The sequence below is a fragment of the Sceloporus occidentalis genome, unplaced genomic scaffold (assembly GCF_023333645.1).
Source record: "Sceloporus occidentalis isolate IW3139 unplaced genomic scaffold, rSceOcc1.0.p SCAF_1, whole genome shotgun sequence".
Taxonomy (NCBI): Eukaryota; Metazoa; Chordata; class Lepidosauria; order Squamata; family Phrynosomatidae; genus Sceloporus; species Sceloporus occidentalis.
The window spans coordinates 23,028,301-23,172,479 of record NW_028316981.1 but is presented as its reverse complement, the minus strand read 5'-3'; the positions used below and the strand labels follow the sequence as shown (position 1 = coordinate 23,172,479).

At 41.0% G+C, this 144,179-nt stretch overlaps 6 protein-coding genes across 13 annotated transcripts in view; 3 read left to right on the top strand and 3 right to left on the bottom strand.

Moving 5' to 3' along the window:
* Positions 1-12,919, top strand: part of LOC149321184 (uncharacterized) — a 23,898-nt gene extending 10,979 nt beyond the window's left edge. For 2 of the 4 annotated variants that reach the window (XM_089516942.1, XM_089516930.1), the window contains one exon: positions 11,755-12,919. In XM_089516942.1, the coding sequence (XP_089373068.1) occupies positions 11,755-11,772 (18 nt within the window). In that variant the 3' untranslated portion in view covers positions 11,773-12,919. The other 2 variants (XM_089516921.1, XM_089516934.1) reach the window with 2 other exon arrangements.
* A 2,492-nt stretch (positions 12,920-15,411) lies between these two features.
* LOC149321183 (uncharacterized) lies at positions 15,412-23,141 on the top strand. Its single transcript, XM_089517107.1, has 2 exons — positions 15,412-15,561; positions 20,466-23,141. The coding sequence occupies exons 1-2, from the start codon at positions 15,483-15,485 to the stop codon at positions 21,488-21,490; spliced, it is 1,104 nt and encodes a 367-aa protein (XP_089373233.1). The 5' UTR covers positions 15,412-15,482; the 3' UTR covers positions 21,491-23,141.
* Positions 23,142-39,646: 16,505 nt separating this feature from the next.
* Positions 39,647-47,548, bottom strand: LOC149321182 (uncharacterized). The gene is made up of 2 exons (XM_089517051.1): positions 46,770-47,548; positions 39,647-40,898 (listed from the first exon to the last, which is right to left on the bottom strand). The coding sequence occupies exons 1-2, from the start codon at positions 47,413-47,415 to the stop codon at positions 40,387-40,389; spliced, it is 1,158 nt and encodes a 385-aa protein (XP_089373177.1). The 5' UTR covers positions 47,416-47,548; the 3' UTR covers positions 39,647-40,386.
* Positions 47,549-50,772: 3,224 nt separating this feature from the next.
* On the top strand, positions 50,773-74,449 carry LOC149321181 (histone deacetylase 11-like). 4 transcript variants are annotated; one of them, XM_089517141.1, is made up of 10 exons: positions 50,773-50,861; positions 54,836-54,984; positions 57,091-57,191; positions 60,340-60,387; positions 62,773-62,815; positions 63,586-63,662; positions 65,650-65,712; positions 67,501-67,597; positions 68,595-68,773; positions 69,718-74,449. In XM_089517141.1, coding segments are annotated over exons 1-10 (969 nt in total). In that variant the 5' UTR covers positions 50,773-50,859; the 3' UTR covers positions 69,928-74,449. The 4 variants fall into 4 exon arrangements, with proteins under 4 accessions (XP_089373267.1, XP_089373258.1, XP_089373281.1 ...); XM_089517132.1 differs by having other exon boundaries at positions 60,271-60,387; XM_089517155.1 differs by lacking the exon at positions 50,773-50,861 and adding an exon at positions 52,818-52,868 and having other exon boundaries at positions 60,271-60,387.
* A 5,706-nt stretch (positions 74,450-80,155) lies between these two features.
* LOC149321180 (pantothenate kinase 3) lies at positions 80,156-104,134 on the bottom strand. 2 transcript variants are annotated; one of them, XM_089517081.1, is made up of 8 exons: positions 103,819-104,134; positions 103,042-103,127; positions 98,400-98,752; positions 95,993-96,246; positions 94,571-94,747; positions 92,409-92,532; positions 89,367-89,492; positions 80,156-87,417 (listed from the first exon to the last, which is right to left on the bottom strand). In XM_089517081.1, the coding sequence occupies exons 2-8, from the start codon at positions 103,067-103,069 to the stop codon at positions 87,367-87,369; spliced, it is 1,113 nt and encodes a 370-aa protein (XP_089373207.1). In that variant the 5' UTR covers positions 103,070-103,127; positions 103,819-104,134; the 3' UTR covers positions 80,156-87,366. The 2 variants fall into 2 exon arrangements, with proteins under 2 accessions (XP_089373207.1, XP_089373218.1); XM_089517092.1 differs by lacking the exon at positions 103,042-103,127 and having other exon boundaries at positions 103,819-104,133.
* A 12,335-nt stretch (positions 104,135-116,469) lies between these two features.
* Positions 116,470-141,909, bottom strand: LOC149321179 (uncharacterized). Its single transcript, XM_089517251.1, has 5 exons — positions 141,626-141,909; positions 139,593-140,398; positions 138,478-138,589; positions 132,147-133,121; positions 116,470-117,345 (listed from the first exon to the last, which is right to left on the bottom strand). The coding sequence occupies exons 2-5, from the start codon at positions 140,268-140,270 to the stop codon at positions 116,651-116,653; spliced, it is 2,460 nt and encodes an 819-aa protein (XP_089373377.1). The 5' UTR covers positions 140,271-140,398; positions 141,626-141,909; the 3' UTR covers positions 116,470-116,650.
* Between the last annotated feature and the right edge of the window lie 2,270 nt (positions 141,910-144,179).

Genomic DNA, 144,179 nt, shown 5'->3' with positions numbered 1-144,179 from the left:
TTATAAAGGAAATCTTATTCTTCATGTTGTCTGGCACCCCAATATTTCCCAGCTTAATATGAATATGTCTCAGCTTAGGTGTTCCTTCAACTCACATACCTTTTGCATGGTAAAGAAATCAGATGGATTTGTGTATCCATGGGGAAGAATCCATTTGCTCCTCACAAAATTACCAATGGAATGAAGGCAACTTGGCACAAAAATCAGATATTTGCAAGGCTTGGGATACCTTTTGGAAGAAAAAATTGACAAAAAATGACGTGGACATTTTTAAAAGGCGTACACCTCTTTCCCCCTTTCTGTGTTGTTGACGTTCCAACTTCATCATGGGAATCATTCCCCCAACTCCTTTGAGACCTCAGCTTTATTTCCAATCTCAGAGGGGGATTTCTGCTCCTTCCCCTGGCTGTTAGGATCTTGTCTCTAGATTCACAGAATTACTGTCAAAGGCAATCTATGCACAGCCAAAAATGCACGTAAACCCATTTGATTAATAGTGTAATCCTACACATGAGAAGTGATGGCCCTTCAGATATTATTGGTCTGAGTGCAGAAATAATGGGAGCTGGAGTCCAAAATCTTCTGCAGGGGCACAGATTATGTAATTGTCTTATATGTAACTACCCTATAGTCTGCTTGGACTTACTCGAGGTGAGTGTGTAGAGGATTGGAACTTTAGAGGATTAATGTTATTAAAGTGCATATATTTAATTTAGAAGAATTTTAATACTATTATAGTTGGAGAAAGAAGAGCAATAGACAGCGCACACTAAAAGATGAAGCACCTTTTTTACCATGTTCTGGAATAATGTTAAACCATAAAACTGATATACAAGGAAGACATCTTGTATTTTTAATTTGAACCTGAGTAGGGAAGTAAATTCTTTTAAATAAGATTTTTTTTGGCAACCATGTGTCTGTTTGTAGAATTTAGTGCTGATGCTTTGTCCTGTATTTTGCCGTCTCAGTCATTTGTAGGTGTTCTTGTGCTCCTACAGGTGACAAAGTTGTGTGGGTTTTGGAAGAAAAAAAGTTCAATGCTTTCAGAAAAAAAGGAGAAGAAGAAAAGTTCAGTGCTTTCAAGAAAAAAAAGAGTGCTATTGAAGAGATACCAAGAAATCATGTTCCAATATCTGCAACAGAAAAAAAAATGCAAGAGAGGCCTTACAGGCAATGGAGCTCTTCAAACTTCATATTGTTTTGCAGAAGGGAGTCTGTCTTCAGCACTTTCCAGAGATTTCTTTGATACTTGTGTCCTAGCTTAGAAACCATATGATCAAGAAAAAACACACTAGCTCCACATGGTTGAGAATGTTTCAAGCAATGTTCTCACTTCATCGCACATCACAGATTCCACATTCGTGAGAAGGAGCCAACAGATAATATGGACATCTTTATACCAAACAGAGGAATCCCTAGAAGGGCAGACCCAACCATTTCACCACCTCCCTCAGGATAAGCTGTGAAGGATCATCAGTTCTGATGAGATTCTCCAGGTTACTTTTACCATTGAGTTACTTTCTTCCAGTGTGCAAGCCCTAGCTTATATCAGAGAAGCCATGCTAGCGGGGGAATCTGGAGATAGGGAAAAAATGTGTTATTACTTTATATTGCTGAATCATGTATTAATTTTTTTGTAATCTGTCTTTAACCTCACATCATTGGACTGCACTACAAATGAGGACATCAAATTTTGTTTTAAAAATTAATAATATTTTCCCTCCCAAGAATTTTAAGTCAGTTTTCAAAAGTATCCAAAGTTTGGCATTTGTATGCCAAATTTGATTTTGAATATAGTCTTATTGCTGCTACATTTAGTTCTGATTTAGACCCCTCCCCAACTATTCTTATGGCAAAAAAAAATCTCCTAATAGGCTAGAGTAGAAATGATTAAAATATGTAGAGTACAACAAATGTGTTTAGGTACTGTTGTGCAAAAATAATTGAAATTGTCCATATAATTCTGTTACTCCTCCATTTGCAGCATTTACTCCAAAATATGTACCCCAAAGGCCATTTGTGATCCATGGACTCTCCAAAGCATTTTTAAAATTGAGAAAAATTAGATAGATAGATAGATAGATAGATAGATAGATAGATAGTCTCCCTGGTAGCTACCACAGGGTACTGCTCTCATAGAATCAGAGTAGGAAGAGACCACAGGGGCCATCCAGTCTAACCCCCTGCCATGCAGGAATAAACAGTACACAAGCTTTGAACTGAAACAAATCCCCAATGGCACATTGATTTACATGTGGCCTGCAAGACTCCTGTGAAAAGGAAGGGGCAGAAGTAGCTGTTAGACCCTCTGTGACTATCCCTCTCCTCTCATATACAGAAGGACTATAGTTTACTAGTAGAATCATAGAATCGTAGAGATGGAAGAAACCTCAAGGGCCATCTAGTCCAACCCCCTGCTGTGCAGGAAGACACAATCATAGTATGCCCCAACAGATGGCCATCCAGCCTCTGTTTAAAGACCTCCAAAGAAGGAGACTCCACCACACTCCAAGGGAGTGTGTTCCACTATCAAACAGCTTTTACTGTTAGGAAGTTCCTCCTAATGTTGAGCTGGAATCTCTTTTCCTGTAGCTTGCATCCATTGTTCCATGTCCTGTTCTCTGGAGCAGCAGAAAACAAGCTTGCTCCATCTTCGACATGACAACCCTTCGGATACTCGGGGGCTATCATATAATCTTTTAACCTTCTCTCCTCCAGGCTAAACATACCCAGTTCTCTAAGTCTCACTATGGTTTCCAGACCCTTCACCACTGTGGTCACCCTCCTTTGGACATGCTCCACCTTGTCAACATCCTTTTTGAATTTTGCCCAGTATTGGGCACAGTATTCCAGGTGAGGCCTGACCAAAGTCAGATAGAGTGGTACTAAACACACCTGCACAAGATCTCAGGTTCAGGGCTGGGAAAGACTCTGGAAAACTACTGTTGCAAGTCAGGCTAGGTGGAAGATTATAACAAGAGCCCTGCAGGTTCAGACCAAAGGCCTGTCTGGCCCTGCATTCTGTTCCTACCATCACCAATAGATGCCTTTGAGAAGCCAGCATAAGCAGGCCATGAGTATAGTAGACCTTAGCAATTGATTCTTAGAGGCATACTGTTTCTGATACCAGAAATAATACATAATCATTATGTCTAATAGCCATAGGAGTAGGATGAGTGCTGGCCTCATCCTTCATGAGCCATAGACAGAACTAGCTGGGCCAGTGCTTTGACTCAGTATAAAAACAGCTTCCTGCATTCAGAAGGAACAGAAGCCTTCATATACTCTCATCCAGTACTTGTTCTTGTCCTGGGCTATTGTACAAGACTACCCTGTACTCTGAGAGAATTAACCTATCTGGGAAGAAGTGACTGCTATTTGCATCTAGGAGAGCTTAGAAATGTACTATGTAAATTTCATTTGGCATACAATTACCATGTTTGGATTATGAAGAGGTCAGTTTATTCATATAGTGATGGCAAATCAAATTTGCTTTATTAAATTTTCTTTGTTTTGTTACAAATGGAGCCACAAAAGCTTGAACCTCTACGAACCTGTTTTCTTTTGCCAGTTTATTAAGAGCAAGCCAAATATAATAAAAACAATTACCATAGGTTTGGAAAACAGAGAGAATGATGTGCTCTCCTCTAGTGTTTTATAGTGTCAAGCAGACACAAAGCGCTCATTCTCATAAAAAGAACTGAGAGAAGGAAACCTAGACTATGAATTGCAGTTATCAGATTCTTTACATTCTCTTACATAAATGTCTACCAATTGCTTAGTTTTTATAAATAATTTTGGGGGAGTAAACATACGTTGTTGTTAACTGCCATCAAATTGACCTAGACTTACGGCAACCCTATGAATGAGAGACCTCATGCTGTCATCAACAGCTCTGCTCGGGTCTTGCAGATTTAGGGCTGTGGGTCCTTGATTTATTCTATCCATCTGGAATGTGGTCTTCCTCTTCTGCTGTTTTCTAACTTACCAAGCAAAACTGTCTTTTCTAGGGAATCATGTCTTCTCACGGTATAACAGTCTGTTTATTTGTTCTATATTTGTCTTTTTAACAGTCCACAGTATTCATACAACTCAGCCCAGAGTTCCTTTGGCTCCCAGTCAATTATCCTTATAATAGTGCAAATATATTTTTCATATTATCTTTAAATTTTATTAGTATGTTCTTCAGGTTGTATTTCTGTATGATGGTTGGTTTAGTGTTCTTTAGCTTTACTCTAATTTTTTGTGTTAGTAGTTCATGATCTGTGCCACAGTCTGCTTCTGGCCTTCTTTTTGCAGAGACAATGGAATTTCTCCATTTTCTGCTTCTAATTGCAGTGAGTCTGCCTACATCGGCAGGCTAGCAATCTGCACATTCGATTACCAGAGATCATCATGCCCCATATTCACTGGCTGTGTATGCCTGTGGAGGTGCAGATGCACGTGTGCCAACACCCGTTGTATAACATGCGACATGACCTGTCCACTTTTCCCCCACCCGCAGGGCCTCCAGAACCAAATCCCCGTAGATTGGAAGGGCCCATTGTACAGTATATGGGCCATCAGGTGATGTCCATGTGTACTGTTGCTTCATGGGTTGCCTGAAGAATGTGTTTGTGGTGAACATTCTGTTGGCCTTGCAGAATTCAATCTGTCATTCTCCTGCTTCATTTTTTGATCCTAGCTCAAATATTCCTACAATCTTTGATTCTGTTCTGTTTCCTATTTTGCATTCCAGTCACCAGTGAGTAACAAGAAGTTTTGTTTTAGTTTGTGATCAGTTTCTTCTTCTTCAGCCTCTGTAGTTGGAGCATAATCTTGAATTAAGGTTATTGATAGGTTTTCCCTGAAGTCTTATTGACATGATTCAGTCAATGAGATATATTTGCATTATATCTTTGACTGCTTTTGCTACACCTCCCCTCACTATTAACGCTACCCCATTTCTTTTTTATCTTAATTTCCTGAGCAAAACATTGCATAATTATGTGACTCAAAATGTCCCATTCCTATCCCTGTTGGCTCACTTACCCCAAGTACTGCAGTGTTTATACTTGCCATTTCTTTTTTTACTATGTCTAGCTTCCCCTGATTCATGCTTCTCACATTCCATCTTCCTGTTACTTATATATGTTACGCAGCTTCAGACTTACCTTTCACCTCAGACCATACTAGCAGTTAAACTTCTGTTTGATTTGAGTCCAGTTGCATCCTAGCCACAGTGCTACTCATATTTGTCCTTTGCTCTTCCTCAGTAATTCATTGACTGCATTCTGACCTGAAAGGCTCTGCCAGCTGCAATAGCTTCTTACTTCACAGGGACAAGCAGATCTCCTCTGAACAAATTTGGCTGAGAAAACACCATAGGAAAACCGTTCATGGTAACCATAAGCCAGGAATGATTTGAAAGCACACAATAATAAGAAAAATTAACATTTTTCTTAAACATTTTATTCATCATTCTAACAGAAATATTCTATGTTGTTGTTGTTAACCGTAGGCAGGTCAACTTCAACATTGGCGACCCTATGAATGTGAGATCTCCGAGTCACCCTGTCATCAACAGCCCTGCTCAGTTTTTAAATACACAGGACTGTGATTTGACTGACTGAATCTATCCACCTGTAGTGGGGTCATCACTTCCCATGATATGTCCAAAGTATGATAATCTTGGTTTAGTCATCCTGGCTTCTAAGGAGAGTTCAGGCTTTCTTTTAGGACCCATTTATTTGTCTTTTTGGTAGTGCAGGGTATGAGCAGAACTCTCCTCCAGCACCACATTTCAAATGAGTTGATTTTCTTCCTAGCATCTATCTTCACTGTCCAGTTTTCACAGCCATGGACAATCCTGGCTTTGTTATTCAATGATACAGTGCTTACGCTGAAAGCTGCATGATGAAAGAAACAATGGTGCACGCGCTGTCCCACGCGTCATGCACGAGCCCCATTATATTCAATGGGGCTTGAGCATACGTGCTATTTGCCTTATGTGGGGGGGAACCGGAACAGATCCCCTGTGTAAGGCAAGGGCGCACTGTATAACATTATGAAATCTATTCATTTTATTTTCAGTTCTCCTTCTAAAGCTGTGTTAAAAATGGGGGAAAGATACATTTTCCTGATTTCCTCTCTAGTTTTTTTCTGGGTCTTCACATCTCTCCAAGGGCTGCCTATTGGGTTAGAGCAGTGATAGCGAACCTTTTATGGACTAAAAGGCCTTCTAGCACAGGTGTTGCTGGGGGGGCGGGACATCTGATGGGGGCTTCTGGGACAGGATTCCCCCCCACCCCCCGTTGCCACCACAGGGTTAGACCAAGTACATTAATGCAGCAGCAGTACATTCAGAATAGGGGTGGACAACTGCAGAGAGTTCAGGGGTCACTTTTCTGCCACCTTCACAAAGATTGCCAGTAAAAAAAAGGGAACACCACAAGTTTTGGTTTAAATACTAAACAGCACAAGGGATCCTGCCATCTATTTAAAAAATGAATTGCCACTCCTGGAGGCTTCTAGGAGAGGCAATGCAATTCCATAAGTGTGCCCAATGGAGTGAAGGGATAGAGGATCACAAATGCAGACTGATGTTAGAGGGAATGGAGATTAAATGAAATGGGCAATGGTGCTGGTGGGGGGGGGGGGTGAACAACCCATGTGTGCAGAAACAAAAACTTGTTGACTGTTGAAAGATGTAAAGGAAAGATTCTTGTATTATATAGAAGTTGCTGGCTTTTGCAGTCATGTTTTGTTTCTGAAGGATAACCAGAGATAGTAAAGGCTCCTCCCTTTTCAATTTCATGCAAATCAATAAAAACAATGCTGAACTACTTAGTTTGGTTACATTTTACTTGCTTGGCTTGCTTTCTGAACCTAACGTGAACTATACAATTCTTAGGCAAGGAGAGACTTGTATGGCTAGATACTGTCCACCCTTTTGAAAAAGAAAGGAGACTGTTAACATTCTCCACCACCCCCCAAAAAAAAAAACCCTGAAAGAGCAACATACGTGAAAGATGGTAAATGTGGAAGGAAAAATAGTGACAAGAAAGGCAGGTGGCCTTAAGGCACATATTACTTGTTCTGTTAGTTATGTTCACATTGACTTCAACCCATGGTGATCTCATGAATGAGGGATCTCCAAGTTACACCATCCTGAGCGATCTTGATCAGATCTTACAGACTGTGTCTCCCTGGTTTCTAGGGAGAGTTCAGGCATGATTTGCTCTAGGACCCGTATATTTGTCTTTTTGGCAGTTCAAGGTATTATATTTATTATATTGTATTATATAACCTCTAGTACCACAGCTTAAATTAGGTGATTTCATAATAATAATAATAATAATAATAATAAATTTATTTGTATACTGCCCCTCTGAGAACAATCGGGGCAGCTAACAAAATTAAAAATACACAATATATAAAATCCCTGGTACCCTCCCCTCCTTAAAAAAGTATTAAATCCAATGCAATATTTAAAAAACAGGACAAAAACAACAACAACAACAAACAAACATACAAGTTAAAAACTGACCAGAAGGTCAACAACATCACACCAGCAAACAATCAGTGGGAGCAGCAGTATCTTTCCCAGACATTTTCTAAGGCTGGGTTCTCTATTCTGGGAAGGCCTGTCGGAAGAGATCCGTCTTAACAGCCTTTTTAAAGTTGTCTAAGGATGTAAGTAGACGGATCTCATCCGGCAGGCCGTTCCACAGTCTAGCTTTCTTCACACACAATTTAGATAACTTTATAGGAGATGATGAAGACTTTGAAATAGTTCAAGACTTGTCATGCCTTGGCTCAGTCATTAATCAGAATGGAGATGGTGCTCATGAAATCAGAAAACTTGGAAGGGCAGCTATGAAGAAACCGGATAAGATTCTGAAATGTATAGACAGTACGACACCTCTACTCAGGATTGATGTCACCTGTGTCGGGGCGGGGGGGCTCTATAAGCATCTGAGAGTTCTCCAGTGCAACTCTGTGGTTAACTTCCAGCAGAAATATAACGTCTACCATTATCCACCATTATGGTGTGTTTAGGGCAGTGGTTCCAAACCTGTGCTCCAAGGATGGGCTCTGCATGCACTTCTCAGGTGCTCTGCGGCCGCTCCATGAAAATGAAAGAAATAAAAATTGAATGAAATTAAAAAATAAGAATACAGTCATCCCTCTGTGCGCACTTTGAATCCGTGCCCCTCGCTTACTTGTGACGGGCAAACAGAGGGACTTAAAATGGGGGGCACGCCACCATTCAAGCCAGGAGGGCTTGAACACTGGCGGATTTCTGTTTTCACGGGTGGGTCCGGACGCATCCACCACAAAAACAGATGGGTGACTGTATATTCTTATATATATACCTAAACACTGTTAACTTTTAAGACATAGGGCAGGCCTTTTATGGGCTCTGCCATAGAAATAAGGGCTCCGTGAGTCAAAAAGGTTGGGAACTCTTGGTTTAGGGTATGTGTCTACTCAGTAGAGCTCACTCTCAAGTCAGTGCATACAGTAGAATTTATGAGTTACTCTGGACTACAATGCCCAGAATCCCCCAACCAGAAAGGATTCAGGACGTACCTTCAGCCTCAGTGGCCCTAGTTGCTGGAAGGGAAGATGGCGGGGGGAAAGAGAGAGGAGAGGGAACTATTTGCATGGAGATGTACTAAAAGAAATGACAGTACTTGCCCATAGGGAAACCATGCTTGCCCAGAGGAAACATAGGGGAATACTTGCCCATAGGGAATCATTGGGAAAAACTAGTCCACAGGGAAACATAGGAGTATACTTGCCATAGGGAAATATAGAGGAATACTTGCCCATAGGGAAACATAGGGGAATACTTGCTCATAGAAAAACATTGGGGAATACTTCCCATAGGGAAATATAGGAGAATACTTGCCTGTAGGGAAACAGGGAAATACTCTCCCATAGGGAAATATAGGAGAACACACTCTCAGCCGCAAGGGAAGGGAATGGCAAACCTCCTCTGAACAAATCTTGCCAAGTACCCCCCATGACAGGTTCACCTTAGGGTTGCCATAAGTCAGAAACAACTTGAAGGCACACACAGAAGTATGCATTTATATCAGTGTTTTTGCTTTTATTTTATAGTGCCCTACATTTTTCTTGAATGGCCTACATTTTCGAGCACAATACAAGGTGTTGGTTATTACCTATAAAGCCCTACATGGCTTGGGTCCGAGTTACTTGAGGGATCGCATATCCCCATATAATCCGCCCCGCACACTCAGAACAACCGGGAAGAACTTGCTAGAAATTCCATCATCTAAATATGCTACTACATCCCAGAGGGCCTTCTCAGTAGCGGCCCCAAAAATCTGGAACAGTCTTCCCGAGGAACTCCGCCTGATCATCCCCCTGGAAACATTCAAAAAGAGGCTAAAAACTTTCCTCTTCTGTCAAGCCTTCCCCTCTGGAAAATGAACTAATGTACTTTGATTCCATCAACTTTCTGCCTCACCCTTTCGAATGATTGTTTTAGATTTGTATATTGTATATTGTGTTATTTTATTATGTGTTTGTAACTGGTTTTAAATTTTGTGTACACTGCTTTGATCTTCTGGAAAAGCGGTATAAAAATAAATTATTATTATTATTATTATTATTATTATTATTATTATTATTATTACATTTGCATTGCCTTGTCCTCCTTTGAAGTTATAACACTGGTCACCCTGCCATAGAATAGCGTAAGTCCCACTTACCTGTTAAACTGGGTTTTGAACCGAATCTATGATTTGGTTCAGCCCTGAACATGGTTCCCACTATCTTTGCACCGGAACAAGACTAGTGCCAGAGAGGCCATGGGAAGGCCCAGGCAAAGAGGCCAGGCTGCATGGCAGAGAAGGCCAGGCTGTGCAGCAGAGAGGCCTGGGGGATGGAGGAGGCAGGCCGGGAAGAAGGCTGGCGATGGAGGGAGGCATGGCTGGGGTTTAGAGAACGGAGAAAAGTCACTACCAGTGGGAACCAAAGTGGATTCGAATCTGATTCAAATCCGCCTGGTTCCCACTTGGGCTGAATGGATTAATTTCTAAATAAATTGATTCAGCCCAAAAAAACCCCATTTTACCAGCATTTTTTAGATGTGGGTTAAATGGGTAAAAACTATGCCCCCCCCCCTTTCCAAATCACTTCAGTGATTCAAGTTAAGTGGGAACTATGGTGGTTTAAACCAAATCATTTGGAATCACAATCCGGCTTAAACCACAGTGGGAACAAGTTGCTAGTCCAATACTCAAACCACTGCACCATGAAGGCTCAGCATCTCACAAAATGACAGATCCCAGGTTTCTATAATATGGAGCCATGGCAGTTAAAGTGATGCCAAACTGCATTAATTCTGCAGTGCGGATGAAGCCTCTGTTAGGTGAAATAATGGGTTACCTAGTTAGGATGGAGATAATCCACCTGTATTACATTTTTTCCTTTGGCATACACTGTTAAATTGCCGATCTGGCACAGTCAGGAGGAACCTGCAGCCCTCCAAATATTGCTAGGCAACAGGTCCCATCATTCCACCAGTGCTACTTTGTCTGGGGTTTATGGGTGTTGTCCAGCAACACCGGGAGATCACTCACCTTCCCAGCCCTGGAATGGAGAAAGGAGATAGTGGTTATAATTCCACCACACTACAGAATTCATGCAATTTTACACCGCTTTAACTGTCACAACACCATCTTATGGAATCCTGGGATTGGGAGCTTGTTGTGGCACCAAAGCTTTCTGGCAAAGAAGGCTAATATGTAAAAGAAAGCTGGGAATGCCAGTTTTAAGACTGGAAGAAAACTTTTCATTTAAGCCTATTCATAGCAGAGATGGGGAAACTTACTATTTTAGACTTCAGTCACTGGCCATGCTAGTGTATTCTGAGCATAGTGGTTTAACAGTAACAGAAACTTTTCCCATCCCTAGGTCATACCTACAAGACTATGATCAGGTCACTGCCCTTTCAGCAGCAGTCCTTTTACTAGAGCCATTATGGTAAGGAATGCTGGGGTGTGTAGTCCAACAATACTTTGGGGTCTGCGTGATACCAGTCTCTAGTCTAGTGAATTGGCTAGTTCTGCCAAGAGTTAAATGACTAAATTATATGCAAGATGTTTTTTTATGTTTATTGAACCATAAATGTTATCACAGTAGTTCTTTGGGCTCACTCTTCCATTCCTATTTTTTCCATAGCATTTCCTTTGATACTGTTAATAAAGCGTAGAGGTCCCTAGATCAAAATTTCTCTAGGTTGTGAGTTGTATGACTGACCATCTTGGAAAATCACTATGTTTTAATCGCTGCATGTTTATCAGTAGTAGAGATGGGAAAGCGTAATAACACTGGCCTACTTTGCTAAGTTGTTGTTAAGCATTACTGAGATTGGGGCTGAAATTGGCTTTGCCTGAGTGTAAGCCCCAGTTATGTTAGTGCACCTGCTTTTCCTAAGGTGTGTAAGGAAGTATCCAGTGGCAACGCACAGGGTTTTGCTAGGCTGTAGTGTACAACTGCTGTCATATGGTTTTGGGCACAGCTCTGCATTCTTCTCCACCAAACAGCCACAAGGATGTCCTTGCACCATTGCCCAATTGGTTGCTTTCACCTTCTATCCCCCTTTTGCTGTTGCAGTCCTAGACCTCTCTATAAGTATGCTGAACAGTAGGAAAATGTGCTTATTATATGTTACTTAGCATTTCTTTCTTTCCCTGGCATATAATATGATCTCAGCCTAGATTCTGTCTTTCCTTTCAGCCACTGAAAAGAAAATGAAGGCAGCTCCTGAGAGGAAAACTGCTAAATTGCATAAGACAATGGCAAGAATATCCCAAAGGCCCTGTTTCCATTAGAAGGAGCACCTGGAAACCAACAAAGACCAGAAAGACAAAACAACAAATGCTCTGAATCCAAGAGACAGAAATCTACCTCTTCTCTAGGAGGCTCCAAGGAAACATCAAAGTGGCAAGTTTGACGAAAGAAGCAGATGTCAGAGAAGCAACATGCATGTCTTGAGTATGGGAAAGTGTTCAATAGAACTTCATCCTTCAATGCTCATCAGAAAATCTACACAGGTGAGAAACCCTACAAATGTTCAGAGTGTGGGAAAATTTTAGCAAGAGCTCACACCTAATTGCTCATCGAAGAATCCACACAGGTGAAAGATCCTACACCTGTTTGACTTGTGGGAAAACCTTCAAACCTCTTCACATATTATTACCCACCAGAGGACCCACACAAGTGCCTGGAGTGTGAGAAAAAATTCCACTATAGCTCCAATCTCATCCGCCACCAAATTGACCATGCAGGAGAAAAACCCTACCAATGCTCTGCCTGTGGAAAATGCTTCAATCGGAGTTCCAATCTCCTTATATGCCAGATACTACATATGTGAGAGACCCTATAAGTCTGTGGAATGTGGGAGAAGCTTCAGCTACAGCTCAGGCCTCATCAGGCACCAAAGAGTACACACATCTCAGAAACCTTATAAATGCCCTGACTGTAGGGAAGGTTTCCATGTGAACACAAGTTTCCTTACACACCAGAGAATACCCACAGGAGAGAAACACTATTAATGTTCAGTATGTGGGCAAAGGTTTAGATGGATTTCACATCTGAACAGACATCAGAAGATTCACACAACAGAGAAACCTGTGTAAGTGGTCTACGTCAGAGGTGAATCAAAGAATCATAGAGTTGGAAGAGACCATAAGGGCCATCCAATCCAACTCCCTGCCATGCAGGAAATCTCAATCAACGCATCCCCAACAGATGGCCATCCAGCCTCTGCTTAAAGACCTCTAAGAAAGGAGACTCCACCACTCTCCGAGGAAAGAGTGTGTTCCACTGTCGAACAGCCCTTACTGTCAGGAAGTTCCTCCTAATGTTGAGCTGGAATCTCTTTTCCTGGAGCTGGCATCCATTGCTCTGGGTCCTAGTCTCTGGAGCAGCAGAAAACAAGCTTGTTCCCTCCTCAATATGACATCCCTTCAAGTATTTAAACAGGGCTATCATATCACCTCTTAACCTTCTCTTCTCCAGGCTAAACATCCCCAGCTCGCAAAGTTGTTCCTCATAGGGCATGGTTTCCAGACCTTTCACCATTTTAGTCACCCTTCTTTGGACACACTCCAGTTTCTCAACATCCTTTTAAAATTGTGGTGTCCATGAAGACTATGTGGCCCTATACCACTCTAATGAGCCTTAACCGTTATAAACAATGCTTAGGGGTGATGAAAGTTGCAGTCCAGCAGTATCACATTCCTGCTCTAAATACTGGAAAAATATATTTTTGGTGTTCAGATTTTAAACTGGAACTTAATTTTATTGGTATAGTCTTGCACATTCTTCTCTATTACGCCTTCTTTTTATCTTTTACCTAATTTTAGATTGAAAGCAATTTTTCACTAAGGCTTGGTTCTTTTTGTTCTTTTGTCAAAAACAAAACCAACAAGACAACTGGCACTTGCTGCTAAACATATTTTTTTCAGAGCTTGGAAAATATATTTTTTATGGACCACGACTCCCAGACCTGATTCTGTGAGTTTTAATCAAAAAGTAATTTTCTTGAGCCTTGTTTTTTTTCTGGTGGTACAAGAAGCAAGCTCCATTCAGTTTTCCTAGCTCTGACCAATGGATGGGGCCAAGCTGGTCTCTCATCTTCCTATGATATTCAGCACAGTTGAGTCTCCCTTATCCAGAATTCCAAAATCCAAAATATTCCAAAATCTAAAATTGTCTACATGGGTGGCTGAGATAGTGACACCTTTGTTTTTAATGGTTCAGTGTATTCAAACTGTTTCATGCACAAAATTATTCAAAATATTGTGTATCAAATTACCTTTAGGTTATGTGTATAAGGTGTATACAAAACATAAATTAATTTCTTGTTTTGACTTGGGTCCCATCTCCAAGATATCTCATTATGTATATGCAAGCATTCCAAAATTCAAAAACTTCCAAGATCCAAAAAAACGTCAGGTCCCAAGCATTTTGGATAAGAGAGACTCAGTCTGTATTGGCAACTTCCACAATGGTAGTTTTGTTACTAATCTTGCTGCAAAAAAGTCAAGAGTGTTGTACCACCATAAAAACTAACAAAGGAATGTTATATAGCAATAGCAAGTACATTTTATACTGCTTATCAGTGCATTTAAGCACTCCCTTAGCAGTTTACAAAATGTAAGCCAATTGCCCCCAACAAGCTGGGTACTCATTTTAGCAACCTATGGAAGGATGCAAGGCTGAGTCAACCCTGGAGTCCTATCTGGGATCGAACTCACAACCTTGCGGTTTGTGAGTGAGTGGCTGCAGTACAGGCATTTAACATACAGTCCATTTGCTTCTCCACAAGAGCTCCTCTCTTGCAATCCAATCTGTCTCCCATCTAAATGCATCTGAGGAAGTAGACTGAAGTCTACGGAGTTTATCACACCGGGCCTGATTTCAACATTAGAGATTAAAGTGCATTTAAAGCGTCCCGCAGATGATGTGAAAGTGGCGAGTAATTTGCACAAATTATTGTCACACGCAATTGTGCAAATAAAGTGATATTGAAAATGCATTGTCGCTGAAATCTTGAAAGTAAAAAGATGTGCATTAATGCTTCTTTGTGACCTCTTTAATGGTGGGTTTTGTGCGATGTCGTGTGAAATCGTTACACATAATTACGCAATTTGTGCTCCAGTGTCTCTCTGTATACTGATTCTGCAGACTAAGACAACTATATCTTTTAATTCTACTGCAGTAGTGCATAATCTTTACTATATAGATAAAATATTTAATTTGTTTAATTATTTATTAATGGTTCTTTTAATAATTTATAATTTAATTGTAGTTTATTATTACTGATGGGTTAGGGAGGGGTAGGGTTATAATGTTATTCTATATGACATTGTATTGATATTGTATTTTATTGATTTATTTTAATGCAAGCTGCTTCAATCGTTCAGAGGGGCGGGATATAAATATTAATAATAATAATAATTAGATTACCACACTACTGTAGATTATGCACTGCTATAGTATATACTATATAATTATAATAATTATTATTATATAGTATATACTATAGCAGTGTGTAATCTATAGTAGTGTGGTAATCTATAACAGTGGCACCTAAACTGCGATTTTGTACTTCAGCTCCCAGAATCCCAGACTATTGGCCAACATGGCTGAGGCTTCTGGGAGCTGAAGTCCAAAAAACTCTTCAAGGGCACAGTTTGGGGACCACTATAATAACAAGGCCAACAAAATGGCGGCCCAAAGGGAGGCTTCTGCCGAGGAGAGGCTCCTCCCCTTTTCTCCTCCTCCTCCTCCCAGCTCCCTGCCAGCAGAGGGCGCTGTTGACTTCCTAGGCTAGAAACCTGGGCTCGTTCTCAGTCAGGGCTACAAAATGGCGGGGGAGGTGGGACTTCCGGTGGCGAAAGGGGCCTCTGAGCGAGGACCGACCAGAGAGAGAACTGCTGTCAGGTTTAGACCCTCAGATGGAGCGGAGACGTCGAGGAAGCGATAATGGAGGCGCTGCTGCTGCTGCTGCTGCTGCTGCTTCCGCCACTGCTGAAGGCAAGGAAGGCAAGGAAGGGGGTGGTTGGTTGTGGGGCGCTGGAGGATGGCTTATGGCTGGTGTTTGTTAGCCTGCCTGCCACGGCTGGGGCCTCTGCGTGTTAACATTAACATTTAGGTCACATCCACACTGGAGAGATAACCCGGTTTGGCACCGCTTTAAGTCTTTGTCTGGCTCAAGGCTATGGAATTCTGGGAGTTGGAGTTTGTTGTGGGGCCCAGCGCCGCTGGGTTGAGTCTAAAGAGCTTTATCTAGCCCCAGAGGCCTCTTGGCAGCACTGTCTCAGGGGCACAGCCCTGGCATTCTGGAATTGTTGGTGTTGGTTTACCATAAGGGAGAAATAACATGCACTGTGTGTGTGTGTGTATGATTCTAACCACATTACTGCACTATGCTATAGTTTGCCAAACTATACACACACACACACACACACACACACACACACACGTGTGTGTATAATATAGTTTGTTGTTGTGTGCCTTCAAGTCATTTCCATGTTTTCAAAACTGGTTTAAAGAACCCTGCTTGAAATTGTGGTTTTCAAAACAAAACAAAGAACTGTGTGGAGGAATGTGAGTTTTATGATAAGGTGCTGAAAGACTGGAATTTGCTGCTTAACATGACTTCACTGGAGGAATATGAATGGCTCTATTGTGATGGAATACAGTCTCTCTCTTCATGTGGCTGTGTGCCTTCAAGTCATTTCTGTATCATAGGGGTTTTCTTTGGCAAGATTTGTTCAGAGGGGGTTTGCCATTGCTGAGGATGAGAATCTGTGACTTGCCCAAGGTTACCCATTGAGTTTCATGGCTGAGCAGATCTTCAAACCTTGGTCTCCAGAGTTGTAATGCAATGGGATACCATACTGCTAAGAGATCTTATAGCACTTTTGAGACTGAGGGAGTGAAAGAAGTTGTAGCATAAGCTTTCATGGACTTGGTCTACTTCCTCATATGTAGCTTAGAAGCATAGAGTTGGAAGACACCTCAAGGGTCATCCAGTCTGACTCCATTCTGCCATGCAGAAAGACACAATAAAAGCACCTCCTGTGACAGATGGCCATCCAGCCTCTATTTAAAGACCTCAAAAGAAGGAGACCACCAATCTCCAAGGGAGCGTCTTCCACTGTCAAACAGCTCTTACTGTTAGGAAGTTCCTCCTAATGTTTAGGTAGAATCTCTTTTCCTGTAGTTTGAATCCATTACTCCATGTCCTATTCTCTGGAGCAGCAGAAAACAAGCTTGCTCCCTCCTCAATATGACACACCTTCAAATATTTAAGCAAGGCCATCATGTCATCCCTTAATCTTACACAGTTATAGGACTCAGAGACATAGCTGTTTTAGTCTGGAATATCTAAGTGTGAAAGTATCTTGTAGTACCTTTGAGGTTAACTGTACAAAAGAAGTTGTAGCATAAGCTTTCCTAGCCAGTTGTTCTACTTCCTCATACTACTCCATGCATCTAAGGAATTAGACCAACTCTAGGAAAGCTTATACTACACTTGCTTTTGTACAGTTACCCTCAAAGGTGCTGCAAGATCACTTGGAATTAATATATCACTGTGTTTCCACTTTTATTTATCTATTTATACCTCGCTCTTCAGCCAAAAGGCTATTCAGAGCGGCTTACAATTTGTTAATTACACATTTCCCTTTAGCTGCTGTGGCTTCCTCTTATGGCATCCTGGGAAGGGACGTAGCCAGGGGGGGATCTGTGAGGTTCGGACCCCCCCTTCCGTTAGATACAATGAATGGTGCACGCTGCCGCACACACCTTCATACCCAAGCCCCATTATAATGGTGGCACTTAGTCTGCACCACCACCACCCTTCCCAAAATCCTGGCTATGTGCCTGTCCTGGGGCTTGTTGTTTGGTGGCACCCTAAAGCTTTCTGGTGGTGAATTATAAACATCTCTCCCCAAATTACAAATCCTGGGATTCCATACATTATTTTCATGGCAGTTAAAGTGGAATCGCACTATACTTGTGCAGTGTGAACAAACCTCAGTATTCTATTTCTGCAGCAACTGACTAGGTGCCTATGGATAGATGATGCCCTGTAACTTGAGTGTAGTGTGACAGTTTTGTTCCTGAGGTGGAGCTGACTTTTAGGCACATAAGAACAAGAACAGAATCCTTAAATTATAGCCATTGCTTAAGAGTGGGCAAAGTGCAGCTGCCAAAGTGATGTTTTAATACAATTCCTTGCAGCCCTAGCCAGCATAGCTAATGCTGAGGGATGCAGGGAGTTGCAGTCCAACAACATGGAAAGCTATACTTTGCTCATTCATGGTGAAATGGCTGTGGTCTAAATACCTCACATTATGGTTTCAGTGTCTCATGTCATACACTATCTGTCTGTTGAGAATCATTTTACTTCATCAGATAATTCCTGGTTCTAATATTACACAGGAGGGAAAATTTTTGTCTTTATCTTCTTTTCTACACTGTGCATACCTGTATATACTTAAATCATTTTGAGCCGTGTCTGTCTTAGCATATTTGTAACTTCTCTCCTTTGAACATCATGTTGTATTTTTCTGCAACATTCCAGTTCTACAGTATACTTTGTCAAACATGTGGTCTTTTAAACCAATATTTTGCATCCTGCTTCAAAAGAGCTGGCAAATGTAATATTGGAACCATTGGCAATAATCTTTGAGAACAGGAGAAGTCGCAGCAGACTGGAGGAGGGCAAACATTGTCCCCATCTTCAAAAAGGGAGAAAAAGAGGATCCCAACAATTATTGTCCAGTTAGTCTGACATCAATACCAGAAAAGATTCTGGAGCAGATAATTAGATTGTCTGTCAACATCTAGAAAGCATGCCATAATCACAAAAAGGCAACATGGGTTTCAGAGAAACAAGTCATGCCAGACTAATCTGATCTCTTTTTCTTATAAAATTACCAGTTTGATAGATGAAGGTAATGCTGTAGATATAGTATATCTTGATTTCAGTAAGGCCTTTGACAAGGTTCCCCATGATATTCTTGCAAAGAGGCTTGTAAAATGTGGGCTAGACAAGGTAACAGTTACATGGATTTGTATTTGGTTGACTGGCAGAACCCAAAGGGTGCTCAACAATGGCTCCTCTTCATCCTGGAGAGATCTGTCCTGGGCCCAGTGCTATTCAATATATTTATTAATGACTTGGATGACAGAATTGGGGGCATACTTATCAAATTTACAGATGACACCAAATTAGGAGGAGTAGCTAATACCCCAGAGGACAGGATCAAATTTAAAAATGAGCTGAATTGACTAGAAAGCTGGGCCAAAGCTAACAAAATGAAATTCAATATGGAGAAATGTAAGGTACTGCATTTAGGGCGGAAAAATGAAATGCACAGATATAGGATGGGGAACGCGTGGCTGAACGAGACTACATGTGAAAGGGATCTGGGAGTTCAAGTAGACGACAAGATGAACATGAGTCAACAGTGCGATGCGGCAGCTAAAAAGGCCAATGCGATTTTAGGCTGCATCAATAAAAGTATAGTGTCTAGATCAAGAGAAGTAGTAGTGCCACTGTATTCTGCTCTGGTCAGGCCCACCTGGAATATTGTGTCCAGTTCTGGGCACCACAGTTCAAAAAGGACATTGAGAAACTGGAGCGTGTCCAAAGGAGGGCAACTAAAATGGTGAAGGATCTGGAAACCATGTCCTATGAGGAACACCTTAGTGAGCTGGGGATGTTAAGTCTGGAGAAGAGAAGGTTAAGAGGTGATATGAGAGCCCTGTTTAAATACTTGAAGGGATGTCATATTGAGGAGGGAACAAGCTTGTTTTCTGCTGCTCCAGAGAACAGGACACGGAACAATGGATGTAAACTGCAGGAAAAGAGATTCCAGCTCAACATTAGGAGGAACTTCCTGACAGTAAGGGCTGTTCGACAGTGGAACAAACTCCCTCGGAGTGTAGTGGAGTCTCCTTCCTTGAAGGTCTTTAAGCAGAGGCTAGATGGCCATCTGTCGGGGATGCTTTGCCTGAGAGTTCCTGCATGGCAGAATGGGGTTGGACTGGATGCCCCTTGCAGTCTCTTCCAACTCTATGATTCTATGATTGTAACTGGTTACATTTTGGTTACATTTCAGGCAGTGAGGGATAGGGCATATAATGAGTGGGTGCCATGCCTCTTAATTTTTATTATTTTTAATTGATGTGTTTCGTAAGTTGTTTGTGTTCAGTTGTATTTTTAATAGTTTTTAAAATCTGTTTTAATAAGATTTTAAGTTTTTAATTGTACTTGTTTTATTAAAACTCTTTGGCGCGTTACAGGCCGCCCCAAAGGGCGCATCTTTCCCCGCCGGATCGGGGCCTCAGCGGCCAGAGCAGCAGCCGCTGAAACCCCGATCCGCCGCTTTCCGGGCTGCGGGGAAGCGGCAAAAGGCCCCTTCCCCGCAGCCTGGAAAGGGGTGTCCTTGGGGCTTCAAGCCCCAAGGACACCCCGCGGCGGCAGGGAGAAGGAGAAAGGGGCCGTTTGGCCCCTTTCTCCTTTGGTCCACTGGGTGCAGCCGTCTAAAGGCTGCGCCCAGCGGACCAAACCAGGAAGGAGCTCCGAAATGGAGCTCCTTCCGGGGTCGCGGAAAGGGCACCCTAGGCGCCCTGCCGCGACCCCAATACGTCACAACCGCGCGCGCCTCGTTTGGAGGTGGCGCGGCCGTGATGTATCGATGACGGCGGCCGTGTGGACTGGCTGCTGCCATTTTGTGCGCGCACAGCGCGCACTAGGGTTCACACCGCCCCGCCTTAACCCTAGTACGCGCTCCGTGCGTACTTTTAAGCCCATGTGTAACGGGCCTATGATTCTGTGTTTCTATTCTATTCTAGTTCTTGCAAGGGGATGAGGATATGAATCAGACCAAATACTAATTCATTAATTCTGTTTGTCTTCACAGATGATGGGATGCCCACCAAGACTGGGGGTCTGATGTGTGTAAAAGAAGAGCCAGAGCATGTAGAAATGAATATGGTGTTAATAGGAGGATTGAAAGAGTCAGTTTCCCAAAGCCCCAAACAGAAAAGAGAGCGTGAGAATCAGGATTCACAGGAGATGCAAGACCAAACTGCTTCTGATGACATGCTAAGCAGAGCCACAGGATGCCAAGAGTCAGGTTTAAACAATGTTGACCAAATTGTTATCCAGCAGTTGATCCATATTGGAAAAAGTAAGATCTCATGTAGCAAGCAGGAGGACAGCTTCCGTCAGCGCACTGGCCTTAGTAAATCTCAGATTGTCCATTTTGGGGAGAAACCATACCTGTGTATCATCTGTGAGAAAACCTTCCGCAACCACTCAGGACTTATGGTACATCAAAGAATCCACACAGGAGAGAAGCCATATAAATGCCCTGATTGCGAGAAGAGCTTCAACCAGCGATCACACCTGACATCTCACCGTGGGACCCACACAGGAGAGAAACCCTTTAAGTGCTTTGACTGTGGGAAAAGTTTCAGTTACAACTCAGGGCTGATAATACATCAACGAATTCATACAGGTGAGAAACCATACAAATGCTGTGACTGTGAGAAAAGCTTCAGTCAGAAATCCCACCTGCTTTCTCATCAGAGGACCCACGTGGGAGAGAAATCCTTTAAATGCCTCGACTGTGGGAAAAGCTTCAGTTACAATTCTGGCCTTGTTATACATCAGCGAATTCACACAGGAGAGAAGCCCTATAAATGCTCTGATTGTGGGAAGAGCTTCAATCAGCGGTCACACCTTATTTCACACCAAGGTACTCACACAGGAAGGAAACCGTATATGTGTAAGGACTGCGGGAAGAGCTTTAGCTTTAACTCTGGTCTTGTGATCCACCAACGGCTTCATACAGGAGAGAAACCTTATAAATGTTCCAACTGTGGGAAAAGTTTCAGCCAGAAGTCACACCTCATTTCACACCAGAGAGTGCACAGTGGGTAACAATCCTGACTCATTGAGGGTAACTTTATATAGGAGACTAATTTCTGTTGACATAAGCAGAAGCCATGGATATATTGTTCTCTGGTTATTAACTTGTGGATAGCAGCACATCACCAATCTTTCCCAACCAGTGTTTATCAAGGCAGTGCACTTGTTTTAGAATTTTAAAAGCAAGCTTACATGTGTGTCTTTGACATTTGGTGAATTGTAACAAAGAGAATGGCTGTACATTCCAACCCCACCACGCCCAAAAGTAGATTCAGGCAAAAAGAGGGATGCTAAGCATATAGCATGTACAAACACTCATAATGCAAAAACACCAGCAGAGAAGTTTAGTAATTTTTATTTTTATGAGAGTGAAGAAACACTCTTGCACTTCAATGTATCTGTTTTTATTCATTTATCTTAATAAAGTTATTTACCACCTATTTAAAACAGCATCTCAAAGGGGTGCTCAATTTTTTAAAAAAAAACATTTAAAATATAACTAAAACAAACGTGAAATAAACATCTATTAAAATGTAAATAAACTTTAAAACTTCATGCTAATGAATGGACTGTAACTTCACTGGCAGTGCTGGCTAAGATGATTGGGAGTTGCAGTCCATTAACATAGAGAGGACTGTATGATTCCCACCCCAATCTAGAGCCTCCAGATTCGATTGCTGCAATATATTCTGTATGGGACTGCCCTTGAAGAGCATTCAGACATTTCAGCTGCTGAGGTTGTGTTTGGTACCACCTTTTAAAAATCTAGTTTTTTTTAAATTTGCCTTTGTTGCCAGTTTGCTTCTGAGCATTATTCAAAGTACTGGTTATTACCTAAATGCTTTCAGAATCATGGTACTTGAAATATTATTTGATCAGACCTGTCCTTTGCAATCATCTGGAGAGGCCCTGATTTATATCCTATTGCCATGACCCAGGACAGGGTCTTTTCATTTGTGGCACCCATGTTTTGACATTTACCCATTTCCTGGGGTAACCTCTTCTTTGCTGGGTGTTTTGACAATTTGTGTGAAGAAATTTGTATAAATAATATTAATAATAATTACCACCTCTTTGATTTGGTTTAGGCCTTCCCTCTACTCTACAACCCTCTCTCCTCATTTCTAATTTAGAAAAAACCCACCTGGTTTCTGTTTTTCAGTCCAAACTTTATTTGGTTTGATCTGGTTTTAGTCATGTTTAGAGTAAACTCACTGAAATTAGTGGGACATCAGTTGGTAGGTATGGTCTAACTGTGACCAAGCCTGGACCTAACTTGTCATTTTGTGGCTTGTATGTTGTGTTAACAGATGTAAACTGCTCCAACAGACCTATAAGGGGCTGGAAGGCAGGATATAAACATTTTAATTATTCAATTTGTGATTTCTTATTATTTTAAACTCGATCACACCTTCATTGAGAATAATGTAACTGAAAACAACACTCATATTCTGAATGTTGCTGTTTATGTTACTATATATTACAGTACCGTATTCCCTAAATTGGATTGTGATAATAATTATTAGTCTCATTGTATTTCTGTACTGTTATGTGTTGACAATTCTTGTAACAATAGACATGCCTGCTTGCAATAAATGGAGTGTGCAATGACCAGTGAGGATTTTGAAATGCTAATTCTGATACTTGTTGTAGGTAAAGTAAAGGTTTTCCCTTGACATGAATTTCTAGTTGTAACCAACTGTAGGGAGCAGTGCTCATCTCTGTTAACAAGCTGAGGGAGCCAGTGTCGGCCGAAGACTACCCCAGTGGTCAGGTGGCCATCATGACTGCACTAAACACTAGCGTTTTTACTCCCTCTACCACCACCTGGCAAATCTGCATGACTGTGAATGAACCTCCTCAAATCAAAAGGGCAGTCCCCTCATGGGTTCTATTAGTCTTTTCTGATAGAAACAGCTCACATACTCCAATGCGAGATAGCAGTACCAAATTGTTATGTGATGTCAGCTCTAAATCTGGAGTTCGTTTTGTGTAACTGATGGAACAAGGTTAGCTGTTAACCTGATCAATATTATTGCAGTGAGAGAGAGTGCCAGTTTACAGACAAATCCTAGGAATTGGAGGGGGGTTGCATTGAAGTGGTGTACCACCCACCCTTGATTTTTTTTCAATTTTCCATTTTGACTTTAAAACTCAAAATACTTTCCAAGCATTCAAGGGGATGTGAGGGAAAACCATGTTTTGCTTCATTCTAGGGACCTATGTAGCTATCCAAAGGTTGACTTACAACTCCCAGAATTCCTCACCATCAACAATGCTGACTGGAGCTGCTGAGTTTTGTAGTATTACAAAATACTTTGGGGGTCTGTATGATCCCCTCATCTGATGCAGGGTTGCCAGCTCTAAAGCTGTTTCTTTAAGGGCAATTTGAACAGTACTAGTATTACTTGGCAGGCTACTTTACAGGTTCCCCATGATGGTCTTGCAAATAAGCTAGTAAAATATGGCCTAGACCAGGGGTTGGCAACCTACGGCCCGCGGGCCGGATCCGGCCCCGCGAGGCCTTGGGACTGGCCCCAGCCCGGTCCTGCCGCCAATTGTTGCCCCTGGAAAAGAGCCTCCCCTCAGCGAGGGCCCGTTCCCCTGCCTGGTCACCTCCGCTGGCGACGGAGGCGGCCAGGCAGGGGAAAGAGCCTTTCCTTTTCTTTCTCCTCCTCCTCTTCTTCTGCCTCCTCTCCTCCTCCTCCCCTTCTTCTTCTTCATCTTCTTCCTCCTCTTCTTCTTCCTCCTCCTCCTCCTCTTCCTCCCCTTCTTCTTCATCTTCTTCCTCCTCCTCTTCTTATCCACCTCTTCTCCTCCTCCCTCTCCTCTTCTTCCCCTCTTCCTCCCCTTCTTCTTACTCTCTACTTCCTCTTCTTCCTCCTCCTCCTTTTCCCCTCTTCCTCCTCCTCTTTTTCCTCCTCTTCTTCTTCTCCTCTACCTCCTCCTCTGCTTCTTCCTCCTCTTCTTCTGGTGTTTGGTCAGAAAGGGAAGTACATTTCTGCCATCTGTCTAGGAATAATGCCAAATGTCCTCCATTTTGATCATGCCTAAGAAACATGCATTTATATTAACATTTTTTAAAAAATCATCAGTTTTTTTCGCATGTCCTCCATTTAAAAAATGTGTCCTACATTTGAAAATTTTGTTCAGCCCCCCAGTTGTCTGAGGGACAGCAACCTGGCCCCCGGCTCAAAAAGGTTGCCTACCCCGGGCCTAGACAGTGCTAATGTTAGTGGATTTGTAACTGGCTCACTGACTGAATCCAAAGGGTGATCAGCAATGGCTTCTCTTCAACCTGGAGAGAGGTGATTTGTGAAGTGCCATAGGGATTTGTACTGGACCCTGTGCTATTCATCATCTTTATCAGTTACTTGAAGGAAGGAATAGTGAGCGTGCTGATTAAATTTGAAGAGGATACCAAATTGGGAGGGGTTGTTAATTCCCCAAAGGGCATGAATAAAATTCAAAATGACTGTGACAGATCAGAGGGCTGGGTTAAAGCTAGCAAGATGAATTTCAACAAGGAGAAATGTAAGGTCCTACACCTAGGCAGAAAAAATGAAATGCACAGATACAGGATGGGGGACACCTGGCTAGACAACAGTTCATGTAAAAGTGATCTAGAAGTCATAGTAGACTACAAGCTGGACATGAGTCAAGAGTGTGATGCGGCAGCCAAGAAAGCCAACGCGATTCTTGGTTGCATCAACAGGAGTATAGTGTCTAAATCGAGGGAACTAATAGTACCACTGTATTCTGCCTTGATCAGGCCTCACCTGAAATACTGTGTCCATTTCTGGGCACCTCAGTTCAAGAAGGATGTGACCAAAATGATGAAAGTGCCCTTCTGATCCAGAGGATCAACACGACCATGAATAGCGATGGAAAAGAGGATCCTGAGACCACCCAGGTGCAGCCCAGCATTGTTGGTGTGGTGGCTGGCAACACAACTGGCCGGCAACACAACTGAAAAGCCAGGCCACAGTGATCTGAGTCACAGCACCAAAATGTGTCCAGAAACTCTCGGTTTTGTCCAACTAAGCTAAAAAGCAAAATGAGTTGGGTATCCGGAGTAAAAAAAAAAAGCAGCTTTATTCTACTGCACAGAGAAAAGGCTGCCAAGCACCACAGGATGCAAAAAGAAGTAGCACCAGATTCAGAGTGGTTACGTTTTACAGGTTTACTGCTAACACATTCATTAGCCACTTCCATATATGGTAGCACCACACTATACTGCAGGTCATTGTGGACATGATCTCCTCTTGCAGACCACTCATGTGGCCAATATACATTCCAAGCAAACTTTGGCCAAAGGTTAAATCAATAATGTATATGTGTCTGAAGACACACTGTGAAGCATAATGTGTGTGTGTGCGCTATCTTTTTAGAGCTGAATTTCTACTCATCAAAATCAATGGATTTAGGCTGGGCCAGTTCTAGACGTTATTCTGCCCAAGGGAGAGCAGCAAATGGCATTCATGCCCCATCCCTAAAATTAGGGGTGTAGCTATAGGAGGAATAAAATGAGGACACTCTCCATCCCATTAAATTTTTTTCCAGTCTACAAATTTCTAGATCAAGGAAAGTAATAGTGCCACTCTATTCTGCTTTGGTCAGACTTCACCTGGAATATTGTGTCCAGTTCTGGGCACCACAATTCAAAAAGGATGTGGAGAAACTGGAGCGTGTCCAAAGGAGGGCAACTAAGATGGTGAAGGGTCTGGAAATCATGTCCTATGAGGAACACCTTATGGAGCTGGGGATGTTTAGCCTGGAGAAGAGAAGGCTAAGAGGTGATATGATAGCCCTGTTTAAATATTTGAAGAGATGTCATATTGAGGAGGGAGCAAGCTTGTTTTCTGCTGCTCCAGAGACTAGAACCCGGAGCAATGGATGCAAGCTCCAGGAAAAGAGATTCCATCTCAACATTAGGAGGAACTTCCTGACAGTAAGGGCTGTTTGGCAGTGGAACACACTCCCTCAGAGTGTGGTGAAGTCGCCTTCTTTGGAGGTCTTTAAGCAGAGACTAGATGGCCATCTGTCGGGGATGCTTTGATTGAGAGTTCCTGCATGGCAGAATGGGGTTGGACTGGATGGCCCTTGTGGTCTCTTCCAACTCTATGATTCTAGCATTGAAGTAATTTAAAATTTTAGTTGCGCGTGTTGAAGTAGAGTTTAGGCATCCAAAGAGACAGGTAAAGCTATTGAGAGAATACAAACAGAACGGATATGTGTGATATGAACAATTTTCAATATCTCACTCTCTGTAATGCTAGAAATTTGGAAACTAAAGGAAAAATTCATGGAGTGTGGGCAGAATTCACATGGGGAGGCAGTGTCCTCATCTTCTCCCCCACATTCAGCTGGGGACTAACATGGCTTATTTATGCCTTTGAATTGTATCCCTACAATGTAGTTGTCTTTGTGCACGTTCCCACTATGATTTAAAGTGAATTGCTGATCAGGTTATATGACCATAATTCCCATTTGAAACCAGTTCCAATCCTACTTTGATTGATTTCTGTCACAATAAAGCAAGGCAAACCAAAAAACCCAGTTTTTCCAGACACTAGTTTCCTAGTGGTTCTTTTGAAAAGAATCGATTCCGAAGTGTGTTTAACAAGTGGGAACGGCGGATCTGAATCACATCATTCTGGAGGGGAGGGACTACTGGCAGAGGGGTGTTTACCATCCCTCCTCAGTTTCTGGTAGATTCACCATTCCCTCCTTCCCTCAGCACTGCCTTTGTGCTTGTGGTGTGATCTATGGGAGCATGATTTTTAAAAAATAAAATTGAAAGAAGATTCAATTAATTGATTTTGCAACGACTTACAATCAGTGAGGCAATGAATGAAAAATGAATATTTTTAAAAAATAGGAATGTAGTGTTGTTTTTAACGTCACTTGGCTTAAACTAATCAGCCCTGCCTTCAACTACTCAATGACAGGCAGACCTTCAACAGGTGAAGCTTCCAGCTCCCTCTGTCACTTGCTCCACTTCCATTCCACTTTAGGCATCATACTTGTTTAAACAGATGGTTTTACCACCTTTTTCTGACAGGACTCCCATAGCATTTCACACAGGAGAGGGCAATGCATGTCCTTCCAGCTAATGTTGGACTGCAACTCCCATAACCCTTTACAATTAGCTGAGCATGATGGGAGCTGCAGTTTGACAACAGGTAGAAGGCTAGAGGAGTGCATGGCTAGATTTTAGGAGCTGAAGTGGGTCTATTTTTATGCTGAGAAACAGATGCACCTGTTGAATGTCTGTCAAAGAAATGTTAGAAGTGTAGCTATATATGAATTAGGTCTAGAAAAAAAACCTTTGTACTAAATCCAGACTAAAGTTAAAGGCTGGGTCTGTTTTATTATTTAGTCTGCATTCCTGAAAGGGAAAATGTCTGTCTGTTAACAAAGATGTTATTCTAGAATTATCCACATAAGTTTTATTTTTTCAGAAGGGCAACCATGTTTATCTCTTGCAGGAAAAACTGTAGAGCTCTTTGGCATCATTAAAAATAAACAAACCTACATTTTATTATAGTGCAAAGTTTTATGTTACATGGAAGAGTATTGCAATAGGAATATGTTTAGTGAAATGATATGAAGATATGGAGAATTTGCTGGTCTGCTTTTCAAAAGGCTTCCCCCCCCCCCCCCCCCCCGCGTTGACTTCGGCACTCTGGAAGTTACAGAGCAAAGGTGGGAATTATGCACCTCCTTGCATGTTGTAAGATTGCAACATGCAAATCCCATCAGCAGTTAGTGGTGAGCAATGCTGAGAGCTACAATTGACCAGCCTAGAATTCCCATCCCAATATAGAGCAAAGCTGGTCCATAAGAACACAAGAGAGTCTTGGCTCTGTGTAGGCAAGGAAAGGACCTGGGTTCAAGCCCTAGCTTCTCTCAATGAGAATGAGATAGACCCTTGTCTGAATCTCTGAAGAGCTGCTGTCAGTCTGTGTAGGCCAGCAGTAGGGAACATATGAGGCTCCCATCCCGATCTTGCTGCTTACCACATATACTCTACTATAAGTTAACCTCATGTATAAGTTGAGGTCAGGTTTTGGGGCCAAAATTATGGATTTTGCCACGACCCGTGGATAGGTCAAGGATAAAACTTGGAGGCTCCTTCAGTGTGTGTATGTGTGCACATGGAAAGAGAGATTCTCATTGCAGCTTTTCTTCATTGTTTCAGCTTTCGTTTCAGCCAGATGCAACGGTGGAATTCACACCGCATGGGGAAATCTGAAAGAGCTGCTATCATGTTTCCATAGGTTGACCTGGGATTTTGGGGTCAATTTTTGGGCATAAATTTTTAGACTAATAGATGAGTATACAAGGTAGCTAATGTTGGGATGGAACCATCTAACAAATAGTGCATGAAAGAGGTAGAGAGTTCGAAGGTCTGAATAGGAGCAAAGAGATGTAATATATGCATGTGTGTGCATATGCACGTGAGAGAGAGAGCACCATCTTTTGTCAGCTCCTGCTGTCGACGTTTAAAGTCCTCCATGGACTGGCCCCTCCTTACTTATCAGACCTTCTTTCTCCTCACCTTCCCACTCGGGCCCTCCGTTCTGGTAGTCAAGGTCTGCTGTCCCAGCCCAGGATTTCCTCTGCCCTATCCTGGATTCGCCCCTTTTCACTTGCTGCCCCTCACTCCTGGAACCTTCTTCCCCCACAAGCAAGAGCCATCACTTCTTTAACCAGCTTCAAAACAGAGTTGAAAACCATCCTGTTCAGAGAAGCCTTCCCAGGCATTGCATAATTGTCGCTTGCTATTTGGTGTTCTTTTGTTGTCTGTTTATCAAACCATTTACTGTATTGCTATGTACTGTATATGCATTATCCTACTTGAGAGTATGTATTTTCCCTGGAAGAAGATTAACCATCTATTATGAAGCCAAGCCCTGCCTTGGTCCATCTGCCTTGGTCCATGCCTTGGAGGTAGAGAAGAACTGCTGGACCTCTTACCCTTCCCTCCTCCTTTTGTGTCATGTCTTTTTAGATTGTAAGCCCGAGGGCAGGGAACCGTCTAACTAAAAAGATTGTATGTGCAGCACTGTGTAAATTTACAGCGCTTCATAAATAAAGGTTAATAATAATAATAATAATAATGGTTAGTGTTTGATAAAAGTTACAGTCCACCCGCTCCAAACGCGGGCGCACTTTATGCAGAAGCCGCGCTGCAATAGAATGAATGGGGCATGCGCCTGTGGCGTGCATGCACCACCGCGAGCACAGCCCCTATTCTATTGAATGGGGCTTGTGCTTTTGCAGAATTTGCCTTATGCAGTTGGGGGGGGGGTCTGGAATGGATCCCCCGTGTAAGGAGAGGCTCCACTATATTTTGTTACACTGCAATTCCTCGAACTGGCAGTTCTGGCTGGAAAATTCTGGGAGTTGTAATCCAAAGAATAATTTTCCTGAGTCCCAATCATGACCAGAAGCCACTGGCACATTCTCCATGAATTTAGTCTAATCCCCTTTTAAAGCCATCTGGGCAGATAATCTTCCTTGTATCTTCTGGCAGCAAAATCCACAAACTGTTGGATCTGCTGTGTCTTAGAAGTAGTTCTGGAGGGTTGAAAAGAACCTGGGCGCCATTAGAATCAAGATGGAATTAAAAATGTGCCCTCCGTTTGTGGAGGTGACAGCAGGCAGAGGCTGGAACAGAAGTCACAGGATGGCACCAATATGGAGCAGTAACCATTAAAGTGTCCATATGGTGAGTAAGTACTTGCTAATCCATCAGCGTTTGAGAGACATCAAAAATTCCACATAGTTGAGAAGCCCATTGAATGCTCAGAATGTGGGAAAAGCTTTATGAAGAGCAACCACCTTGTTCAGCATCGGAAAATCCACACAAGAGAGAAACCCTATAAATGTTCAGATTGTGGGAAAGATTTCACAGATTTTACACTTCATTCACTGCTGGAGAACCCATATGGAGAAGAAACCCTAAAGCTGTGGGAAATGTTTCAGTTTCAAATACGCTCTGATACGCCATCACCACATTCTCACAGGAGAGAAGCCGTGTGAATGCCCTGAGTGTGGGAAAAGCTTCAATATTAGTTTCCACCTGGTCAGGCACCAGAAAATGCACCTCAAAGAGGCAGCATTTCAAGCCACAGAAGGCTTTGAGGGCAGTTTCGCACTTCTTAGACACTGTCACAAGAGCACAGGGCCATATGCTTGCGAGGAATGTGGAAGGAGTTTTTTTCCAGAGTGGCCTTCTTGTGCAACACCAGAGGATCTACAAAGGGGAGAGGTCTTATCTATGTAACAAATGAGGGAAGAGTTTTGGCCACAAACCAAGCACACGTGGCATGAGGCAGGACATGAGAAAATGCCTTCTAAAGTGCTGATTCCTTTGTGTTCAGAGAGAAGCTGACTCTAATAATGAATTCCTGAGGATGCTTCCCACAGAAAGAAAGGACCAATTAATGCAATTTGGGGGGGGGGGGAATATTTGTCTATAAACCCATCATTCTGCAATCAGAATAAATAACATAATCTAGGATTATTTTTCAGAAGTACAATAAATTTACATGACTTGTTCTTTGTGCATGTGTTTGTTGCTGATGGTTATTCCAGAGGACTTATGCTGTGATCCTACATTGCTTCAACGTAGTACAAATATCTATCAGCTGAAATATGTTACGCAACCCCTATAATGAATATCAATGTAGCAGAACATATGTAGATAAGTGGTCAGTGTTCATAGATGACAACCCAGTGTGCAGTTGCAATACACAATATGAAAAGGCACTGCATAGAGGCATCCAGAAGTCACCTACCTGAATCCTGTTGCGTTAGTTCCACCTAGAGTACATACATTCATTTTTTTGTTTCTATATGCAACATCCTAGTAGTCAACTTTACATCCAGGGGCTGTTGAATACAGTAATTTAATGACTGAAACAGGGTTTTTAGAATAAAGTTGGAGCTCAGACCAAAAAGACAAGCAAGCACATTAAACTTCTGACCTCTTTCTTCTTGTTGTATTAGACCTTGAGGTCACAGCCCTATATTTGTTTGCTTTGGAATAGGGCCTCCTGAAACCAATGGGGATTGTTGCTGAGTAGAAATGTATAAGTATAGTTTTAAAAATGGGCTCATGACTGTAGTGCTTGAACTCCAAATGTTAGAAACTTTCAGATACAAGAATGAAAGCCATCTCAAATTGAAATACCGTATATACTCGACTATAAGTGGACCTCATGTATATGTCAAGGGCAAGTTTAGGGGCCGAAATTATGGATTTTGATATGACTCATGGATAAGACAAGGGTAAAACTTAGTGGAACATAGCAAAGGATCTAAAGGATGAAGCAAAGCAAAACAATGTCAAAGAACTTAGAAAATTCCAGCAGACATAACTCTTTGTGCTCACTCTTAAGGCTGGATGGATGAGAGGATAGAAGGGGTCAGTGCTTCCAGGACAGATTATACTGGTTCTTTCTTTTAAATAAGAGTTAAGATACAGTACTTACATTGACCCATAGATCAGTCGCCTCAGGTTTTTGGGATCAATTGTTTGACCTAAATTTCTAGACTTATTCATGAGTATATACAGTATATCCCTGTTTGTAGATGAGAGACTAAAGCAGTGAGGCTGCTATTCTTCCAGGCTTCTTTGCCCCTTTTTGGGCAAGCACTTTGTCTGGCTGAGTTAAAGAACTGCCTCATGCAGTCAATATTGGATTTAAGGCCTTGGCTGTGATGTTAACAAAACCAGGTTTGGATGCCACTTGGCCTTAGGATATTAAAAGAATTTCTAAGAGGTAAAACCTATTTTCTCCCCCCCCCCCCCCCCATGTCTTGGCTTACCAAAACCTGCCAATTACTGACTTCGTAGAAATAATTCATTACTTTCTTCAGATTTTCAGCTCAGTTCATATTAGGGGGGGAAAGAAAGGCTTTTCCTTGGCCTAAAATACCCCAGAGAACTTAAAAGATGGTGAAATTGCCCCACACACTCGCTTAAAAGGCACATTGAACGTTAAAAGTTGTTTTTGCAGAAGGTATGGCCCTGGCTCTGAGGTCTCCTAGGCCCCCTAGTCCCCCAACAGTTATCCACTGTCTAGGGCAGAGTTGGGCAAAATGTGGGAAGACCTGGGAAATATTTCAGTACTTTATTCAGATTAGTTCACATGTCCTCTAGAACTTCAGCAGCTTCTCAGCATGTTCCCGCTCTCCATGCGACTGTGACCGGAAGAATTTGGCAATGTGTTGAAGGGCAACATCATCTTGAAAACTAATAGGCAATGAGATCAGATGATGCGATCCTCTGAGGTCTCCTGGGTCCTCTAGCCACCAACTTTATTCTACCTTTGATCTAGGGCAGTGTTGGGCAACATGTGGCCCTCCAGATGTTGCTACTGGACTGCATTCTTCATCAGCATAGCCAATGCTGAAGAATGCTGGGAGTTACATGCCAGCAACATCTGGAAGACTGCCCTTTGTCCATCCTAATCTAGAGATTAAACTCTACCATGTAATTGGATTGGACAAAGACGTTTCATCACCCTCCATGTGTTAATCTTATCAGTGCCAAGATATCCTTGGCATCTTTGGAAGACTGCTGGGTGAAAGACTGTAGTTATGATAAGCATCAACGTTTGCACCTTCTGCATTTCTGTTCACCCCCCCTCCCCAAACACACACACACAGTATGTCTAAACATCTGTCAACTGAGGCTCCACTCTGTGCATCAAATGAAGTGCGCTGTAAACCACAAAATCTTTCACCAAATAATACTAGACAGGTATTAACAAGCTTTAGTTTGCATACAATTCAAAGGTATAAAGGTGCCTATAGATTTTGTTTTTGTTTTTTTCCTAAATAAAAATTGCAGCCCCAACCCTCCATCAGGGGCAGAAAAACAAAGACAGTATTTTCAAATGTTAATGCCCTCATCCTGCTCAGCCTTGAGCAGAAGAAATGCTAGCCATTTTAGAGTGCAGTGCCAGAGGAAGGCCAAAAAGCAACACTGAACCTGTTATGAAGGGCACTTTGCCCACTCCTGATCAAGGGGTTTCTCTTTCTACACATTCCCCTCCCAGCCTGGCATGTGGACAAATATCTGCCAACTGAGGTAACATGCCAGGCATCTGATGAAGTAAGGGAGCAATCCACAAAAGTTTAGCCCAAATAAAAGTTACTATGCCACTAAACTCTTTGTGTTATTTTTGTGTTAACCATAATAAGATGGCATCTGCCATCAACCCCCACCCCAGGCATTTTATAAGTCTTGAAATAGACACACTGACACCACAACCTTATTGAGAAAGTAGTTGCTATTGTCTTTATTGTTCTTACAAAATGGGACTGGTTTTGAGCAACTGAGGAACAGGTCTTTATCCCCCTAGTTATGACACTGGACGTATGTCTTCTGTAGTATGTAGATTGAGTCACTTACTTGAAAACAACCACCTCAAAACAAAATCCCATACTATACCATCAATCAGAGCAGCCAATGCCTTACTCTATACTTGGTCTGTGCTAGGATCCACAGGTATTAACAACCAAGATGTTAACTATTAAACTGTTGCAGTGGGGGGACACACCATATTTCACACAAAGTTTTTCTGATAAAACTTTATTCACATTTTATAAAGAACCCTAGAGAGCAAGTCTCATTTTGTATTCAATCAAAACCTAAGTTGGTTTAACGTATTTGTAAGAGCCAAGTTCTGTCAGTACTGATCTAAATCCACTGGGCATGAAAAACAATTGCTTCCTGGATAAGGTCCAATGTTGATGTGCCAGTAGACAACCCCCATCCTTTCCATTCTCTATCCTTTTTGCAATACACAGTGGCAAAGTATAAAGATGGTGAAATACTGACTCAATTAATATTATCATCCCACCCCATGAAACCCTTTGCATACAACATAATACGCCCTGCCAGGATACTGAAGATTAAAATCATGTTAGCTGGATGTCATTTGATAGCACCTGCTTGCTCAGGGGTAGGAATCATGCATTCCTCTTCATGCTGGCTAGGGTTGCTGGGGGATGCCATCCAGCAACATCGGTGAGGCCACATGATTTCCTACCCCTGTGTTAGCCATTGGGTTCAATTGTCAAGAGGCCACAGAATGTTTGCAAACATTCTGGCTACATGGCATGAAGAGATGTGCAATAAAACAAACCAAGCAAATTCAGTGCAGGAAGTGAGAGGTCCATAGAAAACGTGACATAGAGACCACAGAAGACAAAGGTGACAGAAGCAGTCACAGGGCTGAAAGAGGTGGAAATTAGACAACTGCAGGGCTTGGAAAGTTACAGTGAATATATTTGTAGCTATAGTCCCAAGGCCCCTAAACAATTAGTTACTAAAACAATTACAATTAAAAATTAATGATTTCCTGCTTTGAAAATGTAATAAAAACAGTTACATTTCACAGACGTTAAAAACATCTGGATGCTACAAAACTGCTGGCTTTTAGTACAAAATACTCACCTTCTGATGACCTCATTATTGCTTCTATTCCTAATAAGCCTAAGGAAACAGTGGGGGCACAGCACAAGTCAGCCCTTGTGGTATAACTCCTCCACTATTTGTGAAGTCGTGCCTTTGTAACTATATGCTGCAAAAATAACACAATTATCCTTCATTAAGTTACAACTGTAATATATTGGGGAAATAGAATTGTTGAGGGGAAAGACATTAATGTTTAGGAATGTGTTATTTTTATACTTCCAAGCTCTGGTCAGTAGGTGAAGTCCTAGCAAGTGAAGAAAAGGATGGGTTTGGGAAGCAGAAGACCGAAGAAAGGATCCGTGAGAGAAGGGGTCATGGAGAAAAGAGTTAAGAAGAACAATAACTTAGCATTATTCATTGGAAGAGATGCTGTGAAGAGATAATGGAAAAGGCAAGAAAGCTTTGGTAGATTGCAGACTGTGGCAGTATCAGGAAAAGGACAGAAGAGTCCAGTTTACATACTGAAGTGACCTCTCAGGCGCCTTGGTGGGGCCAAATGTCTCCCGTGTACTAAGCAAAAAGGTTCGGAGTAAACCATGTACAAAAAGGACAGTAAGATGCTCTTCCCTACGACCATCTACAAGGCAAAACAAATAATGCTATGAAGAGTATACAAACCAGGCCATGGCACGTAGCATGCCATCTGCACCTGATTGGAATGCTGACCCTTCCAGACATTTTAGTTTGTCTGTTGTTGTTGTTGTGTGCCTTCAAGTTGTTTCCAACTTGTGGTGACCCTAAGGGAAACCTATTATGGGGTTTTTTTTTTTGCCACTACCATCACCTGATTCTGAGAGAGTGTGACTTGTCCAAGGTCACCCAGTGGGCTTCATGGCCAAGTGGGAATTGACCTTTTAAGGCCAAGACATTTTACTGCCTGAGGCAAAAGACAAAACCCCACTGCCATTCCATGTGTGCAGTATACTTGGGCACCATACCAGTATGGCATCCTCCACCACACTTGAGACCAGTTGAGGGGATGTAGGGTAGGCCATCTGGCACACACTTAAGGCCCCTCAACACTCCTTCATCCTCTGCTGCTTGAGATGGCCACCTCATTCTGTTTCATGGCAGGGTCATGATTGGTACCCTCCATATGGGTACCACCATCTTGACATAAGTGATGCGTAGCATATACACATTGCTGCGTGCCGCTTACATCATGAGTGCTCATTGGTTTGGCAGCTGCGGTGTCTTTTTGGAGAGAAACAGGCCGCCGCCAGGCTGTCCTTTTGCAGCAGTCTGTCCCAGGCCATACAGAATTTCAGGCCCTGGAGGTTGAATTCAGGCCTCCCTAGATAGCTATAACCCCCCATTACCCCAAGACACCATAATTTGGTGATTTTCCAGCTTTTGTACAGATATTTTCAAATTCTAGAAGATTAAAATCTCTCTTGTAAGGTTTAGATATATCAAAAACAATCTTATACTAAATATGCTGTTATTTTTGGATTTACCCTTTTGCCTTTCATTCCATGGCCACCATGGGAATACAGCTGCCAAAGAACTTCTATGAAAGGAAATCTGGCCTTCAGGTTTACCAATAAACAGATATAAAATAAATGTTGCTTCCTGACTTGAGTCCTTGGATGAGGAGTTTTTGGCAGGCAGAGCTGCAAAGTGATGAAATAATCGTACTCTCACACTATAATAATGTTGCAATCTGAATAAATTATATAATTTAAGTCAACGTTCATCCATTTGCTAATTTTGTTCTTTCTGAAAGTGAGATTCTTAGCTGATTTGGGCACAGTCTAATTTTTAGATTACTCCTCCTGGAACCCTGCTCTAGCAGGCTGCAAGTTCTGGAGGTTGTAATTGCAGAAAGGAGGGTCGGAAGAACAAAAAAGAAGTACTGTATAAGTAGGACAAGAAGCTGTGTGTAGCCACTAATTCCATACCTCCTTAGTTAAGGAAAGCTCTGGCAACCTTCCACAAACTTCCACTTGCTCGAAATAGATAGCACCTACATAGTCTGAAGAATGTTTAGTTAGACATCATCGACCAGATACTTGGGTTTTGGCAATTTAGTTTTAAAATGTTTTTTTAAAGAGAAACTTTTAAGATAAAAAAATTCTTAATCGTACCAAATGTTGTATGGCTTGTTAATCACGCAGATGGAGAAAGTTTCACAGAGCCTTGAAAACCTGGTCTTGTTAAGTGCCATCAAGTCGACTTCAGCTTATGGCGGCCGTATGAATGAAAGACTTCCAAGGCATGCTATCATTAACAGCCCTGCTTAGGTCTTGCAGACTCAGGGCCATGGATTAATTGAATCTATCGTTCTGAAATGCAGTCTTCCTCTTTTCCTATGGCCTTCTACCTTACCAAACATTACTGTCATCTCATGATATGTCCAAAATACAGCAGTGTAGTCATCTTGCCTTCTAGGGAGGATTCAGGGTTAATTTGCTCAATGACCATTTGTTTGTCTTTTTAGCAGTCCACATTATCTGTGGAATTATTCTCCATCATCACATTTCAAATGAGTTGATTTTCTTCCTATCAGGTTTCTTCACTGTCCAGCTTTCACAATCATACATAGTAATGTGAAATATGATGGCACAGAGAATTCAATTGTACATCTTTACACTTCAGGATCTGGTCTAGTTTTTTCATAGCTGCCCTTCAAAGTCCTAGTCTTCTGATTTCTTAACTGCATTCTCCATTCTGAGCCAAGGTATGGAAAATCCTGAACTATTTTGATGTCTTCATTGTCTACTTTAAAGTTATGTAAACCATCTGTAGTCATTATTGTTATTTTCTTCATGTTCAGCTGTCTTTGCATTTTCTTCCTTGTATTTTTTCAGTAATCATTCCAAGTCTTTCCTATATTCTGCTAATAGTATGGTGCTATCTGCATATCTTAAAATATTAATGCTCCTTCCTCCAATTTTCCTCAGAGTCTAATCCTGTTTTACATATGATACATTCAACATACAAGTTAAAGAGATAGGGTGATAAAATGCAGCGTTGCCTGATCCTCCTTGTCTATTGGAAACTGTTCCATTTCTCCATATTCTGTCCTGATAGTAGCTCTTGTACTGAGTACAGGTTATCCACCAGGATAATAAAATGTTGTGGAACACACATTGTTTTTTAAAGAGCAATCCATTGCTTTTAATGATCTAAAAGGCTTTGCCATAATCTATAAAGCACAAAGTGATTTTCTTTTGCTGTTCTTTGGTGCACTCCATTATCCAAAATATGTCTGTAATATGATCCTTAGTGCCTCTTTCTTTCCTGACCCAGTTTGGGGATCTGGCATTTCTCATGCCATATATTGTAAAAGTCTTTGTTGTTGTAGAATTGTGAGCATCCTCTTTCTTGGAAACTGGCATGTATATTGAGTATTTTTAATCTGTAGGCCATTGTTTTGTCTTCCATATTTGTTGACATATTTTAATTAGAACCAGAGTACACTCTTTCTCTGTCACTTAAAGCAGCTGTATTGGTATGACATCTGTTCCTGGTGAATTACTTCTCCCAAGTGCTCTGAGTTGCAGCTTCCACTTCACTTTCTAAAATTGTAGGTTCATCTTCAAATGATTCTTTCTTGAATGGATTTGTCATCTTTTCCATTTCTTTTATCTAGTTACTCAGTGTACTGTTTCCACTGTGTTTTTATTTCAGCTTGGTCATGTAATATGTTCCCCTGATGGTCTAGAGCACTGAAAATACTCCTTTTTAACTATTCCTCTATCTACATCTTACAGTCTCATGACTATTCCATTTGTAGGCTGAATGCACCCAGCCAAAGAGAGAGAGACAGAAAGAGAGAGGATTCTTGACCAAAAAAAGGGAGGGGAAACAGAATGCTGCTGCCACTATAAATTAAGGAAGTGTACAAATATTTGATTACTATGGAGAACTGTTTCTGATAGAGACAGTCACAATGTTAGGCAATTACCTAGACATGGTTCTAAAACTCCTCTTGCAAAATCCTGGGAGTCCTACCTGTCTCTGCTGTAGCTTCACAGATTCCACTAGGCCTGATTCTACAATCTCCCAAACTGCCAACACCATCTCTACAACATTAAAGGATAGAAACTTGGGCATAATCAACCCACAGCTAATAACTTCCAAAACCTGAACGACATCAGTAGGAAAGTTATTAATGACCTTCCACCATCTTCTAATGCAATCAACAAGTCTTACAATGTGGTTTAATTGGTTGAATTTAGGCACTTAAATATTGAAATCATGAGATTCTTAGGATATTAAATTAAGTACTTGTTACCAGGTTGTGCAGCTTCGCAGGGACAACCATTGTGGTGTAACATTAACAGCACCAGCCTGAGGTTTGGGAGAGCCAAGTTCTAGTTTCAAGAGAGATATGAAATGCACAGAGTGACCTTGGGTTAGTCAACTCTGTCTCAGCCTGACCTCCCTCCCTGAGTTGTTGCTGTGACAATAAAGTGGGGAACATGGGAACTGTGTACACTGCCCTAAACTATTTCGAGGAAGAGAAGGATGTAAAGGCATCTAAAAGCACATAAGCATCAGAAGAAACTTCAATCACAAAGTGCTTTTAGGAACTTTTCTCTGATACCTAAGAAATCACACTCACCCACTGCACCATTCCCATTCTCCACACCTAAACAGTTTCATACCAATTATGCTTTCAAACTGTATCAGTTTTTCATTTTCAGAAATCCATACCCACTATTTACAGTGTGGAAGAGAGCCTGGGACAAGCCAAAGGTTTTCCTGGCCCAGCATTATGCCAACAACAGTAGCCATGTTTCTCTCAGAAGGGTGAAAAAGGAGTGTGATGGCAACAGTCTTATAGTCTGATTCTACCACATGACAAAAGAATGTATTCTTGCTACTAAATAGGGGGAAAAGAAAGTCTGGGAATAATGCACAGGTACACACCCAACTTCCCAATCCAAATTAATTTTGTACTCCAAATTGTGTTCTTGACAGAGGTTGTGAACTCCCAGAATTCCCCCACACAGCATGTCTAATGATGACATTGGTTAGGGGATTCTGAGGGTTGTAGTTTAAAAACTTCTCCAAACTCTAGTTTGTGGCAGCATGCTATGGGAATTGTTGTTACATACCCAACTCGTTCAGCTCCTGGCACTCAACTTGGCCATAAGAAAAGTGAGTATTTGGAGTGACAAGCTACTGTTCTCTTTGGGTTCCCCCTGCCCCCAAATCACCTAGAATTACATTATTTCTCTTAACTCATGGAGTTTGATGAACTGGGGCAGCAGAAGGCAGGGAAATTCAGCTGAGCTTGTTATAAGATAGGAGAAAATTCCTTCCAGATGTAACTGACATCATTTAAAGGATTGAACTCCTGAAAGTGCCATTTTCTCACTGCCTCCCTCCTTGCTATCCCTGCATTTTGTCCAACACAGTCTAAACTATTGCTCAAAAAAGCAAGGGAAAGGAAGAATTATTTGTTATCTTCCAATTCCAAAAAGGGACCCTCTTCACTTTGCTGAGGTTGACAAGACTGCCGTAATTTATTTCCTGTTGTACGCAAGATCTCAGCTACAGACACCACAGCGTCAACCATGGGATGGAGGATATCCCTGGTGCGCTGGAGCTCTGACTCGATCATGTTGAGCTCCTTAATCCGGATCTCTCTCTCAAGCTGGTTGTCCCTGGACCTTGCCTCTCGATCCAACTGAGCCTCCCTAGCCCGGGATTCACGATCAAGCTGTGCTTCCCGGGTCCGGGCCTCCCGGTCTAGAAGCATTTCCCTCAGCATTGCCTCACGAAACTCCCCAGCGCTGACTTCGCCTCTTTCATGAAGAGCCTCCATGGTCTCCCAGGTCCTCCTGTAGTCTGTCATGATCTCGTGCATCATTTCTTCATGAGACCGCCGCTTCCTCTCCCGCATGGATGCCATTCTCTCTGCTGTTGTCAGGGGACGCCCTAGAGGAGTCTCCCGCCTACCTCGACCTGCAAAAGGAAACCAAAATCTAGTTAGGCACAATTGGTTCAGAGAATGAGATGTGCTCAAGTCACCTAGTGCATTTCCATAGCCGAACAAAGATTTGAACCTTGATATCCCAGTGTCCTAGCCCAACAATCAAACCAATACATCAACCTGGCCCTCAAGACTATATCTTGACTATATCATACCAATCACAATAATAAGAATAGTAATTAATGTCTCCAGTAATATGGGAACAGCACAGTAAGTATAGCTTTTTATTTCTGTCACATAAATGGCCTGTCATATTAATCAATATATGAAGTAAATACATGAAACCTACAGCTGTGAATACCATATGCAGAGTTAGGAACATATGCTTTTTTTGGACCACAGTATCCAGAACCACCAGCCGGAATGGTCCAAAAGGTAACTTTTGCAAGCTCTAATGAAGTGTGGAGATTTTACTCCTACATATCAAGTGGTTTTATAAATCCCTACAACTCTGGAGGTTCGTCTTTATACAGTCCTTCAAATGAATCTGGCATCCTTTAAGCTCTGTTACATACACTGCTAGCCATACTCATGGATTCTTTATCCATAGATTCAACTATCCATAATTTGAAAATATTCAAAAAGATATAGATTCCAAAAAGCAATCTTCAATTTTCCCATTTTGTATAAGACACACCATTTTATTATGGCACTGTATTTAATAGGACTTGACCATCCATAGATTTTAGTATCCATGGAGGTCCTGGGACCAAAACCCAGCAGATACCAAGGGCCCACTGTAGTTCTCCCATGTACTGTTTCTGTCATATTTTTATTTTTAATTGACCAAGCAATGTGATCCCCTGCTGGTCCTAGAGCATCCCTGCTCTTGGTTTAAATTTCCCTTTGACTTTTTGGTTCTTATTGAAGAGGTCTCTTGTTCTTCCTTTTTTGTTGTCATGTTGTATTTTTCTGCATTGATTATTATAGTAGTTCCCCTTATCCCTGCACAGAAGTCATTGAACGTTTGCATTCAGGGTTGTGACTCTATTTCTGACACCTTTTGCTTGTGTTTTTGACTGCTTGAAGAGTTTCAGCCATCATCTATTGAGGCTTCTTTTTCTTTTGGCTACAGAAAGTATCTTTCTGCATTCCTAATACTATCTCTGGCTTCAGTCAGATTTCTTCTAGTTCCCAATCAATTAAGCTTAATAGTGCAAATATATTTTTCACATTATCTTTGAATTCTGTGGGGATGTCCTTCAGGTTGTATTTTGGCATGATGGCTGGCTTAGTGTTCTTCTTTAGCTTTACTCTAATTTTTTGCTGTTGGTGGTTTATGGTCTGTGTACAATCTGCTTCTTATTTTGTATTTGCAAAGAGAATGAAGTTTCTCCTTCTTCTGCTTCTAATTATGACTTCTATATTGGCCATCATGCAATGTCCATATATATAGTCACTTCTTGGTTTTCTTGAAGAATGTGTTTGTGATGAATATACTGTTGGCCTCGCAAAATTCAATCCACTGGTCTCCTGCATCATCTCTTGAACCTAGGAGAAATTTCCTACAAACTTTATGTTCTGTTTTCTATTTTTGGGTCCCAGTCACTTATTATTAATAAGAAGTTCTGTTTTGGTATGTGATCAAGTTCCTCTTGAACTTCAGCAAAGAATATTTCAATTTCAACTACTGCTGTAGTTGATTATTGCTGTAATCCACTTGGATTACTCACGATTAAGCGGAATAATAATAATAATAATAATAATAAACTATAGGTCACCGTGTGTGTGTGTGTGTGTGTGTGTGTGTGTGTCAAGGTTTGGGGGCCAAAATTGTAGATTTTGATATGGCCCATGGGTAAGTCAAGAACTTATGGAATTGAAAGAACTAAGCAAAGGAAAATGATGCCAATGAACGTAGATAATTCTGGCAGACGTAACTGTTTCTGTTCACCTAAAAGCGGGATGGATGAGGATGGAGCTATAGTAAATTGTGGCTGTGCAGTGTGTCAGGAAGGCAACCAGGCACTGACGGGGCTAAGAAAATGCACTCATTTCAAAAAGGATGAAAAGGCAAAGTAAAGTAAATGATGACCATGTTAGGAGTGATTATAGCCTTTAATGTGATAACTTTGCCTAATTTTAACACAGAGAGGCTCAGAAACATACATAAATATCTTATTCAGATCCTTCAAAGCCTGATTTTTCTTAGCACTTCTTTGAGGGGAAATGCCACAGAGATGCTATTGCTGCCATTTTTCTGCCCAGGTAAAAAGGTCAGAAGCATTGCTGTGGTGGAGAGAGTAGGGAGTGCTTCACCTATGTGCTCACTGGGACAGACTACACTCTCACAGTTCACCACTCTACTCAGAGAAGGGGATGGTTCCTTTTTTGATAAAGGTTAATGTACAGTAGTTATATTGGCCTGTGGCTAGCTTGACCCAGATTTTTTGGGGTCAGTTTTTGACTAAAATCTCTAGACTTATACATGAGTATTTACAGTGACAGATGGCATATCAACAGAGCTCCTTCAGTCTACAGAGACAGAATCTACTTTAGTTCTAACTAAAGTCTACCAACATATATGGAAACCAAAACATTGGCCCACAAATTGGAAAATCTTAATATACATCCCAATCCCCAAAGGGACACCAAGAATTGCATTATCCAACCAATGGTTTCATTAATTTCCCATGTAAGCAAAGTGATGTTCAAAATCCTACAACAGACTTTTACCATATGTGGAGTGAGAAATGTCAAATGTCCAATTTGACTTCAGGAAGGAACAAACAAAACAAACAGCTTCATTGATATACCACTTCATACTGAACTAACAGTGACTAAGCAGTTTACAACTGTAAGCTAATTGCCCCCAACAATCTGGGTACTGTGAAGTCGAAGGCTTTCATGGCCTGCATCCATAGTTTTTTGTGGGTTTTTCAGGCTACGTGGCCATGTTCTAGAAGAGTTTCTTCCTGGGTACTCATTTTAGTGACCTTGGAAGGATGCAAGCCTGAGTCAAGCTTGAGCCCTTTTGAACTTGCAACCTTATGTTTTTGAGTGAGTGGCTGAAGTACAGGCATTTAACCACTGTGCCACCGGGGAAGGTTCAAAAGGAAATCAATTTGTACGTTATAGACTACAGCAAAGCCTCTGATTATATGTATCGCAGAAAGCTATGTATCTCTGTAAAAGAAATGGGAGTACCACAACATTTGATTGTCCTGGTGTTAACCTGTACTCCATACAAGAGGTTGCTGTTAGGACAGAAAATGTAGAGATTGAATGGTTTCCAATTGGCAAGAGATGAGGAAAGGCTACATTTTATCATCCTGTTTAACCTTTATGTCAAACATATCATATGTAAATCAGGATTAAACTCAGAGGAAGGAGGCATGAAAATTGGAGGAAGGAACATCAACAATTTAAGACATGCAGATGACGCCATACTATTAGCAGAAGATAGCAAAGACCTGGAAAAATTACTGAAGAAAGTCAATCAAGAAAGTGCAAAGGTAGGTTTACAGCTGAACATGAAGAATACAAAAATAATGACCATAGAGACGATTTCCATAACTTCAAAATAGAACTAGTTCAATATTTTTCATACCTTGGCTCAGTCATTAATCAGAGTGGAGACTGAAGTCAAGAAATCAAAAGAAGACTAGGACTTGGAAGGGCAGTGATGAAAGAACTAGACAAGATCCTAAAGTGTAAAGATAAATCACTGAATACTGAAGTCAGGAAGTCCATACAATGATATTTTCCATTACTATGTACAGCTGTGAAAGCTGGACAGTCAAGAGAGCTGCTAGGAATAAAATCAACTCATTTGAAATGTAGTGCCGGAGAAGAGTTCTGCTGTAAAGACAAATAAATGAGTCCTAGAGCCGGGGCATCACTAGGGGCTACGTGGAGAGTGGACCATACTGGGTGACACCCAGAGGGGAGTGAATATACAGTGGGAGGAGGAATACACCCAGTGAGACTGGTGCAGCTACTGGGCAAGCAAGAAAAGGCATAGTCTCCCTTTCTTGCTCACCCAGCAACCTCACCAGAGTGAGGCCTCAATACCAGCCCCCCAGCAGCTATCAGGCAAGGTGGCATGCTGCCAGCCAACCAGGGGACAGACAAATGAGGCAGTGAATGGACAGAAGACCAAGACAGTCTGCCACCCCCCCCCCCACAGCCTTTTCTGGACACTTGAACCAGGTGACACCAACCACAGTGACACCACTGCATAGAACAAATCAAGCCTGAGCTTTCTCTAGAAGCCAAGATGACTAAACAGAAGTTGGCATACTTTGGCAACATCATGAGAGGACATGACTCACTAGAAAAGTCAATAATGCTTGGTAAGGTAGAAAGCAAAGAGGAAGACCGCATTCCAGGTGAATAGACTTGACCAAGGAAGCCATGGCTCTGAGCCTACAAGACCGGAGCAGGGCTGTTGATGACAGAGTGACTTGGAGGTCTCTCATTCATAGAGTCTCCAAATGTCAAAGTCAACTTGAAGGCAGTTAACAGCAAACAACTCTGGAAGGAAATGTGTTGCAGGAAAACTTAGAAATTTAAATGTAAATTCTTTGCCAGTGAATTAAACTGAATTATAAATCAGTTGTTTAGTATGGTGCATGTACAGCACTCCTCTTCTCTTTTCATGTCCTGCATCTCTCTCTCTCTCCCACATCCTTTCCCTTCTTTTGGCCACTTTACTCCATCTTCTTTGCCCTTCCAGGTCCCCCCTCCTCTCATTTCCCTGCCAGCCTGCCAATGTATCCAACAGCCCAATCAAGTCATTCGGGTGGAGCCAAATGTGTGGGGAATAAATGCCGATTGGCTGCTGGAATAAAAATCTGTGCTGTGTAGCCTTCCCATTTCTCACTAAAAGCCACCCTCCTTCCCACTATTGGACTAAAATTGGTTGGAGCCAGACATAAAGCACAGTATGGCTCTCCTGGCAAACTGAGATGACATGCAAAGAATCCAATTTTACCCAGGTTCCTGTTTTGAAAACTATTTCAAGTCTACAACTTTCTGCCAAGCCACATCTAAGGTGGACCTCTAAAGTGGCGAAAATTCAGATCAACAGATCCCAATATGCTCCAAGAGCCAGGCTGGATTTGCACACACGCTACGCAAGCTATATTCCAAGGCTTTGGATTATGAGGGATCTCAACATTTAAAGAAGAAGAAATTATTGAACCTTCTATTTTAATGGTCTCTTTAATTTTTCTGTCTTAACTTCTACCTTGATCCTTAGAATGATGCATTTTTGGGGTAACCCTATAGGGCCTGCAGAAATTTGACAGTTTAGATTGAGTCTCAGAATGATTTACTGCATATACTCACGTATACGTCTAGAAATTTAGGTCAAAAAAGTGACCTCCAAAAACTGACTCGACTTATCCACGGGTCAATGTAAGTACTGTATCTCAACTCTTATTAAAAAGAAGGAACCATCCCCTGGTGAAAAGCAAGAGTATAATCTGTCTTGGAAGCACTGACCCCTCTCTACTCTCTCATCCACTCAACCTTAAGAATGAGCACAAAGAGTTATGTCTGCTGGGATTTTGTAAGTTCTTTGACATTGTTTTGCTTTGCTTCATCCTTTAGATCCTTTGCTTTATGCCCCTGAATTTTACCCTTGACTTATCCATGGGTCATTGCAAAATCCATAATTTCAGCCCCAAAGCTTGCCCTTGACTTATACATGAGGTCAACTTATAGTTGAGTATATACAGTTTCCTTGACCTGTGGCAGAACCAGTATCTACCATTCTTGACACCTCAAAAGATCTACGCATTCCTACAACTGGTTCAGCCCATAATGAAGGAAACTTCAAACAGCTGAGAGAGTGCACCCTCCAAAAGTCATTGCGGTTAACAAGGACACATGCTCACCAGTCACAACATGATGTCCATCTTCGCTGGGGCCAGCCATCGGTTGTCTGCGTAAAGGCACAGCTTTTTCTTCTGAGCACTCGTCTCCTATTGTGGTTTCGATCACATCTGGGTCTGAGGCCGCCAGCTCTCGCGAGAGCCCCATATTCGGTTCTGTTTCCGTGTCCGTGTCTGCGTCCATGCTCGAGAGAGTGTTGGGCGGCGTCATTTGGTTGCCCTCTTCCTCAGAGCCTTGGGCCTCCACATCTTCGGCGTCTTCGGTTTTCACCACAACGCGCATGGAGCCATCCACGCCGGCCAGGCTTCGGTTTGTGACGCTGTCCATCTCGCCCCCGAACATCTGGTCAAGCTCTCGGAAGTAGCGGCAGGAAACGGGCTCGGCGCCGGCACACACCTGGGCATCCTTGGCCCGGCGATAACTCCGTTTCAGGTCCCGGGCTCTGTTCCGACACTGCGAGGCATTGCGCTCGTGGCCTCGGGCCACCATTTGTGCTGAGAGGTCCTCGTAGATGTCGCTGTTGGGCGGTCGGTTTTCGATCCACCTCAGGATCAGAAGCTCGCCCCAGAGAGCCAGGAAATCGCGGGTTTCCATCTCAGACCACACTGGCGCACGGGGCTGCAAGCGCTGGCGTGGGGTGTGTGGCATGGCGGCTTTGTGGCAGCTCAGCCCCAAAGGTCAGCCACCTCCAGGTGCTTAAGAAGGGCCTCCACAGTGCCCAGACTTTCCTGGGAGGCCACCTTGAAGGAGAGAGCATAGAGAAGGGATGCACCAGAAGAAAGCCAAGATGGACCCCTTTTGTGCACCAGGCAGCGTTCACATGAACAGTGGTTAGTCAGGAGTAGAGTCCTGGAGGGAGGGGTCTGGCTCCTTGGAAAGGTCCCTTGCAGACACCTGGGCTGGCCAATCCTCCCCTCCAGCGTCACAACTCCCAAGCCTTTGACTGGCTCCCTTGGAGGAAGCAGGGAAGCACCAGCCCAGCGCACCAATTGGCAAGAGGAGGAGGCAGAGAGCAGGAGGAGGAGGAGGAGGCTGCGGGCATTGCAAAGCCATGGACCCACCCTGCGCTTTTTGCAAGGCAGCTCAGCCTCGGATGCTTCCCAGCCAGCCCTCCAGGAGCAGCAGCAGCAGCAGCAGCCCCAGGATGCCAACTGCAGGCTCCAGAGGGACAGGGCTCAACCTCCCCAGCCCCAGGGGCATCCTGGCTTCATCCCCTGCCTCATGGCATTGGGGACCTCCTGCCTGGGGGGGCATGGCCCCACTCCTCCCCTCTCCTCTCTTTCCAACCTGCCCCACCTTTGCTCCAACTTGGGGGCTTGGAGGGAGCTAGGGCTGGGGAAAAGGATACCCACCGCTGTCATGTTTAATCCAGAAGTGACCTTGGAAAGAGGCTGCTTGGCATTATTATTGCCCAGGCAAGTCGCCCTAAATTCTCCTTGCAGCCAGGGGTTCCTGCTGCTGCTGCTGCTGCTGCGAATGGAGGACAAGGAATAGGATGCATCCGAAGGCCTTTCTTTCCTGGGTTCTTTCATATATATATATATATATATATATATATATATATATATATATTGCGCTCCGTTTAAGAAAGACCACCGCATCTTGCTTTTATATATGTATGTGTGTGTGCTTATATAATATAATAATGTGTTTGTGTGTGTGATCTCCCCTTCAGGGGATACACACACACACACACAAAATATCTCTCCTGAAGGGGAAAATACACTCACACACACATATATATATGCAAAATTACACACACACACACACTCTACTATATTATATATGTAAAATGTAATATATATATATATATATATATATATATATATATATATCCCCCCTTTCACGGGAGATTACACACACACACACATTATTATATTATATTAGTAAAATATGTAATTATTTCACTGGAAGGGTGTGTTCCGTTTTTGCACTCCCAATTGCTATCTGTCTGTCTGTCTGTCTGTCTATCTTTATATGGCTACATGAGCTAGCCATGGAAATATTATTAATGACCTCACTAACTCCTCTATGCCCTTCCAGTAATTCTGTTTAAGTAGCAAAGGAGTCTTATTAGCTGTGTGTATGTGCCTTCAAACCTGGGGGATGACCTTTTTCTTCCCTTTCTTATGGAAACTCGATCTGCTGCGATAGTGCTATTTCACATGGTTTTGGCCCTTGAAATTATTCTGGCCTTTTTTAGCTGGATGGTTTACAAATGTTTTTCGTGTTCATAGCCTGTTATTGTAGTTTATAAGTCTGTTTTTAAATGTTTTTTTTATTAATGTACTTTTAACTTGCTTTTATCCATTGTACATTGCTTTGGGGGCCCTGGCGAGGTGAGAGGCAATACATTAATTTCATTAAATATTTTGGAAATATTGAACATCAGAGTCTATCTGAATATATTTTCTTTGGTTCCAACCAGCTTTGGACCTATTAATATGGAGAAAGTGGTGTATGTATCAAACATATATAGTAAAGCCATTGCTTGCTGTCAGGTACTAGTGTTCAGTATGAGCCAGGAAAACACAAAAGCATTTTCACACATGATATATAACACTGGTTACTTGAAAGTTCAGGCTGAGTCTCCCATATCTGAAATGCTTGGGATCAGAGGTGTTTGGGATTTTTTAAGGATTTAGAATGCCTATATTCCCATATACATGATTCAGTATCTTGGAGAAGGGACCCAAGTAGTCTACACACAACATTAATTTATGTTTCATATACACTTTATGCATATAGCCTGAAGGTAATTTTATACAATTTCGTGCATGAAACAAAGTTTTGCGCTGTAGATGAAGCAAGTATAAGTATCTGATAAAATTTGTTATGGAAAACAAAAGTGCCATTAATTCTTTAAAAATCATATGTGGGACAAAGCCATGATCCAGAACACACTGCAGAAATAATCCAATTTGAGGCCGCTTTAACTTTGTCTGGCTCAAGGCTATGGAATTCTGGGAGCTGGAGTTTGTTGTGGGCCCAGAGCGGAGCAGTTAAACCGGTGCCAAACCAGCTTATTTCTCTAGTGGATGCAGCCTTTACTCTGGAGGCCTGGGTTCGAATTCCAGCTCAGCCATGGAAACCTACTGGATGACCTTGGGTGGGTGACATACTCTCAGCCCCAGAAAACCTTATGGCTTTAGTGTTGCCAGGTTGGAAACAACTTGAAGGCACCCAACAATAAAGAAGACCTCAGGTCTTATGGTTTTATTGGGGCAGAGAAGAGCATGAGTAATACAAGCTTGGAAAGAAGACAACTGATGTGTTCCTACAGTATATGATTGTTATTGAATTTTGCCTTTATCTTGATTTGTGTGTGCAAGGACTAGTGTGGTGTAGTGGTTTGAGTGTTGGACTGTGACTCTGGAGTCCAGGGTTTGATTCCCAGCTCAGCCATGGAAACCCTTGGGCAAGTCACACTCTCTCAGCCTCAGATGGCCATGGCAAACCCACTCTAAGGAAACTTGCTAACAAAACCCCATAAGTCAAGAAACGACTTGAAGGCACACAACAACAACGTGTGTGTGTGTGTGTCACGCACAACTGAACGCCACCCTGTTTCTGGTATTTTTGTCCCCCTCAGAAACCAGAGAGCAGCCATTGTGGGCAAAGTAAGAGCAAATGGCTTCAGTCGGCGGGTGCGCGCATGCGCCAAAGACCCCGCGTATGCTCAGTCGCCTCAAGATATGACTATCTGAAGAAGAGGGCAAATGTCTTCATCTGGCGGGTGTGCGCATGCGTCGGAAACTCCCGCGCATGTTCAGTCGCCTCAAGGGATGGCTTCTCTGCCTTAGAGACCATCGAGAGGTATCTAGTGTGGGCAAAGTAAGGGCAGGTGGCTTCTTTCAGCAGGTGTACGCATGCGTTTCAGACTGCGCGCATGCTCAGTCGCCTCAAAGGGTGGCTTTCTGAAGAGGAGGCTGGCTTCTCCGTCACAGAGACCATCAAGTGTGGGCAAAGTAAGGGCCAGTGACTTCGTTCGGTGTCTGTGCGCATGCGCTGGAGGTCCCCGCGCATGCTCAGTCGCTTTCTGACGAGGAGGCTACCTTCCCTTGTGTGCCATAGAGACCGTTGAGGGGCATCATGTGAGTGGCGAAGGGCGTTGTTGTTGTTGTTGTTGTTTGTGTTTATGAGTGTTTTTAGCTTTCATTTTCTGTCCAGGGGGAATGTCAAAATGTCCTCCATTTTGAGCATGGCTGGGAAGCATGGATCCATATTTCTATGAGTGTTTGTAGCTTTCATTTGGTAATTTTTCTTACAAATGCATATCTTTATTTCAGCCAGTGACCAGCAAAAAGGGAGCAAGATAGAGCAGATTAAGTGCAGTGCAATACATTAAAATACAATATTATGCACAGGGTTAAAAACAGAATTAAATATGAAGTATTTGCGTTGTAATGATAAAAAACCCAATATAAACTGATAGCACCATTAATATTAAGGCAGTATGGTGCTTTCCATGTTAATCTGTACGGTTCGCCCTTTCTTTATGCAAGGGATCTGTTCCAGACTCCCCCGCATAAAGCAAATGCCGCCTATGCTCCAGCCCCATTTAAATCAATGGCACACTCATGATGTAAGCCTATGGGATGCCCCTTCTCCCTGCGTATGCTGAAAGCCGCATAAAGTGCGCCCGCGTATGACGCAGGCGCACTGTATATTGTTCTGTTGTTGATGGCAAGGCCTCAGGGTGGGAGGGTATGCAAAGAGGATGAGTGTCTGTTTAATTAGTGGTCATTGTCTGCTGGGAAAGCCCCTGATCCTAGGTGGGTTTCATCTGCATTTTGGCCCTTGCGTATCCTCCCGCCCTGAGGCCTTGCCATTCAGCAACAGGTCAATACACAGATTAACATGGAAATCGCTCCTCCTTACCCAGGGTCACACAGTGTATGTATGCCCCATTCTCTTCCATGCCAGCATTCTCTGAAGATGCCAGCCACGGATCTGGTGAAACGTCAGGAATAAACTCTTCTGGAACGTGGCCACATCGCCTGAAAGAAAAGAACCAAAACTGGATGCCAGCCACTAAAGCCTTTGACTGCCAACTTCTGTCTTTCAGTTAGTCTCAAGGTGCTACAAGATCCCTTTGCGTATGGGTTTTCCAAAACAATTTTAGCCAAGTTCTAGGTTTTTTCAGGGATGGAGGAGCAGTAGCAACAGATATGGCAGTTACATTTTGTGGACTTCCACAAGGAAACATAAACACAGATACAGACAGGAGGGGGAAAGCAGATTGAAATAGCCATGCCATGTCAAAGGTACACTGTGACAAATCAATTACAGTATAACGCAGATGTTTGCAAAATGAACAGTGACTTTTCAGTCATTGATTTCCCCCAAGTATTTAATAGGAAAGATTTGTATATGTATATTTGCAAGGGATAACACTGTTCTTTAAGCAAAATGAGCATTGAGTGACATACATTCCTTTAATTGTCTTTTATTTTAATCTTGTACTGTAAACATTGGGGGCAAAGGTAGGGATATAAATGAAATAACTAAACAAATCATAATGTGAGCCTGCCTTTCTTACCATCATTTTGTTTGAACATTTTTATTTAATACGCTAAAATTGTAAATATATTTAGAATAATAACAGTAATAACATTTATGTATAATGTCCTTTCCACTAAAGGGTGGTGCGTCAGAAAATATATAATCAAAAACAAATGATAAAATACACTATAAAATGCTAAAATACTAAAATAATATATGGTTAAAACAAAAACAGATGGCTTCTAATATTAGCCCAGTTATGTAAAATTTTACTTAATGTCATATCAAATGTGTTTTATCATAAACTTAAAGAACATTTCCCTTTTTGGGGGAAGGGGGAAGAATGAACCTATGTGTATAAATTATGCTGGTATCATTCTGGGCACATAATTGTGGGTTTGGGGAGATGGGATCACATTCACAGCACACCAGTCCAAAAGATGGTGCACTAGATTCTCATTTATTTCCAGGCCCAATTCCAGGCAATAGTAGTTTATCTTCAAGTCCTGAATTAATATGCAGCGCATGAAGGAAAGCCTCTCACCACTCAGCCTGCCAGTGTCTAATGACCTGGAGAAGGCAACAGTCTTCTCAAGGTAGTTTCAGCTCATCATTGCATGCCTTGTTAAAGATGCTCCTTGGTTGTTTCAACTGCCTATTATTGTTTTATGATTGTATTTTTGATGTATTGTTCATTGCCTTACATAATTTAATGAAGCTAGGTTTATAAATGTCCAGAGGAGAGCAACCAGAATGGTTTAGAGCACCAATGGACTGCATAAAAAGGCTTGGGGGGTTGTTATGCAAGCGTGGCCGACATTTTACTCACTCATGAGTAAATACACTCACTCATGAGTAAAATGTCTGTTGGCAGGGCTAGGAAAGACTCATGTCTGAGATTCTGTGGTTCCTACCAAGTTAACAAGTAACATCAGGCTATTTGGCCCAGTAATGTATTTTGGTGTAGTGCGTAATGTTATGTTCATATGTACTGTATATACTCATGTATAAGTCTAGAAATTTTAGTCAAAAAATTGGCCCCCAAAACCTAGGTTGACTTATCCACGGGTCGATGTAAATTCTATATTTTACCTGTTATTAAAAAGGGAACCATCCCCAGGTGAAAGGCAAGAGTGCAATCTTTCATGGAAGCACTAATCTCCCTCTACTTTCTCTTTCATCCAACCTTTAGTGTGAGCCAAAACAGTTACGCCTGCCATCATTTTGTAGGTTCTTTGGCATTGTTTTCCTTTGCTTTATCATTTAGATCCGTTGTTGCATGTCCCAAAGTTTCACTCTCAACTTATCCAGGGGTCATATGAAAATCCATAATTTTGCCCCCTAAATCTGCCCTCGCTTATACATGAGGTCGACTTATAGTTGAGTATATACGGTAGGTCTTTAATGTTTTTTGTAAATTCAATCTGCTATTCTGTTTTCTGCCATTTGTTTGTAAAAGGTTGGTATACTGTAATATGATTTCCTAGACTGATAAGGAGATAACATACATTGTTAAGAAATAAAGTAGTGCTCATTTTTGTGTGCCTTCCAGTAGTTTCCGATTTACCGTGTCCATATCACAGGCTTTTCTGAGGCTGTGACTATGGCGCTTTACAGAGCGCCCAAAAAGAGCACTCTGCCGGCGCCACTGATTGCTGCGTCTGGGAACCGCAGCGGACAAACCACGCAATTCCTGGATGCAGCAAAAAGAACCCGCAAAAAGCAGGTTCTTTTTGCGGCGCGGAAATGATGCCGCAAGTCGCCAGTGGTGCACTCGCGGCGTAATTTCTGCTGAGTGACGTGCAGACGCTAAGCGTCCACGATGTCAAAATGGCGGTGCCCATGTGGAATGGCGCCACCATTTTGTACGCGCTTGGTGCGTACTAGGGTTAGGGGCATCCGGAAAGGACGCCCCTTTCTAACCCTAGTACGTGCCGAGCACGTACTTTTCGCCTGTGCGGAACAGGCCTATGTGACTTCCCTAGATCATGGCTGAATACTACTGGAGGTTTATTCAAGATATTGTTGAAATAAAGCAATAAATGCAGATAAATTACTAAAGGATCCATTTCAAAGGACACTGGGATAGGGCAAACAGAACTACAAGGCTATGAGTACTTAAATAACTCCTTTAGCAGATAAAACTGCTAAAATCCTTATATTAAGGGGAAAGACCCGTAGCTGTTGGGAAACCTTTTGTCTTCTAGCTGTTTGAGACTTCAGCTCACACGATCTTTACCATTGGTCATGTGATGGGAAATCTTGGCCCAAATACAGTATCTAGAACATTAAAGATTTCCCATTCCTCCAGCTTCCTTTGTTTTTGGCTTCTTATACAGCAGGTGTTGAATACAAGGAAGTGAGTGGTCAGTCAAGGGGAGCCAAAGATGCTTTGCCCTTAGCCACAGCAAACAGTATAAAATCAGCCTTTATCTAATCAAAGTATTATACAATTTTGAAAAAAAATTATATGGGATATATTGTATTTGCCCACCAATATTTTTGGATCTAAAGTTCCTGTTACTCTCATTTTGATACTTAAGTTATTCATTTTTTTATTCAGGCCTCACAGGACAGAACTATATCAAGATTTCCCATCAACATGTTGGCCTATTGTGTATTCTCGAGATTATAACATTACATTTATGGGACTGGAGAAACTACATCCATTTGACGCTGGAAAATGGGGGAAAGTAATAAATTTTTTGAAAGGTAAATAAGAACAAAACCGTGACTCTTAACGGTTTTGTGAAAATTGTTGTATAAGAAGTCAGTTTGTAAGACGCAATTTCAAAGACATGCTAGTCTTTTCTTATTGTTGCTACTGATACAGCAACCAGTTAGGACTGCTTTCATATTTTGTGTTTGATATTGTATGGATCATTTGTTTGCATCATTGCTCTATTAGGTTTACAGTTGTTTTTAAGAATCACAATTTGTATATATTTACATGCCAGACATATATTCTTGGTTGTGTAGTATTCATAAAGGAGCAGAATGTAGGAACAGACAATGGAGTTTAGACATTATTGTGAGGTTACTGTCTGCTGTATTTATTTGACTGGCAGTCATTTGAAGAGAATGACCCATTCCATGTAACTGTGACATGTATCGGCAGCCTGTGAGCCAAGTCCAGTTTGCAGATTGGCCTGCTTTCTACCCATTCTTTTAATAATAAAATATTTATTACTACTACTATTTCTGGTGGTAGTAGTAGTAGTAGTAGTAGTAGATATAATAAGAATAATTAGCCAGGATTAACTGTAAGCATACTTTTCACACTTGTCTTCAGGTGGGAAAGCAGCCAACAGCATCCAACTGGAATGTTTTTTGCAATTAACCTCTTCTCACTCAACACAAGTATCACACCAGCCTGACATGCTAGTCAGTTATTTCTTCTGCAAATTCTGTATCAGTAGGGACTGGACAATGTATATAAGTGAATTTTATTGTAACACCTGGCTGTAGATTGTGTAGAAAAGAACAAAGATTGGAAAAGTTATTTTTTGGACCACTAGCCAAGCTGACTGGGGGATTCCAGGAATTGCAGGTTCCCCAAATTATTTTCCAGTCTCTCTAAAATAACAGTGAATAATAGAGACATTTAGCTAGGATCTTCAGTTTATGTTTGTACATAAACCTTTTTGATACTTATTTTAATTAATCTTTCATAAAATTTATTTACACTGAATATAAACCCATATTTTTCTTTTAGAAAAATTAAAACACTGAACATTTTAAATGTATATTTACCTATGTGGTGTATATTTTGGTACATACATAGGTCTAAAACCAGTGACTAGCCCCAACTAGAGTAGTACCATAAAATCAATTGTGAAATAATAATATTTATTTATTTATTTATTTATTTATTTATTTATTTATTTATACTCCACTCATCAGCCAAGGCTATCACAGCGGCTTACAATTTGTTAATTAGACATTTCCCTGCCCTGAGGCTTACAATCTAAAAAAGACAAGACACGAAAGGAGAAGGGAATGGCAGTAGGGAAGGGGAAAAGTCCAGCAGATCTGCTCTCCCTTGGAGGCCTGTTGGAGCTGGCTTGCCTTTCTCCCCTTCAAGATGGTGGATAGAAGGAGGGCTCTTCTTTTCAGGCAAGGCCTGTTGGAGCTGGCTTGCCTTTCTCCCCTTCAAGATGGTGGATAGAAATAGTAAGTCCATACTTATATGAAGCCCATTTGTGCAGTGGATCTACTCTATTTGGAACTACCAATTGGTTGGAAACCAGCCTGTAAGTAGAATCCCATTCAAGCAGTGGGATTTTCCTTCCTCTCCATTTTAGTGCACCCCCCACACCACCAGCTCAAGACTCCCAAATCTGCTCCCCAGAGCAGATTTTTAAGACATGGGGCAGTAGCTCTGTTTAAAAAAAATGTGAAAGCCATGTTTGCCAGTGACTTTTGAAAAGGTGAAAGAGTAAATCTTAATTGACTGAACTGAAAGGATGAATTTTATTTCCATGTACAATAACATCTAAATCCAGAAAACAGTTTATTGGGCCAACCAGAATGCAAGCTCCACTGGCTTTCTTCATCAGACAAAAGTGTTAAAAATCATAGAGGAGAGGGGAAAAAAGACAGTCGTGAGCCTGTATTTTGTCAATATGTTATTGGTGTTCTGAGTTAAGATGCTATTATAGAGGGATATCCATGCTGGCAGGCCATTCTGGCCAAGTGGGTACTGGGAGACCAAGCATCTTAAAGTCCAGGAAATAAAATTGAAATTCTATTAGGAATTCCAAAAGATACTTCCTTTTATTTCCATGTTACAGATTTCTCACTTGCCTTTTTTTCCAGAAGCAAAACTAATTGCAGATGACTCAATCGTACAAGCTCGAGAAGCAACCGAAGAAGACCTTTTAGTTGTTCATACACGACAGTACTTGAATCGATTAAAGGTGGGTTATCTTCTATTTGTGCTTGAAAGAAATGTGTTCACACACACCCCTCTGCCGCATTGCTCTTTCTGTCTCCCAGAGATCAAAAGTGAGCATTAAAAAATACTAATGTTTAGAACAAAATGAATTTGTTCTGACTTTGGGTCAGAATATGGTTTTTCCATTTTTCCCCCAAGGAAAAAAATGTGGAATGCATAGAGGAAAACTTTTTTTTAAATTTTGAACTAATGAAACACTTTTAAAGACAAGCTTTCACTTGCACAAAATACCAAGAACTATGCGATATGCAGACCAGCCGGTCAACAGAATTAAAGTACAACGATTCTCATGTTGTACTGTAGACATATAAAACACTCATGGTCAAGCTGCATTTCTGTTGGTATTGCCATCTTCATAAGAGGAGTACACAGAAGGATCTTAATTGCTGGTGCTGATAATGCACTACTGAAGAGTTAATATTTTCAAAACTGAGTTAAACTTTACATATAGATATGTTAGTAACCTACTCCTGAAAACTGACTACAAAATACAATTTCCCCCATAATTCCTGCCTTAGGTTTCTTGGTGTATGCAACTGATTATCTTCTTGATAGTATGGGGCAGAATTTCATACTAGAAAATAACGCTTGGTAAGGTAGAAAGCAGTTGGAAAGTAGGAAGACCACATTCCAGATAGATCAACTAAATCAACGAAGCCATGACCCTAAGTATGAGCAGGGCTACTGATGTTGATCTCTCATTCATAGGGTTCACCATAAGTCAAAGTTGATGTAATGGCAGTTAACAACAAACCTATAATACAAAATAGTAAAAGTCCTGTTTCTATAGTGGGACATACATTAAAAAAGAGATAATTTGCCATTTACTTCCCATGAAAGATTTTGGTAAATTTGAGTTTAGCATGTAATTTCAAAATCTATCTCTAGAGCAGTTTGTGAGATAGTGGCAGGAAACTATGCTCAAATTCACAATGTAAACAGTTAGCACAAACAACAAGATGCAACAGGATCTTGTAGCACATTAAAGACGAAGTGAAAGAAGTGGGTAACATAACCTTTCAGAGACTAGGGGCTGAGCAGATGCACAGGAAAAAGCGAGCCAATGGTGTTTTTTTCCACAAACCAGTTGGGAACCCCAATGTCCACATGGCCTTCTCTGAAGGCAGGCCAAACACCTATGGGCAGTCTGCACCATGCAGCATCAAGCCGCACTATCTAGCTTATGTATCTTTTGATTACATCCATTGCATTATTATTGACCTGCCAAGTTTGTTGTACTTTTGCATCATGGGGTGTGTGACAGGTCAGTGATGCAGCTAGTCACTTGTGCACCTGTATGCTCAAACAAAAAAAAAAAAACATATGGCAAGCAATGGTGCCAGCAGCTGTGTCTCACCAGTCCCAGGGGGTGTGCTCCAGATCACTTCCACATGCCTCCTTGGGCTTTCCCTCATTCCCACACTTGCACTGTGCTGTTTATATGCCAGTGCAAGGATGCTTATTTTCTGTGTTGAGGTGGAGTATCGGACCTTCTTTTAGCTCTGGTTTTTAGCCCCAGAGTGTAACTTCATGTCGGTTTCTACCCAGTTTTGGGTGGCACTTTGTCTGGATAGGTAGGCTTCAGGTCAGCTTGAAGATGCTTTATTTTGCCCTTAAGTTTACTTGCAAAGGCTTATACTACCAAGTTTCTTTCACTAAGGTCCAAAACACACCACAGAAATATCAGTTTGTGACAGTTTTAACTGCCCTGGCTCAATGGTAGTGAATTCTGGGAACAGCAGTTTTGTGAGACATGGGGGTTGGACTGGATGGCCCATGTGGTCTTTTCCAACTCTATGATTCTATGAATGTAGCCTTCTCTGGTGCCACAATTAACTACGTACAATTCCCAGGATTCCCTAGCACTAAGCCAGGGCAATTAAAGAGTCTCAGACTGGTTTATTTCTGCAGTGTGTTTTGGACCCAAGTCTCACAAAGGTGCGACAAGATCCCTTTGCATACTGATTCTCCAGACTAACACAACTATATATTTGTTTGTATTCTACAAACAACAAGAGTTTAGAAATTAGTTGTGGCTACAATTTATTCTAGATGTTTGAATCTATTTTCTTCAACTTTTTTTGTACTGCTTACAGAAGCACATACTGGAAAGCTTTGAAGAGGTATTCTAGAAATCATTTTGCGCTTTGGCTATACACTGCAGAGTGCTATGAATACAAAATGCAGCTTAGTTATTTGTTGTATTGTCATTTTAATTGTGCTGTTCTCCTGCATTAGCTGCATCTGGCACTTATATCATTATCATTCTCCATTCTTGCTCTATACTTTTGTATCTGTAATTAATTATGTAGTTCTTCTGGGTCTTTTTTCACATTTTTCTAAATTATTTTGATGCACTCCACATGTTACAGCATAAGAACCCAAAATTCATAATAACAATAAAAATGGGTTTCTTTAGAGACTAGCAATCTGAATTAAATGGTGTATAGTTTTTGGTTATGTCCTGTGGTTTCTCTAGAGATTTGGCTTCCTAAACATGGAGCCTGTGGTGAAAAGAGGAATCATCTGAAATCAGGCAGAAAGTTCTTAAGCTTGGTGGAGCCTTATATGGCACAGCCCCACAGTACAGGAGGGGTCCTGACTATGAAATAAAGTTGATGAAAGTTAGGGCATAGGGGGCTTCAAGAGAGAAAATAGGTTGCCTTCTGTGTGTGCAGTCATTGTGTACAACTCTAAACTGCTTCACTTGTTTGCTCACCAACATTTTCCCAAGTTGTCATTGATGCTTTGTGTAATTACACGGTTTCTTTAAATGTGTATGTTTTTGCTTTGTATATTGTTATAATTCTTATGAGTGGATTTGAATCCCAAGCACAGTTACTGGTATGTCCAGTTCAGAGCAGAGTGATAGTAGTTCTGAGATTGCACCGTACATGGATCAGTTACTAAGGCTGCAGAGCCATACACATTTACCTGGGAGTAAGTTCCATTCATCTCACTTGGCCCTAGGTTTGAATAAATGGATAGGATTGTGGTAACAATAGTTAATCCTTAATTATTATACTTTTTTTCCCTTCTAGTGGTCATTCGTTGTGGCTACCATTACAGAAATTCCACCCGTTCTTTTTATGCCCAATTTCCTTGTACAGAGGAAGGTACTCAGACCTCTGAGAACACAAACAGGAGGAACAATCATGGTAGGGAAAGTCTTTTTCTCTCAAATTAATAGGATTGTGCTGATAGGAATTAATCCTTAATCATTATTCTTGTTGTTCGTTAATTGCCTTTAATGAAACATTTTTAACATGTCAGAAATCCTGCCAGACTAGCTGCATTTTAGATGGCCACATGAAAGAGAGAACAGGGTTTCTAAACTTTTAATGGTTGTATAGAAAAGGGAAATGCAGCTGATGTGGCTTGGCATACAAGCTTCACTAGGGAAATTCTATCTTCCACACAACTCTTAAAGGTGCAGTCCCTCTCATCTTGTTTTTATCCTTTGTGGCTAACCACCCTACTTGTATTACAAAGATACATTACCCAAGAAACTAAGTCTAAAGATGGAGTAAATCTCCTGAACAGTAGAAGCTATCTTACATCAACTCAATTTAATTCAGTATTGTTAGATGTGATTAGTACAGCGCGCCCGCGTCATACACGGGTGTGCTTTACACGGACTTGAGCTTACACGCTCAAGCTGCGGGGCGTGCGCGGGGCGGAGGGGCAGCGGATCCCATTAAATTGAATGGGCGCGCACGTCCGTTGCGCCCCGCGTGCCGCCGTGCTGCCGCTCACGAGCCCCATTGTTTCCAATGGGGCTTGAGCATAGGCAGAATTCGCCTTACATGGAGGGGTCCAGAACGGATCCCCCGCGTAAGGAGAGGGCGGACTGTATTGATTTCCCAGAATTGTTCTCATCACTCGCTACATGATCTTTTAAACAGTAACTGGCAGGGCGTGTACTTGGAGCTTTCTATGTGCAAGGTGGTGCTCTACCACTCCATTATTGTCTGTTTCTAGAAGGCAGTGACATCATTAGGGTTGGCATCACTTGGTGCGGTAACTCATGGTGTCCCCTCTCCCCATTTATCTCCTCCCATACCACACCATACAAAATCCTTAGTAATGCTCTTTGTACTAAAGTTACTCATAAATGTAATGGCAATAGTTGTGACATAAACAATTAGTAAAATTAAAATTGTACTATTTCAAATTACAATATCATATGCACAGCCTAAATGTATTTACATGTACATAGTTTCATGTAGTTAAAGTGAAAAATTGATAAGATATGTTTTTAAAGAAAATTTAAAAACAATAATTTTTTAATTTTTCGAAAATGTTAACGTTTTAATTTTTTTAAACACCCGATGGCCTCTCCTTTCTCTACCCTCTAAGTCTTGCCCCACTCACACCATCTCTTCCACTGAGCTCCAGAATTTAAAAGAGACCCAGGTGAATGCTATAGCCCATTTCCGCCAGATGTTTATGGAGCAGTGATGTTACACTCTCATTTGGGTGTCCCTGGTGCTGTCCACATCCCCTGCACTTCCTAGTGACACCCCTGCTAGATGATACAGTTCACCTTTCCATTTTGACTGAAAGACCCTCACCAGAAACTTGGTTTACCAGGGTCATGAAGAAGAATGTGCTTCCCCATTTTCTGTCTTTATCTCGGGAGGCAAAGCTGCCCGTTCAGTTGAATATTAATATTTGTAAGGAATGTCCTCCAAATGGATAGTGTAAAAAAAGAGAGGATTTTAAATTTGAAAGAATGGCAAATATATACAATTAACTTGTAATTTATATGCTTTTGAAATCTGCCTATACTACTGTTTTTAAAGTGTTCTGTATGAAATTTCAGCTGAATACACTGTCTTTCTATCAGTATATTTAACACATGGAGGGAAAGGCACAAAATTAACCCATGTTTCATAGTAGAGTAACTGGACTTTTTCATAGAAGAATAGCAGATCCTGGATTTGCTTAATGTTTTGGAAATACATTGCTTATAGGAGTTAAATGGCTTTTCTGCCTTATTTAATAGGTATGCCAGGGCTGTGAAAATGATTAAAAATAGTATGTGACATATAGTGAAAATCCAGTGGTGTCATGTCCCCTGATGAAATGACACTGGCCAGCAGAGTGGATTCCCTTCTGTCTTGCAGCATCACTTCAAGATATCTTCTAGATGGCTGGGGTACAGATTAGTGAGATCTGCCAGGAAGGGGAGAAGATAAAAGTTCTGTTGTGTAAGCAGATTTCCACTTGCACAGTGCAGAAGGCCTCTGATGATAGACTGAAACTTGCTGATGAATTGTGGCTTGCTCACCAATTTTTTTTAATCTTTATGTGTAGTTCCTTTGACCCACAATGGCTACCTTTAGGCTAATGACAATGTAACCTTGTCATTAGCCTAATGTTCTGCCACTGCTCTTTGAATGTTGCCATTTCTGGTGCCCAGTTTGTGTGCCGTTATTATGTTTGCATAGGACTGTTTACTAAATATCCATGTTGCATTAATACTAAGGAACCAATGATTTTATTCAGTTTTTTTAAAATCATTATTATTATTTTTAAAGGCAGGGAAACTGGCCATTGAGAGAGGATGGGCAATTAATGTTGGTAAGTAGCTGTGTTTTTACAACTCCCCTCTGTACCCCCTCAGCAATAATGTTGGTTCCATGCCTTCACCATCTTTGCCTACACTGCTATATTTTTTTCTTTTCTGTTCGACTACTGTAAGGTAGACCCACTGGTTTAATTGATGAATGGTAAACCAACACATGTATAAATGCCATTGATTCAGTTGGTCTACTCTAGCTGGAACTGTCAGTTGGGTTGCTGACCCAAACTAAAGTATAAATTGGACAGTATTCTCATGTCTATGGAAGCACTGAGATGCCAAAATGATTCATTATGCTAATCACATGGTGCCCCCTTCATATGGTTTAGTTAATCTTTCAAAGCTCTCCAGGGCCTTGCTCTCTTTCCATTCAGATATTCCCATACATCTTTCCTTATAACCTTAATTCCTTCATCTGTACTATGCCCACTGTTGAAAGGTGCCCCGCTCTCCAGAAGGACTCCTCCTTTTCTATCTTGCCACCACCTTTGTTTGGAACTATTTTTCAGAACACATATCTGTTTTACTTCCTTAAGCTTTTTTTCAAAGTCTACCTTTTGATTTTCATGCACCAGCACATATAGGTCAGCAGCTACTTTTTAATTGTATACTAGCTAATAGAGCATGGCTAACAAAGCAGTCCCTTTAGTGATCTAATATTTATCCTGTCAGTCATGTTTTCCTCAGTGCCTAGCATTCTTGATTTCCTTAATGCCTAGCATTCTAGTTCAATACATTCTTCAACTTTACGGTATCGTTTCTCTGCCAGGTGGTGGCTTTCATCACTGCTCCAGTGATAAAGGTGGAGGATTTTGTGCGTATGCGGACATCTCATTGGCCATAAAGGTAAGGCAAGCCACTGTACATAGGGAAAACAATTGGATTTTTTCCCACACATATGATGACTATTTATCACAGATCTGTGAAACCAATTGTCTTATTTTGTCCTTAACAGAACAGGTAGTGATGTATGTGAAAATATTGTATATAAATGCTCTTAAAGCAATCATAGCAGAATAGGAACGTCCTAACCAGAGGATCATTAAGGAAGATACATTTTGCCTGCCTTGTAGTGCTCTTGATTTCAGTAAAACTGAAAATTTTAGTTTTGTAGAGGCTAGAGGCAGCAGTAGAAAAGCTCATTGTCCCAAGTTTAACACAAACACAAACCTATTGTTTGGAAAAGTGACTTCTTTGGACAACAGCTTCCAGAATTTCTCAGCCAGATTCAGCTTGTAAGGGTTTACCTGAGATGATGGCCCAGGCAGCCTTCTTCAGACAATGCCCAAGGTAAAAAATGTGTGTTGCTTTTGCAATAGTGTTACATCATTTCTCTTCTTTCCTTACAACGTGTAATTTGAGGGAACTCTATTTGAAATATATAGGCGGGATATAAACCGCCATATAGTACGTATAGGATACGTACTAGGGTTAGGAAGGGGCGGTGCTTCCGCACCCCCCTAACCCTAGTACGTATCCTATACGTACAAGATGGCGGCGCCCCTTCCACATGGGCGCTGCCATCTTTACGTATCGGACGCTGAGCGTCCGGACGTGTCTCAGCCTTTATGACGTAGTGAGTGCGCCCCTGGCGCCTCGCTACGTCACAAACGCGACTGAAAAAGAAGCTCCATTTTGGAGCTTCTTTTTCGGTCCGCGCGGGAGCCGCGCCGTCTGAAGGCTCCGGCTCCCCCATGGACCTAGCGGCGGCGGCGGCAGACCGCCGCAAAGCGGCGGTTTGTACCCCGCCATAGATTGATTGAATTTGTGGGAGTTTGCTTTTACCACTGTGTTTTATGGATGCAACATAGTATATTTGAATAAATGAGCAGTGTATTGTTTTAGTTGCAAGTAGGAAAGGTTTTTCAAAAACATTTGTTCGTTATATGGTGATAAAGCAGCTGTCAAAATACATGTATCATAATTAATCCAACAGTGGAAATGTCTGTGTAATGAGGAGAGTTTAATTTCATATGTTTCACCTTATTTCTCAGTGGCCTTATTAATTTATTGCAAGAAAAACAAAGTTTTGTGGCACGTGTTACTGTGGTCCACTTCATCAGATGCTTTCCTCAGGGTCTTGAGGGCAAAGCAGATTGAAAAGCAGAAAATGCAGTGATAATTACCCTAACAGTGTGTGTATATGTGTGCCTTCAAGTCCCCTGTTGACTTATGGTGACCCAATTAATTTTATAGGGTTTTCATATGCAAGGAATACTCAGAGGTTTTGCTAGTTCCTTCCTCTGAAATATAGCTTACAGCACCTGGTATTCCTTGGTGGTCTCCCATGCAAACACTAACCAGGTCTGATCTGATTGGGTTCCTTTAGGGTATTTAGGCCTTAACATAGTTGTTAATAGAACAATTTTTGGGTGGCAATACACACATCTCTACACTTGATAACCAGGTATGATAAAAAGTCTTTGTCCCTATTCAGGCCACAGAAAATAGATTTGAATCTCTTGATGAATTCTTGTTCAGAATTTTCACAGTAAAGTTTGTCTTTTGAAGTTCCCTTTTTGACGGATAGCTTGAGATCAGTAACAGGCGTCCTGACTCCTGGGATGCTGAAATTTACTCCTAGTGGTTTTTGAATATTGTCATTTCTGATGTCAGATTTGAGTTCACTACTTACAATCCCAGATTTCTCCACCTGCCAGTTGAGGGAAGATACACACAAACACACACATCTCTTGCCGGTTGAATAACACTTTACTTATCTATGGATCAAATCCATAAAGGCTTAAGCAATAAGAAATTTGTTACAACATACTTTGTTTTGCTTTATTTTGTTTTCCAACTGTCTCTTTTATTTCTCTTTTCTGTATTCCAGTTTTTATTTGAAAGAATAGAAGGCGTTTCTAGGGCGACTATTATAGATTTGGATGCACATCAGGTGAGTGATAAGCTTTTAATTTTTAATTTCTATTTAAAGGAGATGTCATGTCACTTTGAAGCCAAGCCACATAGAAAGCTGGTTCCATTCATCAAAAACCTTCTTCGTGGTCTATATTTTTAAATCAAAACAATAGATGATGCCGGGGTTACATTTGGGGAAAATGTCAGAATGTACACAAGATATCAAAGAACAGTGGTCTCACAAATCGATGCTGTGGGACAGGGGAGGAATAGAACTCTCAATTTCATATGCCTACTGGATTCTTGCAGCAAAGTGGGATACCTGTCAGGGGTGGTGATGTTCTTCTGCACTAAATCCATTTTTTCTCCTCAACTAATGCAAAACCAGTTAATTAGTGAAACCTACATAAAGTCTCATTGGTTTAATGGATCTGCTGTACTTGGGTTTAACAGTTCATTTCAGGTTTCTATGTGGTTAGGTGTTTTTTTTTCTTCCTGTTGGGGGGATTGTTTTTTCTTTGAATAATTTATCTCCCAGTGACTTGTATATTACTGGCAGGCCACAAGGAGCATCCAGTTAACTATTTTTGGAAGCTGTTGCATGGAACTGATATGTTCACTTTGCATTCTATTCACTTTTTAATCTCGAAGAAGAAATGGCAAAATTGCTAAGACTTACACCTGACTGAAATATGATAGCCACAGTTTACTCATTTGGGCTAAAATGAGGCTGTCTTACTAAATACATGGGAAATAAATAACAAATAATTTATATATTTAAAATGTTTACGATAAATAACACATTATAAGATGAAATGTATAATGTTACTGTATTAATAAATTTTAATAATAATAAAGAAAGGTTGTCTAACCTGGAAGCTATGGTGCCGAATAACTAAACTGAGGCTATTGTATGTTGGACATATCATAAGATGACGGGACTCATTGGAAAAGACGATGACAGCAATTGGTAGGAAAAGCAGGGAGTAGAAAGGGAGGATACCAGATTGTATGTGGATGGACTCAGTCATAGAAGCTACAGCCTTGATTTTGGAAGACCTGAGCAGGGCTGCTGATGACCACAGCTCTTAGAGGTCTCCCATTCATAGGGCACACTAGATGGTAAATAAACAACAAAAACAACACCTGCCCATTCCCCATCCCTTTTTACTTTCCCACCCACTCTGTCATTCATCCAATCCCTTCCACCCCACCCACATCTGAAATGCATCCTCCCTTGGATTCTTCCCAAATTGGCATTGAACTCCTGAACCTAAACATGTTCCTTCACCCATGTGATGGTACATATGAGATGCCCCCCAGATATAATGCAAAGAAGTTAAAAGTGAAAACAGTAAATCACCAAAAATGCACTGCAAACAGTGAAATCAGAGGACAAAGTTTAACCATCCCAGAGTCGATAAAAGAAAAAGTAATTCCTGTCAAACTGCTTGAAATCACTAATTGAATTTGAAGCCGAGATAAACAAACCATATCTTAACTTTTCTACCTCAAACTTGGCATGAACTTTCCTCTTACACTGTAAAGTTTCATATCACTCAGCTCAGCTGTTTTCTGAGTATAAGCCAAAGATCTACAGCCTCCAAGAATTCCGTTTATAATATTAGAATGTAATTAAATTCAGGTCACCTTTCACATAGGACTAAACTATGGTCCTTTAATATATCTCATTTACTTCTGTTTAACATCACAATACACTGTTATGCATGTGAAATGAAATACGGGAGGGGGGACTGAATTGCATTAACTTACCTTGATCTTAATTTGGTTTGATTTGTATTAATCAGTCTTAACTGTCTTATAGGGAAATGGTCATGAAAGAGACTTCATGGAGGACAGAAGAGTGTATATTATGGATGTTTACAACAGGTATATTTATCCAGGAGATGGATTTGCTAAACGTGAGTAGATAATACTTACAAAATTAATTTAAAATAAAATTCAAAACAAAAATATTAATAGAAAAATTACTATGTCATCATAATCTGAGGTTTTAATAATCTAATAATCAGAGATGAGTAACTTTCAGGGGTTGGGAGTCCATATTCCCTACCCTTCCACCCAGGGGACCTTGGAGGGCCATCCCTTCCCCTAAAAATGAAGTTACCTGGAAGCAATTTTTCTTTAAAACATGGGTGTTGAGGTCTTGGTACCTCAAAAACAGCCTTTGGAGCTACATGTGGCTTTCCCTACATGTTTATCTGGTAGGTAGTTTCACTGAACTCAGTAGACTTCCATACTCCAGATTTAAAGGTTAGAATGTAGTCACTTTTCAGCTTCAACTTACTATACAAGTATGTTGTGAAGTTAAAATAGTAGAGGAGTTGGAATAGGGGACTAGGTAGAATTACCTGGTCAGAAGCAGGGCAGGGCTCTTGTACCTTTAACAGTTGTATAGAAGAAGGGATTTCAGAAGGTGTTGATTGTGTGACAAGCAAGAGCTGCTGAAATTTTATCTTCTGCACAGACTGTAATAGTGTCTTGCTTTTCACTGTGGAACTGTGTGGAGCAGTGCAGGGGGAGAGGAGAAGATGTTCTTGAGTTCTTTAAAGAAAAGGAAAGATACAAATATAATAAAAATAAACTATTTTGTTGTTCTTCCTGTACTCCTTCACATTTTTATGAAATTATATTGCCATGCATCTTTCAGTGGTTAATATAGTATATTCTTACGTTAATAAAATGTTTACTGGGATAATGTTTTAAAATTTAAAGCCTAAGATATGAACATATCTTACTGTACAGTGCTGCGTCTATGTGGAAATAAGTGGAATAAGTCACACTAAATTCCATGGTGGTTAATCACAGTTGGTATAGGATTGTCGGAAATAATTTTTAGCCTTGTTCCCTCATCCCCACAGCCTTTCATAATACTGTTTTTATTTTTTAAAAAAATAGGAGCCATAAGACGGAAAGTTGAATTGGACTGGGGCACAGAAGATACAGAATACCTTCAGAAAGTAAAAATGCATGTGGAAGGTGCATTGAATGAAGTGAAATCAGACATAATTATCTATAACGCTGGAACTGATGTTCTGGATGGTGACCCCCTGGGAGGTCTGGCTATTTCACCTCAGGTTTGTATAGCATATTGTTTGTTTTCCTATAGAAGTAAGTCATCTGGCAAAACAGCACATTATTCCTTCTGGATATATTTGCACAACCTTATTTCATCTCCTGTGCTGGATTGCCTTTCTTTTTGTACTTCCTGCTCCTTGTTATCAGTCCCAACAGCCTTGTACTTTTGTTTTCCCTGAGCCAGACACTATATATGTCAGGCCAAATTAATCCCTCTCAGATATATATTCTTAAATCTGTTGCTGTTTTCAGAAATTAGCATCCTATTTTCTTGCCTTTTTTTGTAGTCTGAAAAGCAACTGTAGCAAACACATAGATGCATGTTCCTAGTAGGATGAGGAGGATTTGATCTAATTTGGAAAAGCGGTATATAAATAGAAATTATTATTATTATTATTATTATTATTATTATTATTATTATTTAGAAATATTTCTTTGAGGTATAACATATGCATTTCAGGGATTCAATCCTATTGTCTACTGCAATGGGTTTCCTTTGTGTCTTACAAGTGATACAGTCTTTAATCAATTTAAGTTCTAATCTCCTTCACTTATTTTAAATTAGACTACTCCAGAGAGATAAAATAAATAAAAATAAATAAACAGACCCTACATTTCACCCTTGGTCATTGTTGTAGAGAGTGTGTGTGTGTGTGTGTGTGTGTAGCATGTCAGATGTTTTATTTAAGCTGTTTAATGCCTGTTTGAATTTCCATATGAATCCATGACCATAAGAGTAGGGTAGGAAAAGTAGCTCTACCCAGAGTTACCATTGAGCTACTGTTTCCAGAATTCCTGGACATTTGCCATTATGGCTGCAGCTGTTAAAATGGTTCACCAACATCTGGAGGGCCATATATACCCCACCCCTCTACTAAGATTGTTAAGTAATAGTGAAATTTCAACATGTGCCTTATATCTCCTTTTTAATGCACATACACAGGGGATTATTGACAGAGATGAAATTGTATTCAGAGCTGCTCGGAAACACCAAGTTCCAATCTTGATGGTGACATCTGGAGGCTATCAGAAAAGGACGGCACGAATTATTGCAGATTCTGTTCTCAATTTGCACAGTTTAGGGCTCATTGACAAGGACCTTGCAACTGGAGAAACTGGAATCACCAAGGCAGAAACAAGCAGAGAACAGTAGACAAAAAACAGCTAACTTGTCAGTAAAGTAGGATAATTTCGACTGTTGTTTAATGCTAAGGCAGTTCTAATTGTTTAATATTTAAACTAAGAGACAAGTAATATCCCTAGTTCTCATAGAATTAATATAAGATTTTTAATTTGTTTACCAGTGACAGTCCCACAAGGAATACCAGCGGATGGATGATGCTTCTCACAGTCTTTTTCAGTGATTTTAAATGCTGCCTTGTTAGTATAATATGGACATAAAATCTGGGACTGATTATTTTTCACGATGGAGTCAGAATATAAAAAAATGTTAATACCCTGCCTTGCAGTGGTCTCTCCCTTTGGTGAAAGAATAATGTACTGTAGTATCTGAAGAATGCCCACTTAAAGGGAAGTTATTTTTGTGGGTAGACAGAGAAATGGCTTGCAACTTAGATTAAGAGTATTTTGAGGAGCACAGCTGGCATATTACAAACACAAGGAAAGAAAGTAATGTGAAAGACCCACAAAAAACTACGCATGCCAGCTGTGAAAGCCTTCGATTTCACAAGTAGTGTGTGTTAAAAATGCAATATGGAGAACTGTTTCAACCATTTCCAAGTAGATATTTGAGAGGAAAACTGCAAACCTCATTCAATGTGAGGATTTCAATTTTTACTGTAAACTGTTTAACTATTGAATATACTTCACTGGAAAGGAAAGGCAGGTATACTGTTTCTTCCAGCATGCGTACTTCTTTTTTCTGCCAAGATGATAAACACCACCCTGAAGCATACGATGTATACTTGAGTATAAATTGACTTCATGTATAAATTGAGGGCAGTTTGGGGGCTAAAATTATGGATTTTGATATAACCCATGGATATGTTGAGGATAAAAATTAGAGGCATGTAACAAAGAATCCAAAGAACTAAGCAAATGAAAATGATGCCAAAGAAATTACAAAATTCTGGCAAGCATAATTGTTTGGGCTCACCCTAAAGGCTGGATGAATGAGGAAGAAACTAAATGGTGGCTATGCAATGTGTAGGGGAGGCGATAAGGCCCAGCCCAGGGCTAAGAAAATGCACACATGTCAGAAAGGATGTACAGGCAAAGCAAGAAAATGGTGACTACATTAGCAGGCTTTTAACTTTAATGTGATAACTTTGCCTGATTTTAAACCCAGAAAAGCTGACTACCATAGGTCCACACTGCAGAAATAATCCAGTTTGAGACCTCTTTAACTGCCCTGGCTCATTACTAGGGAATCCTGGGAATTGTAATTTTTTGGAGCATCAGAGCTCTCTGACAGAGAAGGCTAAATGTCTCACAAAAATACAGTTCCGAGAATTCTCTAGCATTGAGCCAGGGCAGTTAAAGTGGTTTCAATCGGGAATATTTCTGCAGTGTGTTTTGGACCATAGACAAATGTTTTATTCAAATCCTTCAAAGCCCAATTCTTCATCGCTGGCATAACATCGCTAGCCTCCTCTTCTCTGAGTAGTATGATGAAAGGTGAGAACTTAGTCCATCCTGGGAGAACCTAAAAGAAACACCAGCCCCCTCTACTTTTGGTGTTCCTTTGAGGAGAAGTGCCAAAAAGCTGCCGCCACCACCATTTTCCTTTCCAGGTATTCAAAAAGGCTAGAAGTGATGCCATGGCAGAGAGAATAGAGAGGGCCAGTGCTTCTTTACATTTCTCCCAGAATGGGCTAAGCTCTCACAATTTGCCACTCTACTCAGAGAAGTGATTGATTCCCTTTTTAATAAGTACAGTACTTACATTGACCTGTGGATAAGTTGGCTCAAGTTTTTTGAGTTGATTTTTTGACTAAAACTTCTGGACTTGTACCTGAGTTTATACATTAAATGATACTGCAGAGAACAGTTATCTGCAGGACTACAACTGACAGAATCCCCAGAATGGGGGATTCTAGTCTCACTTGCTGTGGGATTTTGTGAGCTAAAGCCAAATACAGTCAGCCCGTCTTATCCATGGATTCTTTATCCACAGATTCAACCATCCACGGCTTGACAATATTTTTAAACATATATAAATTCCTAAAAAATGAACCATTTTATGTAAGAGACACCATTTTACTGTGCTATTGGATTTGATATGACTTGAGGATCCATGGATTTTGGTATCCATAGGGGTCCTGAAACCAAACCCTAGAAGATACCAAGAGCCCACTGTATCTATTTTTCCAATTTCTGTAAAGGAACTCTGGCCTTGAAATTCAAGTGCACATTTAAAGTACTATTTAAGTTCATACAAGATCAGTGAAAGGTGATAAAGTAATCCAACCGATTTTATTAGGTTTTTTAAAAGCCATTAAATCCTAATAAAATTGTACACTAAAAAAAAAGCCTTTATTGTTTTGGATTGCGCCTATCAAGACTGGATTACCCAGGCATAGTGTCCTTTAAGAACAGTGCTAACATCTGATTTTTACTGTGTGTCTATTATTACTGCTAAGCATGTAATATTATATGGTATCACTCTATATAATATTATAAAGATAAGATGATATAATTAATTGTTGTAAAGTAAATATAAATTTAACTCTATAATATTTATTCACTACTTTGTTTGGAATTATGTGCAGAGATACCTTTTTCTCTGCCAGACAGATGCTAGGTTTCTTTTGTAACTCTTAATGAGGGAAAGCTTAAATTAGAAATAGGAACATTAGCTGCTCCAGTTGTTTTGAAAATGGCAGTAATTTCTAGTGAATTAATGGTTGTTATTATTATATTTAAAATTATGTAACCTATAAAGTTGGTGTTTGAATTAATGTCTGAGGTGGGGGTGGGATAATTTTTAAGAGGGTAAAATGTGCCTCATCCCATGCAGTTTTGTCAGCCTTAGTAGCTGGAGGCATTAGTTTAAATATAAAGTGTGCCATACTACAGGTGAAATGAATATCAAATGGATCTAATTGAATTGGTGATTAAAGATGTCCACTCTCCAGCCTCACTCTTTCCCTGCCAAAGAATGCTAGGGGATGCTGAGGTTGTAATCAGTGGCATCCCTAGCATTGGTGTCACCCGGTCCGAGTGCTGGAAGAGGATTGGGGTGGCAGTGGCCTAGCACTTCCCCCTCCCGTTGTCTCATTCACCTGACCCCTTCCCCAGCCAGCCACCAGATACTCACCCAGGGTTTCTGTGCACCCACCGGATGGCCAGACAAGTGAGGCAGCAGGAAGGGACAGAAGGAATGTGTGTTATCCTTCTGCAGTGTCTTGGTTCTCTGAACCACAGCACTGGAGAAGGCGGGAGGCAGACCCGACCAGATGTCACTCCTCCTTGGAGGTGTCACCTGGTTCAGTCTGCACCCCCTACACCTGGCTGTAATTCTCTCTCCGAGAGGGTTGGGATAAAATAAGACCTATTAGACTTGTGTCCTGCACAAATGCATTAGGAAAGCTGGAGAACCCGTGGTCCATTGGGTTTGGAGGAGTCCCTCCATCTGGTCATCCCGACTTCTGTCACCCCCTCCTCGATTCCCCTCCCCTTTCCTATACTTCAGTTGTTTTGTTTTTTGTTTTCTCCTGCTGCTCAGATGAGTGGTATGTGGTGGAAGACGAAAGTTTGCCTTTCTGATCTTTCTCTTATCCCACACATGCTGTTGAGCTGAAGAGCAGAAAAACAGCTGAAGTGCAAGGAAGCATGGGTTCTAGAATTCTTTTCCTGTGTTCTTCCACTATGATGAGTGTTGGGGTGAATTTTAACTCCCCTTTCCCATCCCCACACCCAATATTGTTTGACTGACAATTGGAAAACAGGTGAGCAGTAAGAAGGGTTTTGAGTGTGTCTGTCCTGCCTTCTCTGCCCTGCCCAGTCTGCCGATTTAACCACCTTGAGGGATCCCAGGGAAGATTTTTTTTACTCCTGCTATATAGGGTTGTCATGTAATTTTTGTAAATATGTAACCTCAATATAGGTCCTAAGCTTTGAGAATTTGTCAAGTGCATTCATTGGAGTTTCTCTACTAAAATTGAGTGTTGCTCTGAAATGGATGTTGGTTTTGCACAAAATACTGTTCTCATCACTGAAAAACAAGAGGGCCATTACTGAGCTCCTACACGTTCATGGGTACGATAACTAGTTTGACATTACTTTAGGATCTCAGTGTATTTCAATAAGCTCCTCACAGTATGTGAGCAATATTAAGACGTCATAGAAATGCATAAGCTCAATTAATTCACTTTCTTAGCCTGAGCCAAATAGCTGTAGGGATAAAAATCAAGGCTTGCTAAGAATATTGGTGGTTTTTTTTAATGATTCTGACACTTTGCAATAATGGCAATACTATCCTCAAAAAGCACTTTCCTCTTGTGAGAATGTTTAAAGCACTATTAAAATACTGAGATGTATTTTTTACATTGTCTAATGTGTTATCTAGAGTTGTTATAATCGGAAATAATTTTCTATGTTTACATTTCTTTTGAGTTTAGACACTGTACTGCTGTGTAGCAAACTGAAAAAAAAATCCTGATTGTATTTAATGATCTTATTTATGTATACAATTAAAATGTTGCTAATTTTTCCGTCCGTGTATTTCACTTCTTTCTCAGTTTTTCATAGACTCTGCATCAATGTTACTAAAGAAAACACATAAAAACAAACAGGAATGCCAGAGATAATACAATGCAATGGGGAAGGATTTTCAGGAAAGGCTGTGTCATCCCTCCATAAACAGAGAACTAGGAATATAGGATGCTGCTTACTACTGAGTCAGGCCTTTGAGACCTCTAGCCTAAGATTGTCAACCTCTGGCTGGCTAAAAGTATCCAGGATTCAGACAGGATTCTTTCCTAGCCCTGCCTGGAAATCCCTAAAATTGCCTGGTAGTTTTCTGTCAAATTACTAACTAGGCTAACCAGGTGGGTGAGGCTACCACCAAAAAGTTCCTAGTCATGTATTGCTCAGGCACAAATAACATATGATCAAGAGGGCAGTCGCCTTCCAACTCCAAGCTGTCTTGGATGAAACTGATTATCTGGACACATTTCAAACTGGCTTTAGGGCGGGATATGGAGTTGAGACTGCCATGGTCGCCTTAGTCGCTGATCTCCGTCTGAATATCGACGGAGGAAGTGTGATCCTGTTGGTGCTCTTGGACATCTTGGCAGCCTTCGATACCATCAACCATGGTATCCTTCTGGAACGCCTGAGTGAGTTAGGTATTGGGGGCACTGCGCTCCAGTGATTCCATTCTTACCTCTTGGGCAGATTCCAGATTATGAGGTTGGGGGATAGCTGCTCCTCAAGAGAGAGATGACATCTGGCATCCCTCAGGGCGCCATTCTATCCCCAGGCTATTTAATATTTACACGAAGCCACTGGGGGAGATCATCTGGAGACATGGAGCACAGTGTTATCAGTATGCTGATGACAGCCAGATCTATCTGTCTATGTCTCCGACTGCTGCAGTGATTAAGGATGGCATCTCTCCGCTGGATGCCTGCCTTGTGTCAGTAATGGGCTGGATGAGGGAAAACAAACTCAGGCTGAATCCAGAGAAAACGGAGGTACTCGTGATAGGTATATCACGAATATACCTATCATGAGATAGAATAGATAGAATAGAGAGAGAATAGGCTGGCTCAGCTCCATCAGGGCTAGCCTGAAGAAACAGAGCCCTCCCTCCAGTCCATCTGCCTTGGTGCAGGCCTCAGAGGGAGAGAAGAATGCTGGACCTGATTCCCCCCCCCCCTTCACCATTCCCTTCTCCTTTTGTGTTGCGTCTTTTAGATTGTAAGCCTGAGGGCAGGGAACCGTCTATTATCCCCTCTGTTGTAAGCCGCCAGGATTCCCAGTGATTGGGCGGCATATAAATAAATCCTATATTATTATTATTATTATTATTATTATTATTATTATTATTACCCCAAATCCAGGGACAGAGATTTAGACACTTCCCTTAAAGGACAAAGTTCGCAGCTTGGGAGTACTTCTGGACTCATCCTTACAGCTATCATCTCATGTAGATGCGATGGCCAGGAATGCTTAGTACCAGCTTTGGCTGATACGGCAACTGTGCCCCTGTCTGGACCGAAAGGACCTTGAAACAGTGGTACATGCACTAGTAATCTCTTGTTTAGATTTCTGTAATACGCTCTACATGGAGGTTCGAGGCTTCAATTAGTCCAAAATGCAGCAGCCAGATTGTTCACTGGAACATCAAGGTCAGACCATATAACACCTGTCTTAAAATCCCTACACTGGCTGCCAATTAGCTTCTGGGCGCAATACAAAGTGTTGGTTATTACCTTTAAAGCCCTACATGGCTTGGGCCCGAGGGAACGCCTCTCCCTGTATAATCCGCCCTGCACTCTCAGAACAACTGGGAAGAATCTACTAGATTATTCAAAGGTCAGATTAAAAACTACTTCCCATAGAGCATACACAGCCGTGGCCCCCATGTTATGGAGCAACCTACTGGAAGAGATCCGTCTTATTACCACCTTAGATGCCTTCAAGAAGGCACTAAAGACAGATCTCTCCGGCGGGCATACTCACCTGACCTTCTATAAAGAACTGAAGAAAATTCCACTTCTGGTCATAGTAGCATATTTTAAATGATGTTTTATTATTGCAGTGATGTAGTTTTTAGATAACATAGGCGCGTTCCAGACACGCCAATAGTACATGCTCAGCACATACTAGGGTTACGAAAGGGCATCCTTTCCAGATGCCCTAACCCTAGTACATGCCAAGCACGTACAAAATGGCGGCACCCTATACACATGGGCACTGCCATTTTGACGTGCTGGACGCTTAGCGTCCGCACGTCCCCCTGCGCTTGCGACATCATGAGTGCGCCAATTGTGCACTCACGCGTTGCAAACGTGACACAAAAAGAAGCCACTTTTTGTGGCTTCTTTTTCTGCCGCTGGGAACCCTCCCCATTTGGAGGCTGAGGCTTCCCGGCAGCAGAAACGGAGGCGGCAGCAGACCGTCCTTTTTGGGTGGTCTGTAAACCACCTTAGTGTTTTTATAATATGTATTTTAGATATAATTGTTATTATACGGAGATTTCCTGGTTGTAATCCTGCTTCGATTCATTGGGAGAAGCAGGAAAATATAAATAAAAATTTATTATTATATATTAAATTTACAGCGCTTTATAAATAAAGGTTAATAATAATAATAACAATAACAATAATAATATATTAGTGTGAGTTACAGAGGCAACAAAGAAGGAAGCACTTACCTTATTGCAGTCTCAAACAATCTGTAGAGCTATCGCATGGTGTTAATCATACATGCTTTTTGTTGTTTTTAGATATAAACACTATTGGTTTTCCATTGAGGGACTACAGCAGTGAGACTGATGTTGACTCTTCTGGTGAACTAGTGAGAAATATCTCCACACATCACCTTAATGTTGAGTCTGCCCTGCACAAATCTTTTATAACTGGTCTTGTTTGTTGAGCTGTACACACGCTGTGTTTGCTTTAGCAAGAAAAAAAATACTGCTCTTTGGTGAGGAATATACAAGCAGAGAAATAACCCACACCTGCCTTGTGGTCATTTACTTATTCATCATTATTTATTAAATTTATAATTGGTCTTCTATTGGAATTTTATAAATATTGGTATAAGATCTGCATCAATGTGCACTAGCAAGCAGAATGAGAACAATAATCAGACCATTCTGCCTAGCCACAAAAACTAGTCCAATAAGGAAACAGTGAGTGCACCTACACTATAGAAATAATGCTTTTTGACACCACTTTAACTGCCATGGATCCCATCCTACAACTCCTGGGATTTGTAGTTTTCTGATGTACCACCTCTGGTGGAGAAGGCTAAAGATCTTGTAAAACTGCAAATCCCCATATTATATAGGATGGAGCTACAGCACTTAAAGTGGTGTCAAATAGCATTATTTCTACAGTGTAGATGCACCCAATGTCTTCTTTAGTTACAATATAAATGCAATTTACTCATGTACTTTTTCATGGATGTAGTGATGTAGACAGAACTTGAAAGAAAGAAAAGAGATTAAGCTGTCTCGGTCCATGGTCTCAGTTCTTGGCTAAGAAAAGAAAAGCTTTTGGAATAACTCATTATAATGATGGGGGAAAGTAAAAAATGTTACTTTTTTGAGGGGGGGGGGAAATTTTAGATCAGGCCTGCACAACATGTGGCCTGCCAGAGGATTTTGGGTTGCAAGAATGCATAGATACCACAGGAGAGCCTCCCACTGCAGAGCAGAATGTACCTTTATCTTATCCAGGCCCTTTATACATTTACTTAATGACATAGCTCAAACTTAGCAGTGCCTTTTCAAAACCGATCCTAGCTGCCAGAAATAATGGGTATGAACATCACCCACCAGCTCCAACTCAATCTCTTCCCTTTTAAATTCAACAGGTGGGGCAGGGGCCATAGGTAGGGAACCTCTAGCAAAGTGTTTTGACACAGGCGGCTTCCAACCCAATGTGACAGAACAATTTAGACTGCATCCGCACTGCAGAAATAATAGTTTGGCACCACTTTAACTACCATGTCTCAATGCTGTGGAATTCTGAGAACTGTAGTTTGTTGTGGACAACAAAGTAGTTCTGAGAATTCCATAGCATTGAGCCATGGCAGTTAAAGTGGTGTCAAACTGTATTATTTCTGCTGTGTGGATGCAGCCCAAAAAGGTAAAATGAGAAAGCAGCGGCAGCTTCTTCCCACTCTCCTTCCCCTTCCTCTGACAGGAAAGCAAAGGAGGCTCCTAGCCAAATAAAGCTGTCCACAGGGGATGCATACCCTCTACTACTTGATCTGCTTTCTTGTTAAAGCATTGCATCATCTGCCAGTTGGCAGAGACTGGCACATGCATTCTTCTTACAAAGAAAAGTGATGGAGGAAAACAGTCCAACAAAGCCCCTTCCCTATATAGTCTGATTCAAAACATAGATCCAGTTAAAACTCTGCTTTAATTTTAATGAGAGTGACTAGACCTACTCAATATTTCATTGAAAACTAGCCCATAATCACTTGAGTCTTTAATTCCTTTTATTTGGACATCATCAGTCCATCCTTCTCCAACCTGCCACCCTCCAATTTTGCAGGATTTCAACTCGCATCGTCTCCCAACGTAACACAATATAGATGCTAGCCCAGCACACTGAGGAGGCCACAAGACACAGGAAAGCTGCTACAGTTAAGGAAAAAAACTGATGTTTATGTGGACAAGGAAGGGAATCTGGATCTTCCTCTCCTCCTCTCAATGCTATCTAATTCACCTTGAAGAACTGCACAGTCCAGCAAAGTAGAAAGGTGCAGCCCTGTACCAGGGGAAAACAACAACTGCCAGCTGTGCGTTCTGCTTATCACCTTCCAAAGGTTATGTACCTCATCTCTGCTATAATTGTGAGAGTCCATCTCCCTCCTCACTGAAATAGTGGCTCAAAAAGTGTTACACAAAACATTACTGAAATCTATATATTAAGTGTAACACATACTATGTCTGGCATTGTTGTGTTATCTGAGAAAGCAAATTGTATTATGCACTGCACAAATTTGCTGTCATCCAAGAACAGTTTCCAGTGGCTATTAATACAACTTAATATGCCAGGCAAGGTATTGCCTTGTGCAAGAAGCAGAAAGTCCTTCTGTTGCCCCCCCCGCAATGAAGTTATGTGGAGAGATCTTGAGATTAACTTAAATGCATCTGAGGAAGTAGTCTATGAAAGCTCATGCTGCCACCTTCTTTCAGTTAGTCTCAAAGGTGCTCCAAGATCTCTCTTCATACTGATTCTACAGACTAACATGACTATATCTTTCAATCCCCCCTCTATGAACTGTTAGAAGCTTTCATCTCCTTGGTATATTTGTTGTAAGTGACTTCTATCACAGAAAGAGGATCACAAACCTACTAGCATCAGCCCTCCAGATGTTGTCAGACATTGCCTCCCATCACTTTCAAACAACATAGCCATTGCTGGGAGTTGTAGTTTGACACCTTCTGCAAGGCTACACAATTCCTTCCCTCATTTTACACCAATGAAAATCAGTAAGATAAATGAAGAGGAAGCAAGATAAGTTGCCCAAGATAAACCTTTGGACAAAATAACCAATTACAAGTATCTTGCACCTGGAATAATGTGTAGTTGTTGGGGGGGGGGGGGGTTTACAGGCAGAAATCTAGATTTTTATTTTGAATTAAAAAAAAAAAACCCAAGTCTGAGCCAGGTTTCTCACCCCTTTATTAAGACAGGTTGCAATGGTTCAGAGAATTAAAAAGCATGGGAGAGAGAACCAACCATTGGTATTTATTTAGAAAAAAGTCAATGTTCTGTTCATTCATACAGAACAATTGTAAAACTAGGAAAACACATAAAAGCTCGTCATACAACAAAATTAAATTTTCACAGTTACTCATGCAAGCAGTTGAGAATCTCTTTATACAGTTTGCGATGGGAATGATTACAGAATAGGCTTCCATCATTTGGTTGAGTGAAAATGATACAGGAGAGTATCAATAACAAAAATAAATTAAAAACAATTTACAAGGATGCACTGAATAATTTAGCAACTATGTGTTAAACTTGTTAAAACATACATTTTTACACCATGTTCATTGTCAGAGTGGTAAACAGAGGTGAGACAATAAGTTCACTGCATCAGAATAAGGCAATTTACCTAAAATGGCTGTTAAATTAAATATGCACACAATGGTTGTAGAGTATGAGTTTGCCATGGATTCAAGAAGTACTTTCCAAGTCAAGTACAATTTGGTCTTTTAGAAGATTAAAAACCACATTCAGTTAAAATGTCAATTCTATCATTAACAGAGAGGAAATGTTAACAAAGTATTTCCCTATTTTCTATCAATTGCAGATATTAAAGTATACTGTATATTGGATCTTCTCCATCTACAAAATCTTACTTTTAAAAAAGTCCTTTTGTAATGATTGAACCTCAAGCTAATAATCTGCAGGATGGAAATATTGCTTAAAATGCAGTAAAGATTCAATGCTAATTGGAAGTTATATATTTATTCTGATTTCAGAAGAATGCAATCCACATTCATCAGGCAGTATTGGTAAGGTTTATCCTAAATATATTAGACATTTTAAGAAAAAACTATAGTCACAAGACAAATAAAAGTGAACATAGCAAAAGATGCAGTCAGCACAGGTCTAGATTGCTAAATTCTGGTATCAATCAACACACAAATCTAGGAATAACTCTTTTATTTGAAACGCTGCAAAGTAATGTATTTCATAACATATATATTAGTTGCAGTCTGTTTTATAAAAACAATTTCATGGTAAACCTGGCTATGATGGATTGTTGTCTAGATATAACAGTTTGAGATAAGTCTATGAGGCAGAAGTACAACTTGATAAAGTGCTTATCTGAGAAGCACTATCAGACATTAAGCTATGGTTGCTTTGTAATTTCTGTACTTTTCACTGCTTAGCTTATACTGAGCAGGATCCAAGGTTGGATTTCTGCTGGTGCAACAGCTAAACTGCCTGGGAGGTGATCTCCCGTTCCCATTTAAACCACCATACATGCACACTTTAATTGCTCCGGCCAGCTGGGAAACCCTTGGAAGCTGGTTTTGGGTAGCTCTAAAGCTATAGGGGGTCAAAGAAGTGAATAGAAGATATCACCCATTGGTGTTGCAGCACCAACATGACACTGGATTTAGGCCTAAGAAATAACACCAACATAATAGTCTGTTTACAACATGGACATATATTATATCCGGTTCAAACCATTCCTTTACAACATGGTGTCCATAGCTGTAGGACTAGTGGGATTGTAGTTTACCACATCTGGATGACACTTGACAAGGGAAGGTTGGTTTAGTATCACCCAAATCAACCAATTTTAGGCTTTCAATCTCTCCTTTCCTTCACCACAGCTACAAGACCAGAACCATCCACACCATGTTTTAAACTAAGCACTTTACCCTCATATTCAAACATTAGGGGTTGGGGGCAATCTGGCTAGTTCAAAACATAATTTATTATAATGACCCAAAAATGAGTTATTTGATTTGATCATCTGCCCTTCTATCAAAGCAAGGTAAGGACAGTCCAAAGGGAGAGAATTTCTAAAATTTAATCAGTCTACTTTATTCAACATAGTGAGCTGTAACAGGATTAAACTAAATTGCTGACATAACCTTCCCATGGCATGAACACACAAAGCCATGGTTCTCAGTATTATGTTTTGTGGCATTTGTCTATGGTTTATTCCCACATCACTGTTCCCTAAACACAGTGTATGTAGCTTGTGACTTCTTAACTTTTAAGACTGGTGGTTGACATCAGTTTGGCAAATCTTGTGACAGGTGGTGAGCTGCATGTATGTCAGATTCTTATGATTACTCACAATTTACCAAGATACATGCTTTCTGACCACCTACCATCTCTCTCTCTTTCTCTCACACAGACCCAGAATAATGTTTACAGGCATTCTGTTTTCTTTTACTGTGCAATTCATTTATTTAAACCATTTAGAATATAAACAACACTGGTTGAAAGTAGGAAACCTCCACTACCGTTTATTCCAGGGTGTTGAGAAAATTTAAGGGGATATCACTTATGAATTAAGGCAGCTTGTTTGTCTTTCCACCCCAAAACAGAAAGCTTGCATTTTGCATGCTTCTGTCTGCAGGCTTTACATTTAAAGTACAAAAGGCTGAAAAGAAATTGACACCAATAATTAAAATATCAACTATCACAGGTATTTCAGTGGACACAAATGTGATCCTCAGTTTTTTTTACCTCCAAACTCTACAGCTAAAACTCAGTTAAGATTAAGGATTATTTTTACAATGAAATGGGGCACTAGTCTTTTCATGGTGCACTGTCATTCAATTCACAACCCCTGGATCCTCTACTTTCAAAAATAAAATAAAATACACCAGTCTGTACAAAGTTCTTTCATTTCAGCTCAGCAGCAAAAAATGCTGGCTCTTGATCTAACATCTTGATCTATACAAACTCATCTTCTTAAACGAACACACATTTATTTCAGAGTCTTAATGATAAAATGCACTCTTTACAAAGCAACAAAGTATGAATATTTAAGAAATGAAATAAGTCAAATTTGTCAATCCTTAACAGAAACATGCTGTCAGTCATTGGCATCCCTAGCATTGGTGTCACCCAGTGTGGGTGCCTGGAAGGGATTGCGCCTTGGCCCCTTCCCCTTGTCTCACTTGCCTGCCCCCCTCAACCTTATGCCCAGATGCTCTCAGTACAAGTGCTTGAAAAATATTCAGAGACTTACTTTAAGAACTGTTTCACATATTAAGTAGAAGCTGGCACCTATTAAAATTTCACAAGCAGCTTCTTATATCTCGTAATGATCAAAATGGTTATACTCTTCACTCCATGAAAGCATTCTATGGGAAGACACCACTGGAAATTTGCATCTATTTCATGTCAGATAGAGTTGAACGTTCTAACCTTTTAATCGGTATTATTCTACTGCAATGTATGAGGTCCACCCCAAAATAAATTCCTGAAAGATTTAAATACACTGGTTCAAATGGGCAATTGGATTTTATATATCAAGTAATTTAGTCAAAATAAAGATTTTAACTTTAGCAAATGTTGAGAGTATAACAGAGTTGCCCAAGTTTCTTACACACCAACAGATAAGGAATGCTGTGCACAGAATTTCCAATAGATAGAAGACAAAACTGTCTTGTCCTGGTAAAGATTTAAGCCAGAGGAGGGAAACTATGGGCCTCATGTTGTTGGACCCTAGTTTCCATCAGCCTCCCTGAAAACCATCCATTATCAGCAATTATAGAAGATGTAGTCCAACATAATCTGGAGGGCAACAGGTCTCTCACTCAATATTTAAGCAGCCTTACTCCACTTGATCACTGACATTTAGTAAGGTCACATGTAGTCAACCTGATTGGCACCAAGATACTGCAATGTACTAATGGAATCACAACATGTAATAGTCATTTCAAAGCAGAGCACAAATGACAAGCAATGAGAAAAGTGATCTAGTCCTTATACTAACTTTTTTTCATGGAATGATGTTAGAAAAATGTATGCGGCAATATACTAAGGATCAGAGCTGGGGGAGGGGGCACAATGTAAGGTCCATTAATTGGTTAGATATAAGTCTAGGGAAGAAAGAGGCTACAGTTAAAAGATTGTATCAAAACAATCTTTAATGGAATGGGTAAACTGAGAACAGGTACACATCCCAATAACATACAGTGAAAATGTATGTTAAGAGATCAGTTTTATTTCTATGACTTGTTAACAACACAGAACTCTCTTATTTATTTATTTATTTATTTATTTATTTATTTATTTATTTATTTATTTATTGGGCGGGGGGTAAGAATTATATGTACGTTGCATCCAGGAGTACATGTATTCTAACAAAAATTACTCAAGACTAGGTGGCTGACAGTTATGAGAAAAATAAAAGGATAATAAATTCTTACTACCTAATGGTCCACTCAGTCCATTTTTAGCTAATCTGCAGGTGCCACAGACAGATTTGGCACTGTTCAATAGTCACAGGCTGTCATTATCAGTAGCCAGGAATACTCTTAATATCAAACTCTGGCTGAAACTCCAAGATGGAGACTTTAAGGCACTCATGTGACCATTGGATTGAAGAGTCACTACATTCAGAAGCTATATTCCTGTCCTTAAGGGGGAGAATCCCTCTTCTTACTCAGCCAGTTTTCCCTTTCCCAACTAAACTGACAGCAGCCCTATGTATCTACCTACTTTTGGGGGCGGAGGGACAACCAAGCAAACTGTTCTATTTGTGCTAAATGAGGCCACTAGCGACTTGACCCTTACATGAAATCCAACAGAATTTTATATTTGTACAGCATGAGGGCAAAATACAGAAAAAAATACATATCTTAATTATAACAAGGCAGAACCATTTTCTTGTACCGTTACAAAATTATGCAGTATGAAAATTACTGATACATTTATTTATGCGGTTTATTCCAAATCTGTAATTTTACTATTTAAGCCTGTTGCAATGGAGGGAGTGGGCTCATATATTTCAATAGCAAAATCATAATTGTTATGAAGATGCTTGATTAGATACTAAAGTGGCAACTAAAGAGTTGAGCTGTCATTTTTGTCACCTGCTTCTGACTAGTATCCACAACACTGCATTTTGGCTACATTTTCATATAGCCCAATTGCAACTGATAGTGTATGAACTGAAGCACTTCAACTGTGTTTTAAGACACAAGGCTGTAAGCTTTGTAAAGGCAAAATATTAATTTTATACAATTATCAATTAATGGTTATACTTTAAAACAGCAGAATCAAAATTGACCAAGTACAGACTCTGGACTAAGACTTGTCTTTTCAGAACACTGCCTCAACAAGGGATCAAGAGAATATATAAAAAAACAACTGGCTTCTGTCCTGTGTTGTAAAGAGATCATAAATTTCTCAATCTTAGAAATGAAGAACAGTGGCACAAGCAGTATCAACACTATTTCTGAGCTAAAAAGGAATTACTGCTAATAAACATCATAATGTACTTAGACTCATAGAATTCTATGGAACTGGATGTGGAGAAACATTACCTATACTAATATATATTGCTGTAGAATGTATCAGTGTGCCCAAATAATATCAAACTGATCAAGTAAACTAAGCGCTAGTTTGAGCTCTATGAGCTCTAGTCAGAGTGGTCAAATCCCCTATAGAAAACATCATTCATGGATTGGATAACTGCATATTCCTTCAGGATACAATGATACATCCTTGTGCATAGAAATATCCTGTTTTCTGAGATGATTTTCTTTTTTCTTTTTAATCTGAAGTTTTATGATAAACTATGCTGCAGCAATCTACATTTACAATCATGTCTGAAATAGTAGACAGTCAAAATATAACAGCAGCCCCAATATGTGGAGTTTTATCTCAAGTCCACACTGTTCCACTATGTGCAATTGTTTCTCAGAGTACAACGGACATTGAACCTTATGACTCTGCAGTACAACCTCTAAAGCTGCCATAATGCTTGAAGCCCAAAATCTGCCAAAGTTCCATTTGATCAAATGTTGTGTGCTTTTAAATAAACTGACAAACTAATTTTACAAAAGGCACCTCCCATCAGATCTACTCATCCAACAAATGTAACTCCATTGTTATACTGATTTCACATCAGACACACTGGTGGCACTTTGCAAGGAGACATGGATGTTTTTCAGTAATGGATTTTAAAGAACAATCATCCTTTTAAAATCCTGAAAATTTTACTAAAAATCCTAAACAGAATCATCTTCTGCACAGTTGGTACCGATTAACCATTAAATGAACTAGGAATGTGCAGTTTTAACAAAGCCTGACTAATCACACAATTACTAGTTACACGAAAGTGTGTTCACAGTTGCTTAATTCACATTAAATCAGTTATACTGAGTTTTTGCTGATGTGTTAATTTATTTTATTTTATTTTTTGAAAACGTAATATTCAGAAATCTGAATTAACTATTCCAACACTTTGAAATCTCCTTGCCAGCATTTTTGCTGATCATATTATGCAAATAGTCTGTAACACTGATTGGGAGAGAGACAGCTACTCTATGGATAGCTCAGAAAATGATGGATGCCGCCCCGCGGACGTCCCAGAGGGAAAAAAGGTGCCCCCCTCCAAGAAAAGTCTGAAAAAGTGGAACAACAAATAAGCCATTTTGACCATGTGTAGTGTGATATTTGAGACTCCACCAAGCCAACCATATTTGAGGCTCCACTTACCAGTGTTATACAGCTTTAGAACTAATTCAAATTAAACAATCAAGGTGTTGGGGGGAAAAAAGAAAGAAGTCTCCTTGCCTCAGAAACTCTGCTGCATCAAGGAATTTTATTTTTAGTGGATGGCACTTGGATATGGCAATGTTCAATTTTAGAGTTGTTGAGAAATTACAGTCAAAATGGACATTGAGAACAAGGCTATTAGTCCTGCACACTAAGAGCCAGGCAATCAAGCAGCCATAAGGAAAATTAACAATGCGTTACTTGATCAGCATTGCAGCAGAGCTCTGAACAGCTAAGGCTAATCCACCAAGTCTGATTTTGAGAGCCATATTTTAGAGGCTGCAGTGCACAATGCACGTGTAGCATTTGTTATGAGCAGAGATGAGAAGCCTGGGACACCACAGACATTGCTGAACTCAGCTGCCATCATACCTGACCACTGACTACACTGGACAGGACTGATGGGAACTGAAGTCCAACGTTTGGAGGGCAACAGGTTTGACATCCGTGTTAAGAGAACACCACACAAGAAAACCACAAGGTGCTTTCTACAGAAACTCCCAGGTTTCACATTTGTGTCTCAATGAGACAGTTGACCATTCTTACAATTAAAGACATTTATAGGAAGATTGCGGCCCTTTTCCCCTTTGGTTCCAGTTGATATAAAAACAGTGTTGTAATAATGCCAGAAAGGTAAGGAATAGTTCAGTATTGCGATGCTTTGCGCTTCAGCTGAAATTTGGCAATCCGAGGAGGGCACCAACTGCACCAAAGTACCCCTGTATTTAAAAGAAGATTTTATATAATTTAAATTTCAGTAACCATTATAAAACAAGACACAAGTCTTTTTCATGTATATATGTGCCTTCAAGTCGCCTGTTGCCTTATGAACCACATTAATTTCATAGGGTTTTCTTAGGCAAAGAATACTCAAGAGGTGGTTCTGTCAGTTCCTTCCTCTGAAATAAAGCCTACAGGACCTGGTATTTGTTGGTGTCTCCCACCCAAGTACTAACCAGGGCTGACCCTACCTAGCTTCCAATATCAGACAGGATCTGGTGTCTTTATGGTATTTATACTGCCTTTTTCTGATAGGTTTGTGAAAATCAACAGGAAAAAACTATATAGCCATAATGTTGTTAATATATTGACCACTCTGTGGATAATCTATATTCTAAGCCAGATTTTGTATGAAACATTCAGAGTACTGATCTCACTGGTGTTGTTCCTTTTTTCTCTTCATGTGTTTTCTCACTATCTTATCATCTTTCAATTTGTCCTCCTGTATTTTCCCACTGCTTATCTCAGCCTTTTAGCCTCCACCAAAAAATCAAGTGGAGAGAAAAAAATTGAACTGATTTTTTGAGTATCATTGATTAATAGGTCTGAAGTAGTCTGCCTATGTTGGACTAGACAGTGGACATGGGGCTTCATGCACAATCTCTACTCCCCATTGCTGTTTTGGAGAATCAGTGGAAACCAAATGTGAGCATTTTATGAGCCATCTCTGTCTTAAAGATAACAATGCTTCTCCCTGCTGTGTTTGGTATTTTGTTGCTCTCATTAAGGCATTCACTCTTTCCCAAGCAATGGAAACAGGTTGGTTGCAGTGAATGGAAGGTAAGCACATTTAAGGACCTCTGACCCTAATGAAGAACTTTAACTTCTTGCTGACAACAATGGTGATTAGAAATGTTCCACTTTGGGTAGATTATGTCCATTATGTTTCTTAAGTCCATTAGGAACACAGGAAGTTTCCTGATATTGAATCCAACCATTGGTTCATGTAGCCTAATACTCCCAATTCTTGACTGGTACCTGGCTGCCAGTTTAGGGCAGGAGTTTTTCCTAACCTTACTTGGAAAATCTTAGTATTCTGTGGTGGTGTTTCACCCAAGTACTAACCAACCCTGCCCCTGTTTAGCTTCCAAAGCCAGACAAGACTCAGTGCATTTAGGGAATATGATAGAATCTAATTTAGACATAATGATACCCGAGAAGCTTAAATGGAAACTTTGGGGCAGAACCTACTTCAGAAACACATTTTATCTGAAAGATCACCTTCTCCATATATATATACAAGGCTACCTGAAATATGACATCGAGTCTCTGTTTCATGTCCCACCATCCCATGAAGCTAAAATGGTTTTCCTCTGCAGTGGCACCTGGAGCATGGATATCTCCCAAGAGAAGTTATGTTGGCTCCATCCCTTCTAAGGTCACGTAAAACTATATTACTCTGCATGACCTTTGGCTCTCAAAATTAGGTGTAGTTGCTTTGTCAATTTTAACTTGTGTGATTTTTAACTTTGTGGGAGGTTTAAACTATTTTTAAATAAATTGTCTGAGTCCATTTTTAAATAATTTTAATCTGTTTATAATTTTTTTTCTAAATTTGTTGTAGTTTACCTCAGGGACTCTGGCAAGCTGAGAGATAATAAATAAATTCATTACATAAATAAATAAATATTTTTCTCCCATTAACAAAAATCTAAGAACCGCTGCATTTACATGAAAAATAATTCCATTAATATTAGGGTTTTTTTACAATTTAAGGTTTAGGGTTTGTTTTTTATTATCCTCACATTTCAAGTACAAACAATCACTGCATACAGCTTTTCTTCTTCAAAAATAAAAAAGAAAGAAGTGTAAGAAATTTGAAAATGAAGAACTTAAAATTCTGGCATTTGTACTGATATTTCTACTTCATAGCTGTGGTCATACATACCTCATGTTCTAGGAACAAAGCCTTCAATTGGCCTTTGGACCAGTAATCCAGTGCGTATGCCAAAAGCTTCATTGACAACGTATTCACTCGTAAAAAGTTACCCACAAAGACGACTCGGTTTATTTTCTAAAGGAAAAAGGAAAAGTTTTCTTACTGTGATATAATAAAAAATGATACACTTTCCCTTACTGGAGTGGAAGAAAGAGGTTGGCAGCGCAACCTATGCATGTTTACTGAGAAGTAAGTGCCACCTTTGATTTCCCCTAAGACATGGGAAGCTTACACAATCCAGCCAGGGAGAGGGAGGCAACATTTCCCAGTTCTCAGTTGCTTCTCCCAATAGTCCAGCAACTCTGTAGCAGATTTGCAAGGAGTGCATGAGATTGTAATGGAAAGAGGAATTACCAAAACCTGCCCCTGCTTCTCCCCACCATTTTCCTACATAAGAGCATTCCATGAAAGTAAGTCTGCTCAGGAAGTGCTTTCCCTGGCAGCAGGAAAGGATGGATGCAAGCTGGAAATATGAATATGGTAAACAGCAGTGCCTCCCCACAAATTCATCTGATTTTATCTTAGTCACCATCCAAGTTTTCCTTCTTTCTTCAGCCTTCTGAAATTAGGCAAGTAGTAACCAGAATGAGTATCCTGCAGATGGATGCCTTGCCCAGAGATGTTCACCAGGAAAAAAAAATCTTTCTAGCACAAATGAAATGCCTTTGTAATTGTCTGGAACTTCCAGTATCTCATGTAGTTGGTCTTTAATCTGGCATCTCACTACCCATTTTTACTGATCTGTTTTGCTGTAACAGCATAACTTTACCAGTGGAAATGAGGTTAGGTGGAAATAGAAGACAAAGTCAGTTCACTTTACAAGCAAGCTCAAACAACCTAATGAATGCTCTGGTGTAAACAAGCATGCATTAAAATAAGAGCTGAATCCAATAGACCTATGTGCATATGAGGGTCTGCTGAAATGTTTTCAATGAACCCATTTCCCAAAAATGAGCATAATTTGGTCTCTATGGCTTGGAACAGTGTTGTTTTGTATTATAAACTGTCAACTTGCAGGACTGCAGCTCTAATTTCTGAATTTTTTCATTTGACAGAAACATGTCAACAAAATGTGTGCAGTTTTCAAATGCTGAACTATCATGAAGTTACTGTTCCTGCAGAAATCAAGTCCAAAGGAAATCACATATGATGCAAACATTGAGTGACAAATCCCATCATATTCCACTGCAACATTTTTATACTTGTTTTTATAAATGATTGATAATTGATACATTGTAGGAACCTGTGAGTTTGCGAAAATTTAATTATTGTAACACTGATTTAATCTGTTGTGCTCCCACCTCCATCCATGGGGAGAAGCGGGAAATATAAATAAAGATTTTATTGTTGTTGTTATTATTATTATCATCATCATCACTGTGAAGACATGGTATGCAAACTTTAAGTGTGGACGTTTTGAGAAAGAAGATGCAGCAAAATCTGTGAGGTCTTTAACGGTGTTAACTCCTGAAATTATTGAGCATGTTCATGACCTATTTTGGCAGATCAATAAATCTCAGCTAAAACAATTACTGAGGCACTAGAGATATCCCAGGAATGCAGCGGATTTACAATTCATGAGCAGTTGGCTATGCAGAAGTTGTCAGCCAAATGGGTGACAAAATGTTTGAATGCTGACCAGAAACAAAACCAAGTAGATATTTCCAAGCTCATTTTGCAGCATTTTGAGCAATCTAGTGATAACTTTTTACAACAGCTCATCATTGTTGATGAAACATGGGTACATCACAATGATCTGAAGACCAAACAACAGTCCTTGCAATGACAACATTCAGGTTCTCCACTGTCCAAGAAATTCAAGACTCAAAGATCAGCAGGAAAAGTCATAGCCAGACTTTTTAGGGTAAGGAAGGAATTTTGATGATTGACTATCTTCAGATGGATCAAACTAGTGCAGAATGCTATACTAACTTGTTGTGCTGATTGAAGGAGGCATTGAAGGAAAAATGATAAGGAAAGCTACAGAATGGTCTTCTCTCTTTGCAGGACAATGCAACTGCTCACAGGGCTGGCAAGACAATTGATGTTTTGCATGGACCATCCAACCTACTCACCAAATCTTGCTCTATGTGACTATTTCCTGTTTCCAAACCTTATAAAGTGTTTTAAAGGAAATAATTTTTCAAATGATTCAGATGTGATAGCAGCAGCAGAGCACTATTTCAGTGGCCAGACATCAGAAATTTTTTGGAAGTGTTAAAAGAAACTTGAGAATCAATGTGTCAAGGGCATCAAACTTTGGCGTGAATATGCAGACCAGCATCTAGGTTTTATGGAACTAGATCAATCCCTTCTTGGTCTTTTCAGCACCCCTTTATATATCACCAGACAAGGAGAATTACTACAGAATGAAATACTACAAATTCTTATTTGGGTCAAAGCAAAGTGCAATGAAACTGCTACTTACAAAGAAGTAGTACTCAGTGCCTTCATAGCCCTGTACAATGCTGCTTGATCCATAAGCAACAAGGCAGCACTGTAAAGAAGCTGAAGGCATTGAGAAATATGTTTCCTCTTCCTTTTGGCATAGAGGTTAGTCAGTTAACTGAAAGAAAGTCCTACATTTCCAAGTAGAAACATACACTCTAAAACAAATGCGATGTTTCAGAGAGCACAAAGAAGAAGTGTGTGCTCCCCATGCAAATACATAAATGCACTGCTGTACATTTGAGTTGAAAGATAAAAATAAGTTGCTAATTAATTTAAAATGTTTCTTTGCAAATGAAACTTTGGTCACCTTGGTGCATATCAGCCTACTTCCTCTTCAGCATACAATGAGAACTTTTTCAGCGTAAATGGGAGAAAGGACAGATCCTGAACAGTCAGCAAAAGTCAGTGAGAAAAAGAACCTCTTTGGTACTAAAGAACTAACAAGATATACTGTATAAGGAAGTCCTTGTAAATTTTATTCTAATCTAGATCATAACAGACACAGTGAAGAATCTAGATATCCCTCCCTATTAAGTTTACCTCATTTACAGCACACATGCGAGCTATAGATCCAATATTATTGGTGATAGTAACCAATGTCGCTCTAGCCAGGTCTTCTTTACTGACTGATTCTCGTTTTTCCTTGTAGATCATGTTCCCAAAACTGGAGAGAAGGAGAGAGGGAAACAGATATCTCAATGTTATGCAGTTTTGGATAAAAGTACAACATTTCCATGTTGTGGAGGCATCCTCTTGCTTATGCAGCCCCAGTCTGCTCTAAACTCCAGTTAAAAGCAGTAGTGGAGAATCCAGGCTTCTTAAAAAGACTATAATTAATTCATTGATTGTCCTGCTGAAATCAAGAGGAATTGATTTATTTAACACCCTGATTTCAATGGGCCTAGTCTACATGTGAGTAAATCTGGTTCCAATCTAATAGTAATGTGTTTGTTGTCTGCCGGGAATCTTTAATCTGAAAGTCCAGTAGCTAAACATACATGACAAATGACAAGGAAACAGAAGCAGCTACCCTTTGCAGCATTAGACTTTGAAGACAACCTCATCCGTATTGGAAGATGCCATGCAGGAAGCTGTTTTGATAATCTGAGGGTAGTAATTTACCATTTTGACTACTTACAGAATTTATTTTTAAAAAGAGTATGTGTAATTAAAATAGAGACTTGCAAGGGATCCAAAATAGCTCTGCCATCTTATTTCATCTATTATTATGATTCTGTCTTTTCACATTGGAGACTCAATGTGTACTAGTGAGGTTGGCATCTGTTTTGGAAGATCCAACACTACTGTCATGATCTCAGATGGACGTTATAAATTGGTTTCAGTGTGCGCTTGATAGTCAGGCTTCTTGGTAGACAAAGTTCTTCATGCTTATCTTTGAAACTATATATGTTTAAAAAAACTGTATAGTAAGACATGTTGATGTTAACTGATGGATTATTCTGGATGTAGCATACCCAAGAAATTTATGCTGTACATAAATGTGTAATATTTCAGAAATGGGTATGCCTTTGCATAGCAAAATGCAGAGGGTTTACCTGGTTACAGAGGGTAACCAGTGAAAAACACAGGTTTTAGCCATGATTTAGTGGCAGAAGGAAGGAGCAAAAGGGACAAGCAGGCTATATAACTTAAACGCTTTATATTTGAAACCTCTTATTGGCTACTGATTTCTACCCTCAATCTACAATTCGGAGATTTAAGCGTTCATGGCAGTATCACTATCTGGCTTGTTAACTGATCCTAACCAAAAACAGAGAAAAAAGGGGCAAGGGAGGGAACAGAACTTCACACAAGTGGCAATGCCTCAAGAATACTCTATAAATAAAGTTATTCAAAGACTGCATATCATCTAAAGTATAGGGAAAATAATTCAAAGCAAAACTACCCATCCCACTAACATATCTTCCCTGCAAAAGCCTGATTATTACAGTATTTACCACTTACCTATTTATAAATTAGTAGATTCCAAAATACTGAGAAAATACTATAAAATTCTTTATTACATATCAGATATTTCTATCAAGAGAAAAAAACCTCCTCTTAAAATGCAGTATTTTCAGCATATATATGATGATGCAACACATATACCGTATATACTCATCTATACGTCAAAAAACTTAAGCCCAAAAATGGGCTCCAAAATGCTAGGCAACATGGTAATACTGCTCTGTGAGCCTTGGGAAACCTCATGGGGAACAAATTGGAGGTGTGAGTTCCCCTTTTTGAAAGCCCTGAACCTAGGGAAAGTTGTGGGGATGGGAGGGAGGGACAGAGAAATCGGAGGTTTCGGTTCCCCTTTTTGGAAGCCCTGAACCTTGGGAAAGTTGTGGGGAAGGGAAGAGACAGAAATCAGAGGTTTGGGTCCCCCTTTTTGCAACCCCTGAACCTTGGTAAAGTTGTGGGGAAGGGAGGGAGGAGAGAGAAATCGGAGGTTATTTTGCATGCCGAAACGGTGACCCTTGGAAGAGGTCCAGAGAGGGAGAAGGAGGGAAGAAAGTGATCCCCCCCCCCCCGGGTCCTTTGTTATATGCCCCTGAGTTTGACCCTCAGCTTATCCATGGGTCATATCAAAATCCACGATTTTGGCCCCAAAACCTGCCCTCAACTTATACATGAGGTTGACATACACATGAGTATATATGGTATGTATACATGACAAAATGTTACTTGGCAATACCTACCTAGATGCCACTGCCCAACCTGGCAGGCCAAACCGTTCATAATCACCCCCATAAATATCCCGAACTAGCTTGTCAGCATGGGTGCTGTCCCCTTTGGATGCCATTTCCAGAGCTTCTTCAAAACTTTCACATCCTGTCAGCAAACTGCACAAACCAAGAAAGGTCCCACCACCTAGACTGGTGTGAGAAAAAGATGACTGAATTGTAAACGGTTTTCACAAAATTAAACAATATTAATGCAATTATGTAACTGTCCTATCTGTCTAGGGTTCAAAACACACTGCAGAAACAATCCAGTTTGAGACTGCTTTAACTTGCCCTGGCTCAGTGCTAGGGAATCCTGTGAACTGTAGTTTATTGTGGCACCAGAGCTCTCTGCTAGAGAAGGCTAATGTCTCACAAAACTACAATTTTGAAAATTCCCTAGCTAAAGCAGTCCCAAACTGGGTTATTTCTAAAAGTGTGTTTTGGACCTAAATCATGTAAAAGACCAAACAAATTCAACTAATAATCCAAAACAATGAAGTAAAGTAATTATGTTTCTAAATAGGGATTACCTAACACGATAGAAGAAACCACAGCTGTGTTTCCCTCCTTAATAGTTTTTTGTGGAAAGTACAAAGTAGTAGTAGGGAAATTGAGAAGGCTGTTTCCACTCCCGTGATTAAATTCCATGAATAAGGCAGGATTATGCTATTAAATTCCATCTGAAAGCATCTTATGTATACCGTCCTATAGTAGTTGTTCCTACTGAGACAGCCTGGAACATATTGTTTTACTTCCAGCTACAGCCCATATCTTAAAGGCTCTTGGTGGCCAGTACTACATTAACAGAAAAAAATATTAATAGGAAACAGCACAGCATCATTATGTATTGAATTTGGTCTTCAAATATCAATTTCAAGATAGCTACTTTAGTACTTTCACTTCACTTGTGTATGAAGATAGTTCTTCATCTTTTTGAGGCACTTCTCCTAACTCAAGTAGCTACAACAGTGTTTAAGGGTAGCACACAAATACCCTGCCAAAATGACCCATCATTAAATTATTATGTTTGTGAGTAAAGCACAGCTACTAACAACAGTACAGACCACAGAAAGCAAAAGAATAATCCCCTTCCTTTTAATCTTTCCATGTTTTACCTTGCACTCTGAATAATGAAATAATTTTGAAATCTTCTTTGTTAGATTTTGTTTTATCACATGAATTTTCTGGTAGATTGTAAAAAAAATAATCAGCAAAAGTAAACTCAGGCTTGTTGAGTCACAATTACTTTTAAAAAAGAAAAAGAAACAGGTGCACTACAGAAAAATGGTTCCTGATGACCATTTCTGCACAGGAGGCACTCGAAACAGCCACCAAGAACACATCAAATCAGCATTTCAATTAATATCTTAACTTGGCAGACACTGTAATAATTACCTTGTTCCAGTTACTCTTTTATAGTTGTCTTTGGAATGGACAGCTAAAATACTGACCCCTGAACCAATGTTTACAACCAGCAGTGGGTACGGATCATCTAAATTAAAAGGCATCTTTTGGCATCTTTCAGGTTCTGATGCATTTTCAAAATAGTAGCACTCAGCCTGGCCGTTAAAACTGACAGAATCTATATACAATAAGCCTTTGACAAGGCAGTCAAGTTCATCCAGTTTGTGCAGCTGGAGGTCTCCAATCTGTGAAAACACAAAAGGGGCAGGGGGGCATTTTATATGTTAGTACAACAGATCTCATGAGCAAAACTTGGCAGATACTGAACAAATTTAGCATGTAACTTGAGGTATAAAAGACAACCCTCCATTCAAACTGGCTTTAATTTGATTTTCAAAAATTATGACTCCTCCCCAGAACAATATATTATCAATAATGACTGTGAAGTGAAAATCTCTCATAAAGCAATCTAAAAGGTGACAACAACTATACAGGGAGCGAAATAAAAAGTTTCGAGTCTTTTACATTAGGTTTATTTATACATTTTTTAAAAAAGCAACCAAGAGCACAGCCAGTTTGTGGTGCAGATGTTTGTGGTAACAAACATCTACACATAAAAGTTCTCAAATTTCAGTGGCATTTCTAACCCACCAACCTTCATTATAGGAAGAGTAGCTACATACCATCCAAAATGGCCACAGTCTTATTACTGCCAAGATTTTTAGACTTATTGTGCTACATATTATACTGGCTTTTTAAAAATGAAGCCAGAGGACAAAGACCTAAATCCAATTGTTAGTCCCAACTAAACAAGACCCGCTGAATCAATGGGATTTACATAAATGCTCAATTACTCACTGCCCAATTTTAATTTGGACTAAGTAACTAAGTAGATAACAACAATGAAACATACAATCCTGCACTGAAAACTGTCTAGTAGTTGTTAACTGCTGTCCAATCAATTTCAATTTATGATGGATATTGGGAACTGTAGTTTGTTGAAGCACCAGAGCTCTCTGGCAGAAGCTGCATCCACAATGCAAACATAACCCAGGCTGGCATCACTTAACTGTCATGACTTAGTGCTATGGAATTCTGGGAACTGTAATTTTCTGAGACATTTAGCCTTCAGTTAGAGAGCTCTGAGGCCACAACAAACTACAACTCCCAGTATTCCACAGCATTGAGCCACGGCAGTTAAAGTGGTGTCAAACTGGATTATTTCTGCAGTGCGGATGGAGCCTTATAAGAATAAATGTCTCACAAAACTACAATTCTGCAGTGCAGATGCAGCCATTGACAGCCTTGGTCAGGTCTTGAAAACTCAGGATTAGGGCTTCCTAGATGAAGTCAATCCACCTGCATTGCAGTCTTCTTTTTTCCTACTCCCTTCAGCTTTACTAACATTAATTGTACAGAACCACAACTTTCTGGTAGGACCATAAAGAGCCAACAGAAGGAGTTTTGGTAGTCTGTTACAGCAAAAGACTTGAAGAGTCTGGAAACTTAAAGACTAACATATAGATTAAAGACCAATAGGAACAACTATATATATTAGAGGACAGTACCAGACTTTTAAATGAATTTTGTGACATATAAGAAATACCCAGATGACATGTTGCAGTTGGAAGGAGCTACAGCAATGCTTAGGGAGTTCAAAAACAATGTAAATAGTACTATCTGGTTTGAGATGAAATATGACAAACAGAAAATTCATTTTCTAGACATGGAAGTTAAGAAGAAGGGCCATTTAATCTGTACTCAGATCAGATATAAAAAGAAATCTAACCCACTAACAAATACTGAGACTGTGTTGGAACTGGAAGCTTTGTACCTTTGTTGAGAAGAAATTATAACAAAAGCTTAAACCATATGATAATAAAAGACAGGAAGAGAAGGACTGTTTTCAATAACGGAACAGAATGAAGGCTTAGAGCAGTTACATTTGGGCTGCATCATACTGCTGAAATAATCCAGTTTGACACCACTTTAATTGCCATGGCCAAACGCTACGGAATCCCCACATTCTGTAGCACTGAGCCATGGCAGTTAAACTGTGTCAAACCAGATTATTTTGACATGCCGATGCAGCCTTAGTCTCCAAGTCCCAGAATCCCTCAACCAGGCAGGCCATGGAAGTTGTAATCCAAAACAGTAACTTCTCCAAGCTCTGGGCTAGACTCAGAAAAGGCCAAGCAGCTGCATGAGCATTGCTCCCTGCTTAAGAGTCATGGCAACACAGGCAATGATTTTTTTGGGAAGAGACAAGGCTCCAGAGCTACTGTAACCCTCATCTGTGACAGCAGGAATGATCATACAGAGTCACTGTTTTACTACCACAGATAGTAACATACTGTACAAACTACTGTGTTATAGAAGATGCATCGCAACTACCTACTGTGCGAAAATCTTCTTCAAACTTATAGGCACCACCGCCAGTGGCACACAGCACCGTATGCAGTGTTGAGAAGTTTTTACTTCTTCCCATCTGAATAAAAGTAGGCAAATCATGGGTTGGGAATCGGATAAAGTGCAAATTTCCCTTTCGGCCAAAGAGTATCAAGTCCTTGAGCTCGAGATGAACATCTCGAATGCCAGTGGACCCATATGCTACGTTGGATGTCAGGTATTTGCGAATACTCTTCAGGCTTTCAACTTCTTCCTGCTCTTCTTCTGCAGTAATATCAATAGGTTCAAAATATGCAAGCTTCACTAGGGTTCCCCCAATGTCCATGCCAAACCAGGGAAAAGCTGTGGAGAAAGAAAATTAGTGTTAGAAGTACCATTTGCATATGAAAATAAAAAGATTAATAAAAACTGCTTAACATTAAATATTTTATAAGAAATGTGGATAAGCCCATGGTTACACATCCCCATTCGTATGCATCGTGGGGAATTTGCTCACAACTTTACTGAAGGTGAACGAAAGCAACCACACATTAAGAATTCCTTTTAAAGACTGACAGCCATGGCAACAAGGTTCCTTAAAACTGGAAAAAGACAAATAAACTTCTAAGAAATGCAGCAGATATCAGTTAAATTCTTGGTTGTTCTGTCAGTGAAGATATTAGCATTCACCTGAAAAGCTCTTAAGTGGAAGTTATAGAAGCTGAGTTTTTTGCCGATATCATACCACTGACATAAAAGAGAAGACTGTTTTGAAAGAAATAGCAACTCTCTGTTACTCTTTCCTCTCCTCCAATTTCAGTCTTGTGGTGTACACTGATGGGTCCTCTGAGGCATGTCAGATTAAGAGTACAACTAATTAGGCTGATGGACAATGGAACTGCAGCCTAACATGGCTTGGAAGGCCATTTTCCCCCCTTCCTGCTGCAAATGACTGCTTTTTCTAGGGCAATTTATACATTGCTGCATGTTTTGCAATTATAAAGTTGTAACCTCTGCTCCTACTGAATACTAAGATATAATCCTCTTGTTTATGGCTCTTCAGAATTAATCAACATCCAGTAAACTTTGATCCTTGCTGGTTTCTGCCAACATGACAGAAATAGCTTATAGCCTTAAAGATGAACACATGTATTGACTTGAAGTTGGGTATTAATTCTACATGACAGAAAAAGCTTAATGTCTGTTTGTAAAAGTTAGCCAGTAGTGCTAGAGCTAGGTTCATTTCACAATATTTTGTAAACAGGACATCTCTTCAAACATGCCAAATCCTCTCTCGAAGGACTTTTTTGTTCCTGTGGAAACACAATTTGACTTAAGTAGTTTTCACACAAAAGTTTTAATCTACAGTCTTCTCTGTCCAACAATGTTTGGTTTAAATGTTAAAAAAAAAACATTAAGAAGGGAGTCTTGAATTTCTACATCCCCAGTTAGCAAGTAAGCCACAGACTGAATAGGCATACAACTCACCTGGCCACAAACTTCACCATTATGGTGAGAAATGCTGTATCTCTATTAAGGGGGCTAAACAGACAGGCAAAAAGAGGTGCTTTCAGGCTGACTTCAAGGTGTGGCGTTTAGATGACACATGCCTTGAAGCCAGCAGGAAAGTGCCCTCTAGGCGCCTTATGCAGAGAAAAGCTGTTTCAAAAAGAAGCCGCTTTTTTCCACTTCTTCCTGGCTTGAAGCCATATCATCAGCACTCCAGCTGCCTTGGGAGCCGGCGGTGCAGTTGGTGGGGTTTCAGTGTGGCTTCAGAAAAGGCAGCTTCAAGCCACTTTTTCCTGCCCATCTGTTTTGCCGCAAGATTACAGTAACTTCTAAACTGGCATACACATATTTTATGCAAATCTCTTTAAAGGTAATGCACAAATGTTGTCCTCCAGATGTTTTGGATGATACTAATCAATGGCCCAGTGAGGTGCTTGAAAGGGTTATTTCCACATGTTCATGCACACAGATATTACTTTGGAACAGCAGTTACACAAGTGTGGTAGAAAATCTTTCAGGCCCTGAAATGTTCTGATTGTTAAGTATTTCCCACCATTACAAACATTATTTCCACCATGGGGCTGTGTTCACAGGAATATGCTGTCAGTCTGTAAATCTCAGAAGTATCATTCACATAATGAGGCCGTTTATAAGTATATTTCTAGAGATAATGATAGTTCTCAAATTAAGTGCTAAGTGGTGATATGTCTTTGAGACAAGATAAACAGTGGGACCTTGTTATCTGCTGGGGTTTGGTTCCAGGATCCCCCGTGGATAACAAAATATGTGGCTACTCGTCCTATTAAATATAATTGCAGAGCAAAATAGTGTCCCTTATGTAAAATGGAAAATCAAGGTTTGCTATTTGGAATTTATACTTTTTTTTTAACATTTTGAAGCTATGGATGCTTGAATCCATGAACAAAAAATCTGTGGATAAGGAGGGCCAACTGTAAAACTAATCTAAATAGCTGCTACCAACGAGAATTTTATCACAGTTCCTATGTAACAGAGGCAACCACTTGACATTATTGACGGAGTATAATGCTAACAAACACTTATTAGGGAGTTAGACCAACTAGATTTAATAGGACACAGATAGGTTTGTGGTGTTTGATCATTTGAGCTTGATTTTTTATATACAGCTAATGCATCCTTTATGCAGAATTATTCTTGTAGGAATAAAACAAATGTATGAGTTCTTTTCCTAAAATGAAATGAAATGATCCATTTTTATTCTTATAAAAAATTGATGACACTAATTTGCTTTTGGGGGGCAAAACTCAAGAAAGCAAGCATGTTTTACTTATATACTTTACTAAAAGTAGCTTATATTCACATGTGAACAAGAATAATAGTACACATAGCTGTCTGTCAGTTGTTAGCAACTGTTTATGAGCACAATAGTTCCCAAAATGAACGGAAAAAATGAGTGACAACAGACTTCACTTTTATGGAGCACTATGAAGTCATACGTCAACAGTATAGACACACAAAGCCACCTGTCTTAATCCATTGATAATATATTCCAGACGTTTAAATGAAAAAGAATACCTGTACAAACAGCACCTTTTGCAAATTACTGCATAAAGGCTGCATTAGCAAGATGGGGAAAAAACAAACATACAACAGGATTTGTATGAGACAGCACTTGGAACTATTTATAGCATATTGTAGCATATTGCATATTGTTCCATTTAAATTTCAGAGCCCTATGAATATTCTCCTTCTAAGACCAAATGCCAAGAAGCAAATGTCAAATTTATGTGTTTTGCAAAGCTCACATTCATTTGTAACATTTTTTACAGTAGCTGATCTCCTGTATCTTACTATAAAACACCAGTAATCAATTCTATCTACATAAAATACAGGGTTTTTAAACACAGTTATCACACAACTACACTAGTTTTCTGATAATGTATCTGAAAGCAGCTGGACTTTCTTTAAAGAATGTATGCATGTGAGCACATATGCTTAAACGCCAGTAGAAAAAGTTTGTAAACTTGCTAATAGCTGAATAGCAATTTATGGTAGTCTTAGCTTCCACTGTGAAGTTGCTAAGTACAGTTTGTATTACTAGAATCCTCCGGAGGACAACATGAAGTCCATATTTGTTTTTATTATTCAAGTAGTTGTTTCCAACTTACACAATCACACTCTTTTGTAAATATAGTACCGTAATTATATCTAAAAGCCACTGGAGAGTTAATGAAACCACTCTGTGGCAATTCAACTTCATGGAGTTCTTTGAAGGAAAGCATGCATAGAAATATTTATTGATCGAATTTTTTTAGTTATTGCATGTGTGATTATTCCAGTGGGAATCCACATTGGACTGTAGCATCCCAGCATGTAAGCCCTACATATACACAGACGTATCAAAATAAATAATATGTTTATTATATGCATCAAACATGGCATCACACCCTAGTTTCACGTTTTTGAAACAGAAATAATTTCTGCACAAATCAAGTGTATAAAGTGGTGCTGACAGATTATGCACCGACCCTTATTGGAATCAAATCTTTCTTGAGAACTGTGTAAATCTCTCATTGCACTTGATCCTTGGTTTCTTACCCCTCAGATAAGACCAATAACCTGCATATATATTCAGTCCATTACGACCTTCCTCTGCTTATATGGAAAAGCAATCAAACAAGAGCTTTAAAAAAACCCAGGTTTTCTACTTTATAGTTTTTCTGGCTTTATAGTCAAGTGGAAATTGTCAAGCAATTGCTGAGTTTATCCAGATAAAACATTGGCAAGTATTATTTTGTAATGTCCTCCCTTTTCCTTGAATGTCCTCCATTTTGCAGTGCCTTGTTCTCTGAAACATTTGTGCTCCAGGCGTTTTGGACTTCAACTCCAAGGAACCCCAAGCCAGCTTTGCCAACTAGTCAGAAATGTTGGGCAGTGAAGTCCGAAACATCTGGAGGACCAAAGTTTGGGAGCCCACTAGGCTAGGATATCTGGCCACCTGGCTTTTGAATAACTGCAGACTGACACAGCCATGTCTTCTCATAAACAAATGTGAAGCAGATATGGCTGAAATAGAAATGCCAAGGAGGGGGAGGAGAAGCAAAGGCATCTGAGCCTGAAAAACGAAGAGATGAAAGGGAGGGTGGCTGGCAGAGGTCTCTTACAAGGTTTCTTGGCATCTTTGATCTTCATGTCTCCGCAGCTGGGAGTGGGCAGCCCTTCGCCTGAGCTTTTCTGCTCTGATGGTGTCCTGGAGGAGGAGGAAGAAGAGGAGGAGGAAGAGGTGGTGGTGCTACTACAGCTTCCTCAGAGGATGGGAGGCGTTGTGGGCCTCCCTGTTAGGGTCAACCCCGCTCTCTTTGGGGCTGGGGTCGCAGAAGGGGAGGGGAGGAAGAGATGGGGAAGATGGGGAGAAGCAGGAAGATGAGAAGGAAGAGAAGAAGAGCAGGAGGAGGAAGAAAAGAAGGAGAGGAAGATAAGGAGGAGGATGTGAGGAAGAGAAGAAGGAAGAGGCGGGAGAGGAAGAGACGGGCAAGAGGAAGAATTGGAGGAGGAAGAAGGAGAGGAACAGGAGGAAGAAGGGGAGGACAAGATGAAGAAGATCAGGAAAAGGAAGAGATGACGAAGAGGAAGAAGAGGAGAAGAATAGGAAGACGAGGGGGAAGAGAGAAGAGGAAGAGGAGGAGGAGAGCTGCCTCCGGGGCCCTTCTCCCAGCCTCTCCTGAGGATGCTCCTCTGCCGCCTCAGGGAGCCAACAGAAAGAAAAGGGAGCCGAGGCGGGGAAGGAAGGGAGGAAGGAAGGAGGAGGAGGAGGAGGAGACCCGGCGCCGAGCCGGCCCCACCCACACGCCGCACCGCCCGCCCTCCCGCCGGCTGCTGCTGCTGCTTCCTCCCTTCCTCCTCCTCCTCCTCCTCCTCCGGACGGGGCTCTGGAGGCCCACCTAGCCAGGACCAGCGCCGGGTGAGGTGGGGCTCGGCCTCGAAGAGCGGCCCAGCGCAGACTCCACCTCGGCCACGTCCTTCTCTCTCGACGACTGACTGCGAAATGCCGCCGCTGTTGCGTTTGCTCCCCACTCAGTAGTCAGGCAAGGGAAGATGGGAAGGGAGGGAGGGAGGAACCGGCGGCGGCGGCAGCAGCATTATCACTCGGAATCCTACAACTCCCAGCGTCCCTCGCGAGGTTCCTTCGGCTCCGCGGCCGTTGTGCGGTCCAAGAGCATGCCGGGAGGCTTAGTAGTTCAGAACGTTGAGGGCGCGAGCGAGAAGGACGCCATTTTCTTTTCTCTCTTCTAGGAGAGCGGCAGAGAGGATATTTTTTTTAATTTCCCCCCCAGCGCATGCGCACAAGCACGCTTCTGTTTCCCTCCCTCGCGCGCTCTGACGCGCCAACGGAAAAAGGCACGTCAATCACGCCAGAGAGAGGAGGCCAATGGCGAGCCAGCTTTGGCCAGCCCTCCCTCCTGCTCCTCCAGAGTGGCTCCTCAATGGGATTCCTGAGGCGGTGGCTGCGGCAGTAACGCACAAATAGCCGCTAGGGGGCGTTTAGTGGTGCATAGAGAAACATTGGGAATACTTGCCCAGGCCATAGGGGAACATTGGGAATACTTGCCCATAGGGAGACATTAGGGAATACTTGCCTCTTCTAGAACATGGCCACATAGCCCGAAAAACCCACAAAAAATATTCCCCATGTTTCCCTATGGGCAAATGTCCCCCAGGTTTCCCTATGGGCAAGTATTCTCCAGTGACTCAATGAATATATTGTTCCCTTACATCAGCTGTTGCATATTTTTGTCTACACTGGAACATCTGCATTCAGTCCAAGATTTTTATACAGATGTAGTCTTTCATCATTACAAAATCAGACATCACATCTAAACTTACATTCAAACTACAGTTCACTACTGTGTCAATAGCTTGCTCTCTAAAAATCTCACCTCTCTTAATTCATGGGATCACCATGGTGTAAAAATGGGTTCAAAACATGAATCTTTTTGGGGTGTCAGTGCTGCTGGTGGTGTTTAAATGCTAACAATGAATCCCATTGTGGGAGAAATAAAATAAAATAATAAATAACAAAATTATCATCAAGTTACAAATGATGTCCGTGCACATGGATTATATAATAATAATAATAATAATAATAATAATAATAATATCTTTGTAGTTTCTTTGTTGTCAGGAACTGGTACTTGCTACTTAGAAAGAAGGAGTAGTGCATTCTATCCTGAAGAAGACCTTCCTAGTAGTATGTGAAAATTTCCTCCTCTGTTCTGATATCAGGTGCATCACTAGGCAGTGGAGGGTGTCAACTTCATAGTATGACACCTCAGAGGGGGATGTCACCCATGCATTAGTGGGAAGGGGTGCCTTCCGCATCTGGCAGCTCCGCTAGGAAAGGGAGTCTCCTGCCTTTCCAGCCCAGCTACAGCTCTGCCAGACCCGGAAAGGCTATGGGGTGCCAGGGTCAGCCCACTGCCAGTAGCCACTGGACTTTAAAGAAGGAGAGGGTGTTAAAAAACAATCCACACCAGGTATCCAATGTACAATGTAGGGGAAAATATTATTTTGGGCAAAGTGATCAAACAATGGCTGCAGTAGCTGGGCAACTTGGAAGAAGCAGGATATTTCATGGAGATTGTACCAAAACAGCCTTACCCCAAGAGATCTTGTAGCTCCTAGTGACTAACTGAAAGAAAGAAGCTGGTCGTATGAGCTTTTGTAAACTTGAGCCTACTTCCTCAGATGCCTGGCATTTGTCAAAGATTTAAGCAGTCTACTAATTTGGCCCAAATCTGTGTAGGTACATGCATTTAAATTGTTTTAATTTGTTTAAATGCTTTAATGTGCTTTTATACAGTGCAGAAAGTAGTTACACTCGTCCTTCCACATTTGCAGCTTTGACTTTTGCGTATTTGATTATTCACGGATTTTATTAATATATTCTCTCTAGGAATATCTAAGTCTTCTAGCACAATCAAAGGTTGCACTGAAGGACTAGAGTTTCCTAGAGAGCGCACTCCATTAGGCATTTGTAGATCCTCCATCGCAATTCTATGGTCCATGTGTGGCAGATGTTGACCACAGAGCTGCACTGGAGGACCTAGAGATTCCTAGAGAGGTGTCCTCTCAGGTAAAAATAGTGTTTTTGTTATTTGCGTTTTTTCCACATTCACGGGGGTCCTGTGCCCCTAACCCCAGCAAATGTGGAGGGACGAGTGTAACTGTTACTACGGTTATTATTTTGGGGAAATAGCTCTCTGCCTTCACATTATGTTTAGTCACTTTAATAAACCAGAACACTCCACTGACCAAGACCTGGTTTGCTCCAATGCCTGTTTCCATAACCATTTAATCCAGAAGCCTTTCTGGTCTGTCTCCCAACCCTTCCTGCCCCACTTCTGTGGCATCATAAGAACTCACCCTTCTCTGTGGTTTTGGCTTAGCAAATGGGATGCTGCTGAGATGGTGACCCTAATTTTACTATGCAAAGAGATCTTGCAGCACCTTTGAGACTAACTGAAAGATAGAAGTTGGTAGCATGAGCTTTCATAGACTTGAGCCTACTTAGATGCAGTTGGACTCTTCATTTTACTGTGGATAACACAACTGCATTTTTGCATTTTTAAAAGTTTTTTTAATTAAACATATAATATACATACAATGAATACAATCAGCATACAGTACAAGCAATGGACATACAATAAACATGGGATAAATAACAAATACTGAATAGTACATAAATACCTAAAGAAAGATACAAAAAGAAAAGAAAGGGAAAGAGGAAAAACAAAGAAACACAAGAACAAAATAGAAAGTATACAAAGCGACCTCCTGGATTTTGTTTTGATCTACATCAAATTATTTAGATATTTCTGTAGTTATGATTCTTTTATCTCTAATATATAAAAGACTTGGAAAATAAGAAATAGAATTTACTTTGTAAGAAGGAAGGAAAGCTCAGTAAGATCCCAAAATAGTCAAGTTTGAGATGCTTGATATTCATACTCTGAGCTAATAATTCTTATCTTAAATTTGGTTAACTGTACATCAAATGTTTAATATTTCCCCTTTTCTTCCAAATGTGCTATCAACAGAAACCATTTTTGCATTTTGAAAGATGCAACCTTGTTTATTAGGTAAATGTTTTCACTTTACATAAAGCCTGAAGGCACGAAAGAGTTTTAGATACTAACTCTTGGGCTCCTCCTGCTGTATCCAGTTCCCCCATCATCCTCCACTCTACTATATGGGTTTATTTTCCAGAAGTGGAAGGACTCTCAAGCTCTCTTTCTATGATAACACTTTGATGCCACCTTGACTGTAGTGGCAGGTCTTATGGAATTGTGTGACTTGTGGGATTTGTAGTTGGCATTGGAGTTCTTTGGCAGGCAATTCTAACGACACAGTGAAACTAAACCTAATGACAGAGACACAGCGTGCTGCAGTGGTTTGATTGTAGGACTATGACTCTGGAGGCAAAGGCTCAACTACCTCAGCCATGGAAACCCACTGGGTGACGTTGGGCAAATCGCACTCTCTCAGCCTCAAAGGATGGCAATGGCAGCCTCCCCTGAACAAACGCTTGCCAAGAAAACCCCACGATAGGTTCGCCTTAGGGTTGCCATAAGTTGGAAGTGGCTTCAAGTTGCACAACACACACACACTGAGTGTAATGTAGTGGTTTGAGTGTTGGACTGTGACTCTGGAGAACAGGGTTCGAATCCCGGCTCAGCCCTGGCGACCCACTGGCTGTCCTTGGGCAAGAAGTCACACTCTCTCAGCCTCAGAGGATGGCAATGACAAACCCCCTCTGAAGAAACCTGACAAGAAAGCCCTGTGATAGGTTCACCTTAGGGGTCACCATAAGCCAGAAACGACTTGGAGAGACACACAATGAAACTACAAATCCCAGGGTTCCATGGGATGGATTGTTTTTGTTAACTGCCCTGGAGTCTATGGCGACCTTGTCGAATTATACACCAAAGGGCTCTACCTGGGCAGATTAATGAGGCCGTAATGGTGGAAGGGCGCATGCGCACCGCCTCCTCGCCCTGCCATTAGCTCTCGCTGCAGGTTGCCTTGGCAACCGGGCCTGGACCAGCCAGCCTCGCGCGATAGACATGAGTAGAGTGATTAAGGAGAGGCCTCTTGGCGGTTGTCGCAGGAGAAGCTGTGACGTCATCTCCATGCGTCCAATAAAAAAGTGGGGGAGACTGTAAAGGATAGGAGTTAGTCCTCCATTGTTGCCCCTGTTCTAGATATGTCAGAATAGAAGCCCTGCCATCTCAAGTTAGCCCCCTGGCTGCTGCCACACTGTACAATTATCGCACTTTGATACCTCACTAAATAGCTCGTAAAACTACAAATCCCAGGATCCCATAGCATTGAGACATAGCAGTTAAAGTGGTGTCAAACGGCATCCTGTCAAGTAAGGCCCAAAACACACTGCAGAAATAATCCAATTTGAGGCCACTTTAACTGCCCTGGGTCAGTACTAAGGAATCCTGGGAACTGTAGTTTATTGTGGCCCCAGAGCTCTCTGACAAAGGCTAAATGTCTCACAAAACTACAGCTCCCAGAATTCCCTAGCATTGAGCCGTGGCAGTTAAAGTGGTCTCAAACTGGATCATTTCTGCAGTGTGTTTTGGACCTCACTCCCTTAAATTCATGCCAGTTTTGACCGCAAACCCAAACATCTTGCAAGTTACTGATTAAGAGTATAGCTAAGCCAAGGCAATCACTATTAAAGGAGTGCTTCAGAGTTCCTGCTGGACAGAGCCCTCCACCTGCAAAATTTCCTTTGGGGGGTTCCTAAGATTTGATTTCTATGCCAGCCAATTAGACAGGGAAGAAGCACCATTTCATTTCTGTGCCAGAAGAGGAAGGACGGTCTCTTTTCCTGAAAGATTTAGTAATAAAAGAAATGGGGCTACAGTTGGCCCTCCACGTTTGCAGCTTTGACTGTTACGGATTTATTTGTGGTTTTAATATGTTCTCTCTAGGAATCTCTCACTCCTCCAGCACAAATCTGACAGAAGTTGGCCATAGAGTTGTGCTGGGGAATCTGGAGAAAACACCTCTCTAGGCATTTGTAGGTCCTCCAGTGTGATTCTATGGTCAACATCTGGCAGATGTTAACCACAGAATTGCACTGGAGGACCTGGACATTCCTAGAGAGGTGTTCTCTCAGGTAAAAATAGTAGGTCTTTTTATTTGTGTTTTTTCCATGTTGACAGGGGTTCTTCACCCCTAACCCCAGCAAATGTGGAAGGACTGCTGCAAGCAGGGTGACCAGACATCCTCCTTTTCCAGGACAGGCCTACATTTCAACCTTCTGTCCAGGAAGAATTTCAAAATGTCCTCTATTTTGAACATGGCTAAAAAGCCTGAACTTATTTTTAGCTTTCATTTGGTAATGTCCTACATTTTTCTTGACTGACCTGCATTTCGTAGTGCCTCTTCTTTCTTTGTGGTTAGGATAGCTGGTCACCCTGACGGCAAGAGGTGATTCTAGTACTTAATGGCACTTCCTACTAACTTGCTTTCCTCTGAGGACTGATCCACACACCCTCATATAAAAGATTAATGCTCGTACCAGTGCATCTTGCATAATGTGTGGATGACCATAGACTATCCCTTCCTTTTTTCCATACACTGGGATTTAGGAAGAGCTTCTAGGTAAATGTAAATACTGTATGTAGATCATCTCTTTTAAAGCCACAGCCACTGCTCCCTTCCCTGGCCGGCCCCAAACATGTCTCCTAGTATTGAAGAGTGGGCATTCTCCGGATACAATATTTTAAGCTACAATCCCATCAGCTCTGGCTGACATGGTTAATTATAAGAAACTATGTACTCCAAAACATCAGGAGGGTATGTCTATATACACACAGATCAGGAACAGTAATGCAATGTGCATTTGTGATTTACAAGGCCCAAAGACAGGATTATAACATATTGAAAGGCCTTTTGGCAAATCCATATAGCGTTCTATTTGTTTGTAACATATTTATTTTTAAATGTACTGAATCGCTCTTCACTTAAACAATTTGGGGACAGATGAGCATGTTAGATTGTCAAAATATCAGAATGAGATTTGGTAAACACATTAATCTGCATTATTCTGCATTTTGAGTGTGAACGACTTGATACCCAACTGCCATTGTTTTTAAAGCAAGGGGAAATATATTTCATGTGTCATCTGCCTTGATGATTGAGATATCACAAACAGAAGTTGACGTACATGTTCAAATTAGAAGTAAAAAAGATCCCATTTAAATATTAGGAAGAACTTGGAGACTGATGGACTCTCCTTCTCTGGGGGTCTTTCAACAAATGTTGGATGTGTATCTTTCATGAGTGCTTTAGTTATGTATTCCTGCATGTCAAGGGATTGGATTAGATGATCCCTATGGCCCCTTCCAACTTTATGATTCTATGCATAAAATGTGAACATGAGGTCTACCCATGTCACATTTTCAAGGCATTCAGGAAAGATATAAAACATGGTCCAACAAACTACGTTACCCTGAGTGTGTAAGATATCAGAATGGCATTAGGTGTGTGTGTGTGTGTATGAGATGCAATACTCTGCTCAAAAGTTCACCTTATCAACCATTACAGCAACTTCCAATAAAGGGAGGAAAGACAGAAATCTGAAGAAGCTTTCCAAATGCCGTGCTTTACTAATTACTTGAGTTGAAGCAAAGATTCCTGTTCTTGCAATGTCAGAATGATCAGTAAATATGAAGCTCCCATACCTCCAAGGAATCCATCCAATGCATACTCTGAACATTCAGAGATTGTAAAATGTACCTCTCAACAATGTCTGCATTTCTACAAATGCTGTCTAGCTACAAATTGGGAATGTAGTATTAGGACTATGACACACGAAACAAACTTCTTACAGGGATTACTTTTACAGATCATTATGGGCCAATCCAGTTTCTGGTCCCAATGGGAGAACGCCCACTGAACCAATGGAATGTACATGAGAAGTGACTTTAATATTTTCCACTTGGTTTAATGGGCTTACTCTAGATTTAGCCCTATATGTCTTGGTCACTATATACTCTTTTCCACTCAAAGGATGTGGATATGAGTTTTTATGTGGAAAAGCTAGCTTTTGTACTATCATTCCCAGAATTACCTGGCCAGCATGGCCATTGCCTATCCTGAATAACTGCCTTCTTGGAGCTGTAGTAAAATAAAAGATTCCAACCTCTGATTAGTCAGCCCTCTGTATCCACAGATTCAAGCCTCCATGGATTGAAAATATTTTTTAAAATATATGAATTCCAAAAAGCAAACCTTGATTTTGCCATTTTATGTAACAGATACTATTTTACTATGCCACTGCATTTAATGGGACTTGAGCTTCCACAGATTTTGGTATCCATAGGGATCCTGGAACCAAACTTTGGCAGATACCAAAGAGCCATTGTAGATGTTACTATTGAAGTTCACTTAATTTTCCCTTATTAGTTTAATCCCAATATAATTCCTTGTGCCCTCAGCTGTAACCATTTCAATTTGTCAACATCCACCTGCCTTAATAAAAGCAATTCAAAGCAGCCTTGCCTCTTTGATGCATAGGATCGTCTTATCCCCACTTCTTTGAACAAGGTTCTCTGCGTTTTATATCACATACTATTTTTCTACAAAAAGTCACAAATAACAAGTAAGACTCTGCGGGAGGCGAGTAGTTTCAACTCATAATATGCATGTTTCCCAAAGCATTCTATTTATTTATTTATTTATTTTAAAGAACAACATCCAACATACGCAATCCCAAATACACCTTCCTAGAAATGAGTCCCACTGAAGCATTATGGGACTGTGTCAAATCATACTGGATTGCACTGCACTTTGAAACAACTACCTAGAAAACATACGTTCTGTGTATACTTTGGGAGCATAACTTTTTTTTTTTTGGTGTTCAGAATAAAAGATCAACAACAACAACATCATTGCTTTCTTATACTGGAAGTAGAAAACTATCAATTACCTTTTTCAGAAAAAGAAAACACAGCAGGCAGAATAGTACATCATAATTAAAACTATAGGCATACTTCAGTTAACAAAGCCTCTGTTTCCTCCTTGTCTTCTACCTAGTTGGAATTTTTAAAAAGAGCATCAGGATTGGGAGGATGGTAAGGGAAAGCTGGACTTTGTGTGTCAGTTTGTAGGAGTGTGTCTGCAGTAAACAATGCAATGCATGAGCTGAGTAGAGTAAGCTCCAGCTCTAGCCAACCTTAATGTTGTTCTATGCATCTGCCTACAACAGGCAAAATAAACAGCTGTTGCCTCCAGAATCTCTTACTGAGCATGTGTGAACAGCAAAACAGAGAGAAAAAGAAAGAAGCTACCCCACAGCTACTTCCAGCACATTAAGAGGCATAGATGTTTGCAAGCTGGAGCGTATTCAGAGGTGGGAGAGCTGTTTGACAGTGGAACACATTAGTGTGGTGGAGTGTCCTTCTTTGGAGGTTTTTAAACAAGAGGCTGGATGGCCATCTTTTGGGAAGACTTTGATTGTGTAATTCCGTAGGGATTGGACTGGATGGCCCTTGTGGTATCTTCCAACTCTACAATTCTGTGTCTATAAATGGGGCCACCAAAAGTAGAGGCTGCTTAAATGTTTAAAATCATGCTTGGGTGCATTTAGAAGCTTTCAAATTGTCTCTACAAAGTTCAAAGTGTTTTTGTGTACTTCTGCAAGGATTACTGAATCTGGTTGTCTAATTTCACCTGTGCATATTGTTCAGATGAATGAAAACTGCACTGAAATGTGGTAAACTGATCTTCTTTTTTGTGGTGTAGGAAATATGAAACCACTGCTTGACGGTCCCATCGTGGTGTGGTGGTTTGAATGGACTCCAGAGACCAGGATTCAATTCCCTACTTGGACATCAAATCCACTGTGTGACCTTGGCAAGTCTCAGCCTCAGAGGAAGGCAATGACAAACTTCCTCTGAACAAATCTTACCCTCCCCCCCCAAAAAAAAAACCATGATAGGCTTGCCTTAGGGTCACCATAAATTAGAAACAACTTGAAGGCACACAACAACAAACTATCTCTCTTTTTTGCATGTTATTTCTATTCCTCTGGTACCAATTTTTATTTTATAGTAATGCTCAGGAACATATGTATTTCATTAACTGAAGTATACCTGTAGTTTGAGAACATTCTGATGTTAACTAGAACAGGATTTAAAGGGGCAGAGCAGAGAAGTGTCCAAACACGGTGTCAAGCAGCAGGCAGCAAGTCTTTTGTCTTGTTCTTCAAGTAGGTCTTTCAAGGGTATCTCTCAGCCTCCCACTTGCTCCTGAGCCAAGACTCCAGTTGGCTCATGTGCCTCCAGTTCTTCCACGCCAGAATTCCACCTCTTCAGCTCCTTTTCTTATCTCAGAACTCTCCTGCCTGCTTCAGAAGGAAGCAGAGCTTTGCTCAGAAGAGAGCAGAGACACATGCTCTAATCACTCCTTGCAAATAAAATTGCCTAAGGGGGAGAGCACGGATAGGCCTGTTATTCCACTGCACCCTCACCCCAAATCTCCACAGCCCTTCACATTATAGAAGGGTAACGTCTGTGGGGAGGGACCATCTCTACTCAAGTAATCTCCCTACACTATTTTGATCCCTGCATCAATAGCAGAATTGGGCAAACCTGTCAAGTCTGTTTCTATGAGTTCCTTTCTTTTATTACCTTCACACTATAAATATTTTTAACAGAAAAAAAACCCACTCACACATACTTTTGTGTACATTTTAAAATGGATGCATTAATGGACATGTGCCCTCATAGACTACTGTGCAGCCATCCATGCTTTACAAAAATGTATGCAGTATTTTTTCTGCACATTTTTGAAAAGCGCATATTCTTTTTCTCTCTATCAGGGAGCGGGGCTGGCAGAATTCTCATCTTGATTTTACCAGAGGGAATGAACTCAATTAAAAAACACTCCCTCATTGCAAAAATTAAAGATTCTGATGTATGAAGACTGAGTGGCAATTCAAGGGAGCGGGAAAGCCCAACAGGCTAACTATACAGATTACACTATGAAAGCTACCAAAATTCTTCCATTCCAGGAACTTAAGAAACTGTCCCAAGCTCAGGGTGAAAATAACAGTATACAGTTGCCCCTGCGTTTTTGCGGGCTTGAAGCCCATGCTCTCGATTATTCATGGAGGGTCAAGCTCCATTGGCTAAAATGGCATGTGTGCCCATGGTGCGTGCCCAGGGCCGCATGCAAGAGTGAGCAGTCATCCAAGCCAATGGGGTATGAACATATGTGAGTTTCCATTTTTGCAGGGGGGTCCGGAATGGATCCCCTGCAAAAACAGGAAGGTTACTGTATAGCATTTATGTAGCACTTTTAAAATATTCCAAGCACTTGCAACACAATAGATTGTTGCCATCTGCACAACAACCTTGTAAGGTAGTTGAGTATCATTATTCCCATATTGCTGGTGAGGGTAGAGCTGAAGATTAAAAAAAGGCTTGCCTAAGGCCCCACAGTGGGTATGGCAAAATGAAACATAATTTACAGAACTGGCTGGGACATTTTTGGAATTTTAGTGTGAAAAACAAACTTTTCTCAACTCTGGATCCAAACAAGCCAATGCCTTTCTAATTCACAGCTGTCTTTTAACTACTTAAAACCACTCTACAATTTTCTATAATCTCCACTAAAAAGAGTGGGAGGGGAGATATGGGAGGATTAAATTACAATGCCATTTTAAGGCTTTGCTGGTGTCACATGAACCCAAAATGCATGCCAAAGACCAGGCAGGGTGAGACCCCAAATGTTCTCAAGCAGTGCCAAATAGGACTTTTGGATTCCCCTCCTCGGCTGCTTCTGAGGGTACAGTGTGATATTACAACACATCAGAGGTGTTGGTGCCACGAAACTTTAAGACATTAAGATTCCTTATAATGAGTCAGACCACTAGTCCGTTTATTCAAGTACTGTCTACTCTGAATGGTTGGAGTGGTTCAAGGCAAAAAAAAATCTTGGCCCCTGGTGATATCTTTTAATCTGGAAACACCAGGGATAAAACCCAGGACATTCTGCACATAAAGATGCAAACTCTCTAGACCTAGGAAATGAACCACACACACATCACCTTTCCCCATAAATTTGGGAGACATTTTCAATCAAGTTACTAAGCATTAGCATAATGCAGGCTTATAATGCAAGATGCCAAGCTGACTAACAGGTTTGTGATGCAGCAACTAAAAAAGCCAATGCAATTCTAGGCTGCATCAATAGGAGAATAATGTCTAACTCAAGGGAATACCACTCTAGTCTGCTTTGGTCAGACCTCACCTGGAATAGTGCATCCAGTTCTGGACATTAGTTCAAGAAGGATATTGACAAGCTTGAATGTGTCCAGAAGTGGGCAACCAAAATGGTGAAAGGTCTGGAAATCATGCCCTATGAGGGATAGCTTAGGGAGCTGGGTATGTATAGCATGGTGCCAAGAGGTGCCATGATAGCCATGTTTAAATATTTGAAAGGATATATTGAGGGTAGAGTAAATTTGTTTTCTGCTGCTCCAGAGAATAGGACCTGGAGAACTGGATTCAAACTACAGGAAAAGAGATTCCACCTCAACTTTAGGGAGGACTTTCTGAAAGCAAGAGCTGTTTGAAAATGGAGCACACTCCCTCAGAGAGGAGTCTCCTTCTTTGGAGGTCTTTAAACAGAGGGGATATGGCCATCCATCAGAGATGTTTAACTGTGTCTTCCTGCATGGCAGAATAGGATTGTTCTGGGTGGCCCCTGTGGTCTCTTCCAACTCTATGATTCTATGATGCCAAGGCCATCCAGGAGGCATCCATTCCCTTCTCCTTTTGTGTCGTGTCTTTTTAGATTGTAAGCCTGAGGGCAGGGAACTGTCTATTATCCCCTCTGTTGTAAGCCGCCTGGATTCCCAGTGATTGGGAGGCATATAAATAAATCCTATTATTATTATTATTATTATTATTATTATTATTATCCAAGCCTGGTCTTGTTTGGGTTTTTTGGCCTATAGAAAACCCTGCTATTAACAGTGTAAAGGAGAATTGAAAGAGATGTATGTGTTAGTCTGTTTTAGCATAAAAAGACACGTAAGAATTCAGTTCCACCTATGCAAAATAAAGGAAATTATCTCACATGCAGCTTCCCATCAGCTGTAGAGCAACAAAACAAAAAGACAGCACAAGTCCACTGGATGCTGCAGGATGTTGTATGCACTAGTAGAGAAAAGGGAGCATCTTAGCATCATCACAGAGCTTGCTATAAATATTGTTCAGTCCAGGCCTCACAGTCCTTCCCCCCCTACTTTCACCACACTTAACAAAGCTTTTGAGGATATGGTACAAATCAGAAGGTTAACTTTGAAGAACACTGGGAGAGCCTCAGAATCCACATCCAATAAAAGAACTCAGAGTCATTTCTGAAAGAGGATGGCCTAAAGATTAAAAGCAGTAATCAAGCACTAAAAATAAAAAGAGTACTGATACTCTAGGGAAAATTACAGGATCCAGTTACAAAATAGATAGGGGCAAAAGAAGCCTGGATCTTAACTAACCACATAAAAAATTAAAGGCAAATAGGCCTTTATTTCCTATGATATTTTTACAGTATAGGTATGAGGTGGTGGGACAAAAGGTCTTTTGGAAGATGGGGAAAGATTAACTATTTGAAACACTCATGTTTACCTCTTGTCTAGTAGTTGTTATTATGGAGCTGAATCTCCAAGGAACCATTTTGTAAAAATTACCCAGTGTGGGTTTTCTGATGCCTGGTCAGATGTGAGTTCCGATTAAACCTTTTCCCACATCTGAGGCACAGATAAGGTCTCTCTCCTGTGTGAATTCGCTGGTGCTTCTTAAGACATGAGCTTTGGCTGAAGCATTTCCCACACTCTGTACATTTGTAGGGCTTCTCTCCTGTGTGGATCCTCTGATGCTGGATCAAATCTGAGATCCCACGGTAGTTCTTCCCACACTCAGAACACAGGTAAGGTTTTTCTCCCGTATGGATTCTCTTGTGTACAACAAGGTGGGAACTCTGAGTGAAACATTCCCCACACTCTCGGCAAATATAAGGCTTTTCTGCTGTGTGTATTCTCAAGTGTCTGATGAGATGGGAGCTGACCAGAAAGCCTTTCAGACAGACAGGGCATCCAAAAGGCTTTTCTCCTGTGTGGATTCTCTGATGAGCAACAAGATTAGAACTCACACTGAAACTCTTTCCACACTCAGGACACTTATATGGCTTCTCCCCAGTATGTATCCTCTGATGTGCAATAAGGGTTGAGCTTTGGGAAAAGCTTTTCCCGCACTCAGGGCATGTGTAAGGTTTCTCTCCTGCATGGATCCTGTGGTGCTTCACAAGGGCTGAGCTGTCACTGAAGCGCTTCAAGCATACACGGCAAACATATGGCTTCTCCCCAGTATGGGTTCTTCGGTGTCTGATAAGGGGTGAACACCTTTTGAAGATTTTACCACAATCAGGACACCTATAGATTCTTCCTGGCTTCTGGGTTTTGGTTTTGTTGGGTTTCTCTGCAGTGCCCTGTCGCGGCAGAGCTTTACAACGTCTCTTCTTTGGAATATATACTTGGCTTTCAGGACTAGGCTCAAGGTCAAAAGGTTCTTCATCTCCACGAATTTGGAAAACATTTATTTCATATTCTTCCAGAAAGGACTCCCTTTCTTCAATCTGCTCATGATTTTCCAGTGGAAAACTCTCTTCCTCTTTTACCAGGTTCTCCTCTTCTTCCTCTTTAATGAACTCATCTTCTTCCTCTTTAATGATCTCATCTTCTTCCTCTTTAATTATCTCATCTTCTTCTGCTTTAATTATCCCCTCTTCTTTAATCAGAGTCATCTCCTCTTCGTCTATGATGATCACCTCGTCTACCATTAGGTTATCTTCCTCCTCCTCCTCCTGAATCATCTCCTGTTTGATCAGGTTCTCTTCCATTCTCATCATCTCCAGCCTGCTGGAGCAAAGCAATACTCATATCATGTAACTGTAAAAAAGAAGTTAGAAAACTGGAGGCAAAATTTGACAGCAAGATACATTGGGTTTTTTTTTTAGGAAACAATAAAATAAATCACGAGGAGCTAGATTCCCCATATGAAAAGGGAATATATTTAGGGATACTTGCATTTTACATTCATTAATTGTACAGGCTGAGTATCTCTTATCCAAAATGTTTTGGGCCAGAAATTTTTTGGATTTCAGATTTTTTTCAGATTCTGGAATACTTGCATATACATAATATGACATTTTGAAGATGGGACCCAAGTCTAAACATTAAATTGCATGTTTTGCATGCACTTTATACACTTAAAGGTAATTTTATACATAATATTTTCAAATAATTTTGTGCATGAAACAAAGTTTATGTATACTGAACCATGAGAAAGCAAAGCTGTCATTATCTCAGCCATCCATGTGGATGATTTGGGAGTATATCAGATTTCAGAATTCTGGATAAGGGTTACTCAATCTGTACCTAAAGCATAACTGTGTACCCTTCAATCCTAACTTTCAAACTGAAACAACAAGTTTCTAAGCCTCAAAAATGCTTAGCATGAGTTCAGGGTTAAGGATACTTTAATCATAACTTCAGTAATCTGTAAAGTAGACCAAATAATTGTACATTAGTTGCAAAACGAGCAGGGTTATAGCCAAGGTAATGTTTCAACAAGGAGAGGGTGATAGTTCATACTCTTAGCCACTATGCCACACTGGTTTTTGCAACTGCAGAAAAGGGGAGAAATTGAAATGTGTTAGAGAAATCAGAATAAATATGAGCTGACCATTCAGTGGCTGAGCATTCTTAGCACTTCTCATAATATCAGGATGGACTTCTTTCCTAAAGCCAGTGAAATTAGGAAAACGAAAGCAGACTCACCTACCACCAGAAAACTCTTAACACTAAGCAGGGGCTATAGGGGAATTAGAAGGTGCGGAGAACCTTTCTCCCCTCTTTTATCTCCAGTAACTCAAACAAAACAAAACAAAATACTGATGTGTACAAGTAAAAGAGCATAATTGCCTGTTGAGTTTTAGAGGTACACTGGGGAGGGAAGGTGGGTTGCACAACTGTCAGCATACAACCAGGAACTGAATGTTAGTAAGTAAAGAGATCTTGTACTACCTTTGAGACTAACTGAAAGAAAGAAGTTGGCAGCATGAGCTTTCCTAGACTAAAGTCTACTTCCTCAGATGCTTTTGGAGTAGACTGAAGGAGTAGACCGAAGTCTATGAAAACTCATGCTGCGAATTTCTTTCAGTTAGTCTCAAAGGTGCTCTCTACATACGGATTCTACACACTAGCATGGCTATATCTATGAATGTCAATAAATTTATTATTTTATTCCATGTTCGTTCCACCCTTCTTCCAGAGAGCTCAGAGTAGAGTCTAGGCTCCTCTGCCTTCCCTATTATACATCGGAGGAATTTGGAGATGAGAAGTGGTCTTAAAGGCTCACTTAGCACAGTGCGTTCTGCTCTGGCTGGCAGGGGCTCTTCTAAGCTCCAACCAGAAAGAAGCAGTTTCTGACCTTGTTACCTAAGGTCCTGTACTGAGTACAGTTCCTTTCACCAGGCAGTTGAGTTCTAGAATTTTTATCTGAATCATGGCCAAATGTTACCAGCTATCTAGTGAGTTTCCCTTATCTGGAATTCCAAAATCCAGCATTGGCCACATGGGTGGATGTGATAGTGACAGCTTTGCTTTCTGGTGGTTCAGTGTACACAAACTTTGTACAGAATTATTTTAAAATATTATGTATAAAACTATCTTCAGGTTATGTGTTTAAGGTGTCTGTAAAACATAAGCAAATTTCATGTTTAGACTCGGGTCTCATCTCTGCGATATCTCTTTATATGTATGCAAATATTCTAAAATCGAAAAAAATCCAAAATGCTTCGGGTCCCAAGCATTTCAGATAAGGGAGACTCAGCCTTGTGTTTAAAAGGCTGTGCTAGGAAGTTTCATTTTAGTAATGTGCCTGTACAGTTCTCATAGCTATAAGGATGGGAGATGGATCACAACTGAGCAACCTAATTTCCATTTATCTAGGCCACAGGGACTGGAAGCACTGGCCCTGGAACAGACTGTAAACATGTATTGTTCAGGGCTCTGATTCTACAAACTTGATGCAAAGGAATGGTGGAACCCATCAGTTAAAGGACTTAATGTTTTCCTCTGCTGTAAACCACCTGCATCATTCATCACCAATAAAGCTTTTGTATAGCAGGGATATGTGTCAGACATCAATACAATCTTGAGGAGACCTGGCACTACAACCAGTTCCAACTCTGAACAGGCCTTTAGTTGAAGATGCAAGGGACTGAATGAGAAACCACATGGGTACAGATTTGCACCCTCTACCATCATGTCAATACCCTTTGCCTCTAGTTTTACCTCACAACTGTAGGGTAGGATGTGAAGAGGCAATTAGTCTAAGGGCACCCAGGGCAATTCCTGGCAGGTATCTGCATAAAGGTCCCCTTCTATCTTCTACATGGCGTGTCAACCCTATCTTCTAATAAACACACACCATTATGAGAAATGGTGAGCATGCACCTTAGGGCACTTTCCCTTCACTATTAACTGAAGCAAAGGCAGGCCAATTGTGGCCCTCCAGACATTACCTCAACTCCTTATAAGCCCCTGCAATCATCAACATGAAGCATATGGACTTAATCACCTCCCATACTACCATTCTCTTTTTTCCTCGTGTGTTCTGCCTTCTTTAGACTGTAAGTCTGAGGGCAAGGAACAGTGAAATTAATCATTTGTAAACCACTATGACAGCTGAAGAGTGTGGTATAAATACACCATAAATAAATTAAAGATTTTAAAAGTTGTGCAGGATACTGGGAGATGCAATCCAGCAATGACTAGCAGCATGTATGTTGCCCACTCCTACTTTACAGAACACTGTCACAGCAAGAAATGGCTGTTTTGTATTAAAATGTTCACAGGTGTCCCAGAACTCTTCCCTACAAGGGCATAGTTATGGACAGATATGAAGGAAGTACGTCCCTATAAGAATTCTACTGTCTATGCAATTTTGATTTACACCCCAAATTTCTAGTATTACAGAGAGTGAGACACTGAAAATCGTTCTCACCCAGGACTCTTATTTTGGCTGCATTTTGGTAACACTGCCTTTTTCTTTGGATGCCTGAATTATAGTACAGTAATTTCTTTTCAAAGACCTAGCCATGTTAGTGTGGGAAATTGGTACAGTATGCAAAAGGAACTTGTAGCCCCTTTAAGACTAACTGAGGCGGGATATAGACCGCCGCTTTGCGGCGGTCTCCCGCCGGCGCCATTTGCTCCGCGAGGGAGCCACAGCAGCCAAACCGCGCGGCTCCCGCGTGGAGCAAAAAAGAAGCTCTATTTCGGCGCTTCTTTTTGCGACGCCTTTATGACGTCGCGAGGCGCCACTAGCGCATTCGCAACGTCATAGGCGACGCGACACGTCTGGACGCTATGCGTCCAGTACGTAAACATGGCGGCCCCCATGTGGAAGGAGCGCCGCCATGTTGTACGTATTCTATACGTACTAGGGTTAGGGGGGTGCAGAAGCACCGCCCCTTCCTAACCCTAGTACGTATAGAAGACGTACTATATGGCAGTTTGTATCCCGCCAGAAAGAAAGAAGCTGGTAACATGAGCTTTCCTAATTTGAGTCTACTTCCTCAGAAAGTAAAGTAAAAGAAGTAACAACTTAAGATTTGCAGACAATACAAGACTACAAGCAGAAACCAACAAGGACTTAGAGCAATCACTGAAAAAAGTTAAGGAAGACAGGGCCAAGGTAGGCTTAATGTAGAACATTAAGAAAACAAAAATAATGATAATGAAAGATCTACAAGAATCCATTCTAGCTCTAGAATTATCAATACACAATCCAATCCACAAAAAATGGAGATACGAAAGACTGCAACGACTATAGAATTATAGCACTAATATCCCATGCAAGCAAAATTATGCTCCAAATTCTGTAGTATAGACTCCAATCATATATGGAGAGAGAAATCCCAGTGGTGCAAATGGAGTTCAGAAAAGGAAGAGGCACTAGGGACCACATTGCAAACATGCTGTGGTTAATGGAGTACATTAATGAATTGCAGAAGAAAATCAGCATGTGCTTTATAGACTATAAAAAAGCCCTTGAGATCACAAAAAAAACCTATGGGACACTCGTAAAGATATGGGAGTGCCACTACATTTGATAGTCCTGATGAGGAACCTGTACTTGGGACAAGAGGCTACTGTTCTATTTGAATATTTGTTTTGTAATAATGTGTATGTGTTGATGTTGTTTTAATTTGTTGGTTTTAATTATAATTGATTTAATAACTTTTAGGGGGGGGAGGGAAGTAGATTTTGATGTATAATGTATTGTATTTTATTACTTTTAGCCGCTCCAATTGACCTCAAAGGGGCGGGATATAAATATATTATTATTATTATTATTATTATTATTATTATTCCCAATTGGCAATGCGGTCAAGCAAGGCTGCATTCTATCACCCTACTTGTTCAACTTGTATGCAGAAAATACCATATGAAGAGCAGGGTTAAACTCAAAAGAAGGAGGAGTGAAGATAGGAAGAAGGAACATCAACAATCCAAGATATGCAGATGACACCATACTACTAGCAGGATACATCACAGACTTGGAACAATTACTAAGGAAGGTTAAAAGAAGAAAGTGCAAAGGTCCTTACTGCTGAACATAAGGAAAACAAAAATAAAGACCATGGGGGATCTACATAGGTTCAACCTAGATAATGAGGAAATCGAAACAGATAAAAAGTTCCTGTACCTTGGATCATAAATTGATAAGAACCGAGACTGCAGAAATAAGAAGGCTAAGAATGGGAAGGGCAGCCATGAAAAACTAAACAATATCTTAAAATGTAAACATATACAACTGATAAGTAAAGTTGGAACCGTCCAAGCCATTGTATTCCCCATCACTATTTATGGATGTGAGAGCTGGACAATGAAGAAAGTGGATAGGAAGCGATGTGGTGCTGGAGAAGAGTGCAGAGGATATCACAGACAGCCAAAAAAAAACAAACAAAATGGGTCCTAGAATAAATCAAGCCTGGAAGCCAAGATGATAAAACTGGGGCTGTCATATTTTGGCCACATCATCAGAAAGTGACTCATTAGAAAAGGCAATAATGCCCTTGAAGGTAGAGGTTAGCAGAAAGAGAGGGAGTCCAGATGCCAGATGGCTAGACAGAATTGCCATCATTGGAAAAGACAATGATGCTGGGGAGAGCAGCAGGCAGCAGAAAGAGAGGGAGGCCCCATGCCAGATGGTTAGGCTCAATCAAAGAGGCCACAGGGCTGAAGCCACAGGGATTGAGCAGAGCAATGGAGGAAGGGGGTGGGTCTCGGAGAGGCCTCATTCACAGGGTTGCCAGGAGTGGGGTCCCCTCAAAGGCAGTTAACAACAAAGGAAGTAAAGGAAGCACAGAAGTGACCAACTTCTTTCTTTCAATTAGTCTCAAGGGGGCTACAAGTTGTTGTTGTGCGCTTTCAAGTCACTTCCAAATTATGGCAACCCTTTCATGGGGTATTCTCAGCAAGATTTGTTCAGAGAAGGTTTGCCACTGCCATCCTCTGAGGTTTCCATGGCTGAGCTGGGGATCAAATCCCGGTCTCCAGAGCTGTAGCCCTTTTGTATCTAATTTCTGTTATTGCTGTTGTTAAATATACAACATATTAATAAGATCTTATTAATATATCAACAAAATCTTAATATATTAACATATGAATAACATATGAATAACATCTTACAGCCTAAGGCAGCCTCCTTATTGACACCCTTAACCTGATTGACATCCTTCAGGACTATAGCTTCAAATGCCCAACCGCACTTGCACTCTCCAAGGAAAAGGGTTAGAGGACACAGTCTCCTGATCTTTTGGGGAAATGCCTTCCTCACCCCCAGGGTGACCTGAGGGCCTCCTCCTTTTCCAGGACATGTCCTACATTCCATGCTTCTCTCCAGGAGGAAGCTCAAAAGGCCCTCAATGGCAGCATGGATTTATATTTCTAAGAGTGCCTCTAGCTTTTGATTTGGTCATGTCCTCCAATTTTTCTTAAATGCCCTATATTTTGCAGCACCTTGCCCCCTTTGCAGTTAGGACAAGGTGTCCTACATTTCAACCTCCTGTCCAGGAGGCATTCCAAAATGTGGAGCAGGACTAAGGAGCATGGATTGATCTTTTCTACGAGTGTGAATTTGGTCATATCCTCCCATTTTTCTGGAATGCCCCCCATTTCTCAGTGTCTTGTCTCTCTTTGCCATTAGAACAGGGTGAACCAGACGTCCTCTCCTTTTGCCCCAGGACAGGTCCTACGTTTCAACCTTCTCTCTAGGAGGAATCCCATAACTAAGAAGCATGAATATACCTCTGTATTCCTGTCCTCCCTTTTGTCTTGGGGACGTCCTGCCTAAGGACAGGGGACCAAACGTCCAGGGCATGTCCTCCTCCTTGTCAACCTTCTCTCCAGGAGACCCTCCCAAAGGCCTCCATTGGCAGCCCTGACTGAGCAGCAGAGCTTTCCCCTCCTCTCCAGGGTTTCTCTCCAAGTCTCCAGCTCTTCTGGGGCTGGCGCCCTCCTCCTTTCGGCTCCCTGGGGCAGTGAGGCCCTGCTCCTTGGCACAGGGAGCCCAAGGGGAGCCTTTTGGGGGCCAGGACAGGGCTAAGCCCTTCTCCCCCGAAGAGAAAACCAAACCTTGGCTGCAGCTGCAGAGATTTCTCTCCTCTCTGGGGCGCCTCCCAGTGCAACAAAGCGGCCTCCATTCGCCATTCCTTCCCTCCACAAAGGACCCCTCAGAAGAACCCCCCCCCCCCCTTTACCAAAGAGTGGGCCTCAAGCCCTTGCTGAGTCCTCTCTTGGGTCCGGACCAGATCCCTCCTCTGGCTCTCTCTCCTCTGGGCCTGGAAAGCCTCAGCGACCTCGCCCTTAGAGCAGCAGCAGCAGCAGCAGCTGAGAGATAAAGGACAGTTAACAACAGGAGCCCAGGGCTTACAGTCACTCCACAGAAGCCACTCCAAGGGAGCCAGCCTCCTTTTGTTCTGGGTTGCTTGCCTTCTCTGGACAGCTCCTTTCTTTCTGCCTTGTCCTCCTTTCTTCTCTTCCTTTCTTCTCTGCCTCTCTCTCTCTCTCTTTGGCCGTGGAGCTGCTGGGAAATCCGCAGCTTGGCCTCCTTCCCTCCCTCCCTCCTTCCCCTCCGGATGCCAGAGGGGCCATTGCATCCGGGGAGGAAGAGGAGGAGGAGGAGGAGGAGGAGGCAGGGCAAGAAGAGGCCGACATTTTGAGGGAGAGGGGTCTGCTGCTGCTGGCCTTGGCACAAGATGAGGCCCTCCAAGAAAGAAACCCAGGCGGTCAGAGGGACCAGAAGCCCTAGCCCCATAAAAAGGATGGAGGCCACCACTAAATAAACTCTGGAAAGACTCCACACTGCAGGAATGGTCCAGGATGACAACAAGGCACCCCAAAATGTACCACAGTCCCAGGAAATAATAGGAAGGACATGACTAAAGAAAAGCTCTAAACACTCACAAGGTGCTTCCACACTCCAGGAATGGTCCAGGAATGGTGACAGCACTAAACCCTAAGACCTCCTAACCACAAAGGAGGACAAGGCACTGCAAAATGTACCACATTCCTCATAAAAACGTATGGAGGACACGACTAAATAAAAGCTGGAAACACTCATAAGGTGCGTCCGCACTGCAGAAGTGGTCCAGGTTGACAGTGCTAGACCTTAAGATGCCCTAACTGCAAAGGAAGACAAGGCACTGCAGAATGTACCACATTCAAAAGAAATGACTATATAAAAGCTCTAAACATTCATAAGGTGCATCCACTGCAGAAATGGTCCAGGTTGACATGGCACCACAAAATGTACCTACATTCCCAATAAATAGTACGGAGGACATGACTAAAAGCTGAAAACATTTTGGCGCAGTGGTTAAATGCCTGTACTGCAGCCATTCACTTGAAACCACAAGGTTGCGAGTTCAAGACCAGCAAAAGGGCCCAAGCTTGACTCAGGCTTGCATCCTTCCGAGGTCGCTAAAATGAGTACCCAGACTGTTGGGGGCAAATTAGCTTACTTGCTAATTAGCTTACTTGCTGTTCACCGCTATGATCTTTGGAATAGCGGTATATAAATAAAACAAATTATTATTGGAGCCCTGGTGGCGCAGTGGTTAAATGCCTGTACTGCAGCCATTCACTCGAAACCACAAGGTTGCGAGTTCAAGACCAGCAAAAGGGCCCAAGCTTGACTCAGGCCTGCATCCTTCCGAGGTCGCTAAAATGAGTACCCAGACTGTTGGGGGAAAATTAGCTTACTTGCTAATTAGCTTACTTGATGTTCACCGCTATGATCTTTGGAATAGCGGTATATAAATAAAACAAATTATTATTGGAGCCCTGGTGGCGCAGTGGTTAAATGCCTGTACTGCAGCCATTCACTCGAAACCACAAGGTTGCGAGTTCAAGACCAGCAAAAGGGCCCAAGCTTGACTCAGGCCTGCATCCTTCCGAGGTCGCTAAAATGAGTACCCAGATTGTTGGGGGCAAATTAGCTTACTTGCTAATTAGCTTACTTGCTGTTCACCGCTATGATCTTTGGAATAGCGGTATATAAATAAATAAAAACAAATTATAAACTGCACTGCAAAAATAATCCAGGTTTCCACTGCTTTAACTACCAAAGCTCAGTGCTATAGAATTGTGAGATTTGCAGTTTTGTGAGATTATCTAGCCTCCTCTCTCAGACAGCTCTGGTTCCACAACTACAAATCAAACAAACTACAAATTCTATAGCACTGAGCCATGGCAGTGAAAGGAGAGTCAAACACAGTTCATTCTGCAGCCCAGCTATAAAAATATATATTTGTGCTTCTTAGTCCTGCTCAAAATGGAGGGCATTTTAGAACTCCTGGACAGAAGGTTGGAATGTAGGACTTGTCTTGGAAAAAGAGGACGCCTGGTCACCCTGTGTTAGCCACAGAGGAGGACAAGGCCCCACAAAATTTAGCACATTCTCAAGAAAAATGGAGCGTGTTACCAAATTAAAAGATTAAAAACACTAAAACAAAAATAAATTCATTTCATGGGAGTTATTTACAGCTGTTGTTGTCTGACTTCTTCAAGTGGTTTCCGATTTAAGGGCAACCCAAAGGCTAATCTGCCATGGGCTTTATTTGGCATGTTTCTTCAGAGCAGGTCTGCCATTGCCATCCTCTGAGGCTGAGAGAGTGTGACTTACCCAAGGCCACCCAGTGGGTTTTATGGCTGAGCAGGCCATGGACTCCAGAGTCATAGTCCAATGCTCAAACCACTACACCACACTGTCTCTCATACTACATTACATATACTGTATTTTATTATATATTCAACAGTATTTTTCATGGAGGAATGGATTCAAACTACAGGAAAAGAGATTCCACCTAACAATTTGGAGGAACTTCCTAACAGTAAGAGCTGTTTGACAGTGGAACACAATCCCTCTGAAAGTGATGGGAATCTCCTTCTTTGGAGGCTTTTAAACAGAGGCTAGATGGCCATCTGTCACAGGGAGGGCTTTGATTGTGTGCTTCTGCATGGCAGATAGCCCTTGTGGTCTCTTCCAGCTTTGATACTGATTAACTTATCTGGGTTACAAGGCCTTGCTGGCTTGCAATTGATAATGCTTAAATTTGTACTTTACTACCCACAAACCCTTGACTGAATATACATTCAAATGATTCCTTTCATTTGTCCATTGTGCTGTTATTAAGGGGGGGGACCCCTTTCAACATTTGCATTGTGTCCTCAAGTAGCCCATTCACAAATACTGGAATACCCTGAATTATGGTAACTGTAATGCAGTTAGCAGCCAGGTAGCTTTCAATTCCCCCCCTTTTTTTTGTAGTTACTTTTATAGCAAATGGTCATGGCCTTTGTCCACCAGTGTATGGTGCAGCAATGTAATTATAACCAGATATATTTTTAACATGTAAACACAATGTATTACAGTAAATAAATAGTTCACATGAGTCACTGGGCAGATTTTGTTTCCTGACTGTGAGAAGCCTGCAAGTGTTATTTTAAAGTAACCACACTAAGTTGGAACTGTTTTTACCAAAGCCACTTTCTTACTAAATGTTACTCAATAAAGTTACTGTTTATTTGTCGCAAAAATAAACATACTAATATACTGAATTAATAAGAGGGAGGCACTTGCGACCCTAGCCCTTATATACTTAGAGTGTAAAGGGTGAAAGCAGGCACCTTATGTAAGGAAGAGGTAAAAGATTACCTCAAGGCATATAAGATGTAACTGCAAAGTTTATAGAAGAATATGCCACCTCTCCTTCTGTAACTATGTTTGTAGATTTCAAAGATAGATCCATGTCAGTCTGTTGAATCAGTACATAATCTTGTTGCACCTTTGAGACTCTCTGAAAGAAAAAAGCTAGCAGCATGAGCTTTCATAGACTTCAATCTACTTCCTCAGATGCATCTGAGGAAGTAGACTGAAGTCTACCAAAGCTCATGCTGCTAATTTCTTTCTTTCGGTGAGTCTCAAGGTGCTACAAGATCTCGCTATATTTATAGATTACTGAAAAGATCTTTAGTCAACAATGTTTTAAGACATCCAAACCACCGAGGTAAGTAACTTTCTTTTCCAGTATTGGAAACCATAAACTGAAGTCTGCTCATTCTGGAATAATCGAAAATAAATCCTGGGCTCTGAACCAGTTAATTCTAAAGTTATAGGAAGTGTTTTTGTGATTTATTTCCTTCCAGAGTAGAAAACTTCACACATGGTTCTTGGTGTATGTGTGAAAAAGGCAAGACATACAATTTTAGGCCCCGAACTCTGAAACATGCTGCCGCCACCATCTTGATGTAAGCAATGTGCAGCGTGTCACTTACATCACAAATGCACCAATGGTGCATTCATGACATGTGAGCAGTGTCCAAAAAAGAACCTGTTTTTTCAGGGTTCTTTTTGGGGCGGAGGAACGCTGGGCAGTTTGGCTGCTGTGGCGTCCCTCCACAGGAAAACTGACCGCCACCAGCCCACACTTTCGGGGTGATCTGTTTCACACCTAAAATAGAAATAAAATAGCTGTGACCACCTTTTTATAGGATGAAATGGACATTTGAGTTCTTTTTCTTGCTATGTATAACAGGAATGGGTATTTTTTTCAAAAATTGCAACTCCTATTTACCTTAGCCAGCATAACCAATACTTAAGGACTGTGGAAGCTATAATAAAAATAAAATCTTAAAGGCTACATTTGCTTTCCCCTGAAATATAGTCACACAACTACTACTAATATGGGGCATGGATGGGGAAGGAAGTAGATCTTAATCTGCTGATAGGTCTTGGGCAAATTTCTAGTAGATCAGCAAGGGGTTCAGTCAATAAATGACTTAACAACAGTAACCATAAAGTGACTTCTCTGCTTACCCTAGAATAATAATACTGCTGAAATTTATTTATTGAATTAGTGGGCCCGTACAGATAGGCCAAAATAAAGCTGCTTTGGGTCACTTTGGAGGTATGCTGTTTAAACGACACATGCATCTTAAGAGTCTGAGAGTTGTGCTCCAGTCCTTAGGACTGGAGCATGGCTTTGGTACGGCTTCCGGCCTCTTAGGACGCATGCATCATTTAAACAGCATACCTCCAAAGTGACCTGAAGCAGCTTTATTTTGGCTTGTCTGTACGGGTCCAGTATTCAGCTTTTCTCCCAAAATAGGATTCAACTTGACTTAATTAAGAAATAAAGTAACTGGAATTTGATTTTTTTTATGCTGAAGGACTATAATCTTTGTTCAATATTGGTACTCAAATACACATTCCTGGACACAGACTTCTTTAATATGTAGTATGCATCTTTTGTATCACTTTCAAAAGGGTGTATAAGTAAGCCCACTCCAGCAAAACCAAGGAGTCCTGTGTCACTTTCAAGCTAGCAAATTTATTGTAGTGTGAGGTTCTGTGAAATATAGATAGCCAACTTCATATATCTAATAAGGCAGGCCATGAAAGTCCAGAAAATTTCATTCTGCAATAAATATATTTCTCTTTATGGTCCCAGTGAAATATATGTTGTTTCTTTTGTGCTATGTGCCAGTTGGTGGCTCTTAAGGTCTTGCTGGAAGAAATGAAGACAATCTCACAAGTCGCTTGAAGCCTTCCCACTCCTATGTTATCAGGTTAAATACTATGACAGGATGATGTTAGATGAACAGTAATGAGCTGGGCTTTGTGTAGTTGCCAGGTGAAATAAAGAACAGGGCTTCTCTCCTTTTAGTTATTATGACAAAGAGGGAATTTAAGTGGGTGTTACATGACTAAAATTCCCTCTTCCACACAACCACTAAAGCAGGGGTAGGCAACCTGCGGCCCGCGGGCCGGATGCGGCCCAGCGAGGCCTTGGGACCGGCCCCAGCCCGGTCCTGCCGCCAATTGCCGCCGGGGCCTTTGGCCTCTTGCGTGCAGAGGCAATTATCTATAGAAGCCTCAGAAACATGCATTTATATTAACATTTGTTTAAAAATCAGCAAATTTTTTCACGTGTCCTCCACTTTTTTTTAAAAAAGTGTCCACCATTTGAAAATTTTGTCCTGGTTTATTTATTTATTTAATTTTTTTAAAAAAAATATTTATTTATTTTTTGGCTCCGGCCCCCCAGTTGTCTGAGGGACAGCAACCCGGCCCCCGGCTCAAAAAGGTTGCCTACCCATGCACTAAAGTGAGAGAAGCTCTGTTCCTTATTTCACCTGGCCATTTTAGCTTTGTAACTCCCATTAATCCTAGCCAGTGTAACCAATGGTAAGGAAAGCTGGGAGTTATGGTCCAACATCTGGATGGCCATATAGTTTCCCACTTCAGGCCTCCCCTGCAAAGCATGGATAATGAGGGCAGGTGGCACCACCTTTCTTTTCATGCAGTTCCTACTGCATGCGGTTCAATTGCCTGAAGAGAGTTTGAATGATGCAGGGAGGGTAGAGATCATTCCTGGACAAAGTATTATAAAAATATACACCACCATTCAATAGAACATTATCATCTCTTGTAGCTCCATCCTGTGGAATCCTGGGATTTGTAGTTTTGCAAGGTCTTTAGCCTTCTCTGCCAAGGAATGCTAGTACCTCAAAAAACTATAAATATCAGGATTATGTGGAATGGAGTAAAGGCAGTTAAAGTCATGTCAAACAGCATTATTTCTACAGTGCAGGTTCACTCTGATTTAGCAAAGTGGAGGGGGGAATGGATGCTGGACCTAAAAACAAATAAAGTGGAGAGGAAACATGGGCTAATGGCTTTCACAAATGAAAAACATTGCTGTCTGAAGCAAAGAATTGCTCCCATCCTTGCCACTCCCTTATAAACTGCAGAGCAAAGACACTCTGTGGATACTGAATCATCCTCAAATGAAGACTGTACTAAGATCGTATGTTTGTTAGATAACCTCATGAAGGTACATGTGCATAAACTCAGAAGAATACCCAGATAGCTGTATACATTCATTATATGTTTTTCTAGTGCCTAGTTTAAAAATACAAAGACAGATCTTCACCTTCCACAGTTTACAGTGAAACATACCTGGGTTGCAAGATCTGAACTTGTGTTTTAAAACGTATTACTAACTTTGACCTCACACTGACAATTTAAAATTTGAGCACTTCTACTTTGATTTCTTCCCACATTTCACAGATTATAGGTCTGAACTCAGAACAAAACCTTCACCAACAGAACGAGTCAGATATTTTACAGGGTTTTCCTCTGTGACTCGTTCTGTAAGAGCTGATTGAAAACAATACAAACACACACCATTTGATACAAGCCTCAGCAGGATGTGGTATTTCAGAATAAATGTGAGAAATATATATTGGAATTGCCTTGCTAATTAAAAATCCTTGCATATAAATACCTAGTATATCAGGGAGAAAGACAGGCTAAAATTTCACTTCCTGAAATGCTAGCTTTTCATATGCATTCAATTCACGTGAGCTTCCACTTTCAATCTGAAATGGTTCAGTCCTGCAAGGACCATGCCTTGTGTTATTTTCCCTGTATAAATGATACTGTTCATACATACAGGAAAGCAAAATCACCGAACAGAAGTTCTTCTACCTACAATTAATACTAGCATGCATACGATAGCTTTTCTGCCATGTGGCTTTTCTGATGTTTAAGGAGGCCAGTAGAATTGCAAAAGCTTTTCCCACACTCTGAGCACTTATGTTTTCCCTCTCCTGTGTGTTTTTCCCCATGGGCAGTAATGTTTGATCGTTGACTGAATCTTTTCCCACAATCTAGGCACTCGTAGGGTTTCTCTCCTGTGTGGGTTCTCTCATGGATGATAAAACTTTCTCTCCGGTTGAAACGTTTCCCACAGTCTGAGCATTTATATGGCTTCTCTCCTGTGTGGATCCTTGCGTGTTCCTTAAGGAGTGAACGATAATTGAAGCTTTTCCCACAGATGGAGCAGGCAAATGGCTTCTCTCCCGTGTGGGTTCTCTCATGTTCGGTAAGGTGTGATCTCCGACTGAAATTCTTCCCACACTCTGAGCACATGTATGGTTTCTCGCCTGTGTGGATTCTGTAGTGTCTGGTAAGGTGGGATCTCCGACTGAAACTCTGCCCACATTCCATGCAACTGAATGGTTTCTCTCCCGTGTGGATTCTCTCATGCACCAAATGGGCTGAAGCATGGTTGAAGATTTTACCACAGTACGAGCATCGGTATGGCTTCTTTCCTGCCTGCACATTCAAGCTTTTCAGTGGATCAGCACTCTGGCTGGAGCATTTCCCACTGTCCACATCAGTCTTTTTCCTCTTGCTCACCATCAGTCCATCACACAAAGTGCTTTCATTTAATGTTTTCTTGCCTTCACAATGAAAGGCCTTTTTTGTTGTCTGCTTTGGAATGTTTTCCCAATGCTGCTGCTCCGGTGCCTGCTGAATTCCAGATGTCTCTTCCACCTCAGGACACTGGAAGATCGTCTTTTCAGCTGCTAACTTACTCCCAGTTTTTTCTCCTATCTTGGAAAAGAGACAGACATTCCCCTTTGGCCTTTGCAGAGACATCCGGTCCTGTTCCACTTCCTCCAGTCTTTCCAGAAGATTCCCTTCCTCGTTCTCATTCCTTTGGTCATTTCCTGCTGGAATAAACAGTTGTCAAGTGAATTTACATGGCAAAACAGTAGCTCAGTGGTATAATATATATTTTGCAAACAGAATATTTAAGACAAAGGTTTGTAAAGCATGGTCTGTGTGCTGCTTGCAGCTCTAGGGTTGGTACTGTGACCTACAGGCTCCTCAGAGGTCAAAAATATTTTTTTTCAAAGTATTTTTTCACCTTTAAATGCTCCAAAATCTTCTCTATCGGGTGTTGGGCATTTTTGTCATTTTTTGCCATTTCCATGCCATTTTAAATTGAGCAAAGGCCTTTTTATTAAATAGATTTATAAAATAGTTTCCTGTTTTAGAAAAAGCCTCTCCTGGCCTTAAAATGGCCCAGGGTGGCCATGGCAAGAACACTTCTTTGCCCCTAGATGTTGACCTCCCAGGATGTCCAGCCTCATTGCTCCCAGGTTTCCTCTTACTAAATTCAACAGCATCACTATCTCCATTCAAGGAAAGGCAGACTACTAGAAATATCCAACCTGGCAATTATACAACCCTAGCATTACATGTACAGTGCCCCAACCACTATCACTTCATTTCAAATCTCCCTTTTTGGGCCATGTACACAAGACAATAGCCCATGAACCTCTTACCAGTCTCCCAAAGCCCCCAATCCAATTTTTTTGCCCCCATATCATGCAGACAGCAGCCTAACGCATGTAAACATGAAAATGCCCCTACCCTATTACCACACGGTACCCCAGAACTCTGTTCTATCCTCAGATACATCTATTTTCTTCATTAGTTCCTATCAAAATGACAACCTGATGTCCTCCTCAAAATGGTGACTGGAAGTGGCATCAGGTCATTTCCTGACATCATTTGGAGAGGGGCTGCAGAGGAACATGTATAAGAAATGGAAAAAGGGGGAAATCACAAAAAAGGAATTCAAAGAAATAGCAGGCATGTGTAGGGGTAAAGTCAGAAAAGCTAAAGCGCAGAATGAACTCAGGCTTGCTAGAGAGGTTAAGAACAATAAAAAGGGCTTTTTTGGATATGTCCGCAGCAAAAGGAAGAAGAAGGAAATGGTAGGAAACGGTAGGACCACTGCGTGGAGAAGATGGCAAAATGCTAACAGAAGACAGAGAAAAGGCAGAATTACTCAACACCTTCTTTGCCTCAGTCTTCTCAGAAAAGGCAAAGGGTGCTCAACCTGAGGATAATGGAGCAGAGGACAGAATAGGGGAATTTCAGCACAGAATAAGTAAAGAGATAGTAGAGGAACACCTTGTTAATCTAAATGAATTTAAGTCTCCGGGACCAGATGAACTCCATCCAAGGGTATTAAAAGAACTGGCAAAAGTAATATCGGAGCCATTGGCAATCATATTTGAAAACTCCTGGAGAACAGGAGAGATCCCAGCAGACTGGCGAAGGGCAAACATTGTCCCCCATCTTCAAAAAGGGGAAAAAAGAGGATCCCAACAATTATCGTCCAGTTAGTCTGACATCAATACCAGGAAAGATTCTGGAGCAGATCATTAAACAGAGAGTCTGTGAACATCTAGAAGGCAATGCCATAATCACAAAAAGTCAACATGGGTTTCAGAGAAACAAGTCATGCCAGACAAATCTAATCTCTTTCTTTGACAAAATTACCAGCTTGGTAGATGAAGGGAATGCTGTGGATATAGTATATCTTGATTTCAGTAAGGCCTTTGACAAGGTTTCCCATGACATTCTTGCAAACAAGCTTGTAAAATGTGGGCTAGACAAAGGAACTGTTAAATGGATCTGTAATTGGTTGACCGGCCGAACCCAAAGGGTGCTCAACAATGGCTCCTTTTCATCCTGGAGAGAAGTGACCAGTGGGGTCCCACAGGGCTCTGTCCTGGGCCCAGTGCTATTCAACATCTTTATCAATGACCTGGATGACAGAATTGGGAGCATACTTATCAAATTTGCAGATGACACCAAATTAGGGGGAATAGCTAATACCCCAGAGGACAGGATCAAGATTCAAAATGACCTGAATAGACTAGAAAGCTGGGCCAAAGCTAACAAAATGAAATTCAACACAGAGAAATGTAAGGTATTGCACTTAGGGCGGAAAAATAAAATGCACAGATATAGGATGGGGGACACCTGGCTGAATGAAACTACGTGTGAAAGGGATCTAGGAGTCCAAGTAGACCACAAGTTGAACATGAGTGAACAGTGTGATGCGGCAGCTAAAAAGGCCAATGCTATTTTAGGCTGCATCAATAGAAGTATAGTGTCTAGATCAAGAGAAGTAATAGTGCCACTGTATTCCGCTCTGGTCAGGCCCCACCTAGAATATTGTGTCCAGTTCTGGGCACCACAATTCAGAAAGGACATTGAGAAACTGGAGCGTGTCCAAAGGAGGGCGACAAAAATGGTGAAGGGTCTGGAAACCATGCCCTATGAGGAACGACTTAGGGAGCTGGGGATGTTTAGCCTGGAGAAAAGAAGGTTAAGAGGTGATATGATAGCCCTGTTTAAATATTTGAAAGGATGTCATATTGAAGAGGGAGCAAGCTTGTTTTCTGCTGCTCCAGAGAACAGGACCTGGAACAATGGATGCAAGCTACAGGAAAAGAGATTCCACCTGAACATTAGGAGGAACTTCCTGACAGTAAGGGCTGTTCGACAGTGGAATGCACTCCCTCGGAGGGTGATAGAGTCTCCTTCCTTGGAGGTCTTTAAACAGAGGCTGGATGGCCATCTGTCAGGGATGCTTTGAATTGGATTTCCTGCATGGCAGGGGGTTGGACTGGATGGCCCTAGTGGTCTCTTCCAACTCTACGATTCTATGATTCTATGATTCTATGTAGCTATGTGAGCTAGTTAACTGAGGAAGAGGGTGTCCACTAGAGCCAATGATGCCCACCAGTTTCCAGGTGACAAGAGGGGAGGCTAGGGAGTTTCAGGGCAGATACCTCAGGCAGTTGCCTAGCCCTGTGTTACAGCTTGATGCAACCTTTCATGCCATTGAGCAGCCAGTGCCCTAACAGAAGTGTAGGTCAAGGTGAACAGTGCAAGCTGTCCTTACCCTGAAGTATTTTGGAAGTCTCAAAGTGAAGCAAGGACTAGTAGCTTGTGACTTCCATGTCTGTAGGGCAGTGAAGTCATTCCACATTTTAGTTATCAACTTTTACAAAGCTATTCAAGGTGCTGGACCCAATCCACAAAATATGCTCAGCACCCTGGATAAGTCTTTTAGTTTGTGACTAAAAGCCAGAGTGAATTCCTGGAAGCCACTAGACACCACTGGAGATACATAAGCCCAGGTATTTATTTAAACTTTCCTCCCAACCCCAGCACTTAAGAAAAGGTAAATTATTTATCTGATTAGAATATTTAGGATTAAAATTCAAATATATATATTTTTAAAATTGGAGAATTTTAACACAAAGGAGCATGCAAGACAAGAGATCTATGCAGACTACATACTTTATCAATTTACAGTTACAAGAGAAGAAGGCAAAAATAGAAGAGAGCAAAAATCAGCATTCTTATTTGCATACCTAATAAACTGATACAAGGACTTCTTGTATTATTGGTTATTTTCCTTTGTTCTTAAACAAGTATCTTCTCAATCAGTGTAACATTCCAAATCCTAGCTTTCCAGTGAAATAGTAACACAGGTATAGTTCAGTGAAGGAAAGCGGAGGAAGGGAGGGCAAGAAAAATAAAATAAAACCAATACATGCTCCATGTTTGCTCTAAATAAGAAAATGGAACTTCTACTCAGTAGAATCCCATGAGGTCAGCTTTGGCTAAGTGTTGGGCACTCTTCAGGCTAAAAGCAGATCTGTGGGCTTGTTTATTATAATTTATTTGTTCTGTATTGCTGGTCAGTCAAATTTGTGTTCAGAAAAAAACAAGAGGTGCTGCCATTTCAGTCATAATGAGTAGGAGGATTTATGGTGCTGGAGGTAGAACAATCAGTGTAGAAGAAGCAGGGGTAGCTGTGTTGGCCATTTAACAAATCCTGTGGCTGTTCCTCCTTCTGGTTCATCATCCAAAACCAACAGATTTCTGGCTACTCTAGAAGAACCCCATCAGACCACAAAGTACTGCTGTTTAATGCCAGCTGTACAATTCAGGACTTGATCCCAGACAAACAAGTTGACCTTGCATGGATATCTGAAACCTGGCTAACTGAAACTGAAAACCTCCCTATTGCTGCCTGGCCAAAAGGAGGAGGAGCCTGCCTGCAAAATATATCCTCCCCATCATAACATCTTTACTAAGGACTGAAACAACATGGAGGCATCTGACTAACATTTCCAATTGTTTGTTTGTTCTCTCCTGTTTGGTTTGTAACTTCTTGCCTGATGAAGAAGACCATGGGGCGTTCAAAAGCTTGCAACAAGTATATTGTGCATTTTGGCTGGCCAGTAAAGGTATCACTGATGGATTTTTGTTTGAATTTGTTAAATGGCCAACACAGCTACCCCTACATGTTTTCTGTATTGTGAGATACTACATTGTAGCTGCAACAGGGGAACCATGCAGAGTGGTTCATAGACTGGGATTTCAACCATGGTAAAACAATTTTTTCCTTCTTAAATTTAGATTGAATTCACATGTTTTACCTCTACACCACCAAAATGCCCCTGATGCAAAAACCTGGTGACTTCTTGAGGAATCCATTGTTCTCTCTTGCAAAAAGGCTTGTGACATCACTGGAATGGAGACATATTGGATTGTAAAGTAGGGGTCCCTGCTGAGATGCAAATGGACTTCAAATTTCCTGGATCTTGAAAATCTCCATATTGCCACTGACTAATCCCAGGAGGAGGAGCCTGTCTGCAAAAGATATGTTTCCCAGTATAACACCTTTACTAAGGACTGAAACAACATGCAGGCATCTGAAACAGATTACCTGGACCCATTCCAGTCAAGGTTGAGGCCTGATTATGGAACAGAAACAGCCTTGGCTGTCTTGGTGGATGACTGACACCAATAGCTGGACAGGGGAGTGAGTCCCTGTTTGTCCTTCTGTATCTTTCAGCAACATCTGATACCCTTCTGGGTCATTTGGCTGCTATGGGACTTGGGAGCATCGCTTTGCAGTGCTGAGCATTCCCAAACAGAGACTATTTTGGCCATTAGCCTATGGGATTCCACAGTGGTCAATACTGTCTCCTATGCTTTTTAACATCTACATGATGCAACTGGGAGATGTCATCCAAAAAGCTTCCAGCTAGACAGATGAAAAGGAGAAAAAGGGTGTCCTGGGCAGGTGTTAAAAAGAGTATGCAAAAAAGGAGCTTCACTATCAGAGAATGTATTAATTGAGGTATCCTCAATTCCTGCTTGATACTTTTTGTAATGCAATCTAGGCAGAGAGAAAATCCTTACCCAGTAAACTGGCTATCCTTTCACCCTCTTGCATGGCTACCATATACAGCTGCATCTTCAAGGAGTCCGCCTTGGAGAAATTAACAGCCACTTTTTCCAAAGGCCCTGGCACCTGAATCAAAGGCACAGACAAGATTCAGATCAGTGACAGGTCTGGAATGGCAAATCATTTTCTATCCTCCCCACCTCGCAACAGAACAGCCCCTGTTCTGGCTAACACCCCTATTACAATCACTGAGACAAGACTACTAAACTGCTATCCCAACTCGGTTAATCTTCTAGAAGAGAGCAGAAATTATATTTCCAATGGACCAGACCTTGGGAAAACTATTTTCTGGACTACAGCTTCCAGAATTCCCCCAATTAGCATGGTAAGTGCTGGCTTGAGGTTATGGGCACTGTAGTCCATAACAGTAGCATCTCCATGGTTGGCAATGGACATACTGTATATGAACAGAACCTATATCTACATTTTTTTCATTTCCATTCAGGTCATGGAAGGTTATTGTCTCTCTCTTTTTAAAAAACAACAACATATATATATATATATATATATATATATATATATATATATATTACATAATACATCCATACAATTTCATACAAATAAAATTGAGACAGAACATTAATGGTGAAACAAAAGCAAAACAAGAGTGGTGTACATTTATAAATGCATTTTCCATTTCACGTCCTGTCTCATTTATCAGTCAATCAATCAATCTCTCATTTTTCTTTTTTACCTTTAATACTCTTCATACATCCCCAGAAACATAACTTCCTCCTCCACCTTGACTAATTAAGCTAGGAACTCTCTGATATCCTATTATCCCATTTTAAACTAATTCTTCTGCTATAATATATACCCTATCATAATAAGCCAAGTTGTGTGATAAAATATCTAATATATATTAAACAATTTGTATTCATCTGAATTTTTAATGTATATAATAGCATGCTGAAGCTATCCACAACTGAGCTGTGGTAAGATGAGTTCTGGTAGGATGATGTCAAGGGTAGGGATGACTTCATCAAGTCATCATATTTATTATTCTTAAACATTACTTTCTAAGCTCTTCTTTTCGTTAGGTTTTCCAGGGTTTAATAAACAGTCTTACCTGCTGATCCCATCTCTCATTTTCCTGCAGCTTCCATGAGAAAACCTCTGCCAAGGCCACAGCTTGGGTGCAGGTCTCTGCTCCCTGCTTCCTGACCCAGATTTGCATTTCTGTGGGCAGTATAGCCAAGAATTGCTCCAAGATCACCAGCTCCAGAATTTGCTCCTTGGTATGTCTCTCTGGCTGCAGCCATTGATTGCAAAGTTCCTGGAGTTGGCTGCAGACCTCTCGGGGTCCCTCTGCTTCTAGATAGCAGAACTGCCTGAACCGCTGGCGCCATATATCTAGAGGCACAGTGTCCTTGTCTGCTAACTCTTCCTTCACTTGGGGCCCACTGGGTCCTAGGCTTTTATACACCTGAGTGGTTTCTCTAGTGAGGTTTGGCAAGGTTTGGGTCAACCGTTCCTGTCTAGTCCAGTGGATTACATCAGCTATTCTTTTGAAGGATGTCTGAAATGTATTGGTATAGTCCCATCGGGTGGGCACCAGTGATTTCCTTCGGGCCTTTGGAGGCTTCTGGAAATCCTGCTGTTGTTGCTGGGATTCCTGCAACTGTTCTACTTGTTCACCTGATGCCTGGATGGTCTCTTGCAAAACTTTCTTATCAGGTACTTGTTGAGCCTTTTGTGGAACTGCTTCACCTAGTGTCTGTTTAGCTTCTTGTGGGTCTGTCTCCATTGGAATCTCTTCAGCAGTTCTAACCTGGATAGCAGGAGGGTCCCCTTCAACCTCCTCCAGTTGTGCTTCACTTTTGGCTTCTGTTGGCTAATGATCTTCCATTTGCATTCCTGTCTATACTCCTGGAACTACAAATGAAATCCAGTTTTTAATCAGTGCAAAGGGCTGCAGTTCAAGCAGAAATAGGACATCAACCCAAGATATGGCTAAAAATGTGAACCAGTTTTTCAAATGTCAGCACACCACTGTTATGATGGCGCATAAAATCTTAGCAAAGCTACAGAAATGATCAAATATCGCATACATCAACTGTATTTGTGCATAAAATATGGAGAATGGAAGTAATTTTAGTCCTCTTGGGCAAGTCACTCTCTCTCAGCCTCAGAGGATGGCAATGGCAAACCATCTCTGATTAAACTTGCCAAGAAACCTTCATGATAGATTCGCCTTAGGATCACCATAGCTTGGAAATACCTTGAAGGCACAGAGCAACAAATATAAAATGACCTTGAGTCTATGTGTATGAGGTGTATACGAAACATATATGAATGTTATGTTTAAACATGCCTCCCATCTCTACAATATCTCATTATGTACATGCAAATATTGTAAAATCTGGGGGAAAAAATCTGAAATCCCAAACACTTCTGATCCCAAGTATTTCGAATAAGGGAGACTCAGCCTGTGGTCTGAATATGAGACTTTGGCAGGATAACACACATCCTCCTTTTCCTGCATTTCAACCTTCTGTTGAGGAAGAATTCCAAAATGTCTTCCATTTTGAGCATGACTGAGAAGAACAAGTTTATATTTCTATGGGGTTTATCACACTGGCTGATTTTGACATTAAAGAGATTAAAGAGCGTTTAAAACATCCCTCAAATGAACGGAAATGGTGAGTGATTGCGCAAATGATTATCACACGCAATTGTGCAAATAAAATGATATCCGAAATGCATTGTCGCTGAAATCTCAAAAGTAAAACGATGTGTGTTAATGCTTCTTTCTGATCACTTTAATGGTGAGTTTTGTACGACTTCATGTGAAATTGTTACACGTAATTACGTGATTTTTGCAGGATGTTCATGGGATAAATTCCCCATCTCCTATAAGTGTTTTCGTTTTTTATTTAGTCATGCCCTACAGTTTCCCCTTGAATGCTTTACATTTTGCAGTGCCTTGTCCTCCTTTGTGGTGAGGACATCTGGTCAGCCTGGACTTTCGAAAAGCCCCTCTTTTTTGGACTGCAGCTCCCAGACCCTGCAGTCCATAAAAGCAAATTCTTCCCAGCCTTGGAGTGAAGGACATCTGAATCAATAATTCCTCCCCAACAGGTTTTTCTGTTTTCAAATTACCTTGTTCTCTTCCCCTCCCTAGGATGGGATGCAGGATAACCCAGCTGGATAGATCCTGGGATCTAATGTGAAGAGCTGGAGATCCTCCAGCTAGATCCTTCTGCAGCCTTTGCTTTCCTCCTGATGGTCTTCTTTTCCAAAGCAGTTAACACCCTTCTTTCCTGCATGAACCATCAGGGCTCTGAATCACAGCAAGGCACCCCCTTCTCCACCCATCATCCCCTTTGCAAGTTGCACCTTCTTTTCTTTTCCTTTCCTGCCAAGGCTGTAGGATATTTTCAAAGAGGCAGTTCCTCTCCGGAAAGGAAGGGTGGGGAATAGGATCAAGGCAGGGCAGGAAAAGGATCTGACTATTTCCTTCTCAATTCCTTTTCCTGTCTGATCTAGGAATCAAAGCTCTCTTGAAACCTTTATTTGAGCCAAGCAAATGCGCGCGCGCACACACACACACACACAGACAACAAATATATGCTATGCTGCAAGCATTTGAAGCATAGATTTGTTAAACTTTAAAATATTAACATCTGTAAGATTGGACCAAAAATTACTAAGATCCTTGTAGATTCATTTTAAAAAAAATCTTTCCCTTTTAAATCCAAAATTCTTAAGACAGGGATGCACCAGAATGAAACAGCAAAATCACTAGGTATTAAGAGGCAAAAATATTTCCCTTCTAAAAAATCACTAGGTATTAAGGGGAAAAAATATTTCCCTTCTGAAAATTACTAGGTATTAAGGGGGAAAATATCTTTGCCCAAGAGGAGACAGCAGGGTGAGAAAACTCAGCCTTATGGACGAGGCCTGTATTAATTTCCCTCCAGAAGTATCTAAACTGAGAACGTCCATTCTTGACAAAATGTCAAGCCAATATGTCTCAGGCATCCCAGACATGTGCAGGAGCAGGATGAGATCCAGGAGGACAAAAACAATCAAAAGTACTATATGTGAATAAAAAATGACTGTTCCAAAGTATAAGCCTAGTATAGAGGTGACCCAGCCTCCAACCCCAGTCACTAAACTGAGTTGGCTGTTCTGAATATCAAAAATCTAAGATATGCAGGAAACACCATGTTACTAGTGGAAAGCATCACAGACTTAGGCCTGTTACAGACTGCCAAAATAAAGCTGCTTCAGGTCTCTTTGGAGGTATGCTATTTAAATGATGCATGGGTCCTAAGAGTCTGGAGGTCGCGCCAAAGCCATACTCCATTCCTAAGCACTGGAGTGCAGCTTTTGTGCAGCTTCTGGATTCTTAGGATGCATGCAGCATTTAAACAGCATACCTCCAAAGAGATCCGAAGCAGCTTTATTTTGGCAGTCTGTAACAGGCCCTAGAGACGTGGTGGGGTCTCATTGTCTGAATGTCATTGTCAAAAAGAGGATGCTGGGAATGCTCTAGCTGTATTTACTACACTGAGTAGACACGGAGTATATACACGATGGCCTATGGGGCCCCTTCCAGTTCTATGATTCTATGAAACCACTGTAACTGCTCTAATTCCATCCTACAGAAGCCTGCAGAAATAATCCAGTTTGAGACCATTTTAACTGCCCTGGCTCAGTGCTAGGGAATCCTGGGAATTGTAGCTTATTGTGGCACCAGAGGTCTCTCTCTGACAGAGGAGGCTAAATGTCTTGCAAAACGACAGTTCCCAGAATTCCCCTAGCATTGAGCCAGGGCAGTGAAAATGGTCTCAAACCGGATTATTTCTGCAGTGTCTTTCGGACCTCTGTCTACCATTCGTCAGCACTTTGGGGCAGTCCTTGAGATGGCTGTGTTTGTTCTAATCTGTTTATCAGGGTAAACAGTGTGTGAAATTTAGTCAACAGGAACTTTGGAGGTTTCCAAAAAGGAATCTGTGCCTTAAAGGAGGATTTCCTTAATTAACACTTGTAAATCAAGCAGGAAGTTCCCCTTCTTATCTATGTTAAACATAAGACCAAGATGGGGGTGAGGAGGAAAGAGTCACCCATTTCCCACATGAGTCTCCTGCTTCCAAATAATGGAGATTTCAGGGCTCATGAGTCCAGCTCAGATATAGGAAATTTATAAACTTTATCACACACGGCAGAAATCCCATGTGGAAACAAGGGTTTAAATTTTAAAAAAACAAAACCTTGGTTGATTTTCACACGTTGTCGTTAAAGTGGTGTTAACCCGAACAGAAAATAGACGGAAAATAGACAAAAGCCGCTCCTTTTTACTTTCAGAAAAAGCCAAAAGTAAAAAGGAGCGGCTTTTGTCTACTTTCTGTTTGGGTTAACACTAGTTTAACAACAACATGTGTGAAAATCAACCCGCTTTTGTGGGCTTTCGCCTCAGCTTTTAAAACCTGTTTTTGCACAGGATTCTCCCCATGTGATAAACTCCATAGAGTGAGGGTTTCTTTTTATCTTTATAATGTTCACTGCAAGTGAGGAAGTAGAGTAGTGACTCCCAGACTTTGTTCCTCCAGATGTTTTGGCCTTCATGTCCCAGAATTCGTGACTGTTGGCCAATCTGGCTAGAGCTTCTGGGAGCCAAAGTCCAAAACATCTGGAAGACCAAAGTTTG

Bases quoted from the DNA above. Each gene is read 5' to 3' on its own strand.
- LOC149321183 (XM_089517107.1), top strand. From the start codon at position 15,483: ATGGAGCGGAGACGTCGAGGAAGCGATAATGGAGGCGCTGCTGCTGCT. The intron at 15,562-20,465 runs GCAAGGAAGGCA...TTGTCTTCACAG, and splicing joins TGCTTCCGCCACTGCTGAAG to ATGATGGGATGCCCACCAAG.
- LOC149321182 (XM_089517051.1), bottom strand. From the start codon at position 47,415: ATGCCACACACCCCACGCCAGCGCTTGCAGCCCCGTGCGCCAGTGTGG. The intron at 40,899-46,769 runs GTGAGCATGTGT...TTCCTTTTGCAG, and splicing joins TGGACATCATGTTGTGACTG to GTCGAGGTAGGCGGGAGACT.
- LOC149321181 (XM_089517132.1), top strand. The intron at 54,985-57,090 runs GTAAATAAGAAC...CTTTTTTTCCAG, and splicing joins AGTAATAAATTTTTTGAAAG to AAGCAAAACTAATTGCAGAT. The intron at 62,816-63,585 runs GTAAGTAGCTGT...TTTCTCTGCCAG, and splicing joins AGGATGGGCAATTAATGTTG to GTGGTGGCTTTCATCACTGC.
- LOC149321180 (XM_089517081.1), bottom strand. From the start codon at position 103,069: ATGAAGATCAAAGATGCCAAGAAACCTT. The intron at 96,247-98,399 runs GTAGGTAGTTGC...GTGTTTTCACAG, and splicing joins TTGAAGAAGATTTTCGCACA to ATTGGAGACCTCCAGCTGCA. The intron at 87,418-89,366 runs GTATGTATGACC...TTTTAAATACAG, and splicing joins CTTTGTTCCTAGAACATGAG to GGGTACTTTGGTGCAGTTGG.
- LOC149321179 (XM_089517251.1), bottom strand. From the start codon at position 140,270: ATGGAGACAGACCCACAAGAAGCTAAACAGACACTAGGTGAAGCAGTT. The intron at 138,590-139,592 runs GTAAGACTGTTT...CCTTTGATTCAG, and splicing joins ATGAGAGATGGGATCAGCAG to GTGCCAGGGCCTTTGGAAAA. The intron at 133,122-138,477 runs GTAAGGATTTTC...TGTTTATTCCAG, and splicing joins AAGGATAGCCAGTTTACTGG to CAGGAAATGACCAAAGGAAT.